This window comes from Abramis brama (assembly GCF_963993115.1).
Source record: "Abramis brama genome assembly, chromosome: 20".
NCBI lineage: Eukaryota > Metazoa > Chordata > Actinopteri > Cypriniformes > Leuciscidae > Abramis > Abramis brama.
In genome coordinates, this window is record NC_139982.1 from 27,972,194 (window position 1) to 28,114,233 (window position 142,040).

Consider the following 142,040-nt stretch of genomic DNA (forward strand, 5'->3'; position numbering starts at 1 on the left):
CCATCTTTCTTTTTTAGTTTAAGGCCCAATCCCAATTCTATTTTATACCCCTTCGCCTACCCCTTACCCTTGCCCCTTGAAACAGAGTGGCAAGGCATAGGGGTGAAAATATTCCCCTAAGAAATGGGACACCACTACTACACCGTTACACGTCATTATACGTCGTCGCTAGCGCCTACGTCACAGGAGATGCGCCAATGTTTATCACACACTTCCAAGATGCCGTCGTCAGCTGTAGTCATCTCAATTGCGTGGGTTACAGCTATTTTTTTGCATTTTTCTTCTGAAGTTCGCAGAAAACAACGAAGATGACGATATCTTCGACGCCTAAGTATTTTTGGACTTCAGGAAACGTTGCTCGTTGTCAGCGCGAAAACGAATGAGCCTCTGGGTTTCCTCTGGTGTCCCTGTTTGATAAAGAACATACAAGACTGGTTGATCATGTTACAAAAAGCACGAAACTGTGTAAGCACTGTTCGTTTATATCGTGTTCACATATAACCACAAGAAAACAATGCGTTCATAGCAGACGTACGGTAAAAGATAAGCCAATTCCCTGCCGCAATTACATTCACCGGTTATCATACATGAAAATATGTTGCGGGACTATCGTTAGCGAACTTCAGCGATTTTTTTGCAAACGTTTCTTTGAAGAACATGACCGTAAATATGAACACAAGATTGAATGTGACATAAAGAAAATGATTATTGGCAGCCATGTTGCCTCTGTAGCCGGTGTATGCAGGTACATTTCTCATACCCCTTCGTTTGAAGTGTGGTCCCGAAAAATCTTCGTTTCAAGGGCTATCTGGCCCTTCCCCCTACCCCTCCAACCAAAAGAGAATCGAGACAACCCTACCCCTTCACGGGAACCCGCAAAACAGAGGGGTAGGGGAAAGTGAAGGGGTAAGGGGTAGAATTGGGATTGGGCCTAACTGTCACAGAATGGAAAGCACAGGATTGTAGGATACCAAAGGCAGCGAAGGACACATCTATGCTGCCTTCAAAAATCCATCAGATCTCAGGAGAAGTGCCGGAACTGCATCATACAGGCCTACTGTACGGAAGTGGGCTGATTACATTGCATGGTCCAATACCTTAATGGACAAAATCAAGCCTGTGAATATTCAGTCACAAAACAGAAGTTAAAAAACACTGTGGACGGTGTTTCATTATGCGTTTAAAGCTCAGGCTGCGATGAGGCATGACTCTCAAGAACTCCCTCGCCGAGGAATCAGCTCCTCTCGAAGCACGACATTCACTTAAGAACAACATCAAGAGAAACTCGGAGGACATTCAGTGCGGAACATCTGCCAGTTCATTTATCTAGGGTTCAGTGAGCTTTGTTAGTGCTGAGCTGTTTGTTCATTCCTCCAGGGCCGGGGGAGTGTTTGTGTTGACCACTGCGAGGGAAATTTCCCCCCTAATTAATCTGTTTTAATTGTCGGTTCCTCATTGTCTGCGTCAATGTTAATCCTTCAGTCTAATCCGCGGACACACACACACTCATTTCCCGTCTCTCTCCGTGGCTCGGGAACTTTTGAGGAACGTGATAAGTGTTGGTTTCATCTCTAATTAAGCCCGAAACACTATCCGCTGTTAGCTTTACTGAGAGCCATTAAAACAAACACAGCAGAGAGGAATGAAGTGTCCAGGACAAACCTTCCCCCCTTGAGAAACGTGCTGCTGTATAATCACATTTCCAGGCTGTTAATTGAAAAGCAGAGTGTTAATCTTCCTTTTCTGAAGCGCTCATAATTACCGCTGCTCAGCGGCGTCTCCAAGATTAAAGTCATCTGAAAATCTCCCTCACCTTCATGAAAGGGCAGAAACTGATGCTCACTTTCTCATATAGGCTGTGTGTGGTAGCAGAGCATAGCTAGAAAACTTATTCTGGCCCAGACATAAAACAGTCATCTGACTGACACTTAAAATGGCATCCCGTTTGTCATTTTACTGTTCAAAATACTTTGCGACTAAAGGCTCACATTTAAACGTACAGTATGTAATTTTATCGCCGCTAGGGGTCGCTAACCTCTTTACAATAACAAAGGCGTAGTTTGATGATGCAACATTTGCTAAGAATTATGGATCTTGTCGTCAACGTCAAGCCGACCGATCTAATAATGTTTATGGATGAGTAAATACATCAATGTTTTTATCATGACTGTGATATGAAGCAGGGCGGTATTGCTAAGAGACAGCTATCAGCTCCACACGCGACGCGAGTCCCGCGGATATAAAAGGAATATGGACATTTCATTCTACCGAACTACACGCAAGTGCAGAGTTACTACTCACAGGTAGAGCCCGAAGCCATTTGTTTTGAGAATAATGGCTGGCTGATGAAGTTATTGGCTGGCTAGCCGGCTCAGCCAAAACCTAAATGGCTGCTGCAGCCACCAAACTTTTCATAGCTGCGAATGGCTGAAGCTGCCACTTCATGTCTACAGATGTCTATGTTATACTGATTTACTAGATCTCAATATTTCCAAGCAATGCATGGCTTACACTATATTTTACACTATATTTCTACAAAATGCAATACAATGTAATAAAGAAAACACCAGATTTTACTTTCACAACGTATGTACATATTTATTTTGTAGTCTGTATGCTACTAAACATTTTCAAATAGCCTACAATGTGTTGTGTTTAGGCTAAATGTATGTAGGCTAAGTTGTATACGATAACTTGGCATTATCATGGATGAAGCTTATCATATTACACCTTGAAGGAGCAAGTGATCCATATTTGGATCCAACAGAATTGTACAGAAGAGAGAGAGCTTCCTAACGGTGCATGTGAGAGGGTGACGGCAGAGATCGCGGAGAACGCAAAATTTTGTTGAATTTATGAGAAATCTACAGACGCAAACAGACGAAGTGTAGTAAAATAAAGACCTAAATGTGTATTTCGGACTTTTTTTCACCACAAGTCTGAAAGAAGACATGTTATTGAAGACAAATATCCAAAAATCTCAAAATTGACCAGTAAAAAAACCCCCCGATGCCTGCCGTGTCTCGCCTTAATATAAACACACACTGTTATCAGTATTATTTTGGACAAAGTTTTGCACATTTCACTTCAATTTACACTGAAGCATGCGTCGTGAATTAGAAACGGTGGTTTGTTACTGCAGTAATATCACGTTCAGTGCTATAAATCTCCGTTCCAGAATATTTGGTTCATAACATCAATCTTTGATTCAGGTGTTTGTGCAACCGTGCCCTGAAGATTTAACAAAAGTCTGGGTAGGCCTAAGTTAAAAAAAAAAGTAAGTAGGAATTAGGAAAGTATGCTTGCTTGCTTCTTTCCACCATTTCACCTCAGTGCGAGAAAAAAATGCATCGCTTCTTCTGTAAGGAAAACGAGCAATTTTAATTGGTCGTCAATTCACTGTGAGTCTGTGTATCGTAGCAACGAGCACAAGACTGTGCTGTTATGAATCCAGTGAGAAAATAGATCTCGTGTATTGTTTATATTTCGTGTGTGTATGTCTCTATGTGATAGAATTATTATTTGATGCAAATAATTCTAGCCAGCTCAGCCAAACTTTATCAGATGGCGGCTCAATTTGGCTTACGAAATGATTGGCTGGCGGCGGCTGAAATTTTAAATGGCGCAAATGGCGGCGGCTTCGGGGTCTACTCACAGGTCAGTTTATTAGACAAATTAAATTTGTGAGGTAACGCAGCGCTGTTTCACTTGGTCTAACATTACACTATCACACTAAACTGCATTTAAATGTGTTGAAATGTATGTGCTAGTTTGTCTGTATGAGACTAGCAGTAAGCTAGATCAACATTAGAATAACATACAGATCATATTCTGACATTTTATCATTGTTGAACTATATAACATTGATTAGTTTTATGTAAATGTGCTCATCTGTTTAATAAAGTACATGTAGGAGCGGTCGAAGTCTCGGACGTGGAGCTCTCGTTTATATACTGTCTATGGGAGCTCTCGGCATCTCGAAAACACCGCGCTGATATTGATTCTCGTTTTAGTTATCCTTTTTTATCCAAAGTCTGCTTGCCATGGTCCATAATGTTTGAACGAAACAACAACAGCGTGCAAATAGACATTGCAAACTACACAGTGCACGTCTGTCGCCTTGGTTACTATCAGAGGGCTCTGGTTGCTATGGCAGCACGAGCGGAAACCAGGGACAGCGCGGATATGACGCCATTGACACCGACAAAACGGAAATAAAGAAACGGGACGTGTCTTCGAATTAAATTACAAATTTCTCCTGGTTTGAAAGTTGTTGGAAACAGTCGGGATAATGTAAGTACACAACTAAAAAAAATATATAACATAGATATAGTGATTTTTGCTATTTTTAAAGCAAAAAAGTTACATATTGTGCCTTTAAGGCCCATTCACAACAGGAACGGTGACTATATTAGTGTCCTTACCAACGCAGATATCCTTCTGTTTATTATTAGCAAGTGCACTGTCTAACTATTAAAAGCAGGATGGATTCTGATTGGTTGTCAATGTTTTTATCGTTCATCAGCTGGAGAAAATCGTTGTGAAAGTTGTTGAGTGGAATCTGCCATTCTTTTACATTTAGGCTAGAACATTTTTTAAAACTAGCCTATATTTTTAACGTTATATGTGAACGGACCTTAGTATCATATAATCCATGCAACAAATCATCATCTTGGCCTAGACGTTAAAGGGATAGTTCACCCAAGAATGAAAATTCTGTCATAATTTAGTCACCCTCAAGTTGTTCCAAACCTGTGTGAATTTGTTTCTTCTGCTGAACAAACAGTTGATGGACCCCATTGACTTCCATAGTATGGAAAAATAAAATTACTATGGAAGTCAGTGGGGACCATCAACTGTTTGGTTTCCGACATTGTTCAAAATTTCTTTAGCAGAAGAAAGAAATTAATACAGGTTTGAAACAACTTGAGTGTGAGTAAATGATGACAGAATTTTCATTTTTGGGTGAACTGTCCCTTTAAGTGTGTGATTTAAAAGGCTATCAATTTTTATTATGTAAAGTAAAAAACTGTTTGTATACTAATTGTTTTTGGTGTAATAAATTGGTTAAACCCCCACAGAAATACACATGAGTATTTACGGAATACTTCTTGTTCATTAAAATAAATTATTTAAAGACTAAAACTTTGTTTATCACTATTTCAGAGGATTTAGACTTGTTGTGGGTTTCAACAGTTATTGAAAGGAGAGAATAATTCCCAGTACACTGCAGTAGCATGCCAAATTCCTTATATTTATTTAAACAGCAACATTCAGTCTTAAGACAATATAAAAACGCCCGAAGAAACCCTGCTGTAGCCTATATACAGTATAAATATAGCCAAATAAAAATTTAAAGCTATGGGTAAACCATCCCGGTGTGTCTTGTTTATTGTTCTCTACATATTTAATATATATATTTTTTTATTTTGTTACGTGTGCACTTTTTCCGGGGTTCTTGTTTAAATAACTAAAGTAACTAATGCTGATAAATGTTTTTTTTTTTTTTTTTTGCGTAAAGTGTTAGCAATATAATTTTCTTGCACCAGATGGAGCTTTGAAATTTGAAATCTCTTCATAAAACATTTATTTTACGTCGGCTTTTTGAACTTTTACTGTAATAAATGAGATGCTAATTTATGCATGGCGAGGCAACATGGCGGTGAGTCATTGGAGGATCATGTAAACAGTGGCGTCTCCTGCTGAGCTGGGCTGCTGTCTGTCAGTCACACACACTCTCACACACACACACACACACACACTCGGAGCTGCCGGATCAATATATCGCCCTGACGGAACTCCAGGGAGTTTAACTGACAGAAATTATGCCTGCAGCTGCAACTGAACTCAAACAGAGTCCCACAACTCTCTGCATCTCATTCACGAACTCGACATGGTTTCTAGAATTCTCTCTGAATAATTATTATTGGCTACACTTTTTTTTTTGTGTGTGTATGAAGAAAATAAGAGCGTAAAAAATGTGAGTACCAAACTAGGTGTTCTGGACGATTACCAGGGCTTTGCTATATGGTTGCTGTTTTTTAGCCAGTTGTTATGTGGTTTTTAGTCACAAGAGTCTATCTCCAAGGTTTATTAATATCACATTTTTAACTTTTTTTTTTTTTTTTTTTTACAATCGCTAGGACACATTTCTCACTACAGTCAGTTTTTCAAAACTCTTCACACAGTGAGCACAACATCAGTCTACGTGGGCTAAACTATTGATAATTTATCATTGTTTTGACACAAAATGTAGGCTACTACTTTCAAACTACATGAATTATTTTCTGACGCAGACACAAACCGACCAGAACTTTATGTACTTTACAGGCCAATTTGCACGTTTACATACTCTTTTCACTGTTAAATTTAAGTCAAAATCTAGCACAAGTTACACAAAAATTAATAAGACAGAAATTTGCAACATTATACAGTAATACCATAATATAATGTATTCTAAATTTGATCTGATATTGATAAATTTGAATCTGATACTATCAAAGCAATTAGATGTTACCGAACACATGCGTTAGTGTTTCAATTTCATTAACATCCAATTCAGAAGGGAAAAACTTAGGGATAATTTATTTTTGTACTGTATGTAAACATGGGCTGTAACATATACCGCAGTGAACTATAAGCAGGACATGTAGCCTATGAATGAAGTGTTTTGGTAGTTTTAGTGTGTTTTGAATGTGAAATTAACTGCTGTGCCAAGATAAAAGTTGGTTTGGAGAGCTTAAATTACTGAGAAGTCTTGCGAATGTAACAAAGTGTAAAAGGAAATGCCCTAAATATGTCTTGATTCTACGATGTCACCATAAATGTATTACAGACCATCTGGAGCAACCTGGGGTGAAGCTCAGTGGTGGCGATTTCAAAACCAGAAATCTTCCAGTTAGCAGCTTTAACCACCACACCATCCAGATGTGCTCAGTCCGAGCTGTGTTGCAGATTTGTTTTCCGAGCGAGAACCCACGGGGAACACAGGTTTGTCCTGTCTGACCTCTACACAAGCTGATTTCATGTGTAAAATCGCCACTCTTCTGCTTGAGTGTGTTTGTGCTAATAAGAGACAGTGAGAGGAAATTTGGTACAATAATAATTACATGTAGGTCTATATAAATAGAATACATACACACTATCCGCAATTATGTCTATTTTTTGTTTTATCAACGAATAGAGTTCTGAACAAAGCCTCAGCAGAATTAATTGAAGTGCGTCTCTGCAGCATCAGTACATTGTAAAAAAATATATTTTCATGATTTATGAAAATGCAACTTAGATACCCACCACTAATGGGCAAAGAATTATACAAACAGTGAAAAATCTAAATAATCAAGTAAAAATAATTATATTAATTTAATAAGTTATAAAAATTATAAAAATAAATTGTATTTAATTCAACACAAATTATTTCATCATAAAAGATTAATTAATGTAACCCCTTTCAATCAAATAATTTGAATCATGTTTTAAATATGCAAATAAAATATTTGCGTTCACCAAGTAGGGAATTTTTTGTTAATTGTGTCTTATATAATTCATCATTATCAAAACGCCATTGGTGACTTATGCATGACTTATGTGTGAAATGCTCATGTTCGGTTCTTTGTATTGATTCTGTAAGATTGAATATCAGACTAGGTGCTGAGCTCGATTAACAGAACATGCATGTTTTGATGAGAATCACAGCCAAAACGCAGCCCAGCAAATTGGTGGAAATGTTTGGAGCATCTGGGATGATGTGAAGTGGAGGAACGTTTGGAGCTCTTGATTGCTGATTAGGGAGCGAGAGAGAGAGATCAGAGAGAGTGTGTGCCGTGGCCATGTGTCACACGCTGATGTAATTAACAGCTGTGTCACAGAGCTCAGGTGCTGCGGAAAGGTGCCAGAACCCCCTCAACCGCACCGGCCAGAGGTCCAGCTCTGCGCTTTCAGATAGACAGAGAGAGTGACCACTCCACTCCAAATTATGAGCCCATCATTTGATAATCAGTTTGAACTGGACTATAGCTCCAGCTTCCTCCACACCCTGCTTACCAAACCATCTTCAACCTGTCTATGTTTACAAGATAATGCTGTACTAAAAACGAAAACGTTTTTCATTTGCATTTTTGAAAACGTACAACGTTGTCAAAACAGATCCGTGGAAACGACTAAAAACGCTGTATTCTGCTGCCAGGCCAGTAGGTGGCGATGTCACTTTGTAAAGAAACACTATGCACCTATAGACTGAACACGTAATACGCATGCACGTGACGTCACCGTTTTCACAAACCAACGTTTTTGTAGTTTACATGGAGACGATAACAGTATCGTTTTTGAAAAACGCGCACTTTGAAACCCGTTTTCAAAAGATTGCATTTTCAGGCCCCAAAAACGCCACTGTCATGTAAATGAACGGCCAAAACTCATTAAACGTTTTTCATTTTTAGTTGAAAACGGTGTCATGTAAACGGCCCGTAAACAGTTTTCTGGACTTGTCAGATGAAGATTAGATTAAACCAGCTAAGAACAGAAAACCACGTTAAACTGGTTAATTTTTTTTTAGCTCGCAGCAAAAAGAAATGATTAATTTGATGATTTTAATGTTTAGATTAGATGATTATCTCATTGACTTCTATTGTTTTTAAATGAAGCTAATTATAATAAATTTTAGGGCTGCCCAATTTGTGGGGGAAATTTAATTGCCATTTTTCTGATCAAAATTGTGATGGTGTAATATTGTGAATTGTGAAATATTACTATTGTAATATTTCATTATAAAATAAAAAAGTATTTAGGAAAAATATAATAATATTTTTATTTTACATTAAAAACTGTACAATTACAATACTAATATTTAATTTCTTAATTTTCATACGTCAAACTTTTATTTTGACAGAAAACCAGAGAGAGCCCTCATAGTCACAATGGACAAATGGACAATTCTTGTTTTTAATGGAATATTACAGTATTTATTATAAATGATTTATTAAAAAAGTACTATTTTTTAATTCATCTGCCCTCGTAATCTTTAAAAACAATATTGGAATAAAATGGCTCACATGTAAGAACACAATGCAGTACATATATTTATTTGATTAAATCACAACTTTTGTGGTTTAATAATCGCAGTGAGCCATATCACGATTTGATATTTTATGTTGATGAATCGTGCAGCCTTAATTAAATACAAAAATATCTGTAGCTTGTTTACAAGTGACTAGAGACATTATATAGGTCATATTACCTTTTGACAAGGCCTCCCGACAGCAGTTTTGTAAGACTTGGCTAACTGGAGACATTTTTCATTCTGTCTCCAAAACTATAGCTAGGTCACAAACACACTCATACATGTCTGTCTATAATACTTCAGGATGTTTTTAGGCATGTAGGGCCACTGACTCTTATCGATCGAGCGAAGATATTTGGGTATTTTATGTTTGGACTTGGGCTGAGATAACAGGAAGTTCAGAGTATTGCCGTAGGACATTAAAGGAACCCCTCCACCCCCAGACTGGCTCATGGCCCTTTTGGAGGTTACGGCAGTCATTGATTTAATAAAAAAAAAGGAGATGGTGCTCTCGAGAGAAAGGCTTGAAGCTTTTAAGCAGCAGAGAATCGGATTCTGCATTTTTTAGCCTGAAAGTTAATCGATATATGCATTTAGATTCATCACTCAAGAGTCCAGAACTAACAGCAGACATTTGGGTCAGACAGAGAGAAAGTTTTTATAAGGGCTGAAGTAGATGAGGATTCAAAGTCCTCTCTCTTAGTTTAGCCTTTTTAGTTCAATGTATATTCATGTTCTATTTGATATTTATACAGTTTTTCTAGTTAAATGCATATGGGACATAATCAACTCTCTTAGACTATTAAGAACAAACAAGTTAAATTAAGATAATAATAATGACAAAATACCCTAGAATAGTACTTTTAGTGTGTTTAGAAGAAAATATAGGTATTATTTAGCCCTTATTGTATCATCCTAGATAACAAAAATATATTCTAAGAACATTTAACTAATGTTCCAATTAGGTAAGAAAACCTTATTTCTGAATGTTCTGAACAATGTATAAATAATGTTTGGTAACACTTTATTTTACAGTGTCCTTGTTACATATGTTACATATACTTACCATAGTAATAACAGTAAATTATGCATAATTACATGCAACTAACCGTCAACCAAATCCTAATCCTACCCTAACCCTATAGTAAGTACATGTAGTTAATTATTATTACTCAGTATTAAATATACAATTACACTGTAACAATGACACCTTAAAATAAAGTGTTACCTTAAGGTGATGTAGTTACACTGTACTTACACAAATTGAGTAATGTTAACTACATGTACTTACTAGTTACGGTTAGGGTTTGGTTTAGGGTTTAGTTACTTTTACTGTTATTACTATAGTAAGTATGTAGTAACGTGTAACTACGTCACTTTAAAATAAAGTGTTACCTAATGTTTTTGTGCTAAACTTTCTACTAACGTTACTGGAAGACCGTTTGTTCAGACCTTTGCCAGAACGTTCTGAGAATATTACCCGTTAGCTCGGATTTTGCTTGCTTTCCAGGTGGGTTCTTATAGCATATGATATTCAATAATATATATAAATCCTTTATTTCTCTAAAGCAACACTGTAACAGTGACACCAGCCCATAAAGTACATTATTCACTGTCATATTAAGATATTTTATCTATTTTTGTACTGATTATTATATTTATTCTTCTCTCTCTGAAAAAAACCTTAGGCTGCATATGATGAATTTATTTGAGGCCACAAAATATAGCATATAGTTTCATATTCTAGTTGTCAAGAAGTCTGAATTAAACAGACTTTTCCCCTATTTAAAGCATCTTGCAGATGGTTGGTGTAAATCTGGACTAATCATGCAACTCTGCGATCAGATTATTTAAAGTGTCAGTATGTATTGATTAACATTCACGACGACATTTTATTTAGAGTGTGTCGACTAACAGTATTTACAGTGTTGAAGGAATGATTTTGATTGGACCGTGACCACTGACCGTAAAGAGCTCTCAGGACAGATGCTCGTTGTGTGTGTGTGTCCGTTGAGATCATTCTGGTCACGGCTGATGCTGCAGTCTTGCATGATCCGCTTGTAAATCACATGGACACTGAAAGATTAAACATGATGGTGTGTGTGTGCCACTGCAATAAATGTCAAAGTGTGAGTTCGATGCGATGCTGTTTTAGTCTAATGGTAAAGGACATGGCGGCTGATGGAATGGTTGCAGGTTTATTTCCAGGTGTGGATGACCCTGATCTGTTCCAGGAGTCTGGGATTGAATAGTTTAAGAGCTGATTGCTCTTGCACACAACAGTAAATGTAAGAGTGAGAGTAATATGGGAGCCACTGCAAAGGTTGTATGTTCAATTCCAGAATGCTGTGACCTGGAAATGGAATTTAGACACTAAAAGGGCAATTCACTTAGAATGAATTGATCCAGCTGATAGCATAGCTTATTTGCACGCGCTGTCTGGGATGTCTTAGCATGCGATTCACTAAAGGAATTATGCAAATCAAAAAACTGTTGAACTTTTACGCACCGCAATTCCTCAGCTTTCAGCAAAGAACTGGAAGATTCCTTTAAATTATCCTTGGGATGGACTGATATTGCTTTTTGACGGGGTTCAATACTGTAATTTTAAACCTATATTTTTATGTCTGATAACATGTCCGGAATGTAATATTTATGCGTAACTGTTTAAAATGCAAAAAGTTATTAAAAGTAATTATGTAAACAATTAAATAAGTATAAATACTCACACGCACGTTCAAAAGTTGTGAGTCAGCGAGATTTTTTGATGCTGCATTTATTTGATCAGAAATACAGTAAAAACAGTAATATTGTGAAATGTTAGTACAGTTTAAATTTAGGTTTTGTTTTCTATTTGAATATATTTTAAAATGTCATTTATTCCTAATGATAAAGCTGAATTTTCAGCATCATTACTCCAGTCTTCAGTGTCACATGATCCTTCAGAAATCATTCTAATATGCTGATTTGATGCTCAAGAAACATTGCTTATTATAATCAATGCTGAAACAGTTGTGATGCTTCATATTTTTGTGGAAACTACTTTTTTCAGGATTCAGTCCTGTTCCCTATGTACATACAATGTACTTATTACAGTAATTACAATAACTGGGTAATAACTAGCTACTAACCCTGAACTACTCCTAAACTTAACCTCTGTAGTTACTTTATATTACCCAGTATTTTCTTAGGCAAGTACACTGTAGGATTAAGATGACTAAAATAAAGTGTAACCGGATTCTTAAAGCTCAAAAGAACAGCATTTATTTGAATTAGAAACTTTTGTAACATTATAAATGCCTTTACTGTCAATTTTGATCAATTTAATGGGTCCTTTTTTAATAAAACTATTCATTTCTTTCTTTAAAAAAAAAATCTTACCGACTAATTGCACAAAGAACTAGAGAATAATAGTTCTTTTTGGAACTAAGAAATAACAAAAAAGCCTTTTGCTTTTAATTAGAACCTATTTTTAACTGTGAAGGTGATGTGATAATGCAAATCTTCTGAGTTTCTTGCTGTTTTTGATGAAATGTAGCCCCCTTTTCTCTTTCTGTGACTGTGGTAATTAAGAGCTCTTTGAAGCCTGGGGATTTATACAATATGACATTCTTCAGGGAGAGTAGTTGACAACTCTTTTATAGATGGAGACCTGATGGAGACTTTCTTAGATAAGCTACACTGTAAAAAAAAAGGGAGTTACATCGGTAAGAAATGCAATTTACCACATAAAACACATATTAGACCTGCAGTGTGAACAGAGTCTGCAACAAGTAATTTCATATTGCAGAATATCACTGATTTGTTAAAGACCTCCTGTGGGGAAAATCAAGTGGTGTTTTAATATGCTTTAAGACAAACCATGTGCAAATTCATAAGTCCATGCTTTCGCTGAGTATCTCCTTAAAACTAAAGTTTAACAAAGACAGTCCTAAAAACGTGGTTTGAAATGGCCCGTTTCCTACCGTCACAAACAATCCCATCAACATGTGGGGAAGGTTTTTTCCCACTGACTTTCTATGATGTTCAAAGCGTTCGGATGCTGAGTTTTAGAAGGCAGCTGAGACTCTGAGATGGCAAACGGGAACATGGTTTGTGTAACATTAGCAACACATTATTAGCTGTTTGATAATGTAGCTAAACAGGCTAATCATATAAATTACTGTTATGTGTCTGACACTGTATAATTCACTCTTCCTCTTCTGAATCCGTTTCTGATTCAAACATATATGGCGGTATATTCCAATATTCCCACTTGCCATTGTTTTGCATTTACTACAGTTGACTGAGTGGATCAGTCAGAGCTGGTGTGAGTGAGTGGAGGCGGGGCTAATTTGCATATTCATGAATCTGTGTATACTAAATGAAGCAATGGTGTAGACGAGTTACAATCAAGCTTTAAGGCATGAAGAAATTATTTTCATTATATTGCAGGGTTCACTTTATTAGAGTCATATAAAACCGTGCTTAAGAATGATGACAATGAACATTTATTGTGTTGCTAATTTATACTTTGCTAATAAGGAAAGGTTCAGTTTCCTAAAAAAATAATTAATTGGCTAAATTAGACATTTTGCAATTTGAAGATTCAAATTGGTTCAATAAAGTTGCTTTACTGGGCGCAATTATTAAGAGACTAATTAAACACACACATACACACGCTTGTTTTTAAATCATAGAGATAGAGGGAATGTTCCACTGACGTCTATTGTTCTTTAATTAACATAACTGTAATTAGTATAGGCTTTTGGCCTACTTTCATGTAATATAATACACAATTTAGTCATTTTTATGAAGCCGTTTTCTTTGTAGCAACGACCAGGTAGGTTTGTGAAGGCATTTGGTTCTCTCAAACCTGACACACTCATACAGAGGCCTTTCTTTTTAAACAGATGTCTTTTCTACCTTCACACACACACGCTCACACACCAGTGTGATATATGAGGAACAGAGCTATCATTCTGGCAGGCTACGCACCCTCAATTTAATTGGAAAACATGGCTCATCATTTAAACAAGACATTCGTATGGTTTCGTCTGAATGACAATAAATCACCATAAATGTCCCATTTTCAGCTCTATCCATTTTTTAAATGTGTCACGTCTGCACAGGTCTCGGCGGTCTCGGCCCCTCCAGCGATATGAAGATCCCATCACACGAAATCCATTAACCCTGCACGTGCTCAGCTTTGAGCCTGACAGAGGAATATCAGGAGCGATCGAGAGAGCAGCCGCTGTAAAGGACAGCTGTAAGGTATACAGGTTCTCAAATGATTCAATCAAATCGATACTTAGAATTTTAAAGTGCCCCTATTACCTTTCATGTAGTGTGTAATAAAGCCGTTTGTGAATGCAAAAGGTCTGCAAGATCAAAGTGCAAGACGAATGGAGTTATAGTCTCCCAAAAGAAAGAACAGTGCCCGGTTGCATAAAGCACCTTACGTTTTTCCCTTAAGTATGATACTTAAGGGGCGATTTCCCCTTACCTAAGAGAATAACTTAAGGGTGTTGCATATAATCTCTTCAACGGTTCTCTTAGGTAAGGGAAACATTTAAGCGTTTCACGACAGCGATCCTGGATTCACGTTATAAAAGTCTGTTGTTGCCATAGATACGCAAAACACTAACACTAACACTTTCGCAGTTTCATCAAATAAAGTAGGCTAGGATATCAGAATAAAAAAAAAAAAGCCTAATTGTACAGAGGAGGAGAAATGCATTCTTTTTGACGAATATGATAAAAGAAAATTTTTGACCATTGCGTTTAAATGACGGGAAAGCCCCCGCAACCCGGTGAACCACTCTGCTCAGAGACGATTTATGCACGTGGAAAACATATCCCACTAATATTGCGCGTCGATCAAATCGGTATTCCTGCAACAATTTTTTATCGCTAAGATGGTCCAAAGGGTTCTCCCCATCCCTAAAAATTATTCTTGGCACATTATGATCTTCAGCTGGTTCCATAAATTCAGCCATGTCGTCTTATTTTTGTCCGCGTTACTCTTAAGGTTACGATTTCCAAACCTTAAGTTATACTTAGGGAAATGACCGTTAAGGGGTTTTATGCAACACTTGATGCTTTTTAAGGGATTACTTAAGTGAAAAAACAGCGTTAAAGGGAAATTCTAAGTGTTTATGACGTTTCACTTAAAGAAACCCTTAAGTAACACTTAAGGGTTTTTTCTGCAACACCCTTAGGTTTAAGGGAAACATAAGGGAGAACTTAAGGGAAAATTTCACTTAAGGTGCTTTATGCAACCGGGCACTGATTCTGAACTTCCTGAAACAAGGCGTTCCAGTCTTACTTCCTGCTTGAACCAATGAAGCTTTGTAATAAATTTGCATAATGCTAGCCTATGGTCTTCATTGGCTGTCTGTGAACGACGTCTACTTTGATCCTCAAACACTGTAGTTGTAGCTGATGCCTTGAAGAGTTTGGTTCGTGTTGTCGACATGTCGAGAAGATGCTGTTTTCTGAGCTGTGAAAGCAAATCCACTTTGCTGCACTTCCAAAGGATGAGGACTTGAGCTCGAATTGATATGATAAAACTGACGCCATCGTTACTGTTCGTATCACTGTCCACAAGTGCTGAGAAAGATCCGGAGCTGAATTTCAGATATGCTTATCGTTTTGTTTCCGACACGTGCTGTAAGCGATAGGCCAATCACAACAGACTGGGCCATCGGACCAATCAGAGCAGAACAGGCTCTCAGAAAGGCGGGGTTTAGAGAGACCGAATCCTTTGTCGAACCGTTTCAGACACTGTGAGAAAAGAGCTGATGCTACAACGTATATTATGAGAAATGGATGCATGTAATCCTTTTGTAGGAGATTTCCAAAACAATATTAGGAGTCATTAAAATAGCATAATAGGCACTCATTAAATTATTATTCAATTTATAGAAAAGTCAGTGCAGACATATTTTAGTTTGGCTTTTAGGCCATTATTGAGTTGTAGAAGCATTTTGAGAATTGGATCATGGCCAAATCATGACCTGAATCGAATCGAATCATGAGGTTCAGAAAGCTTCCTTCTCCATTAATGAACAGGATAAAGGTGCTCTTCCTTTCAGGACTGAACCCAGATTATGTTAGTTGCTATGTGTTTGATGTGTAAAATCACCAGAGGAAACTGAATCTTATTCCCCTCTGTTGTATTTTCAGCTCAGCCGCACTGTTTCCTAATTATCTCTGTTTTAGTATTTGGATCTGATGAAAGCCTAAGGCAAAAATAAAATAACCAGTAGCGTGTTTACCACAGAAGAGGAGATTTAAAAAAAAAAAAATGAAAATAATATTAACACACAGTCACACACTGCGTGGTAAATAATATTCAGCCGAAAATATGAATAACAGGCTGCTCTGATATGATTGATAGTGGAGTCCAAAAATCTCAGAGCAATTGCAAAAATGCTTTTATTTTGCCTTTTTTCTAATTTAATACATTTAAACTAAAAAATAAACAGGTGTACAATATATATACATACATATATACTATATATATATATATATATATATATATATATATATATATATATATATATATATATATATATATATATATATACATATATATATATACACACACGCTGCAATTATATTATCATCAAAACAATTTAAGTGAAAAGTTGAACTGAAAAAAAGTACATGACATTCAGAAATGTATTTTTTAATATTGTATTATATTATATATTTTTTAGGTTTTTAATCGCAGTATAGCAGCTGCATAAAATCCACAGTTTTCTGCAAAACATTTACTTACATAATATTTCTTTCTTTTACATTTTATTTTAAATCCAATCTGTTTATTTTCAGGTTTAAATTTGATTTTGTCTTAGACTTTTGGACCTCACTCTATATAAATACATAAAATGCAATAGTTAATGTAGTGAAATAAGAAAAGAACTCAATATATGGGACTCATATTCCCATATAGATATAAATATGTATTACATCAGCTAAGAAATTCAACAGATGACAGAACATATTTTATAAAATAAATGTCTGTATATGCATTAGTTTGATGTTGATGCAATAAAAACGAAGGTTTCGTTCAGACTCGAGAGCACGAGACACTGAACATCATACATATTTGCATATGAAAGTTGTTTGCTCCTGATTTTTCAGCCTGACCTCTGACATGCTTGACACACGTGCGTGTTTCTTCCTCCTGAGACTGAGGTATTGAGCACATTAGTTTTCTGCAACCACTCTGAATGCGTTGCGCTTTAAACACCGCTTGTTGCCATGACTACAAGTTGCCTTCCAGCATTTCAGACGTGCACCTTTCAACCTACGGAAAACCCACCGCAACATATCAGAGATAAACTTTGTATCATTGCTGAACTGATCGGCTTCTTTTAGGCCAAATGTTCTGCGTCTCTAATCTCGAGAGGGTTGTGTTTCTATCCCACGGCTCAGGACTGTTGCCCTCTACAGGCTCACTGGGTCCACAGCTGCAGTTCAAAAGCAGCCCGATGTCCAGTGGGAGCATCCGAGGACATCATGAGGAACAGCTGAGCTCAGGTCTCTTAAAAAAAGACTAACTAGAACAACACAAGCTTTAAATAAAGCAGCTGAATTTTACAGAAGCCTCTCAGATGTGCATGTGTGTGTGTGTGTGTTTCTGCTGAGGCACAATGAATGACCAACTGGCCCTAAAGTTGGCTGTTTGGTTAAAGGCTAATTCTGGGTTCAGTTGAGCTCAAAGATAGCTTCAACTATCCCTTATTTTCTTAAAAAATGTATATCAAGGTTAATATATATTTATATCGATTAATCGTGACTAATTGATTTGACAACGTTATATATGTATATGTATTTATATATATATATATATATACAGACCCTTTCCAAAAAATTTGAATGTCATGGAAAAGTTTATTTATTTCCATAATTCCATTCAAAACGTTAAACTTCCATAGATTATAGATTCAGGGCCCACAACTTAAACGATTTCAAGTATTTAGTTGTTTATTTGTACATAATTTGGGCTTCCGGCTCATAAAACCCACGAAAACAGGATTTCAAAAAATTTGAATATTACATGAAATCACACAGTAATTACACAGTGATACCATGGTCATTGAACCAGGTTTTGGTTATTTTGGCAGTGTGGGCAGGTGCAAATCCTGCTGGAAAATGAAGGAAGCATGAATTGCTCTGAAAATGTCCTGGTAGACGGCTGCGTTGACTCTGGATTTAATAAAGCACAGTGGACCAAAGTGCTCTTTTCTGATGAGAGCAAATTTTGCATCTCATTTGGAAACCAAGGTCCCAGAGTCTGGAGGAAGAATGGAGAGGCACACAATCCAAGATGCTTGAAGTGCACTTACAATGGAAGTGAATGGGGCCAGTGTTTGGACATTTAAATGCAGAAATATCAGGTTGATCTTCTGTTAAAATGTGTATTATTTGAGCTTTGAAGTTGCTCTCATCAATTTTACACTCAAAAAAATAACTCTTTGAATGAACATAAAAAATCATGGAAATGATTTCCACATGATTAACTTGCTTTATTTCAGCATTATGCAATTCTGTTATTCCAATTTAATGTACTTACGTTGGGTCAGCTTAATTTATTAAGGTTGATTCAACTTATTTACTATGGTTGGACACAGCTTAATTTAATAGTGTCAGCCTAACTAATTTACTTAATTTGCATTCAACTTATGTGTTTGTTATTTTCATTCACCCATTCATATTTTATTTATTTTAGTGACACATAATTAAATGAATAGACTATAGCTAGCTATTTGCTAGCAGTAGCACATATTAGTATCTTAAATGTTAAAATTTACATGCTCCTTCAACCAAAGCAGTTAAAAGTAACCAAATCAGTCCACAGCCAAACAAAATGCTCCACACTTCTCCACAATGGTAACCCACTGTATTTTAAATGGTTCTAATAATTTCAACGTAATTGAACATTAAACACAATTACACACTATCAAGTCTTCCCCTTTTCTCATTTTCTCAAAAAAACATAAAATAACACTTCATTTTAACATTTATTCTCTCTTAATTCAACCATATGCAAAGCATGCTGGGAACTAACAAGCACTGCCCAGTTTCAGTTAATGCAACACAAATCATTCATGTAATCCAACACAAACGGATTAAGTAAACTTACATTTTACATATTAAGCAGATTGAACACAATCAAATTAAGTTAGGGCAAAATGGCAGTTGGCGTCGCACTATACTGCCACCCTCTGGATGTAAGAATTTTTTTACTTAACATAAATGGTTTGTGTTTAGACAACACGTTAGGATTTTGTACTGTTAAGTTGAGACATAATTACGTGGACCTTAATAGAAAAAAACATTTCAAGTCAACAAACACAATTATTATAAGTAAACTAAATATAAATATATTATGTAAAGTGTACAACCTTCCTAGTTCATTTTTTTGAGTGTACGTTTGTTTTAGGGTTTTTGGCGTTACGTTGTCATGGCCATAACGTTGACATCTGATATAACTTCACCCAAAAAAGGTTACTATGTGATTTTTTTTCACTCTAAAATCTTGTTAACATGTAAATTGTTCGAATCTTGTGGCTATACTATTGAAACAGTTAGCATTTTAATTGGCTTCCTGGAACCCAGATTTCTGCTTTTTTAAAGATAAGGAGGGACAAGTGGAAATTATTTCCTTGTGGTAATCAACAAAATGCCACAAATGCAATCAATTTAACTCAAACCCAAAATATTCTTTTAAACATCTCGGCTAAAAAAAAGGTTGTAGGTTGAAACGCCTCAAGGGACAATGAACTTTACCAATTGGTGGCCAATCACTATTGCGCTACTGTGCAAGACAATAAACCTCGGGGTATTTGTACGATAAGTTGGTTTGGAGACGCAAATGTCCACTAATGGAGTAATAACTAAGCCAAACATATCCTCCAGCATCAATGTTCCCCATGACACTTTTTTTTTTTGCTAGCGCCTGCACATGTCACAGCAGTGCTCTGTCTGAGTGAACAAATACTCATTTAATCTAACGAGCATCTGAAGAACAGTCTGAAACACACCCCAGAGAGCAGAAAACACATCTGAGCACAAGTATTACTCAGACGCTGGGAGAGACTACAGCACTTTAAAGGAACAGGACAATCTAAATTTGAATCAGGCTGTAGATTAAAGCGGAGCAGTTATTGATGTCTGGCTTCTGAAGCCCAAACACACTTTGCAAATACTCACAAATCCGGCTCCGTAGAGGGATTCGAGACAGAAGATGGAATTGAACAGCGGGGTTGTGTAAAATTCTGAATTTAATAACCGGCTCCCTTACAATGCTTGAATGTGAATTTGATTTGAATAGGCAACGCCCCACAGGAAGTTGAATTATAGGATATGAATGAAATGAAGAGGAATTCACTGAATTTCATTTCAAAGAAATCCTGCAGTTACACATCAGAGGAATTTCATTAGTCCAAAAAAAGTTTTATGTATCAAATAATCATGATTAATTATTCCCTATGTAGAAAAGATTTTTTCCCCTAACTGATAAAACTTATTTTTCTAAGCAAAAGTGTTTTTTTTATTTTGCCATACAGCATTGGAAAAACGTTTTAAAAGGTTAAAAAGTGAATTTAAAATAAAAAATCCAGAAAATATAAGTTATAATAAAATATAATATAATATAATTAGTGCTGACAAATCGATTAACCGCGATTAATAGCATCTAACATAAGTTTTTGTGTATATATATACATATATACACACACATATATAGACTTATACACACACACACACACACACACACACATATTATATAAACAAAATTTTTTTGTTAGATGCGATTAATCGATTTGACAGCCCCAAATGTAATATAACTGTTAAAAAGTTGATAAAATATATTAATTAATTATTTCATTACATGCACAATGCACATACTATATATATATATATATATATATATATATATATATACACACAATCTTTTATGTTAGATGCGATTTATTGTGATTAATCGATTTGACAGGACTTATACACACAATTTTTTTTAGGCCTACTTAATTTTCAATCATAAAATAATTTTTTGAAAATAATAATGCAAAAATGCTTTTAAAAAGAAATATTTTGTACGATACATATATTTAAACTGAAATTATATACAATAAATGTGTAAATAAAAAGACAATGTTTAGCATATAAAAAGCATATAAACTACTGCACAAATAAATACAGCACAAGGACTGAACTCTGTGCTGCTGATTACACAAGTAAACGGATCGTAGTTCATATGTAAAAGTTACTCTAGAGCTACGAATAAAATGAAAATGTGAGGAAAAGCTATGCAAATCTCCAGCTCTGAGTAATGGATATTCTGATTACATGTCGAACTGAAGCTCTGCCACTTTCTCCGATTGAGGTAAAACTGTATTAAGTGCATGTATAATCTCTGTATCCATGACAATTCTGCTCTAAATCCTGAATAATAGTTCTGTACAGGAGCATTAGGGATAAGAACGTAATGCAGCGCGTCTCAGAGCGAACCCTCCGCCAGCCTGAGAGCATTCAGGGTTTAGCGCACATTAATCTAGCAGTCTAAAGTTACACAAACAGATGAAGCATGCACTTAAACAGAGCCTGATGTATCCCGACACAGGCCTCGGCAAAGTAATGCAGTGTGTACAAACAAAAAAATGCATTAATGCTGAGTACATGGGAGCTGCCATCACAGAGCAAGCCCACCGAGGGCCACAGCTACGATCCTGCGGGATTAGGAACAGTATGATATCTGATAGATACTCTGCTTTATCTGAGGGAACAGCCACCGGCCCGACAGCGCCGTAGAAAGGCCAGAGTTGTGCTGAGATTTGAGACTCTGATGCACTCGAGAACCATACATGCTTATCTCAGTGTGTGTCATAGAGTATATCCCAGCATCAGCGGATCTGATGAATGACAGATATATAGAAAATATTCATATGAAGTTTTCTAGGCCACTGCAGGGGAATCTTGGCCAAAAAGAGAATAAAAACTTGAGCTCGGTTCCAAAAACTAGTGAGCTGCCTATGTAGGCAACATTTTGAAGCACATTAAGCCTGTTCCCAAAAGTAGATTGCATAAATATGTTTCCCTTTAAGATATAGTTATATAGTTGCCCCCTATATAAAACTTTTTTTTTTTTTACGATGTATATTGCAAATGTATGCAACATTTTCAAATGCCAAAATATAGTTGTCACATTCACCGTCTGTCTTCGTCCTGCTCACTACAGTTCCCAGAATCCTCCTTGTCTCCACACCTGAACTCACTCCCTCAATTACCCACCTGTTCATCATCAGCATCAGCTGCATCACCTGTCTTGTGTTCATCTGTGTGTGTATTTAAGTTCCTGGTCTTCACTCGTCTTTTGTCGGTTATTGTTTGTGCACCAGCACACTGTTTCTTGTTTGTTTTTGAGTTTCTCCCTGTTAATAAACCTTTTGTTATTTTGGTACTTCGCTTGGCTTGTCTCCTTCCTCACCCGGACCTTACAGAATAACCGACCACATCATGAGCTGGGAGCTCGCTGGACAGATTGCGGCTTTGGCTCGGGATAGCCGCGATCTGTTGCATCACGCCAGTCCAGCCGAGCCTGCCCTTCACGTCAGTCCAGCCGAGCCCACACTTCACGCCAGATCTGCCGAAGCCAAGGCAGTTCGCGTCATGCCCGCTGCGCCTGAGACTGAGAGCGTCATACCCGCCGAGCCTGAGCCAGTTGTTGGCCTAGAGCGGCCAGATCCAGTTCCGAGTCCAGTTCCGAGTCCAGCCGAGCCCGCACTTCACGCCAGATCTGCCGAAGCCAAGGCAGTTTGCGTCATGCCCGCCGAGCTTGAGACAGTTGTTGGCCCAGAGAGTCCCGAGTCCAGTCCCGAGTCCAGTCCCGAGTCCAGTCGTCGCCTGCCCTGTCGAGCAAGAGCCAGAGCCAGTCTTCGAGCAAGAGCCAGAGCCAGTCTTCGAGCAAGAGCCAGAGCCAGTCTTCCCAAAGGCGTTTTCACCGCTGGTCCTGTCCAGCTCAGAGCCCTCTTAGCCGCTGGTCCTGTCCAGCCCAGAGCCGCCTTCGTCACTGGTCCTGTCCAGCCCAGAGCCGCTTTCTCCCCCTGCCTCATCCAGTCCAGTGTCAAAACCTGATAATTTCCCCAAGGAAATTTTTTTGGGGGGGGGCTATAAGTCCTCTTCGCCATGGCCGCCCGAAGGGTCCTCACCGCCATGGCCACCCAAAGGGTCCTCACCGCCATGGCCGCCCGAAGGGTCCTCACCACCATGGCCACCCGAAGGGTCACCACCGCCCTGGATGCCCGAGGGTCCGACAGCTCCGCCGTGGCCACGCCCACAGCCTGCTCCGCCATGGCCACCTCCTCGTCCTGCACCACCGTGGTGGCGATGCCATCCTGGAGTCTCCTGTCTGTCTTCTCTCTGTTCACCCTTTGGTCACAGACTCCAGGATGCCCACCCCCCCTCGCGCCTAGCGGGAGGGGGGAGTAATGTCACATTCACCGTCTGTCTTCGTCCTGCTGACTACAGTTCCCAGAATCCTCCTTGTCTCCACACCTGAACTCACTCCCTCAGTTACCCACCTGTTCATCATTATCATCAGCTGCATCACCTGTCTTGTGTTCATCTGTGTGTGTATTTAAGTTCCTGGTCTTCACTCGTCTTTTGTCGGTTATTGTTTGTGCACCAGCACACTGTTTCTTGTTTGTTTTTGAGTTTCTCCCTGTTAATAAACCTTTTGTTATTTTGGTACTTCGCTTGGCTTGTCTCCTTCCTCACCCGGACCTTACAATAGTACAAAATGTCAAGGGCCAAGAAAATTAATTTTCAATCTTAATATAATTTTATTTACAGTCTATCAAATAAATAATTAAAGAAGTAACTATTTTCTGATAATGTAAATACACTTATGTAACTTAAATATATTTGCTAATTTTATATATATATACAGTGAGGAAAATAAGTATTTGAACACCCTGCTATTTTGCAAGTTCTCCCACTTAGAAATCATGGAGGGGTCTGAAATTGTCATCGTAGGTGCATGTCCACTGTGAGAGACATAATCTAAAAAAAAAAAAAATCCAGAAATCACAATGTATGATTTTTTAACTATTTATTTGTATGATACAGCTGCAAATAAGTATTTGAACACCTGAGAAAATCAATGTTAATATTTGGTACAGTAGCCTTTGTTTGCAATTACAGAGGTCAAACGTTTCCTGTAGTTTTTCACCAGGTTTGCACACACTGCAGGAGGGATTTTGGCCCACTCCTCCACACAGATCTTCTCTAGATCAGTCAGGTTTCTGGGCTGTCGCTGAGAAACACGGAGTTTGAGCTCCCTCCAAAGATTCTCTATTGGGTTTAGGTCTGGAGACTGGCTAGGCCACGCCAGAACCTTGATATGCTTCTTACAGAGCCACTCCTTGGTTATCCTGGCTGTGTGCTTTGGGTCATTGTCATGTTGGAAGACCCAGCCTCGACCCATCTTCAATGCTCTAACTGAGGGAAGGAGGTTGTTCCCCAAAATCTCGCAATACATGGCCCCGGTCATCCTCTCCTTAATACAGTGCAGTCGCCCTGTCCCATGTGCAGAAAAACACCCCCAAAGCATGATGCTACCACCCCCATGCTTCACAGTAGTGATGGTGTTCTTGGGATGGTACTCATCATTCTTCTTCCTCCAAACACGTTTAGTGGAATTATGACCAAAAAGTTCTATTTTGGTCTCATCTGACCACATGACTTTCTCCCATGACTCCTCTGGATCATCCAAATGGTCATTGGCAAACTTAAGACGGGCCTTGACATGTGCTGGTTTAAGCAGGGGAACCTTCCGTGCCATGCATGATTTCAAACCATGACGTCTTAGTGTATTACCAACAGTAACCTTGGAAACGGTGGTCCCAGCTCTTTTCAGGTCATTGATCAGCTCCTCCTGTGTAGTTCTGGGCTGATTTCTCACCTTTCTTAGGATCATTGAGACCCCACGAGGTGAGATCTTGCATGGAGCCCCAGTCCGAGGGAGATTGACAGTCATGTTTAGCTTCTTCCATTTTCTAATGATTGCTCCAACAGTGGACCTTTTTTCACCAAGCTGCTTGGCAATTTCCCCGTAGCCCTTTCCAGCCTTGTGGAGGTGTACAATTTTGTCTCTAGTGTCTTTGGACAGCTCTTTGGTCTTGGCCATGTTAGTAGTTGGATTCTTACTGATTGTATGGGGTGGACAGGTGTCTTTATGCAGCTAACGACCTCAAACAGGTGCATCTAATTTAGGATAATAAATGGAGTGGAGGTGGACATTTTAAAGGCAGACTAACAGGTCTTTGAGGGTCAGAATTCTAGCTGATAGACAGGTGTTCAAATACTTATTTGCAGCTGTATCATACAAATAAATAGTTAAAAAATCATATATTGTGATTTCTGGATTTTGTTTTTTTTTAGATTATGTCTCTCACAGTGGACATGCACCTACGATGACAATTTCAGACCCCTCCATGATTTCCAAGTGGGAGAACTTGCAAAATAGCAGGGTGTTCAAATACTTTAAAATATTTATGTATAATTATATATGAACATACATAAATGTATTATCTCAAAAACATAAAACAATTAAATACTTTAAGATTTTAAATAAATTTTCTTGCCCCTTGAATATATATATATACTGTATATATATATATATACACACACACACACACAAACACCCATATATATATATATATATATATATATATATATATATATATATATAAAATACACTTTAAAATATGTATGTATAATTATATATGAACATACATAAATGTATGTATATTATTTTAAAAACATAAAACAATTAAATACTTTAAGATTTTAAATAAATTTTCTTGCCCCTTGTATATATATATATATATATATATATATATATATATATGAAAACCTAGTGAGCTGCCTTATTGCCTACTACCTACATAATCAGATGACAACAGGTTTTAAAAACAGCCATTTATTTTAATAGTTTTAATGAAAATATAAAATTTTGCAGCGCTTCAGGCATCTTTCTAAGGTGAACATTGTCCAAAAAGGTCATGTCTTTCCACATGACTGTAACAGAGGCTAATGAATTTTGATTATTTTTAAACAAAATGATGGGATAAGAGATTAATTTCCTGTAGTGCTCAGAGCATCAGCCATGCATCTGTTGTGAAATGCTGTTTAAAACCCAGTGTAAACTCCATGGGTCTGACCGTCAGCCTCTGGCCGGAAGCCCACAGCCAGCAAATATTGCCAAACAATAAACAGCACGAAACTAATGTGATTTCAAATGCCACGTTTGCCCCTTACAGCTGAACTGATCCGTGAAAATGCTTTTTGTCACGGCACAAAGACAATTTGACAGTATTGATAGAGCACTTTATGAGGATAATCATAATCTGGTTCCTGTTTTTGAAAGGCAATCCATGAGGCATTTCTGCACTAGATGACAGCGGATAACAGGTGTATGAGGATTTACCATAAAATGACCTGCAGTAATCAATAATCATGAACAGATTGCATGTAAAACGAACAAAAAGCATCATTAAAAGAAAACTTCAACCAAAAATGCAACATTAGCCGTTTCGTTTTTTTGGACGAGCTGTGCCTTTAAATGCGGCACGTTCCAGGTGAGCGGGATTCCTCAGAGAACAGGTGTCCGCTCTGAATGTGTTTCAGACACATTACTGTGACCGAGAATTCACTGGCATTTAAAACAAAGACTGACCAGCCGGAAAAGGCCAAGAAAAAGAAAGCAGGTGAAGCCTCTTACCTCTCTGCAGGGTTACTCAAAGCACATAAAGCGTGTGAGCATGGCAGGTGTTCATCTTCTGCACAGGTGTTTGCCTCTGTCTCTGACAGCATTAAACACTGACATCTGGACTATGAGCACAGCTGATTTTGCTTCAGATGTTGTTTGTGAACAATGCAATCAGTAACCACGTTTCCATTACAGATTTGCACAAAAGTTTTGCGATATTTTCGAAATGTCGATAAAACTATTGCAAAATGACGGCGTTTCCGTTAACTGATGTTATGTGACTAAAACGTCCTGATTCCTCTTGCGATAAATCATTCCAAAAATCATGGCAACGGATGTTGGTAGGTTTACGTATATACCAGCCACCGCACTAGCCGTTATTTTTAACGGAAGGAGACGTAGATGTGTTATCCAAGCATTACTGGCAAGGAAAGCCCCTTATAGTTGGGTCCGCCACATATGAGGTGTTTCTCGCTCATATCTGCTTCAAGGTCTTGATAAATTGTGGCATTTCTTTGTTGTTTAGAATCCAGTAGGCCTATTTCCGTAATACTCTTGTTTATTTTGATTTTAATAAAGAACTCTGTCTCGTCTTCTGTGTCATCTTTAAAAGAATTATCGACTTTTACATAGGCTACGCCAGCCGCCAGGTGACCAGTAAATGCGAAAAAATTTTAAATTAAAAACTGTTTCCATTGCAGTTTTGCGAAATATTCCATTTTCGAATTGCCAGAAAAACCACCTCGTGCGAGCGTAAAACGAGCGATATATGGGAGTTTTTGTGAAATTGACGTTTTTCCATTGGGCGTATTTTCAGTTCCCAATTTGCGCAATTTGAAGTGTAATGGAAACGCGGCTAATGTTTTGTGAAATAGTAGCTGCGTTTCCATTACCCTTCAAATTGCGCAAATTGAAATTGCGACTTAAAAATACGCCCAATGAAGACACGTCAATTTCGCAAAAATTCCCATTTATCGCAAAAAGTTTTTACGCTCGCATGAGGTGGTTTTTCAGGCAATTCAAAAAAGAAATATTTCGCAAAACTGCAATGGAAACAGTTTTTGCGCATTTACAGGTCACCTGACGTAGATGACGCGGTGTGTTTGGACAGAATACGAGACAGAGTTCTTTATTAAATTCATATAAGACAAAAGAATTACAGGAATAATGGATTCTAAACCTCAAATAAATGCCACAATCAAGACTTTGAGGCAGATACGAGGGAGAAACACCCAGAAACACCTCGTATGTGCCGTTCACAAGTATAATAAGGGTCGTTCCTTACCATTAATGCTTGGAAAACACATCTCCTTCGATTAATAATAATGGCCAGTGCAGTGGCTGGGATACAGTAGGCCTACATAAACCTACCAACATCCGTTACCATGGTTTTTGGAATGATTTTACTTATCGCGAGAGGAAAAATGGAAGAGGAAAAGTTTTAGTCGCATAACATCAGTTAATGGAAACGCCGTCATTTTGCAATAGTCGACATTTAGAAAAAATCGCACAATTTTTGCGCAAATCTGTAATGGAAACGCGCCTAAACATGTATGTTTACACGACATTGATGTACTAAAAACTGAAAAGCTTTTCTTTTGCGCTTTTCGCGTACAGATGAAAATGTTGTCAATATGATCCCCGTTCACACGGACTCACGAAAATGACTTAAAACACTGTATTATTCATGCCAGGCCAGTAGTTTGCGATGTCACTTTGCAAAGAAACAACATGCATATATTCTGAACACGTAATACACGTCTTTGTTTTCACAAATTCACGTTTTTGTAGTTTACACTGAGACGATGTATCGTTTTTAAAAACTTGAACTTTTAAACCCGTTTTCAAAAGTTTGTTTTCATGTTTGTGTTTCAGAGGCGTGCTTTGTGATTTTAATCCTGTCTGAATCTGCCATGTCTGTGTTTTTCTCACACAACCTCAACCTCAAACCACACAAAGACCAATGAATTATAGAAAATAACAGACATGCTTGTCATATGTGAATAAATCATATAAATTAAATTAAGTAAGGTTTTATTCTGGACAAAATATATATAAAATATGATAATATTATGCTAAATATAATATTATTAAATATAAATCAAGATCCAAGATTCAAATAGCTTTATTGGCATGGTAAAAGAAATCTTTACATTGCCAAAGCATTCATAACACTATACAATAAAATAATAATAATAATAATAATAATAATAAAAAAATAAAAAAATTAGACAGACATCGGAATCGTGGCAAACTCTGAAGACTTTTAGTTGAATGAGAATATAGAAGAGAGATGAACCTTAGTTCAAAGGAGTTATACTCTTTAAAACATCTCAAAAGTACTTAAGAAAATAAATTAGCTTGTGCTAATACTCACAAACAATGTCAAAGTTTCTCAAATTGGTGCCAGGATGGTTGTGGTTGGACCTGAAGTGTATAGTTGGCTTTAATGGTGATAGATGTGTAACTCTATAAAAGGTTAAACACCAACCCTGGTTTAATACACACACTGGCACTAATTTTACCTCTCCCTCTCTCCTCCATTAGATCTGGCCTCTTTACACCCGTTCATTCATCTTCTAGTCACACATTTACATAATATTAACATAATTAACACATGTGTGTCACTGACCAGAGGGCTGTTAAACATTGTTCACACATCTCCTCCAGCATGTTTGACATTTTAAAGTGCTGAGCGTGTAGCTTACAGCGCAGGTAGCGCTACACACGGTCAGTAATTATGCTGCACGCTAGCCTCAGGTACAAGAACTTTGGAGATAATTAATATATTAAAATTGCACTCGCATACTCTCCAATACACCCAAATGATTACAAAAGAGAATTAAAAGATGAAATTCATTGTGGTTTGGAAAGGATGCCCCTTTAAATGCATTCATGAGGACAAAGGATAGCATGCTGGCTAATGTTAGCAATAGCATGCTACTTGTACTATCTATGCAGTATGAAGTATTGGTGCGTTCAAGTCACTTTTGTCGGAGCAAGATGGCGGTACCTTCACTTATTTACCTAAACACAAATACAGCAACTCTACTAGGAAATGAACAAAGAATGTAAATTGGATGGTTGTGTTTTTATGTGACATTTGCTGTCATCTGCAGTGATTCATTTCTAAAAATATATATTTAGGTGAGGCTTTGATTCTGAGTTGTCTGTATTGACAGGAGGTGGGTGTTAAATTCATGCAGTGTTGTCTGTGATATATTTAAAAATCAGTGAGAATAAGCAGGAGAGAATATGTTATTGACAGAAGGAACTGTATGCCTTTCTAATTTAGCTGAGACTTTTATAGCAAACCAAACATACAGGAAATATCATCCCTGTCAAGGGGCCATCTTTAAATCCTGTTGAAATGCATGATGACGAGAAAATAAAAGCTTTTAAGATTTTAAAGTGCTCTATTCCAGTGTCTGAGAGAAATGAGCACCCTTCAAATGGATAATTACACCTTAATCTTCGGTTCCATAGTGAAACGCGCCTATCAGAGGAAATCAGAAATGAAAACAACATTGAGAGAGGGAATGTAAGATGTCTGTGTTTGTGTGCGTCAGTCTCATCCAATAAACCCAAAACAGTTATTTTCTATTCATTAGATACATTAGTCGGAGTGCGGCATTCTGGGAGTTTTCCGGATGATTCTGCATCTCAAAAGAAAACCATAATTTTCACTGTCTGTCTCCTTCTCCTCTTTTGACAAGTGATTACAGCATTTTTCCAGTACTACGAGGAGGTCTATTTATTTTTCATACTCTCAAAGCTCTGTAAAGTCCTCCAGAAAACCTCTACAGAATGCATAATATAATTTCAGCAACACCTGGACCGTGTACCACAGTTTTATGTGCGTTCCCTGATATAATCCTGCAGGAATCTGGTCATCTACCAGCTTTAACCAGGTTGACCTTGGTAGTCCAACCAGCCGGTACTCCAGCTGATCAACCTAAACCAGTTAAGACCAGATAATGACCACGGTTAAAACCAGTAAAACTGTTAAGATTCTTTTCACCACTAAGCTTCTAATAACATCATGTTGTTCAGTAACACAACCGTCTCCTCATCTTTAGTGATTTTCTTAAGCCCTGTTCACACATACAGTGATTTTATCGGAGAAGGTCAGGAGGTTGCTATACTGTTGGACACTAATAGGCACTGGATGAGCGTTAATGGGAGCTTCACAACCGGTCATAGTGAAAATCTGATTACTAATGAGATGCATTTGCTATAAAAACTAAGATGTTGTTCTATTTTGATAAGAAGCACCCAATGACTTCTAGGGCCCTATCTTGCACCCAGCGCAATTGACTTTGTACACCGACACATGTATCATTCCTATTTTGCACCCAACGCTTTTCCCTCCACAGATGCACGTCGGTAAATTACTGAATGAACTTGCGCTCCCCGGGGCGGTTCAGTGAAACGAGGAGGCGTGTTCCGGCGCAAACGTTCCCTGATGCTATTTTTCAGAAAACAATTCCGCCACTGACCAGGAAAAACCTAGACTAAAGTCAGTGGCGCATTGCGCATGTTATTCATATGCTATTTTAAGGGCGCATGCTTGGCCATAATGTAGCGTGTGCACAACGCGCATACACTTTGATTCTCTCATCTACACAGAAGCAGCAGTTTTCATTTATGCAAATCATAGGCTACATTATTACAAGGAAAAATATTACCACACGAGGGAAATCATTGTTGTGTCCATGAAGATGTGAAAAAATAGGCATAAATTTAGTTTACACATTTACCCAAATTATCATACGCCTGTTTAACCGAAGCTAATTTGGGTGGGTTTCTCCAATCCCCAATGTCACTTCTCTGTCTTTTACGGCCCTGACGAGAACGTCGGTCTCCACGGCTGTGAACCGCTCCTGGCGTGCGCCTGGCAAATCCGCGTTATAATAGCAATCCGCCATGGATCAAGCGCGCCTGCTTTTAAAGGGAATGTGAGATGTCACTCTGATTGGTTTATTGCACGTTATGCCCAAACCACACCTATGAATAATGAAGCTACTTCAGACCAACACATTTTAGATTTGCAAGAGTCATTTATCCCGCCGGTATAATAGCAACAGCGCCCAAGACCCGCCCACAAAGTTACTTTCGTTTCGCGTTTGATACTTTCGATTCAGATCGTTAAAATAGGGCCCCTAGTCTTTTTGTTGCAGCAAATCACTGTATGTGCAAACATACTTTTATGCAGAGAAAATAAAATGTTTTAATTCATTCTTATACATTTTCTTGTTCAGATCCTAAATATAACATTGAGCATGCGCTGAAGATTCTTCTGCAGAACAAAATAAACAAGGCACATTTTTGGTATAAAAATCTCCATAGATTGTTTAATACAACATACCATATTTTCAACAATTCAACATCAATAAAATTGTGTTAATTAAAAAAAAGAAAACAAAATGCATATTACTTTTATTGCACAGAACAATTTTAAACATTTTTCATACTAGATTTTTTCACCTTTTTAGGTCTTTTTTCTTTAGTATAAAAGAATATTATGGACCACATTAATGCACATTATCATTCTGGGCTGAATGTTGGAGAGGGCAGAGGTCATATAAAGATTTATTCGACGTAATAGGATGAAAACAGTAGCTAGACCACAGAGGCAGAGGATCAGAGAAAGATTCAGGTGTGCGTGTGTGTGTGCAAGTGTCAGATTAACTCTAAAGTGGATCAGTAAGGGTTAAACCATCTGTGCAGATTCTCCATCTGCAGCCTCAGTCAGCAGTACAAACCACTTAGCGAGGCGAAACCCATCTACACCGGAGCAAAATACAGTGCATAAACACAGCTCAGTGTCCTTCCATGGAAATCACCTGCCCTGCTTGGCCCAGATTAAACACGCACTTAAAACACAGCTGGACTGTGCAGCGAATTCATTAAACCATTGCATTTCAGCCCAAAAACCTGCTTCATACTCACTAACCAATCCATTTTTAACTAGCCTCTATCTAGCACTGCACCATTGCGCTTTCTTGTCAGCACAAACAGCCTACTTTCAATTTACTCCCACTTCTTTATTCACAAATGTTGCCTGCCGTGATTAACGTGGCGCCATTTCCGTCTGTGGAAACATCTGCTAAATAACGCAATAATTCTTAGTATAGATATCTGTCATTGTAACAAACCAACACCATCTGAGTCCTTAGACTTGCTGGATAACTTTGAAATGGTTTCTTTGGGCACCAAAGCTTCATATAATGTAAAGAAAAACAGATCTGCAGCCGGTAAGACAGGTCTAAGTCTAAGACCATTAGACAGGTGTGAGACCAAAAGACAGGTGTAAGACTCAAGAGACAGATCTGAGAGCAAGAGGCATGTGTGAGACTCGGCAGCAGGTAAAGGTGATTGAGTGCTGTCGAGCATATTAACACTCTCACCTTTTGATGAAATGATTAATTCTGTTATGAACTCGCTTGCTCTCGCACATACAGTACACACTCTGAGATAGAGCTGTACAGTCTTTGAATGAGTTTGTTATATAAAAATGTGATGCTGCAGTGCCATTAAATGGGTTTAAACCTGACCAGGCACAGCAGAAATGCTCACTGCAGGCTACAATGATCATCTCTATATAAAATTAAAGCAAAACGCACAACAAAAGTTACATAATTACTGCTGATTTCACTTGCCTAGCCATTAATCCAACAATAAACAACCTGTACTTGTTTATCCAGATGCTTGAGTCGTAAAACTCCCCCGGCTTATCTAACAAATGCATTTAAAATACAGATCCGAAAGCAAAATGAGGACCAGACAGCAGAGTGCAGATTCAAAGAAAGGAATGTGCGGTGAAAGTTGCACTATACACACATTTCTCTATAGCAGGAATGAAATGGAATCTATTATACTCTACATTCTGTTGTTAGACACAATGTAGAAGACATTTTGGGCGGATTTGGGCAAATTCAGCTGTTAGGTTTGTTAAATGTGCTTTTCTCCCCTGATTTATCTACTGTTATTCTTTCATAAAACTATTCATTTTAGTAGAAAACAAGAAATGAATGGGTTAAACAAATAAACAAACAAACAAAGAGGATGCAGGCAGCAGGACAGAAGGGAGAAGGATGCTCTGCCTTTGCATTCTGAAGGTCGACACAAAACATTTTGGAGGTTGGGGTTTTTCTTTTTTTTTTGCCCATAAAAATCCACAGGAACTTAAGTGTTTTAAAACAAAATCCTCTCTCAAAGATATTGGTCCCCGTAGGCTGAATTTAAGCGGCATCACAGAGGACTGCGCATGAGGACATTTTCCCCCTCTCATGTTCAATATTGAACAAAAGCACCAACCCCTGTGACGCACATCCATCTTTAGAAAGGGGGAAAAACACCCCTCTATGGGGAGCTCGTCAGAGCCAGAGGTTGTTCAGGCAGGGAATCTCTTGTTTTTGTCTTTATGAGTTTTTGAAAGGGTCTCTTGAGCTCCCTGGTTGGATTATATCATTTTCATGTTAAATTTTCGAGGGGCATCGCCGTTGCCGCTGCTGCTCATCCCAGCGTCCGATTTGCGCGGGACGTACTCTATCTCAATGTTGTGTTTGCTGTTTCCTTTGCCTCTGCTCCAAAGAAAGAGCAGAACCAGGCAGAACAGAACCACACCCAAGAAGGAGATGAAGCCCATAGTGGTGGCGATGATTAGCGTCTTTATATCAAACGGGAACGGGACAGTTGCTCTTGTTCCATTGGCTCCGTTGTCATTGGGTTGGTTGGAGATAAACGCCAAGGTTTTGTTGGGTTGGTTGGGCCAGTCTGGCGAGTAACTGTGGACGTGCAGGTGGGCCAAAGCGGTGTCATTTCCACCAGCGTTGCTAGCAATGCACACATACGTCCCATTGTCCTGAATCTGAGCGTAGCGCACCTCCAGGGTGCCATCTGGGAAAACAGTGAGCCGTCCTATCGTTTTTGTGGTGATGAACTGTTTTTGTGGGGAAAGCCACATGATGACGGGCGTTGGGTCTCCGTCTGCTTGACACACGAAGTGGATGGTGGTGCCTTCGTCAACAAACTTTTGCTGTGGCTTCCGGTCTCGGATCCTAGACTTGCGACACGTGAAGTAATTGGGCTGAAGCACGTCAGGAAAGTCCTTGAACTCTTTTCCTTGAACGAACTCGGGTGAGGAGCAAGTCGGTTGCTGGCGGTTGAAGTTGAGCCTCCAGCGGCGTCGGAAAACCCAAAGCAGACGGCAGTCACAAGCCAGCGGGTTGTCATACAATGCGAGGGTCTCTAGGTTCCCCACTGAATGGAACACGGCCTCCTCCAGGGTGGTAAGGGCATTGCTGGAGACATTGAGGATTTTCAGGTAGTTAAGTCCTCTGAAGGAGTAAGGCTCGATCATTGTCAGTCGACCGCCCACCAGGTGGAACTCCTGCAGTCTGAGCAGGTCATGGAGCCGGTTGCCCTCGATCATCTGGATGGGATTGTAGGACATGTTGAGGAAACGAAGATAAACCAGGTGTCGCAAAGCCAAATATGGAATCGACGTTAAGTTTGCATTAGTGATCGTTAGGGAGGTAAGATTCAATCCGTACAAGCAGTTGGTGGTCATGGTATCCAGGTAGGGCCAGTTGGCAATTTCCAGGACTTTGAGACGGTAGAGCCGCTTGAAGCTGTAATCTCTGATGCTGTTGATGTTGAGGTTTCGCAAGCGCAGCGTAACCAAGCTGTGCAGATGCGTGAAGGCCTCTGTCGGGACAGAGGTCAGGTTGCACTTCTCTAGTGTAAGCTGCTCCAAGCTGCTGAGGCCATGAAACGCCCGGTGGGATATGAAGACAAGGTCATTATCCCCAACCTCCAGAGAGCGCAGGTTGTAGAGGTCCTGGAACATGTAGTCCAGCAGAATTACGATCTTATTCTCACTGATGTCCAGCTTTGTTAGGTTACTGAGGCCTGTGAACACTCCCAACTGGATGAGCTTCAGCTTGTTGCTGCGCAGTCCCAGACTCTGCAGGCCGTATAGGTTGTTAAAGGCGCCGGGCTCAATGGCTGAGATGGTGTTTTCATTGAGCTCCAGCTCTTCCAAGTGCGGAAAGGCAGAGAACTCATCTGGGTTGATGGTTTTGATTCGATTCTTGCTGAGGTCTAGGAGTCGTGTTTCCGACGGGATCCCCTCTGGAACGGACATCAGTTTCTTGCGGTGGCATAAGACCGAGCGCTCCTGAGCATTGCACTCGCAGCGTGATGGGCAGCCCGTGGCAGAGCCAGACAGCACTGTGCCCAGCATCAAGATTAGAATGGGCTGCCAGCATGCCACCAGGAAGCTGTGCCCACTCACTTCCCCTGCTACCATCCTACCGGTTACCTGCACAGACGGAGAAAAGAGAAAAAGTGCACCGAGTTATAAAATATGAAATTCAAGGCATCCAAATCAATAAACAATTATACTGCACAGTATATTGACTAAACCTTCTACTGTGCTATTTTCTTTGGCGAGCCGCATATGGCTCTAAAACATGAGTGAATTGTGTATTTATTGAACATTGTTCATTGAAAGAATGGAGAGGGTAAAAGTGCTTAACTAATATAGCAGACATCATTTTCCATTTCCAAAGTGTCAACTACGTGTTTCATTACATTATAGGCTCATTAAACGACTGCACTAAGGACTGCTGGATTATTCACAACTGTGAAAAGGAAGAGCCAATGGCGTGTACTTGCATAACTGCATGAATTGGCACTTTTGGATTCAATCTCCTTTGTTTTGACCCCAACTAGTTCAACTTCAAAGGCTTTTAACACACAGTAGCACTCACGCTAACTGAGCTCAGGGACTTGACTTGGAATCCATTGCAAGGGTTACATCACCATCATAAGGTATTTATGAATCCTCTAAACCTCTGGTGCACCTAACACAGCTGAGAAGTGAGTTAGAAGGCTGTTGTCCCAACCAGCATTTTCACTCTCAAATCCTGTAGGCGTTCACACTTCCATGTATGGGATCCATTTGAAACGATGGCACGGAGGCATATGTGTGAATTTATCCACAATTTTCAAGGAGAAATCCACTTCACAGAAAGTTGGTAGCCATAAAATCGCTAGCGTATGGCATCTGCAAGACAGACCTAAAGACGAGACGTTGGATTAAGACTCTCTGATATCTTACTTAAAGACATGCTGACCATTTAAATCTGTACACAGATATTCTAATGCTTTCTGAAGCAGCAATAAACACTGTTCATGCACAACTGCCCTCATTTTAAAGTTTAGCTTCTTACCAGTCTTCTGAAAATCATATTTTAGAGGAAAGTGTCCACCTTGCTATCTAATGCCTACATAGGCAGTATCCGAATGAAACCTCATAAAAGACTCATTCTGAATACTCTACACTGGCAGCAACTCCACAAATAGTGTGCAAACAACCCACAGTTTGGTGTTAGCATGTTGCAAAACTAATAACATGTTACTTTAAAACACATAACATACATAGCACGCACAAAAAAAGTAATTTTATAAACACTTTTCGGTATCTCTTGACTGATCCGCCTTCTTTGGATTTTTTACAGAGCTTATTTCTTGTGAATTCTGGGATTGCCTTATGTGGTAAATGAAAACATACAATGCTGCCCTAAAATTCAGCTAAAAAAGCATCTAAGAAAGATTTAAATTATTCATAATAACAGTTTTTGCATATAGAGCGCATATAACGCCTTAAAATGCTCTCTAGGTAGGCAGCTCAATTGGTTTTGTAACAGAGCTCACATCTCCAGTGAATGTCAGGTTTACACTTTTTTTTTTCTTTTGCCGTCACGCTATTCTCTACCGACCCGTCGTGACTCTGATTACGGTTTCATAACCACCTACACAGCACTGGAATACTCCTATTGGGAACATCAAAGAATGTTCATTTCCTGTTTGTGTAACACAACATCCCTGTCACATGATCATAAAAAAGATGTACAACTTGCATCGGGAAGCCTGACGCCAGTGATGATTGCTTTTGTCCTGAAAGACTTTTCAGAAGTTTTCAGTTCAACGAACTAATCCTTAAAATAGTTATTTAGGGAATCACAAATCTTGCAGCGCTGTGACCATTAAAAATTGCCATTGGTGTGCAGAAGAACTCCTGCCCACACAAACACAAAATACACTGTATAAATGTAGAAGAGATTCACAAATATTTCATAAGAGGCCAATTTGGATTTTTGTTTGTAATTTGCTGTAATGAATAAATTGCAGTGATCTAACTGTGAGCCCCAGTTGTTCATCGGGATCAATAATGAAGCCACTGAAGGGTTGAGTTTGGCTGGAAGCATTCAGCATGTGGCCCACAGGCACGGTGTTAAACCGTTAGCACTGTTGAGGGGAGGCTGGGTTCAGTTCAAAGCAAATTAAGCAGCCTACAGTGTGTGCTGCCAAAACCTGAGAACATATGGAAATGTTCTTCATATGAAACCGACTTGAAAGAAATATCACCGCTGTCTGGTCACCAGACTAACAACAAGCTGAAACATTATTCAGCTAATGATGTGTCTTAGGAAGTTTTATCAAATAGCATTATGTATTATCTCTCAGTGAAAAAGAGAAAAGAAATGGTTGACTGTTAAGCCCTCCTACTAAAACTCATGTTTTTGGGATCTGTGATCTCTATTCCCCCTGTAAAATTACAGTAAAAGTAGCATGAATGACGTGAGTGCATAAAGTAATGCAGTGAGGTAGTTTGTGCTTTAATGTGGTGAATTAATCAATAAAGTAATGCAGCAAACTAGTATGTGAAGTAAGAGAGGTAGAACGTAAAATACACAGTAAGGTAGTGTGTAAACTAAAATTAAATTAGGTCATGTGTATTATAATGCGGTGAAGTTGAGTGTAAAGTAATGCAACAAACTAACATGTAAAGTAACAGGTAACAAGTACTGTAAATTAAAATAATGCAGTTTGGTAACATATAAAATAACTTTGTGTGTAAAGTAAAGGCTCTTGCACACTGAGTCCGAAATTTTCGCATACGTTTTTCATATTCGTGATTCGGTGGCTCTGAAATGTCAAAACACCATTCAAAATGCTTGCTACGGATGCGAAAAATGCAGAAAATCAAACCTGATCCGAATTTTTTTATGACGGACGAAAGTTTCGGAGGCAGTGTGCAAGCGTGATTGACATAACATGAGGTCATATTTATTTTTTAACGTGCGAAAATTTCGGATGCGAATTTCAGACTCAGTGTGCAAGGGCCTTAACTGTGATAGTGTGTAAAGTAACACTGCTAACTAATATGTAAGAGAGGTAGCAAGTAAAATAATGCAGTAAGGTGGCGTGTAAAATAATATAATGTGGTGTAAAAAATAATATAATGCAAGTGTGTAGTGTGTAAAGTAACAGTGGTGAAATGTGCAAAGAAACACAGCAGAGAAATATGTAAAGTAACAGAGGTTGCATTTAAAATAATGCAGAGTTGTAGTGGGTAAAGTAATGTGATGCCGCAGTGTGTAAAGTAAAGCAGTGCAGTACAGTAGTGTGTAAAGTAATGCAGTGAGGTAGCATGTAAAGTCACGTGGTAAGTTAGTGTGTAAAAGCTGGAAGGTGATTTGTAAAGCAACATGACGAGACAGTTCGTAATAAACACGGTGCTGCTGCATCTCTATTCTGACATGATTGCATTTCCATCTGTTGCATCATTTACTATTATATATTTATGATACATCTGAATCTCTCACAGTAAGGTTGTGAATAACTGCAGTCTGGAACAGGACGGTGTTTCCCAGCGGCAACAATCCCACTTAAAGACGGCAGCTAAATACCTGAGCAGCAGAATCCTCCTCACATCTGTCACGGCTATAGGAGCAGCGCGCTAAGAGTCTAATCTAGTTCAGAATCAGCCAGTTCACTAATCCTGTACACACAAACACACACCAACACACACACACCAACACACATTCAGGTGGACTTACTTCACTTCAGCTTCATGTAGGTCAGTTCAGCACATGGACACCTCACAGGACAAAGTTAAACACACTTGGACAAGAATAACACAACTCCGGCTCATCCTTAATCAATCTGATTAATTGACTTAATGAAGCTCTGCTGTTACTATGTAGAAGACTAAGTCTTCCAAGTGAATTCAATTTCTTGAATCCGTTCACCACAACATCAGGAATGTTTTACCTCCCATCATGTTTTGTTTGCCAATTCACTTCATGACCAAAAATCACTCAGTTTTTAATTATGACTAAGTATTTCTGCATTTTATTAAATGTGTAAAAAAAAAAGATCTGTTTTTCTGAGAAAAAGATCCATGTAATGTCACACATTTCTCCTCTAGAGTTACAGAATAGATCCCAAAAATGTCTCTAAATGTGCTTAGATTTAACAAGTCTGCAATCAAAAGTCAATGATCTCAATATGAACTCAAATGTTTTTCATCAATTTCCAAATTCCAAAAACGATCCGAGCTGCCATCCATTAATTTTATAGCAGTGTAGTTCTACTGTATGTGAATAATTATCTCATTAGTGTCTATTTTAATTTCTCCTTATGATTTTAAGGTACAGCAATAGTGTCTCAAACAATGGCATGAGTTTTTTGCGGGGCTATCTGTTTGTCGGAGCAATGGAAGACAAGCGGAAATACATTTCATTATTTTTTACAATTGCGTTTGGTGACGCTAGTGGCACTGAAATCACATACTTCACCTTAGCTTTTCCTGAGGAACAAAATGTTCCTCTAGGCCTTTAAAGTAAGTATTTGAGGGTAGAAACAAACAACCAGCAGATCAGTCGCATCTCTGTGCAACAATAGAAAGGCTTCATTTCACTGCAAAACAAGTGTCAGGAAAGAGATTGTGTCGTTCACTTAAAGCATTTGTGTTCAGAACATGGTGTTCAAGACTGAAACAAGTCTGCAACTCAGAAACACACACTCAATCTATTTCTTATGGTCCGTGACTGAATCTGCTCATTTATTTGTTGCACTTGCTGCAGAATCGCCAGAGTGTGACTGAGTGTTCCCTCATTAGAGACCCTCCCCTCGCCCTTTCTGCTATTATTTTGTCTGTAAAGTAACTCTGGCTCAGGAAGTGCAAACATTAAGGTTCATATTCAGAGCTTCAGATCTGACCTTCTGAAAACACCTCCTCCCAGACGAAACAGCTCCATCCTGCAGCCCTAACAGCTCCTCAGAGCTCAAACATCTCCGGTTTCACTCTCTCCGCTGTCATTCTCTGTTTTTCTCACTCTGAGGGGAGGGAGACACATTGACCCTGAAGCTATAGGAGAAGAATCATCAACACAAGCTCAGAACGGCAGCTGGAATCAGGAATAACGAGGTCCAACACACCAGACATCTCAGCGCTGAGGAATCAATCACACATGTTTTCGCGCTTGATGTGAGACGAGAGTCTTACAAACAGGGTAGACACACAAACATAAGATGCAAACCTAGCCTCACTGTCTATTGTCTACTAAGGAAGCTTCTAGGAGAACCGAAATGGAGCCTCGTAATAATTGATCTGATACGCTCTTAATGGGCAGAAACTCCATTAACAATCCCTCCCTGGCCATTAAGTGAACCGACTTGCCTTAAAGGGACTAGCACTCACAGTTGATTCTGATGGAGTTTGACGTTAACACGTTGCCAGACTAATGACTTGTACTAATGACCTGTACACAAAACTACTCAAACTTTTCCTCACAAATTTAAGGTATCATTCATTTTTAATATAGGGCCTTATAATTTACGTAATACGGAAAACGAGAATGGAATCGCAGAATCCAGTCATAAAATTTTTATTTACTGTATGACGTGGAATGTCACAGAATTTGGCAAAATCAAAAGTAGGTTTGTACACTTAAAAAACTGCTTGTTCAACATGTTTTCATAATCATAAGGACACTTCATTTGAACTTCATCTCCAGAACTGCTCTTAGATTCACTTCATGGGCATTTCACCATTTCATTTGATAAAACTATCAGATACACACAATAATAACAGATGTAATAGGGCCCTATACTGTATGTAGTGCAAATTAACTCTTTCTCTGCCATTGATGGAAATTTCCGGCTCTCTGTGTTTTCACTGTTATACGGTAGGGGGCGCTATTACGCATCTTCTGAAAGAATAAAGAATCTCATGATCAAAACACAGCCGAAGAAGCAGAAACGAGCGATATCATATGTAAGCACAATACTGGCAGGGAAAGAGTTAAGCAAGTTATGATTGGAAAATCTGATAAGTACTAACAGTAACAATAGTGATGCTTGCCTATATATAGCACACACACAAATACTGGGTCAAATAGTGCATTTTGACCTAACGAGTGTGTCTACAATGCTTCATCCTGGATGAATATGTTCAAATCAAGCTAATTCTGACAACTTAACAAGCTATCTTTGTTTTGAAAGATCGACTAGCAACTTTGTAGCTGGACAAGCTAATCACCAGCTAGCATGTTCCAAAACATCGACCTGGATTTTCCAGCAGGGAACAAAGACAGCAGGGACTGAAAATGATTTAGTCGACTTTCACGGGTTATGTACTAAAGTTACCTAACACATATGCTCGGAAAGAAAAGACTGACATCTATTGAAGTAGATTCTGAAAAACAGTGTAAAAGGACACCAGCGGTCACCTCGTTCTATGTCACGCATTAAAGTAACACCTGTCTGTGAAAACATATGCGCTCCTTCACTTTAAGCTAAATACATTTCTCTCACTCTCATTTTCTTCTCTGAATAAATGAAAAGAGAGACGCTTTGGGGAACAGTGAATGAGTCATGAGATAGAATGAACGGAGAAACCCACTTACACAAATACACACACACACACACACAGAGGATGGTGCCCTAGTGCGTATTATGTATTATACAACAGTATTCATCAATTTAGGGCTTTTCACACTTGAAATAGTTAACCCTGGTCTTTCTAAACCCTGGGTTAACATCCTTATTTGCATATTTGCAGTGTCAGAGTCATTGATTGGACGATAGTAGCATACAACCGGTTTACATAAAGGCATCCTCATATTATACATATTGCTGACTGTACTAAGTTCATATACTGAATGGACTTTTCGGACTATAAAGGGAGGAATGAAAGTCTCCTCACTCCAATTGTCGCATTTTCCGCCACCATTTGACATTTTTCACCTCAAACCCTGAAACTACCGCAGTGTTTCTGTGGCAATGCGGGTTTATCGTCACAAAAGGGGTGCTAACCCTGCTTCTAAATTATAAGTGTAAATTATAAGCGGGGTTAAGAGCAATGGGGTTAACCTGGGGTTAAAGGGATAGTTCACCCAAAAAGATTCTGTCATCATTTACTCACCCTCATGATGTTCTGTTGAACACAAAAGAAGATATTTTGAAGAATGTTGGTAATCAAACAGTTGATGGTAGCCATTGACTTCAATAGTATTTTTACTACGGAAGTCAATGGCTACCTAAATGACAAAATCTTTGGGTGAACTGTCCCTTTAAGTGCAGTGTGAGAAGCCAATTAGTGTCTTGTAAGGTAATTCCATATCAGTTTATGTGTAACTATAACTTTGAGGACAAAACTGAAAATATCTGGTAATATACAGTGAGGAAAATAAGTATTTGAACACCCTGCTATTTTGCAAGTTCTCCCACTTGGAAATCATGGAGGGGTCTGAAATTGTCATCGTAGGTGCATGTCCACTGTGAGAGACATAATCTAAAAAAAAAAAAAAAATCCAGAAATCACAATATATGATTTTTTAACTATTTATTTGTATGATACAGCTGCAAATAAGTATTTGAACACCTGTCTATCAGCTAGAATTCTGACCCTCAAAGACCTGTTAGTCTGCCTTTAAAATGTCCATCTCCACTCCATTTATTATCCTAAATTAGATGCACCTGTTTGAGGTCGTTAGCTGCATAAAGACACCTGTCCACCCCATACAATCAGTAAGAATCCAACTACTAACATGGCCAAGACCAAAGAGCTGTCCAAAGACAGCTCGGGAAAAAATTGTACACCTCCACAAGGCTGGAAAGGGCTACGGGGAAATTGCCAAGCAGCTTGGTGAAAAAAGGTCCACTGTTGGAGCAATCATTAGAAAATGGAAGAAGCTAAACATGACTGTCAATCTCCCTCGGACTGGGGCTCCATGCAAGATCTCACCTCGTGGGGTCTCAATGATCCTAAGAAAGGTGAGAAATCAGCCCAGAACTACACAGGAGGAGCTGGTCAATGACCTGAAAAGAGCTGGGACCACCGTTTCCAAGGTTACTGTTGGTAATACACTAAGACGTCATGGTTTGAAATCATGCATGGCACGGAAGGTTCCCCTGCTTAAACCAGCACATGTCAAGGCCCGTCTTAAGTTTGCCAATGACCATTTGGATGATCCAGAGGAGTCATGGGAGAAAGTCATGTGGTCAGATGAGACCAAAATATAACTTTTTGGTCATAATTCCACTAAACGTGTTTGGAGGAAGAAGAATGATGAGTACTATCCCAAGAACACCATCCCTACTGTGAAGCATGGGGGTGGTAGCATCATGCTTTGGGGGTGTTTTTCTGCACATGGGACAGGGCGACTGCACTGTATTAAGGAGAGGATGACCGGGGCCATGTATTGCGAGATTTTGGGGAACAACCTCCTTCCCTCAGTTAGAGCATTGAAGATGGGTCGAGGCTGGGTCTTCCAACATGACAATGACCCGAAGCACACAGCCAGGATAACCAAGGAGTGGCTCTGTAAGAAGCATATCAAGGTTCTGGCGTGGCCTAGCCAGTCTACAGACCTAAACCCAATAGAGAATCTTTGGAGGGAGCTCAAACTCCGTGTTTCTCAGCGACAGCCCAGAAACCTGACTGATCTAGAGAAGATCTGTGTGGAGGAGTGGGCCAAAATCCCTCCTGCAGTGTGTGCAAACCTGGTGAAAAACTACAGGAAACGTTTGACCTCTGTAATTGCAAACAAAGGCTACTGTACCAAATATTAACATTGATTTTCTCAGGTGTTCAAATACTTATTTGCAGCTGTATCATACAAATAAATAGTTAAAAAATCATACATTGTGATTTCTGGATTTTTTTTTTTAGATTATGTCTCTCACAGTGGACATGCACCTACGATGACAATTTCAGCCCCCTCCATGATTTCTAAGTGGGAGAACTTGCAAAATAGCAGGGTGTTCAAATACTTATTTTCCTCACTGTATACACTAACAATCAAAATTTAGGGTCAGTTGGGACAGTCATTTAAAAAAAAAAGAAATGGTTAGGGTTAGTATAAATACTTTTATTTAGCAAGGATGGATTAAATTGAACAAAAGTGATATTAAATATATTGATAAATGTTACAAAAGATTCAAATAAATGTTTTAATTCATCAAACAATCCTTTGCAAAGCTTTGCATCACAGATATTAATTACATTTTAATATATGTTCAAATAGAAAACAGTTATTTGAAATTTTAATATTACTTCACAATTTTCCTGTTTCTTTGCTGCATCAATGCTGATAGTAAGTGGCAGTTCAAGCGGGAAACCTGTTGGTCATGAGCATGTGAATTTGCCCATGATGCATCAGACTGACACTCATCTCAGCGTCTTAACATCTCTATTTGGCAGATGCAATTCAAACAATCAATTTCCCAGCATGCATTTCTGCATCACATCTCCAGGCCTTCCTCTTCCTGCACACAGAGCGTGATTACCGGTTCATAAAGTAATTTCATCCCGGTATAGACTTGATTAGATGTAATTTGAGGTTTCTGTAGCTATTGGCGCTCTCTTTATGAATCTAAAAACACATTTTCTCAAACAAATTAAAACAATTTCACAAAAGTTTGAGAATAAAATGATAGCTAAGTCTACATGCTTAGGCTTGCTAAGGTAAGTGTGAGACTATGTTAAATGCACAGTTTGCCCATAAATTCCAATTATGCAATCATTCACATTTTGGAGCTTTACAGCCACTGAACTACCTTTGTTATATGGAAAAGAGCAGCTTGGATTGGACTTCTCTGTTTATGACCCATGTAAGAAATAAAATTGTATTGGTGAGGGTATGGAAGCCCATTTCAGTCTTAGGGTAAAAAAAAAAAAAATGAAATGGGTAATGTATATAACAAGAAGAAAAAAAGTCATACAAGTTTGGAATGACATAATTTATTTACAGATTTTTGGGTGAGCTGTCCCTTTAAATACGATTTGTTAAATTAAAGGAATTGTCAGTCACATGACATAAAATCATAGTCATTCCATCTATCAGTCTGAAATGTAAACTGTCCGTACTGTATTGTCATTACACAATGATTCTCATTCATAAAAAAATCCTGTGCAAATTGTTCCTAAAGTTGTTTTTAATAGAAATGGTTTTACAAACTATTTACACCCATTGAGGCCCATTGTATGATTTTGCATCTTGTGCATTGAATATTATATAAAGCACATTATATGCTGTATAGCTGTATCCAAAAGTTTCCAGTCATGTAAAGATCTATTCTATTCTGGCAAGGTTCATATAAAACAAACCCAGATATTGATTTAGTTATTGTTCATACGCTCTTCATCCACGCACACACACTTTTCCTTAATAAATGTGTGTTTCTTGTCAGAGAGGACTCATTACAGTGTCATTTTAAAGAGCTCTTTTAAATTCACGCTGTACCGCCTGATTCACTCTTGGCTCTGATTTAGATGAAATATATTCAGACCTGCACCAGTAACGACGGGGAACGATGTCCACAAATGTGTGAAATGACACATTCGGCGCGAGGCGTTTAGCTTTGACACTCTTTCTGCAGAACATGTTAATGCCTTGATGCCCATCAACAGTATCGATCAGCATCGATCGACATTGAAACGCCAGACAAGCTTGAAGTGGCTGCTGGGTTTCTAGCTGGTCGTTTATGGTATATAAGACTAGAGGACCTGGTTTCACCCTGGTAGACTGTCTTGGTCAAGATAGCAAGGGCTGGTGGATCATCTTAGACCTGCAAAATAAACTGCTTCAGTGTTTGACAAACCAGCTTGAGGAATATTCCAGGTTAAGTTCAAGTTCAGCTCCATCAACAGCATTTGTAGGATAATGTTGACTACCACAAAAATGTATTTACACTTGTCCCTCCTTTTCTTGATACATGAATAATAGAATGGATCAAATAATGAATGATTGTTGGACTGAAACTGATTTTGACTTGTTACTTACTGTAGCAGATTTTGTAGTTTTGAATGTCATTGAAGCCTTATTTTGCTTGGCTTCAGCTTTGACTCTGGCTTTGCATGTTCATGCATTTTGTGGGCGGAGCAATGAAGAAGGGGTGTGTTTGTTTGGGTTGGTTTCAAATACCAACAATGTTTCTCAGAAATTGCTTACTGCACTTTCAAGTTGAAATATTGGATATGACTTTATATAAGCAGTTCTACCACAATAAAACAAGTAAATGAATGGTTTTTGTGAGTAAATTGACTAAATGGAGACAGAGCATTTGTGCTGGATCAATAAAAAAAATGTACTGGAGCAGGAGCATACGGATATATAGATTTGATCTGACAGAAAAATCCAATATAGCCTGTATCCAAAATACTGTTTATGCCAATATATATTTTTTGAGTCAAAGGTGCCGGAATGGCGTTCCGAATCGTTACAGCTCAATCGAAGCCAGAAGATTCCTTTAAGCTTGTGTGACCCGGGTTTGTTCCAGCAGGGATGTGGTTCATAGAGCCGATAGTCTTCCTGCGAATCCATCAGGGAGTTTGTAAAGTGGAAATTGAACTGCATTCGGCTCAAATATGGAAAGACTCTTGATATCACGCCGTCATCCTCCAACAAGCTTCCTGTCTGCGATGCTAGCTGCATCATCCACGTCTATCTATCTGGAAATGGAGGACAACCACATCCCCTCCTTTCTTTTTCCTCTTTAACACTGGCTTTCAGGGATCACACACACAAACACACACTTAGCTCAGTTTTCACCAACAGTTTTCTGTCTCTCTCAGTCAAGCTCATGAATCGTGTTCTGTCTCCAGGCGTCTGGTGAATGCCGCACACTCATCGTCTCCTGAAACACAAACCCTCGGCTGAGATCCCGTGACCTCTGTAACTCCACCGCCTCTACAACGCTCTTTTCCAGTCTTCAGAACACAAACCTCGGCTCGCTTTCTATTTCAGTCGCTGTCGATTGATCTGAATGATTCAGAGAGGAGAATCAACAACGTAAATCAATTCTACAGAACACACACTTACACACTTCATAGGCATCTACATATGTTAATGGGCCTCAATGCAATGGGCCTCTTCACCATTAGAGTATATAGTATGCACTACAGTGTTTATCAGTAACAAAATTACTGACAAAAATGTCGATCAAAGCTTTTTGGTTTTATTTCGTCACCTATATCAAAGACGGATCGAAAATTAAATGATTTTAATTTAAATAGACTGCTGTCGAAGATATGACGAGAAAAACAAAATCACTGCAAGATATTAACAATGCACTAACAGTCACTCTCGTGACTAAAATGAATGAATATGATGAAATATTGAGTAAATTTGAAAAAAAATGTATGAAATGAAATTTTCATCAAAAGACTGTATAAAACAGAAATAGAATAAAACAAAAAAGGCGGGGCTTAGCAATGGTTGCTACAGAATATATAGAATACGGCCCCTTTAAGACATATGTGACACAGCCTCCACATCCGATATTCTCCAAGGAAACATGAATTATCTGAGTATGCTCTCGTGCAGATCTGGGCTAACTGCTGGTGCTGTCGGCATGTTTACCTCACACAGTAAATCCAACAGGACTGCTGATGAATAAACAAATCCAATTAAACAAAGCGTTAGCCTGGGAATGCTTACCTCAGCCTCTTCAACACACCTTAATCGGAGCTTTAAGCAGCATTACTGCACGACTCCACTGTCCTGAAGAATTTATAACCACTCTGTACTCGGCTCACAAATGCCAATCGCCTCGTAGATACACACATGTATACATACACATTACACTCTACACTCACACACGTACATGTACACACACAAACCTGATGGTTGTTGCCATCTCATTCAGGAAGCAAAACCAGCTGCTGAGCTTTCATCGATCTAGTGGCCTGAGAAGAATACTGATCACACACACACACACACACACACACACACACACACACACACACACACACACACACACACACAGCATCCTTGTCCCCAACACAAGGAGACACAAACTCGAAAATACCTAACAGGCTATGGCTATTTAAGTACTCCAACCACATTTACAATACAATACAATACTGCCTTCAGCGACAAAACAAGCACTATCAAATTAAAATACAAGCTCCGCCCACATTAACACACCAAGCTCCGCCCACATTAACACATCAAGCTCCGCCCACATTAACACATCAAGCTCCGCCCACATTAACACATCAAGCTCCGCCCACACTCACAATCGAGCCACATTTTTGTGTGTGATGACAGTGAAGGTTAAAGCAAAAGATATCGCTTGTAATTAAAATTCTGTATTCACTCTTATGTCATTTATAATCTAATTGCCATTCTATATTTTTATCCATCTATGTCATTCTGACATTCTATCTATCTATCTATCTATCTATCTATCTATCTATCTATCTATCTATCTATCTATCTATCTATGTCTCTGCTGTTCTATCTATCTATCTAAAAATTCCAATTTTCCTTTGATAATTTTTTAAATAATAATAATAAGATTTAGATTTCCATTTGGATTATTTAGTTATTTCCTGTACCTTATATATGTTTAAATAATAATAATAATAATGTATTTTATTTATATTATTAATTGGATTTTTAATTTATTTATTAAAAATAAACATAATATGATATATTTTTTCAATAAAATTTCCAAAATCAAAATTACTTTGTAAGGTTTGAATAAAATAATTTTCAGTTACATCATGTCATCTGACGCAGGTTATTTATTGCCTATATGGTATCGATTAAGTTTCATTCTAAAGTAAAAATTCTGGTATTGACTCAATCCTACCGCCCATTCACAATACAGGCTCTGCCCACAGACAGACGAAAAACCCCTTCCAAATCACGAGCAACACCCACAACCCAGGCTCCGCCGCACGACTACCTGACATTTCCAAGTTGTTCCCATAGAGTCTTCCATTGTGATTAACATTTACTCCGCAGGCCTACAGCATCTTCTCCCTGCAACACTAATGAGCTCTGCCGGCTCGTTACTGCCAATTCATTTCCAGAGCATCCTCCGAGTCATCATATAAACATGAATCCTGCGTTCATGCATCATACATAAAAATGCAGTTTCATATTGCTTTATGAAGACGTCTTGAACTGTATGCAGTGTCTTTTTAAAGCATAATGTGATGCTGCGGCATTAAACATTTGCTGGAGAATATCACTAATGTAACAACGAAGAGAGGAAGAGTCCTTTGACAGCGCACAGATTTTCAAAATAATTTCATTTGGATGCACCATCCCTGACTGTTCGCTAAACAGACAGTAATTTAAATTTCAGGAAACTAATGCAAAACTAATGGATAAAATAATAGTTATTCAGAGGGGCTTTTCTCCTGGGCAAAAAGCATTTCATTTAAAGATTAGCGGTAAGCTGCTCTATTTCTCTCTCTCGCTCTGACAATGAGACTGTAAGTGATTTGACTTTTAAAGAGCCAGGGGTAAACAAGCGTGTGTGTGTGAAACAGGAAGTAATCAGCAATAAGACACAATGGCACAAGCTCCTCCCCTTCACACGCCCCTCCCGCTCATTTGCATAACAGCCCAGTAAGATCACTTGTAACTCAATGAATCCAACTTTTAACAGAATTTCCATTGTGTACATAAGAATATCAAAATCTACAGACACAAATTAAGTTCATAAACCATTCAGATTTTAAAAATTCTACATATACTTCCTTAAAAGGACAGTGACTCCAAAAGTAGTGAATATGACGTGTGCACTATATTTCAATTAATCTATGTATTTATTTACCGGAAATTATTTTCTATATATTTACACAAAAATGATTTTATATTCAACTCTAAAAAATAGTTGATTCTGATTAATGTCTGATTTGTGAATGATTCATTCTTTTGAACAAATCTTTTCAATGAGTCAGTTGATTCAGTTCACAAAACCAATCTGAAAGATTCAATCACAAACTGGTTTTCGGGACCAAGAAATTCACGTTTATTTGTCATCTCAAGGGCTTTCGTGAAAACTACAGATTATACTTCCACATTTTTGTATCCCCGCCCACGGACAGTCGGATCTTCAGAGGGTTATTAACAGAACAGATATTGTAAGTGTAGGTTTTTCACTGAAAGTTGAATCGTATTTTGCCAACTCTTTAAACAGAATTATAGTAAAAATGGAACACTATGGCAACAGCTTTCTTCCCTGTACGTGTCAGCATTTTCAATGGCAGTTTCTTTCAGTTTTGGCCTAAAACACAGTGTTCGTGGTCATTCAGTTTGAAGGTTTTTCAGATTTTCCATCACGCTGTTCCATCCATATTTTCGATTCTCTGGAAACCGAAAGTAATTCACTCCCGCTAAACCTTTACTCTTTTGAATTCTTGCAACTGGGAACAATACAAGTCAAGTCAACATGACTAAAAGAAGTATTTCCTAGTAAAGCAAGATGGTATTTGACTCTGGTAAGCGCATCCATCGCCGACTGGTGGGAGTGGCCTTGGATGCCAACATGCCCAGTGCATTATGGGTGTTGAAGTTTTCCAACCCATTTGGAAAAATGGAAGACAACAGCCTTTTTTTCTGTACTCAGGTAGCACCTACTTCAAAACCTTTTCACCTTTCTACTGTTTAGGCAGCCAAGCACCCAAAATGGTTCTTTGATGTTTCCCCTTTTGGAAGCTTTATTTCTAGAAGTGTTTATGACAAGAGAACACTTACTGATATAGCACACAAATCGTATGGAACACTTATAGGATACTTTTACAATGATCTCGCATCCATTTTGTAAAACTAGAAAGCTTCTTTTTTTGTGTGTTCCGCCTTCTGTGAAGAAAGCCGTATGAGTTTTGAAACGACATTGGGGTGAGTAAACAATGACAGAATTTACATTTACTGGTAAAGTATTACATGTTTTACTTGCTCCCTGAGGATTGGTGATTGCAGTCAGATGCTGGGTATCCTGGGACTTGGGTGAATTGAAAAATAACGCACGGTCACCTTGTTGGCTATACAGATGAAACCACACCACACTGTGCTGCAAACGTGTTCATCAAGAAGCCCGGTCACACAGCTTGAGTTTAAATCCAGATAGCATACCATCAAATAAAACATTCGAATTTCATAGAGATTCATCCAGGCCCTGACGGAATGACATCGGTCGTACCTATTTGTACATCATATTATTTGCAGACTGGAGTAATGAAAGTGATTTCCGTTGACACAAAGCGAATTGATTCTCCGTCGGCGCCTTTATTGCTCCATGAGTGCCGTCGATCACACTGATTACATTTGTAAAACCAGCGATCACAATGAAACGCGCATTATTTATTTTTTACCATTGGAGAGAGTGAAGTGCAAAAACGTTTGCATGACGGTGAGCACATTGTCACGTCAAGCCTGCTTTTTACAAATGCCCATGTGGGCGTAACAAATGGCGAGCGCACTCTTCCGAGCCCTGCGCTCCAAGTTTTATGTGTACGCTACGTTTATTCACAAGGCCCCTGAATTCATAGCTCACACTGAGGAAGTGATATTTGGACCAGCATTTCTGTGGGAAATCTTTCAGCTCCTGTGAGATTTATATGAAGAACTAATCCAACAGCAGCAGACATAACGGATAACCCACACACACACACACAACTCAATATAGCCCGAGCCAGCTGGGTTGAAATTGCCCAGACTGATTTAATATGCTGTGTGGACGGAGTTACCACAGCACCTGCCATCAAATGCTCAATTCCAAATCAGATCAATTCAGAAATCAACTTCACTGAATGGGCACAGTACTTATTAAAGACAGCTGCTCATTCTAGAGTACTCAACCAGCCTTTTAGATTATTCTACATCATTGTCCAATCATTCTAAAGCCTTTCTGCATGGATCTTCATCACAGGTCAAAAATTCACTTGAGCGGAAATTTCTGCCCGTTAGATTTGATTTTCAAGGGTGTTATTCTACATAACTTTCTAAAAATGTTTCTCACCCTTTTGTCAAATATTTTAATTTAATCAATTCATTCACAAATTCACATGACTGGGATTTTTAGCCTACCTCTTACCTCTTGTTATATCAGCAACTACTCATATTTTATGCATTGATATGAAGGCCTTCCATTGAATACTACAGTACACTCTTAAAAATGAAAGGTTCTTTATTGGCATATGGTTCCAGGAATTCATAAAGAACCACAAAATGTTCTTTTTAGTAGTTCTTTAGATTTTTTTTAAATGTTCTTCACACTAGAAACGACTTGTTCTTTCCGTTCGTTGAAAGGTTCTTTGGGAACCAAAAATGGTTCTTCTATAGCATCGCAGTGAAAAGCCCCATTTTGGAAACTTTCTTTGTAAGAGTGCATATAAAACTGTATTACAAATCAAGTTATTGAAAAAAAATACATAACAGGGGCATATTTTTCCACTTTAGACTGATTTAAAAAAAAAAAAATTGTCTATATATATATATAGGCTACATATATATATATAGGCCTATATATATATATATTACTTAAGCACGTATATATACTTGTTTAAGTAATACATAATATATATGCATATATAGGCTATTATAGACACACACACACACACACACATAGAGAACATACACGAACATAATTGAATGATGTTCCTTTCATTTATGCATAATATGTATTGTTCAATATGTTTATATGATACATATCACATTTTGCCTATCACACGCGCCACACACACACACACACACACACACACACACAATTAAATCGGAAGCGTTGTGAACTTACAGCATCATGTATCGCTGCAATAACACGTACGTGGATATGTTCATCTTATTAAACGCGACGATCCGTCCAGAAAAACCGCTGAAAGTGCTTATATATCCGTGTATGATAAACCTTTCATATATCACAGAGGATCCCTCATATAGGCACATACATATAAACTCTCTTCACAGGATCACAGACATCATCATCATCTTCATTATCATTTCTCGGGTGATCGATGAGCTCAAGGAGTCGCACAGATATTCTGATATCCTCCGTCTGTCCTATTAAAACCACAGCAGTGATTCGGTCTGCAGTCTGGACTCACCCAGCGCCGAATGAGAGAGAGCACTTCATACACACGCGCACAAGCGCGCGCGCACACACACACGCGCGCGCGTCTCCAGTCCCGTTTATTCAGTCTCCAAAATGTCTCTGAACAAATAAACTGCTGCGAAGCGTGCGTGCGAGAGAGATTCTCACGCAAAAGCTGAAAGAAATGTGTCTCTTCCTCACAGTTTACCATGAGAACCACATTTCCCGCCAAAATATCAGTGGTACAGTTCTACCTAATGGTGAAATAAATCGATATTGAATGTAAAAGAGGTATTAGGAAGCTTTCTGACATACAAATTTAGTTTAAACTAACACCAAGTTACCACAGTTTAATTTTAGTCTGCAGTAACTAAGGTTTCCATGGTAAATACTTTAAGGAAGCTGCATGTAGGCTATAATTTGTTTTTAAATGTCAACAAATGTTACCCATGAAGGTAATACCACAGTATACTTTGAAGTAGCCTACTGTAGTCCAAAATTTATTCATTCAGCATATGGTTTTATTTTAAATGACTTGAGAATAATACAAACATAGCAATTGAGAGAACCCTAAATAAATGTGGTAGGCTAATCGAACGGTAGCATTGAATATTCATCTGTTTTGGTCACATGACCTTTTACGCAGCCGCCATATTTATGAACAAAGCAATAGGGGTGAATTCAAAAGCACCTGAGAAGCAATATCAATAAAAATGTCGATCACTGGGTTTGAGCCATACAAGTCTCAGGAATAATTTATAGGCCTACAGATCTGTAGGCTAGTCAGCACAAACATTGCCAAATATCACACGCCAATGTTTACATAGGCTACTTTAACCATGATCCATAGTGGCGAACGTGGGGGCTTTAAGGAAACAATTCTCCCAAAAATGAAAGTTTAGTCATTTTTATCACCATGTAGTACCAAAACCTGTATGCTTTTCTTTCTTCTATAGTACACAAAAGTGTCAGTGTCTCATTTTTTTGGTCCATGACTCCATACTTGTCAAAGATGTCTGAGGTAAAAATTTCTCAATGAATGAGTAACTTCACATTTTTATATGATGAATATCAAAGTACTATATGGTATTACCTTCTGAAACCCTCATTGGACCAATGTTTGTTCAAAGAAAAATGTTCAGAATATTCATTCTTTTGCTGTTGTTGACTGTAGTACCGCACATGAGGTCATGGGGGCACTGTTGCTCTCACTCAGATTGCTGTGCCTAAAAAAATATTTTCCAGGCACCTTAAGCATCTGCCTGAAGAAGCTGTTTGAACACAATAGCTGTGAGCAGCATAAACAAACGGCCTCCCATGACATAACAGCTGTCTGTTTAAATTCATAGGGGTCAGTGCACATCACACGCACCCATAACTGCATTCAGTAAATGGGCGTCCCAGGATTTTCAGCTCCTCTCGGCGTGATAAATCAGATTAAAGCTGCGTACAGGAGATTTTCCAGACAGACGTATGCCTGGATCGATGGTCTTATTCCGACTGGGCTGCATTAACAGATGAGTTATGAGAGATTTCTGCAGACGCCACGGGTATGCAGAGACTAAAACCTACAGGATTGGAGTCACTTAACACCTTAAAATGTGTGTGTGTGTGTGTCACAGCTAACAAGTTCTTAGAGTGAACTTCCTGTCGTAAGATGGGGAAAACGGTAACATTTGAGAGGTTGAGAGATGCTTCCAGGATCCAAAATAGACTTTTTTGAGTGAATTTACAGCATAAATATGTTTTAGCTGTAATTAATATATAAACTTAAATATATTAAAAAAAGCTTTTGCCTTAATTTTTTAAGTACAATCAACTTGGATGTTTAAGTAATTAAAACTTAAATTACATTAAACTGACTTAAAAAAATGAGTTGAATCTTTGAGTTTTGAGTTAAAGAAATGTAATACTGTACATGTTAACAACATATTAAAATTATATATAAATTACAATTAGCCTTTTCCATATAATAAATCAGCATTAAAATATCGTTAAAAATGTTGTTTGTCAAATGATGTCATTTGAAGGTAGCCAATCATGATGTCTGTTCATAATATATTCATTTTGGTGGCTTAATTGTATGAAATGAAAACATTAAACTCTTAGAAAAAAAAAAGGTTTAATTGAGTTATAGATATAGGCAAGGCAAGGCAAGTTTATTTATATAGCACAAGTCATACACTATGGCAATCCAAAGTGCTTTACATAGAAAGGAATAAAAATAATCACAAAATGAAAGCAAGGAAAATTAAAACAGTTATTCACATAGAAAGGAATTAAAATATCACACTATGGCAATTCATATTTTGAAACGAAGCATCTAATTCTTGCAATCTTTTTGAGATGATAGTATGCTGATTTAGTTATTGCTTTGACATGACTACTGAAACTAAGGTCTGACTCACACCGAGATTCCTAACTTGATTTTTATGCGTTCACCTTGAGAACTTCATCTTTGTTTCCAAAAACAATGACTTCAGTTTTGTCTTTGTTTAGCTGAAAAAAGTTTTGACACATCCAACTGTTGACTTCGTCAATGCATTGGCACAGGGAGTCAATGGGGCTGCGATAGGGCTAGGTAGAGCTGTGTGTCGTCTGCATAGCTGTGGTAAGCAATTTGGTTCTTTCTCATTATTTGTCTCAGTGGGAGCATATACAGATTGAACAGGAGTGGCGCAAGAATTGAGCCTTGAGGGACTCCGCATGTCATGGATGTCCACTCAGACTTATGGTCTCCTATACTCACATAATAACCTCTCCGTCCTAAGTATGACCTGAATGTTTAGGACCATCCCAGAAAGCCTGACCCAGTTTTCCAGTCTGTCAAGAAGTATGTTATGATCGACAGTGTCAAATGCAGCACTGAGGTCGAGTAGTACCAGAATTTATGTTTTGCCTGCATCAGTAATTAAACGAATTTCGTTTATTATCTTTATGAGCGCTGTCTCTGTGCTATGATGTGGTCGGAAACCAGATTGAAAATTGTCAAAGTATCCATTCGAGCTTAAGAATTTGTTCAGCTGATTGAAGACAACGTTTTCAATGATCTTGCCTATGAAAGGAAGATTTGCGATTGGTCTGTAATCGCTCAATATGTTGCTATCCAGATTGCTCTTTTTCAACCGCAGTTTTAAGGGACTTTGGAAAACTCCCAGAGAGAAGTGAGGAGTTTACCACTTCTAGGAGATCTGCTGCTAAGCAGTCTTTTGAAAAAGGAAGTGGGGAGTGTGTTGGGCGCAGGTTGATGTTTTAAGGTGCTGTACTGTTTCTTCCAAAATTGTATCACTAATTTCTTCAAAATCAGACATAGTAACTTTCTGCGGATGTGGTCTGATCTGTCTGACCTCAGTGCCACACGAGGATATGCTGATCGCCTTTCTGATATTATTGATTTCCTCAGAGAAGAAGGAAGCAAACTCACTGCATTTGCTGTCTGAGAGCATTTCAAACATATAGCATATAGAACGTTTGCATAATACACTGTAAAAAACTGTTTTTTGGTTAACAGAAAGTTTCCGTACTATATACGGTAAATAACTGTGATAGATCTAATGGTACATTTAATGTAATTTTACTGTAAAATACAGTTAAATTTACAGTTTTTGAAAGTGAAAAAGAACAACTCATTGTATAATTTACAGTGAAAAAACGGAAATTGACATTCCCACAATTCCCTGCGTGACACTTCACATTTGATCTATTTTTGTTGAAATAACTATGTTTCTTCATAGTTTTCTTAGTTTGTTCTAATCAGTTATATACATTAGGGTTTCATGTTACATTTAATGTTGTTAAATTAATGTTTATTGCATTTTTAAAATTTCATGTGTGTTACCATGATGGTGTTTAATGTTTGTGTGAATGACACTGTGCAGCTTCTATTATATTAGTATTACATTTCTTGTGGAAGAGCTGCTTGTGATGAGCTTTGATTGATCATGTGACTCTCATCACTGCTGTGATTGTTGGTTATCAGTGTATTACAATGGTACAAAACAGATATTAACAATAGGATGTTAAATTCACATTATATCAGATAATGAATTACGGTTTATTACTGTAAATTTTAAGTTAAGTCTGTAAAACCAATAACGTTGCTACCGTATTTTGGACGGTAAAGTACTGACAACCACAGCTGCCGGTTTTTTACCGTAAAAATCACGGTTTAATTTTTTACAGTGTACTTTCATGTTTAATGGGCAATTTCATTTTTTTCTAGTGATAGAATATGTTTATGAGCTATTTAATTCATTAAATTTAACCAAAAAAAAAAAAATTAAACTGAATGAAAACTTAATCCATAACATGATCCTATAATGGGAACCCCTAAAAGGTTCTACAAGAAGCGCCTGACGGGTTCCATTTTTGATGGTAAATTTTACACTGATATAAAAGTGGCTAGAAGACAAATGAGTCGCGACAGATGTTCCTTTAGTACACAGTGTCTGTCTTTCATTCGAAACACTCACAGCACTCAGAGAGAGTTAAACTATATTCTTAAAATTCAACTTAAACCATGTAAAACTGTTTTATTTACTCGCCGGAGCCAATTTCGACTCTCATTTGTCGCTCGATGTCTGTGTTGGGTTCTCCAGCTGATTCTTTGTGACTGGGGAAAATGAGACCGACAGGAATAGAGCCGTCAGCCAGGAGAAAACAAACATCAGAATGGCATCTTCCAAACCACATGATTTATTTCACAGTTAATGTTGGAACAGCATGACAAATCTGAATTGTTTGTAAGGCACAGGACGTCGTGATGAGGGCAGACGCATATTAGGCCTAATCTGACGTATGAGCGACACTTGATATGATCTACAAGTCCAGTGTGACACAAACTCCGTCTGCACACACAGCGGCTTTCGGTTTCAGAATAATCCTGCTCTTTCGCTCTCTCCATCTCCGTCTCGCCTCTTTCCAGGGCTAGAAAGGTCACAATGACACACAGAATCCAACACAACACTCTCTAGTAGAGAAACTAATGGCTTCTACTGACAAAAAAACACAGATTTTGATTATTGTCCACATTGTGTCTTGCACAGCCAGACTTTTGACTAGCAGCATAAATTATTCTGGCCGAGAATCACCCATCTGACCGACCATCTGACCAACATGTTAAGAAACCAAACACAGTTTGTTGTACTTGCCGCTATTATAAAAGAGTTGATTAATAAGCAGTCAAGAAAAAAAAAAAACATTTAAATAATAATAGAAAATAGTTATTTTCCTTAGTAGTTTTAGCAACATAGTGCTGTGTTAAACATGACTACTACAAAAACTGGCGCACTCCGAGAGTTTTCGCCAAGCAGCCAATCAGATTTGAGCTTGTCAGATCGAGGAAGAGAGGGAGGCGAGCGGAGAGAAATGGCTCGGCTCGCTTTAGCTGGGCTCACACACAATACACTATGTTGAGATATTTCTCTTTGTATTACTGATGGCATTTCCCAGCCGCAGGCTGCAGTGCGCAGACAGCAATAGCTACTTTAAAATATGTTTCCAGCACAGCACTCATCTCATCTGGAACCAACAAAATCTCATTCTCTTGTTCTGTATTCTCTTGCTATGATGGTAACAATCATATCTACCCACACTGACTTAGATCACACACAAAAAAGTTTCTCAATAGATTTAAGAACAATGTGCTTATATACTTCACATTTCTGAAACGCAGCTTCAAATGAAACGGCATAATTAAATGCAAAATAGCACAGATAACACTAAACAGAACTGTAAACACAACTATAACCCTTGAAAACTACCCACAACTATTTATAGACCTTACAAGTTCCCATTCCTTGCCAGAGCCTACTTAATTATACATGTGTGTGAAATAGCCAATGGCCACGCCCACAAACACTGTGGCCACTCCCCCAAAACACAACGCACAGATCAGCTGACATATTAACTTTGATTAATTTACATTAGCCAATTAAAAGCACAGATGATATATTATTATTTTGTAAAATGAACAGGAAAGAGGGCAAACTGTAAAAAAAAAAAATGTTTTTTCAAGGTAGTCACTGAATGGAAAAACCCCTGAACTAGTTTTGGAGTGACCTGTTTTTCTCCGTCTCTGAGGGCACCAGTCAGGTTACAGAACATAATATGTAGTTTTGTGTCCAGAGAATCAAGTTCAAATCCTGCCTCCAGACCTTTCAATGATTAAAACCATCTGAATAAAAGAAATCATACACTCTTCCACATTAGGACTTCAAAATTTCTCAGCCTTACAACACATGCTGTCAAACTCTAAGCTTCAACAGTACAGATAACTATTTCAGTAAATCCGACAGAAGAACACAATGCTTGTAACCTTTGACTGAGGGTCATGAGGTCATTTTTAGGGTTTACATAATCAGCACTCACTGACTCTACGTCCAAGCGTAATATTCAGATTTTGCACTTCATGAAACACTTTTTACCCAAACATCAAAGGCAGAAGTTCTCTAAGGAATGTGTTCTGCATTCAAACCTTACAATAATGAAACCCTACGGCAAAACAAGTCACAGTCACTGAAGTAATACATCATTAAACTCCGCAGCACTATTTTACAGTATTAAGTATTGTAGTACTTCAATGAAACCCTACAGAACTGAAACCATACAGTACATAGATCTTATTGCATTGGGACTGTAAAGTACTGAAATATTACAGTATTAAAATTGTACAGCACTGACATTTTACAGTGTTGAGACAGTAAAGTACTGAAAATTACAGTATTAAAACGGTACAATACTGAAATCATTCAACACCAAAACTATAGTACTTATTATAATACTGACATTACAGTGCTAAAACTCTATAGTACTGACATTTGAGACTATAAAGGACTGAATATTACAGTATTAAAATGTTACAGTACTAAATTCATACAACAAAACTATATATAATGACATTTTATTGTGGTAAAACTCTACAGTACTGACAATTTACAGTATTATGTAAAGTACTGAAATAGTACAATATTAAAACGCCTCAGCACTGAAATCATACAACAAAACTCTTTAATACTAAAATTTTACAGTGCTAAAATTCTACAGTACTGACATTTTACAGAGCTAAAACTCTACAGTACTGACATTTGAGACTGTAAAGTACTGAAATATTACAGTATTATAATCAGGGGCTGGCCAATAGAGGGCGCTAGGGTGTTTGTTTTTGAGTAAGAATGCCTCAGCCTTGTAATATGGCATTAAATAATTACTGACTTTTTCACAGAGCACTGGTATCATGCAGTTTGTGTTAAATTGTGTTTGGGTGGTGAATAATAATAATAATTATAATTATTTTTATTTATATAGCGCCTTTCCAACGCCCAAGGTCGCTTTACAAATATATGTAACGTTAAAGGCAGTGGTTCTCAAACTGGGGTACGGGAACAAAATGCTGAATTTTGCCGTTCCTTTAATACTACCTCACCTTAAAATAAGGTTTAAACTGAGCATGCATTTCTATCAGGTAAAATGCTGTAAATACATGACATCCGATCAAATTACCTCATCTTTTGCGGTCAAAACTTTCTGCATTTAAGCAGTGTGTAGGCTGACAGGTCTCGTGCAGATTGCTGCCTCGGCAAATTGCGCTATACTACCGTTCTCGACAATGTACGTTACCTTTGTAAAAGTAGGGATTTAGCACTTACTAGCATGAAGAACAAATATAGACACAGGCTGTGCATGGAGATCGATATAAGATTCAAACTCTCTTCGATACAGAGACATACCCTGTTTGAGTTTAATGTTGATCAAATTATATGAAGATCCACACGATTGCGAATGTGACATTGATTTTATACAACAGTTCAACAAACGAAATATTAATATTGAATGATGTTCATTTTCAACACAGTTGTAAGTATTTTTTACAACAAAATAATAGCTCCGACGAAAGCCACAGCAGAACTGCAGCACACAGCAGTGTTTGTGAACGAATCTGTGGCTTTGAACGAATCATTAGAGTCAATGATTCAATGATTAATTCATAAATACTGCCACTTGCTTCATTACTGAGTGAATGAATGACTCGATGACTCACCACCTACTGGCGGTTTTAATTTAATATTTAAAAGCATCACTTCGTTTTTACCATCATTGCATATTTAAAGCATTATTTATTTTATAAAGGTATTTGTAAAGGTAAAGATGCACTGGAAATCGATTTAAGGGGGCAAATATTGTCCCTTACTGAAAAAGGTGTGACTGAAGAGTGTGGGTGCGCAGAAGGATGTTAAAGCCTCATAGGGTACAACTCTAAAAAGTTTGAGAACCACTGGAACTGGGTTACGGAATAGAACAAAACAAACATCAACATCAAAGCACAATACACATACCATGGGCAGAAAGTAGGCCTAATATACAGAGGTCACTTACAAAGTTAGGTTAAAGACACAAACCAAGAGGGATTCAAACAAATAGCATATCAATAACAATGTAGAATTTACAGACTGTGAGCTGAAGATTAATATTCAGATAAAAAATGTGTTTTTGAAGGAGAGAAGGGTGGATGCTTGACTGATGTCTTGAGGAAGAGCATTCCACAACCTCGGAGCCACTACGCTAAAAGACTCCCATGGTTACCAGACTATTGAAACCGACTGAATATGACACAGCCCCACCGAAGACATTTTTCACCAGCCGCCACTGATTATAATGCTACAGTTCTGAAATCATACAACAAAACTCTACAATACTGAAATTGTACAGTGCTAAAACTCTACAGTACTGACATTTGAGACTATAAAGGACTGAATATTACAGTATTAAAATGTTACAGTACTAAATTCATACAACAAAACTATATATAATGACATTTTATTGTGGTAAAACTCTACAGTACTGACAATTTACAGTATTATGTAAAGTACTGAAATATTACAGTATTAAAACGCTACAGTACTGAAATCATTCAACAAAACTCTACAATACTGAAATTGTACAGTGCTAAAACTCTACAGTACTGACATTTTACAGTACTAAAACTCTACAGTACTGACATTTGAGACTATAAAGGACTGAATATTACAGTATTAAAATGTTACAGTACTAAATTCATACAACAAAACTATATATAATGACATTTTATTGTGGTAAAACTCTACAGTACTGACAATTTACAGTATTATGTAAAGTACTGAAATATTACAGTATTAAAACGTACTGAAATCATACAACAAAACTCTACAATACTGAAACTGTACAGTGCTAAAACTCTACAGTACTGACATTTTACAGTATTGAGAATACAAAGCACTGAAATATTACAGGAATTAAAGCTATGGTCTACGATTTCAAAGATTGTTCATTATTAATAACCTCGTTTAGATGCTGGTTATGGTTCTACAGTACAATCCTAACAATATGAAGAGAAAAAAGAATGAAAAAAATCCATTCACTCTATTGGGTGTACAGCTGCAGAGAAGTTGACCAATGTAAGCTGTCCGGCCGGACAGCTTACATTGGTCAACTGCTCTCATCCAATCCCCCGCTCCACTTGACGCTCGCGTCTCCACCCCACCGCACCCCACCCCGCCCCCCTCCTGCGACATGAAATTTCGTGGGCAAGCAGCTGACAGTCTATGGTAGCTAGCAAAGTAGCATCAGCTCAGCAATGGAGAAAAAACAAACCGAAAAAACCGACGCTGACACGGCTGACTTTTTGTTGAGCAGGTAAGCATTTATTTATACTTTTATGGTGTGAGGTGTTACATAAATAGCTTTTTATCAGTCTGACAACATGCTTATGCTGCCGGTCGGCATTGGAATGTTAGCCGTTTAGCATCGCCTATCACGGGTCAAAGTAATTATATTTCTTGAAGTGCTTGAATATATTTCAGTAGGCCTAGCGGGTGTCTGTTCGAGCCGATCGGAATTTGAACAAGATGCGCCGATGTTTACTACCGGTGATCACAGCTTGACTGAGTGACGTTGTTCAGGTCGTTTCCCGGTGGGAGGGATCAGGTAGCACAGAGGGGAGGGGGGTGTGTGTGGAGGGGCGGGATGAGTTTTTTAAAACTTCCCAACCGATTTTCAACATCGTAGACTACAGCTTTAAACGTATGATTACAGAACTATAGCAACACCGAAACTCTATAGTATTATAGTACTGAAATTTTCCTGCATAAACTACGCATCCCTACAGAAACCGAAAGCAATAAAACCTTTCAAATCTGAAACCACAGGATACTGAAATCTTTCAGTAAATCCTACAGTACTGAAATCTTACAGTACTTGCACTAATTCCTCTTCAGCTTCAGTGCTGGGATGAGAATTGATCATGTAGCATCTGTGTGGAAACCAATAGTCTATTTTTATCCTGTATATCCTGTACAGAATTGCCCAGATGAACACTCAAAGTGAGATCAATTAAAAACACTTAGCTTATGAACAAGGCAAATTAAGGAAATGGATGGCAGCAGAATATGGATGGACAGCAGAATTTGGATGCGGATCGGCTTGCAGTTTGGCCGAAAGTTTGCTGTATGCGCCGGTACGTCTCACCACCATCGAACCATCCTAATAGAATAAACCAGCACAGGCTATTTTACAGATCAATGACGTTACATTATTGCAAAGTCTAAGTATTCATGAATGTGTGCGTTCTCCTGTACCTTCTAAGTGGGTTCATAAATATCTAACGCTGGAACAATGATTCTGCTGTAAATGTGAGGATAGATGGATTTTTTTCTCACAAATTCTCTTCACACATCTCTCAGAGAGATAGAGTTACTATAATGCCTTATACACAAATCAGATTGTAGCTGAAAACATCAGCTGTTTCTCAGGAACGGATCAGCATTATACAGCAGAGCTCTCAAATTACCAAATAGATACATTTTACAACCGTGAATTTTGTCTATATACATTTATCGGCACAGTTATTGATGCATGGAAAGACCTTTTCAGAGTCGAACGACTCATCTCTCCCTCATTCACGCACTGCTCTGCATGTTTAGTGGACTAATGATGCCTGCAATGAACTGTAATTTGCTCCTTGAAGATCAGGCAGGTAGCAGTCCTAATAAGAGACCAGGAACATCACAAGCCGGCTTTGATGTAATGGTCAGGTATTTAAATTTATAAGGATGGGGCGTTCATCATCTGAAGGAGCGCCGCCTCAACGTGCCCAGCCAATGTACACGCTTCACTGATTAATAACCGAAGCACTGATTAATGGTTGTCACACCACACAGATGTAATGTGTCCAAAATCGCTTCCCCTGATGTTCGCTATATAGGGAATATTAAATGAGTGCTTGTTTATTGTCGTCATGAAATAGGTTTGTTGTAATTACTTTTTTCACATTCACATTCACCAACAGATAGCTAAATACTTAATATTCACAGCTACCATTTGATAATACATAATATTACAATATTCTAAAGAAATCAGTGACTGTTTTATGGTGCTGAAAGCATTCGATTTTACGTTTAATTCAGCATATAATTTTATGACATTAAAAAAATGACGATTTTTCACATTTCAATAGTTTTCTTTAGCATAAAGACAATGCAAAAGCCAATAATATAATTTTAATTATTTTATAATTTTGTTTGTTTTTATAGTAAATCACACTATTTTTTTTAGTCACCATGAAATCAAAATTAGCAAAAATTGTATGTAATATTCCATGTACATCTTTTTTTTTAAATTCATGTGCCCTCATATTCTTTAATTCAAATAACTTCCCCTCCCTCCAGCAGCAACATCTCTTCTCTTCTCTCATTACATGTTTACTGGAGCGAGGGCGGGGCAACCTGTCACTCACATAAGATCGACCAATAGCAAACCACAACCATCCAATCAATTCCCCATGAAAAAAAAAATAAATCCCGCTCTACATTTGTTCTTGTTTCGAGAAGCCGCCTCACTCGTATATAAGTCACAATAGGGAAGAAAACACTATCACAACTTTAAAGCAGGGCTCAGTAGTTTCGGGATTTCTTCGCTGTATTCTCGCTTTTTGCTCGCAGGTTTCTCTCTAGAGCTCCCCCCACAGCTTCGGAATAGATATTTGACAACACTGTTGTAAAAACTCGTTGGCGATTCTCAGACACCAGAGGCTAGTAGATAAACGACATCAAAGCAGATGGGACATTCTTTAAAACGTCTTCTTCATTCGGGTTCGAACAGCGTGAGGGAGCGCAATAATGACAGCATTTTAGCAGATTTCTTTTGGCCGTAAAGCAATTGTTTACATCGCGAGACCTGATATCACGCGAGACTTCCTGACGCAGCGGCCGGCGGCCCGCCGGCTCAAAGTTGCAAGTGCGGATTTTCCGCTCACGGGCACCAGGGGGGTGCGAAACGACCACCATTCAACCCGAAATAAGTAATATAACAATTCCAATGACTCCGAAGCTGTTCAGTTAAGGTAAAAAAGTTACTTAGATCACCTTTAAAATATATAGATGAAGAAGGTCTGTCCCAAGGGAGCATACAATTTTCAGGTCCTTGGCATTAAGACATTTGAGAAAACTCTGCCCACTGTGCTTTTACGTTTAAATTGTAGGCCTTTAAAATACATATTTGGCTACTTCATAGCAACCCTTAAGAGAGGGATCACATTAAATGCCAAAGCAAATCTCACCAAATGAAAATTGATTTGTGGGCTGGATTTAAGGATAAATAAGTAACACTTATGTGATTATCTCATAGTTTGTGACCACTGCCATAGGGAAAACTACACTGGTAAACACTGGTGTGGAAATAAGCTGAAAATCTTTACCAACAGTGTTTTACGCAGGGCAAGGGAACCAGCTACAGGTCAGGAGGAAAAACAAAGCTCTCAAAAAAAAGTGTTTCGGAGGGATCATGAGGTTGTTTGATTGATTTCCTTTAGGTAGATCCTCCCATATCATCCCAATAGACAAACTCAGTCTAAAGACAATTTAATTAAGAGGCAGATGGCAGCAGGGGAGATAATCCTGCAGAGTTTGATGTAATTCAAAGATGATTAAAAACCCATCGCTTCATTCCCCAAATGGAACGACGGCCTCACTTTAACCACACCGAGGGTGCGAATCCCAGATTTACCCACAGGCCCCTCCTGCGGCGGCACTAATCAGCTGGACTCTTCTGGAATTACCGCTAGAATTTTCCATAGGAAAGATCGAGTCAGTGTTCCCTCGTGGCCCAAGGAGGAACCTCGGAATTCTGTTCCTACATGATTCAGGCCAATATAATCATGGCATGCCTTTGCTTTGGCTTCATTTACACTCTGCCGTAATGTCCGCATGATTAGCAACATCTCACGTAGAGTCTATTTTCAGGAAGGATATTTATAAAGCCAGAATATTTAAAGCGGTCACAGGCTGGTTTGGATCCACCCCAGATTTATAATCACTGCTGGAAATCTACAACCTACATATTAAGAACTATTTGTCACCATATAATTGTTGGATTGCTGACAGCGGTGTTTAATTCAAAACAAATTTTAGCATTTTAGTGCTTCATGATGAAAACCAACAAGAGCATTTTGCATTTCATCAGCAAAAAAAAAAAATAAATGCACATTTTGGCACATTAAATCAGCAAGTGTATTAGAGTATGGCGCATTAGGGAAGAAAAATCACATTATGAATTAATATCTCAATTGTTTCTACTATAAATCAGTACATAAATGGAGAGCAAACATTTGCATATGTCTCCTGCTCCTCAGAAAAAGAAGAGATCTCAACAAACTCTCAGATTTGCCAAGACGTTGCTATCCACGTTCATTTTATAGCTCTGTATTCTTGCTGTATGTCAACAACTCTCTCATTTTTGTCCAAAGAATGAGGAACAATGAAACACAAATGAGAACTCCATCAAGTCTTCTGAGCGCCAAAAGAGCTTACTTTGCACACACATTGTTGTGGTGTGCGTTCTCTGAGAAGTCTGTTCACCAGTTTCCCGTTCCAGCTCACATTACCGCCCTCCAGATTCATGCATGTGTGGCGTAATCTCCAAACTCTTTCCGTTCCCCTCACCACCGGCTACAAATCTCCTTCCCAGCAGCCTCCACACTTCCCGAGAAATGTCTTCACACTGCCGCCTCTCAGAGGGAAAAAGACTGACCTTGACGACAAGTCCCCTCTCTTAAACGCAGATTACACCAAATCTTTCTCCAGCACACACGCTTCCAGAAATCCATTTTTCCACCTCTGATGGTTTTATATCTCAGTGGCAGCTATTCAACAGCACAGGACACTCAGATTACAGTCAAATTTACTGTGAGGCAGCATAAACACTTCTTTATCTCATTAGGCATGCATGGATTCACGAACATGAATATTCAAATGTTCATATGAATATTCACAAAGCCCGGCTCAGTTTCTCAACCTTTACTCTTTTCTTCTTTCTTCAGTCGCACACACACACGCTAATCACATGCATAAACAGAGGCGAGCGGGTGTCTTTTGCTTGAGTTTTCTAACAATTACAACCCAGCATGCATCAGCACCTTGTGTTTGCCACCCTGTATGTGTTAGGGGTTGAAATCAGTGCTGTTCTGATCTCATTTTTCTCTGATTGTAGGCTAGCAGCAACGTTCAGCTGTCAGAGAAAGCAGATATTTTAATAAATCACAGAAAAGCCATTGCACAGAAACCATCTGCCTGTGTATGAATATTACCAGTCGATCCTGACTAGACCATACACATATTACTGACAGTAACATTAGCATAGTCTCGCATGTAGTCTGGTCTGCTTATTTGTTCCAAGAATCGCTCACCTGACTGACATGCCTGACATGTAACACGACCAATCACAGCTTGTTTTTATACACAATGTCTGCGGAAAATGGAATATATAGGTGTTCAAGCATGCATTTACTATTAGGCGTTTCAAAAAAACATTGGATATGGATGGAGACGGATAGACAGATAGATATATATTACAAAGCCGACAGCCTTAAATATCGTTTTTCATATAATCCAGTCAACGTGGAGTCAATGGATTTCATACTGCTATTGTGTATGTTAAAATATACCAAGCAAAACAAGAAATCTCAGTTCATCACATGCTTTCTCATATGATGGTAGCACAAAGAGTCTTCAGTTCATCATATATGAGCATAAGATCATCGCATGGCAGACTGTTATATGACTGAGCACAAGGTTTCTCTCTATGGCTACTCATCATATGTGAACACACACAGTTGGCTATATCTAATATTAGAGCGAGAAGTAAGATATTATAATAGTAGAGTATAAATGACTATACTTAAATCATTTATATTCTGATTACTAAAAATCTTCCACAACAGACAGACAGACAGACAGACAGACAGACAGACAGACAGACAGACAGACAGACAGATAGATAGACAGACAGACAAACAGACAGATAGATAGACAGACAGACAGACAGACAGACAGACAGACAGACAGACAGACAGACAGACAGATAGATAGATAGATAGATAGACAGACAGACAAACAGACAGATAGATAGACAGACAGACAGACAGACAGACAGACAGACAGACAGACAGATAGATAGATAAATACATTTGAATAATTTTGTTGTTTATGACATTTAAAAAAAATGTCTATATAGTTTTGATAATTTTTATTTCAGTTTCAGTTATTTTAGTAGATCAAGTTAAACTAATTGAAAATAAGAAAAAAAAATTAAATTAAAAAGCTGAAATAGTAGACTATTTTATTTTAGTTAACATTCATTTTAGTTCAAATAACGAGTAGTTTTTAATGGTTTGGGCTTTAGTTTTAGATTTAGTTAAATAATACAACCCTGATTCATACTGTAAAAAAGCATGAATTATTTAATTTAATTATTTTACTGTACAAGTATATGTATTGTCTTCCTTGATATACATTTCCATCATAAATCATTAAATAATTAATACTTTGTAATTCCAAAAACCATAAAATATACCATTTTATTATTATTTAAATAAAGATTCAATTATTTAAATTATTAATACAAAACAATATTGTCCTGTTTAGTCCTTATGGCAAAGTAGCAGTTAAATATATTATTTTATTTTATTTCAATACATTTCATATTATTGTTGTATTTATTTATGTATGTATTCATTTATGTATTTATTTACCTTGAATGCAGTTGCCAGTGTTTTACCGTAAATCTAACAGGATGTTTTTATGGTGTGTGATCTGACAGAAAGAGTCGAGAGAAAATGGACATTGAGCTCCTAACTTTTCCCATTTTTGGAGGAAGAGATTCACACATGCAGAATCTAGAGTGTCGTTTGTCTTCAGTCATGCGAAATGCCGTCCGTCAGTTTTACTGCAGCCTGGTTTCCTCTCCGCACAGTCACGATAAATGATGGAGAACAGAAGCAAGTCGAGGAAAAAGAGAGAGAGAGAGAGAGAGAGAGAGAGAGAGGGAGAAAGAGAGAGAGAGGGACGGCTGTAAATGTTTCCGCACAGATACGGCTTTCAAATCCTGGCTTATGGGTTGGAATTCATACGCTATTATTCAAAATGACAAACCAAAATAATACAAGGTTCATTTATCCTTCTACTCTGGGCAGATCTTTTTTACCTCATGGTTTCTGAGCTGCAGAGGTGCAAGAACAGGCCAGCATAAAGCAAGCTATTTTACAAGCAATTACATCGAAATAGCCATTACAGCATGTTGGATCTAAAAGACTCAAGACTCAGTCTTCGTAGGCTAGACTTACAATTAATTACAAAATATAAATTGTCAATACAAGGTCTTTCAGGTACAATGCTGTAATTCTTTCTCACACACAACTAGATAAATAGATAGATAGATAGATCCCACAATCCCCTCAAACTCAAATACAATGAAACTTTGAATAGCTTTCAAAGTCACACAAAGATAGACAGACCCTGAATAACATAAAGCCAGCCAATCAGATTAGAGCTGGGCAGGTGATGCGTGAAGACCTGTGGGTGGTCAGTGGGCGTGTCGTCTGAAGCCGATACGTGTCAGTGGGAGTGTTTGTTCTGCTCTGGCTGGGTTAGTGGGTGCGGGACGCATTTGGACGTCTCCTGCTGGCCCTCACCGTTCAGACCAACCCCTGTAAACTCCTACAGAAGCTGCTGTCTGTCAGATATGCTGACATCACTCACCGCGCTCACAGACTGTCAACGCGGCACCTCTTTTATTTCGAAATCAACTCTATTTCTTTTCTGGCACATTGGCTTTAATATGATTTAAAGTGTAGCTGCAGGAGACGGCAGTATACGGAGGAAAAATACCATGCCAGCACTTACATAACACATCACAGAAACACAAATCACTCGCTCTGCAGGAGAGGCTGAGTTGTACTCACGGGCTGTAAACGCTTCTCTGCTCTTTAGGATGGAGGCTGGTTCACAGGGAATCGCACAGAAGATGGAGACACGTTCTCTCCCGGGTCCACATTACCCTGTCTTAATGTCTCCTCAGTGGAAAATCCCACCACAGATGAAACTACAATGAGAAAAACAAAGCAGAAGAGAATATTTCAGAACTAATGGTACAATAGCACTTGGGTGCATTTTATTGGATTGTACCAAATTTGCCTCGGTGTCTTTGAATATATATTTCATTTATTAGCCGCATTTGCTAAGCCAGCCATCACTATTGGTACTATTGCTCAAATTAAGGGTTTGGGATTTGAACTAGGTATTGAAATTTGAAACATATCTCAACCTGCACCCTACAGACATGACTGATATCTCAAATTAAAGGTATGTTATTATTACTTTCCAAAGTTATTGGACTTTGGCGTTTCTTCAACTATGGAAACTTCTTGTAACTGTGGACTTGCAGTCTTAAAACACTTTTTACACTCTCATTAGCTTAATTTGTTTACTAAGAATGTCCTATTAGTATTCTCCTGTGATGAATTGTCTTTTTTGTTTTGTTCCAAAAATGTTAAAAATGTAATTTCACAATGGTGTTATTTCCACCAAATCTCAAATTACACATTAACAGCATATTAAACATGTTTAACAGCATTCAGTGCATGGTGGAAAAGCATTTTAAACATTTTTGGGTAACACTTTATTTTGATGGTCCCTTTTGAACATTCTATTGACTACAAGTAACTTTGCAACTACATGTCAACTTATTCTAACCCTACCAGTCTACTAATACTCTACTAACACTCCAATGAGAGTTAGCACATGTAGCCTATGCAATGTTACGTATAGTCAACAGAATGGGTTAAAGGGACTATCAAAATAAAGTGAAACCCATTTTTGTAACAAAATGTTTGACTACTTTTCCTTCCTAAGGCTATTTCACAGCTATAGCATTTTAAATGCACAAAATTAAATAATGTTTTGGACAAAATTTCATCTTGATTGGAAATGATACACAATAAACATTCTGTTCACAAGTGATATTTACCTACATTTTACTTTGTTTTCTTTACATATAACATGTCTCACATTTATCTCAAACTCTGTTGTCTCCTACTTTTGAAGAAAAAAAAAAAAGAAAAAAGAAAGAAATGAATGGGGGCTAAGGGTGTGTTCACACTTGTACTTCAGTTTGCTTGGTTTGTTTGGTCCGGACCCAAAAAAAAAAAAAAAAATTAAAATAAAACATTTAGTCCTGGTCAGCTTAGCGCTCACATTGGCATTTTAACACGAACCTAAAGATACTGAACTTAAAGACATAGGGATGTGTTCACAACCTGATTGGTCGGCTTTTATTACGTATATTTCAGTATGTCACAGCCTTAGCAACTACCGCACAGCAACATGTTAAAACCCCTCTGAGCAACTTCACAACCACATAATAACCCAAAACAGCAGCCCTAATAAAGTCCCTAAAGAAATATTCCTTTATTAACACATCCAGCACGTATATTTTAAATTGAACTACATTACATGGCTGCGGCAGTTGTGACCGTTCCTCAAGGTTTAACAGCACTCAGTATATTTTAAATGAGACCTGCAGTATTATAACTCATAACCCTTCGGTTTGATTGGCTCTGCTGTGAGCGTTCAGCGTTACTGATTGCCTCCGCCGGGAGGGTCTCTTTGTCTCCTCTTGGCCACACAATTAGAGTTTTCCCATCTCTGATTGGGCACGAGGTGCGACCGCAGGGCGTAATACAGGATTCTCACACACACTGCGAGACCACCCTTCGTTTTCAGAGCCAATTTCCCACTGCGGCTTCATCTCTACCTGAATCCCACCAGCACACATCATCAAGGACACTTCCTGTATTCCTGCATTGCACTGGGGGTATTTTTAATAGCCCTAAATGTGCAGAATTTATTGAACACGAAGGCTTGTTTATTACAAATTTTTAAGATATCATTATGTTCTCCACTGTGATTTAACTTCAAAAGACGAATATTCCACTAATGTATTTGCAATCTATACTTAGGCTCTCCCAAATGACAATTTAATGTTTTTTGTGTGTGTGTGTGTGTGAAAACAAAACGCCTATTTAGCTTCACAAGCAACCAGCACAAGCCTGGACCTGGAAATTCATATTAAGTTCAACAAGGCATCAATATCTCACCCTCAGCTGCTGAAAGTAAATCTCATAACACTGAGAAGTACAGCTTTCTTTTAGTAAACAAATAGCTGTTGGACAAAACACTGTCTAACACTAAAGTTAATAAAAATACATGCTGCTTAAAAACGGAAAACTGTGTTAGCAAGACTGCAGTCACAGCCAAAATCATCTATAAAAATAGCCTGACTGGGTTTGAGAGAACAAAAGCAGGACCGGATTAACCATATGGACATTTGGGCACATACCCACTGGCACCACGTTCAGAAGGGCAACATGGAAGGACAGAAAAATGCAAAATCGATGGATAAACGTATGAACCGAACCACATGACATATGGACAAAAAACTTTTCCAGACGCTTTTCCTTTGCGTTTTTCGCATACAAACAAAAATGTTGTCAAAACAATCATGGATCCACGAAAACAACTAAAAACGCTGTATTCTGCTGCCAGGCCAGTAGTTGGCGATGTCACTTTGCAAAGAAACACAACGCACCTTTAAACTGAACACGTAATGAATGACGTCACCGTTTTCACAAATTCGCATTTTGTAGTTTACACAGAGACGATAACGGTATTGTTTTCAAAATCTTGCAAATTGTGTAAATGAACGGCCAAAACACATAAAAAGATTTTCGTTTTTAAGAACGGGCCTTTAATTCGTGGCCACAATTTTCTAAAACAAGGGAATGAATTGAAGGAATGAATTCTTAATTCGTGGCCACTATATCGTGGCACATATGTGCGGGGCTACGTCTATTAACTTGTTGAGCTACAAAATGAATGTTGATAGCATATTAGCACAGTTTGAGTTAGTTCTCTTTTATAAAGGCCCATTCACACCAACAATAATAACTATAAAGATAACTATATTAGCGTTCATACCATCAGACGATATCATTCTGTTTATTCTAAAAAAGTATTTCTCTGTCACTTTAAATACTCGAGCTTGTTACAAGATTGATTCTGATTGGCTGTCAATGATTTTATCGCTCATCAGCTGTATAAAATCGTTCTGAAAGTGATTCCAACAATAGCGTTTCTCTGTGCCGTTTTATTGTTATAGCTGTGGTGTGAACTCTGCTATTCTTTAATATTCTGAACATTTTTTGGAACTATATATTTTATCGTCATCTTTATAGTTATCGTCCTCGGTGTGAAGGACTTTAACTCTAGAAGATAGATTATGAGTTGAGATTAGTAGGGTCTTTTTCTGAAGATGATAGTCATACAGCAAAGAAATAGTATTTTTTTCCAAATCTAGTTATATTAAGATTAGCTATTTAGATAACCCAAATACAGTGAGGAAAATAAGTATTTGAACACCCTGCTATTTTGCAAGTTCTCCCACTTAGAAATCATGGAGGGGTCTGAAATTGTCATCGTAGGTGCATGTCCACTGTGAGAGACATAATCTAAAAAAAAAAATCCAGAAATCACAATGTATGATTTTTTAACTATTTATTTGTATGATACAGCTGCAAATAAGTATTTGAACACCTGAGAAAATCAATGTTAATATTTGGTACAGTAGCCTTTGTTTGCAATTACAGAGGTCAAACGTTTCCTGTAGTTTTTCACCAGGTTTGCACACACTGCAGGAGGGATTTTGGCCCACTCCTCCACACAGATCTTCTCTAGATCAGTCAGGTTTCTGGGCTGTCGCTGAGAAACACGGAGTTTGAGCTCCCTCCAAAGATTCTCTATTGGGTTTAGGTCTGGAGACTGGCTAGGCCACGCCAGAACCTTGATATGCTTCTTACAGAGCCACTCCTTGGTTATCCTGGCTGTGTGCTTCGGGTCATTGTCATGTTGGAAGACCCAGCCTCGACCCATCTTCAATGCTCTAACTGAGGGAAGGAGGTTGTTCCCCAAAATCTCGCAATACATGGCCCCGGTCATCCTCTCCTTAATACAGTGCAGTCGCCCTGTCCCATGTGCAGAAAAACACCCCCAAAGCATGATGCTACCACCCCCATGCTTCACAGTAGGGATGGTGTTCTTGGGATGGTACTCATCATTCTTCTTCCTCCAAACACGTTTAGTGGAATTATGACCAAAAAGTTCTATTTTGGTCTCATCTGACCACATGACTTTCTCCCATGACTCCTCTGGATCATCCAAATGGTCATTGGCAAACTTAAGACGGGCCTTGACATGTGCTGGTTTAAGCAGGGGAACCTTCCGTGCCATGCATGAATTCAAACCATGACGTCTTAGTGTATTACCAACAGTAACCTTGGAAACGGTGGTCCCAGCTCTTTTCAGGTCATTGACCAGCTCCTCCCGTGTAGTTCTGGGCTGATTTCTCACCTTTCTTAGGATCATTGAGACCCCACGAGGTGAGATCTTGCATGGAGCCCCAGTCCGAGGGAGATTGACAGTCATGTTTAGCTTCTTCCATTTTCTAATGATTGCTCCAACAGTGGACCTTTTTTCACCAAGCTGCTTGGCAATTTCCCCGTAGCCCTTTCCAGCCTTGTGGAGGTGTACAATTTTGTCTCTAGTGTCTTTGGACAGCTCTTTGGTCTTGGCCATGTTAGTAGTTGGATTCTTACTGATTGTATGGGGTGGACAGGTGTCTTTATGCAGCTAACGACCTCAAACAGGTGCATCTAATTTAGGATAATAAATGGAGTGGAGGTGGACATTTTAAAGGCAGACTAACAGGTCTTTGAGGGTCAGAATTCTAGCTGATAGACAGGTGTTCAAATACTTATTTGCAGCTGTATCATACAAATAAATAGTTAAAAAATCATATATTGTGATTTCTGGATTTTTTTTTTTTAGATTATGTCTCTCACAGTGGACATGCACCTACGATGACAATTTCAGACCCCTCCATGATTTCCAAGTGGGAGAACTTGCAAAATAGCAGGGTGTTCAAATACTTATTTTCCTCACTGTATATTTAGATTGGAAAACTATTTTAAAATGGCCAAAAATAAAAGGAAACTAAAAGGAAACTAATAAAAAAGGGCAAAAAATCACTAATATATACTGTATATATATACTGTATATATATATATATATATATATATATATTTTTTTTTTTTTTTTTTAAATCTATATTAGCGATTTTTTGCCCTTTTTTTATAAATATTTTGAAATATATCTCATTGCATAGTAGAAAACCTGAAATATTAAAAAGATATATATTTTTTCTCTTTCAAGTGAAGACTAAAGTTGACTCTTTAAAAGGAGCGTGAAAATTACAGCTCTGATTGGAGTCCAAAGAGAACAAAGGCTTTTGCTTTGCAATCAACCATTGGAGTCTGACAAAATAATTTCTTTTTAAAGAAACAATTGTTCTTAAAGCCACAACAGAAGGATCCGGCCCGAAAATATCCTGCTCTCTATATCCCGATGTGGAAATGAACCTGTGACCTGCAATAAGATCAAAGAAGCAATTACTGACTCATAAATTTACTTGTTTGCTGTGCCGAAAAGTCGAGTGGCATGCTAAGAGCCAAACCATGATCTCTGGATATTGGAAAAGCAATCAAATGGAAGTCTAATTAATGAGCTTTTGAGTTATTGCTCAACTTGACACGAATCCTCACGGGAAAGGAGTTTAATCTAATGCTGAGATAAGTCATAAACATTCTTACAGACAGAAGATGCTCTCTGATCAGTCGGCACAGAGACGATTAAACGCATCAGGATATCAGATGTTTTAGGAGTTGGAAATTAAAGCTCTTAAATTCTTCTTAGTCAGAATGCACGTGTAGCCCAATAACTTTTTGTGACGACAACCAAGAAGTCAAGATAGCTTTAGCTAGAGCAGATGTCAAGATTTTCTATGAATAACAACTTAAAGTGGCAACACTTTACAATAAGGTTGCATTTGTTAACATTAGTTAACTACACTGCCCGGCCAAAAAAAAGTGGCCGTTTGGATTTAAAGAGGCAAATGCTTAAGAGTCTATGATTGGATCATTGTTGCAGTGATTATTATGTTTATATGTTTGGCAACAGTTCTTCTAACCCTGATTGATGGAGTGTGTAGCTTTTCATTTCATAAACAGCCATGTAGGGAGACACAACATGATCATATTCCAGGATGACAATGTCAAGATTCATCAGGCTCAGATTGTGAAAGAATGGTTGTGAGGATCATGAAGAATCATTTTCACACATGAATCATCTCCTCTGAGTCCAGATCTTAAATTCATTGAGAGTCTTTGGGATGTGCTGGAGGAGACTTTACAGAGCGCTGGACTCTTGCATTGTCAATACAAGATCTTGACCAAAAATGTATGCACCTCTTGATGGAAATAAATGTTGTGATGTTATTTCATAATAATCACAGCAATAATGATCCAATCATAGACTCTTAAGCGTTTGCCTATTTACATCCAGACAGCGACTTTATTTTTATTTTTTTGGCTGGGCAGTGTATATTAGTTAACATGAACTAACAATGTAAAAAGCAGTTATTAATTTACTAATGCATTGTTGTCTCTATTGTATCTGTTAATATTATTAAAGCTAACATGAACTAATGTTGAACAGTTGTATTTTCATTTACTGAAGTTAACAAAGATGAATAAATACTGTAACAATTGTATTTCTCATTGTTAGTTAATCTTAGTTAATGCATGAACCAATGTTAACTAATGGAAACTTATGGTAAAGTGACTTCTGAAGACTTGAAATATAATGCACGAGACGTTTGGATTAATTTTATGATGCTTATGAAAAGTCCTGCAGGGTTTGAAACTCGGGTGAGTAAATGATAACAAGAATATTAATTGCATGGTCCCTTTAAAAGCACACAAACAGACACCCACCCACTGTAAACACAACACATCCTCATTGATCTATTTGACTGGATCTCTTTTAATTACTTAACAGCATTACGAGCATTTCTGATCTCCCAGCTGTCCTGTGTGTCACGCACAGGGGAGAGTGATTACCCCACCCCACACCGAGCGCCATTCAAAGGCCGCTGGAATCAAATGACACAATTGAGAGGTACGCCGCAATAATTCGGCTTTCCACTGCAAATGAGATCCTGTTAAAATACTGGGGAGAATTTAATTCCCCATCATTCCAGTTAATGGCCGCCGGCATTTTGTGGTAGGGCACATATGAGAATTACTCCATTCTTCTTCCGCAGTAACGGCCATCTATCAGTACCAGCATAATTATTCCCTGGGCGCCAGAAAGCTGACAGGCCTATTGCCTGTTCACTCTCCATACAATGGAGTCTAATCTTGCCAGTGAGATGTGTGGCAAGGCGAACCTCAGATTCTGGCACACATGAGTAGAATGGGGCGGGACTGGAGGCGGGGCTTACAGACAATCAGGGGATTGTTGATTGGATTGTCAGGCGATGTGGGTGGAAGCTTACTATTAAGAGTTCTCATTCATCTCAATGGTGTGTGCTCGGCTATCACCTGAGATGTCAATGTGGCTAAAGGCCCTGATATACTTCAAGCGAAATCGAAGAACGAACTGCTGTGACCTCATTTCGAACAAAATCAGGCCAAAACGAAGTTTGTTTGGAGCTCGTTTTGGGAGTTCGAAACAGCTTATCAAAGCGAACGTTCCGGAAAAGTTAGCTACGGCTGGAAAACACTTTTGTATCACCATTGGTCCATGGCGATTACATAATAGGTAGGTGTGCGCAGAGGCTCTGCCTTCTTTAACGTGGACATTTTATGTTAATTTCTCTTGTTCAGTCCGTCGAGGTTAGACGTCCGCGGATAGAAAAAAAAAACGTAATCATTTGAAATGTTTCCTTTGCATCTAACCGTTTAAGTACCATCCATCCATCCATCCATCCATCCATCCATCCATCAAAATAATGAAAACCTTCAAACTTCAAGCTTTTAAAACTATTTCAATCTTAAATTCCTATTTCGAACTATTTTAATATTTCTGACTAGGCTTTCTCAAGCCAACATGAAAGATTGTCTACAAACTTTACTATTTATTTTATTACATTACATTATTTTATTTATTGCAAGCATTTTGAATGTCCAAAACAAGCAGAAGCAAGGTGCTGAAAACAGCCAGACAGGGATGAGATGATTAGGGCGGGGCAGCGCTGAAGCAGGGGCTGGTGGGCGGAGCTAAGAGTCAAGGAAGTGTGAGTAACAACAGCAGCGTGTCTGAAGGCAGAACTCGCTGGCCTCTTGCCCTCCTCCTCCAGGCAGAAACATTTCTATTCACAGCTGACTTCCACTCCCTCTGAACACCTGCCTTAGCGTGGCCATGTTCAGGGGAAAAATGACATCCTCTACAGTTACTGAAAAACTCTGAAATCTTTCTCCTTGACAGGAGCCCTGCTGTGTTCTTTGCTCTCACGCTCGTCTGTTTGAAGTTCCACATTTTACATTCTCAAAGGGCATTTATTGTGTGTGACACCTTTCCAAAGATTCTGTCAAGATTCTCTGTCAGAGTATTTTACATGAAATACATTTCTATAAGATTTGATCAAACTCACCACTGCAATGACGCTGCTGATGAATCTATTAAAGAGAAGACAGATGATTCAGGAAGTCTGTTATCAAACATTAGTTTGCTAAAGAAGGGTGCTTTCACATTAGAGCTATATGTGAGGAAGCCATTTCATCTTCAGAATTTGGTTGGTTTGAAAACGTTATTTTAAATCGGGTGCAGTTCGGTTTTAACCCTTAAAAAGTATATGATGCCAAATCAGTAAATCAATGGTTCAATCTATAGATTCTGAATGCGAGATTAGTTTAAGTGAATCAGTTCGTTCAACTGAATTGAATGGCTGATGCATTTACGAAAATCGATTCGTTCAGGTGCAATATGTAACATTTCAATGTCTAATTTATTTTAGTGAATCAATTTGTTCAAGTTCAAACCGAAATGATTCACTGAATCTTCTCACACAAATCAGTGTGTGATATTTTGCCTTTTTTAAATGGCAAAATATACAGTAAATGCTATGGTTCATTCTATTTATTACATTTTAATTACCGTAAATTTACCTGTTTGAATTTAACTACAAATTATGATCAGCTTAGCAAACTACAGTTTTCAAGCAGTTTCTTCAGCAGTGTCACATAAAAATCTTTTTGTTTTTTTTTGATGGTGATACACAAAAAAAGACTCTGACATCAACAAAACAAATTTTTTCCATTCTTACAGTAATCATACTTCAGGTTTATTCCTGTACGGAAGTGATTTCTGGTAATTTCCATGTACCAAGAGTCTGATTTTGACCATATTAACTAATATAAATGGAACATGGAGTTCTGCTCTAGAGCTGAACACAATAGACAGTGTGTTTCCTGTCGCTGTAGCGGTAAAGCAGCGGTAATGACTTCTAATGTGATGGAGACATGAATCGAAACCTCGCACTAGGCCACCCAAAACACGTTCTCAACAGCAGGCAGAGAAATAACCATTACTTGCAATCCAACCAGCAATCATGAGTGATGATTGAATTTAGTTTGTTCTGGATGTTTTAATGTGTAAAGAATGTGATGTGTCACATTGGACTCAGTGTTGATGTTTATATCACTTATAGGCGTTCAAGAGCTCAATTGTATCTATGTGCAACTGTAATAAAGCACATTTTTCTAAATGAAAACTGCTACAAATGTAGGAGACAGAAATAGTATTTGAGTGGATGTGTGTATATAGATAGATATAGATAGATAGAGAAACGAGAGAGAAAATCTCTCTTAAAATAAATATATATATATATATATATATATATAATATATATATATATATATATAATGTATATATCCTATAAGAGAGACACTGACTTTCTATATACATATAAAGGTACATAAAACGTAAAAGAAAATACACATACAAAGGTTTGCGAAAGTTGCGCTTTAAACTTTTGCTCTTTCACACTTGTAGGCATTTACTGAGAATACTGAGAATTTCAGACAGGCAGGTACAATCAATTGTGCTTTCGTAAATCCAACAGAATTCACTGAGTTCAAACTCACCCAGCTCTTTCCACACCATTTAAGGCAAATCTTATGGCTTTCTATCCATCAAATGCTCTATCAAAGCTTTCTCTAGCATTTAAACGGCATTATTCAACCAACAGCAACTAATCAAATACTCAGCTTGGCTTCCGCTTAAACTTGAGACGTTTTATCAAATCCGTAGACGTGCATCAGCAATCCAGCCACCAACTGTCTCGGTTCATGAGACCTCAAGTCTAAAACTAGCTGTATTCAGGTAGAATATCACGACACCTAATGACAGACAAGAAGTATTGTACACAGAACTTGTGGCATAGAACATCAAAAGTACTTCTGTTTTTCAATGGCAACTGGCCTTGATGACTTATTCATTAAAGAAAACGACGGCATAAGAGATTGAAGCGCCTGAATACCCAAAAAACTTTACAAAGTGCTTGTAATCTGATGACCTCAGATTCTGAATCTTCTCTACACTTCCAAAGTGAATAAAACCCCCCTTCAGCAGACGTCTGGATAACAAGATTTAAAGTGTGCAATCAGGGTGTGAGAAATCTTTTACTTCAAGCCATGGGGAAAAACGGGAAACAAACAGCAGATCTGTGCACAGTGTGTAGGACTGGTTATGGTTCACAGCATGTTGATGGAGCAAGTTTTATTTAACTGGACCAGCATGACAAATCTGTCCAGTCCAGTTCAGTGTCCAGTCATACTTGATGTGTATGTTTAGGAGTGTGTATTGAGTCGTCATAAATCTGGTTGTGTAGACGACACAACCTTCACTGCTGACTGCAGATAAGCAGAACATTTGAGCTGAGGGGGATCAAACCAAGGCTCTGTTTACACCTGGTATTAAGATGCGTTTTGGTTGATTGGATCACGAGGTAGAGACATTCCCGTTTACACCTGGTGTTTTAATCCGTCTCTTTTGCCCACTTTGAGAAGAGAGCAAGACAGCATCCCAAGAGTAGCCCTTCATTGGACACCCGAAGGTAGAAGAAAGAGAGGACGACCAAAGATCACCTGGCGTCGCACAGTAGAGGAAGAAATGAAATCTATGAACCTGACATGGGGAGATGTCCAGAAAATAGCCCAGAATCGACCAGAGTGGAGGACCTTCGTTGCTGCCCTACATGCCAGAGGCATAATGGGCAGTAAGTAAGTAAGTTTTGCCCACTTTCGACCACTTCTGTCCTGATTTCTTCGAGGGAAGGGTCTATGGGCGGGTAAATGTATGTTTTTTTCCAGATTTTTCGATCTAATGGACGAAATAAGCTTGCGCAATTTGAATAAACGCACCAAAGATGACATAAAAACACATGGAGAGCATCAGCTTTCATTTCTACTCTGACAGCCGCAAGTCCAGCCAAACGCTGTGAGTGTGTGTTATAAATCAGGAATGGAGAGAGAACATTGTGATTGGTTTGTTTTTCATCTTCAAACCAAACTCGGGTCTTTAACCGACAAAGTTTAAATCCTGTCTTATAGCGCGCTTCCCATAATGTTTACGCATTAGTTACGTAGGTGGAGAGTAGACAGTGTTTTGTGGCTGTTCGAACACATTCGACCACATGAGCGTTTACACTACGAAAGCAATCCGGTCGAATGCGTTTTCTACTACTTCTGGAAGTGGTCAAAAGTGGACAAGCTCAAAACGTTTTGGAACCTGTTCACACCTGTATTTAGTGTCATCCACTTGTGATCCAATCGACCAAAACGCATCTTAATACCAGGTGTAAACAGCTCGATGGTGTTTTTAGCCCCCAATGGCTCCTTCCAGGCAGCTAACCCTAACCTCAACCTTAAACCTACCTATCCCCTCGCTGCCTGGAAGGCACCGTTGGGGGCTAAAAACACCAAACACCGTGTAAACAGGGCATAAGATTCAAGGTCAACAGCTACTTCTGCTGGTCTAGGTGGTGGAGTAGTTTGACGTATAATTAAACTCGAGGTTCTGTGGGGTGTGGACTGGATCAATTCCATTCCTAGAGCGTCCGAACAAATCTTTGAGGTTTGGACTGATGGGGCAGTGAACCCGAGGTTACCCCGTGAGTCAGTCCTAGAGCTACTCCTGTCTGATTTTAGGGGAAAATAGATTTAGACGTCCAATAGATTTCTTAGGCACGCTGAAAGAACACCACAGACACAGTGTAATCACCATGGGAAAATCTCAGAGTAAAACTAGGAGCTGTTAAAAATATGATACACTGGTGTTTTGCCAGATGAGAAGATCTATGTATCATCTTTTTACTCTTTTAATTCCTTTTATAACTGTTTTAATTTTGAAGTCTAGAATTCTCAGACAACTGAGTTAGTCTGATATAATCAGAACCGTAGAATTTTCAAACGTTCAACTCAAGATTCATTTAGAACTTTTAGAGTTCCTAGACAGTGATGGATTAATACACATTCAGATTCACACTCACAGGAATGGCTTTCCAGAGCCTCAGATTGCCTGTGAACACACACACAGAAATGAAATTCATCCCATCTCTGAATGATTAATAAGGCCAGAAGATATTTTATAACAAATGCAGCGATTCTGAGGACTGCGTTGTGCTCAGCAGCAGATGGCACGAGCTGCTGAAGGTTTTTAGCATGAATATGAACAATAAAAACGCTTAAAGAAGGACTTTAACTCCACTCGCCAGCAGAACGCACTGAGAGTACAGCAAAGTGGCTTTTTCCTTTTTCCTTCAGATGAATGAGCAGTTAGAATGAAACGACTCATTGAGCTAATCAAGAATGAGAGAGAAGAATGAGAGGAGAACAGAAGCCCCAAGAACCTCCTTCATCAAAGTCCAGTTTGCACCATGAGACCATGGAAATTACGCTACTATTAGCCAAGCTCATACTGACTTTCTGAAAGAAAAAACAGCAACAAACCAAACCTAAAATAAAACCATATTATAATGTCATGTTTAGATAAATGAAACATAAAAGTGTTTATAAAAATATGTATAATCTATACACTTCATGATTGTCTATAGTTGATGCAGCTCTCCTAGTTGAAAATGAAATGGTAGTTGAGTCATATTTCATGTGATCATGATATGATTTGAATCTGTGTTTGAACAGAAGCTCAGAAGTGAATCGTCGCTGTATGAATACCCTTATCGATGCCCTGGAAGTGAAGACTGAGGATTGTGAGCCGTAAAGGGCCGGCAGCGCTGACAGCGGGCAAATAACGGCTCAGTCCAGCCATCACCCCCTGAGATAAGAGCTGCCATTCAGAGAGACTGACATACCAAAGAGTGCGAGTTCAGCCATTCTAGTGCCCTCAATCGCACAAAAGACTTCATTTATCATTCTTAACGCTCTTAACAACCTTCAGACCGGTGGATCAGGACGCTTCTGGAGGATGTTTCGCTAAGAACCACAGACAAACCTCATTAAAGTAGTACAACTTAATTATTAAACATGCAAATATTTTTGGAAGTGGCATTGAAATGGCTAAAGCGTTCAATTTAACAAAAAATAATACAATATAAAATCCTAATATTTAATAATAATAGTTAGTTATAAAATATATACGTTTTTAGATGTAATTTTAATAAAAATATTTTTATATAAATATAAAAATGATAATTTGATTTAAAATGTAACAATGCAATATAATAGAATATAATTATCATGAAAAAATTAAGTCGTGATAACGAGAAAACAGCTTTTGTTGTGTCGAGATCACGAGAAAGAAAAATAATAATATCCATGGCCTTTTAGGGCTTCTGTAATAATATAATATAATATAATATAATATAATATAATATAATATAATATAATATAATATAATATAATATAATATAATATAATATAACACTTGTTAATTTGAATTAGTTGGCATATCTATTATATATTTAATAGAATAACAAGCCTAAAAATCTGAAGCATCTGTGAGTTTGTGTTTGTAATAGTGTATATACAGGTAAGTGTTTTAAAAACTGTAATTCAGGGCTGTGCTTGATCTGAGATTCTCGTTTTGTGCCGAATGGTTGTAAGCCACAAAATAGCTCTAAAACACTTTTTAAATACACTGTATGAACATGTACCAGCCACACACCGTGTTTTTCAAGCACACAGACAAACGAAGGGCTGAAGAGCTGAGAGAACAGCTGGGAAATGTTCTTTTTTTTCACCTAAATGTCCTTCAGAACACAGCGGCTTTCAACACAACCGCAGCAGGAAAGCGATTGCAGAGTCTGCGTCAAATCAGAACATCCATTCATCACAAGCCGCGATGCTGAACACCCCGCTCTGCTCTTAACATCCAGAAAGACAGAGAGAAATGCAACCAACATCTCCACAATCACACACAAGAGCAGCGACACACGCCAGCGTGGGGCAGTCATGGCCTAATGGTCAGAGAGTCAGACTGGTAACCCGAAGGTTGCGGGTTCGATTCTCAATACCGGCAGGAAATGACTGACCCAATTACTTCCAGGGCACCACAGCAAAATGTCCACGGTTTGCAGTGTGTGTGTTCACTACTCGCTACTCCTAATATGTGTGCACCAACTTGGATGGGTTGAAACGCTTCCAATACTCATTTTCCACAGAACAGATACACGATACCAGTGATATATCTCTCCGAAAGCGAGTGAGACACAAACCCGCCTCTCCTCACTCACTCGTTTCATTTGCTCCGGATGAATATTGTTGGCGTTACAGGGCTTGAATTTCAGAGTGGGATTACGCATAATTTTACACATTCCCGCAGATTTTATGCTCACACCCAAAGTGTGCGCAAATAAAGCCGTCTCTCAGCACTACATTGAGTTCGTTTTCGCTGCTTATTGCGCTTAAACAGTCAAAAACACACAAAATAATGTCAAAATGCCAGTCTTGGTGAGTATTCGTGTAAACACAGTCATGTACACGTGTAATGTTTTAAGTGAACGTAAACAGTTGAGAAAGGAAATGCATGTGTAACAGTATAATGGATCAGTGCGTCAGGTCTTAAAGTGACAGCAGCCTAATAAACCTGCTGGTAAATTAAGAGATAATATTAAAAACCTCTATATGGCAGTTTTCCCCAAGGTATCGATGTCAAAATTGTGGCCAGTGAAAATGCTGAGTGGCTAGTAACTTTGGAAAACCAAATGTCAAGGCCTGGTTACTATACCACACTTTTCACTTCACTTTCACAGAAGAATATTTAGATCTTCTGCCGTGTAACTGCTCATTACAAACAAATACATGTGTAAAAAAGCATCACCAAAATCATTTACTCACCCTCATGTTGTTTCAAACCTGTATGATGGAACACAAAATTTGAAGATATCCTAGTCACTCTTTTTAATATAATTAAAGTGAACTGGAGCTGTCAATGCTAAATAATCTACATAAAAGTATTCTATACAAATTGTACACAACATCTCAAGACTTCAGAAGTAATACGAAGATTTAAGTCATGGAAAATCTTGAAATCATGGCTCTCCTCGGCATGTTAATTAAAGAAAAGTAGCGAAGTCTGATTCATAAATGAATCTTTTAAATGAATCATTTGATCCTGTTCACAAAAAACACATTAATGATTCGTTCATGAATCAAACTGAACAAGTCTTGAGTTCAACTCACTCAATGATCCACTCATGGGTTGATCGCTCATTGAAGGGGAAGATTATCAGTGAATAACAACTTAAAATATAGCTGCAAGCAGCCATTACCGGGGCCAAGCAGAATAAGACGACAAGACATGCCGACATGTCTGAAAGTGTCAGACCAACTGCAACAATAAGCAATTAAAGACATTTAAAGAGTATTTTAGGCAAAATGCCTGAAAAATCATAGAAACAATAATTAAATATAGCTGCAAGCAGCCATTACCAGGGCCAAGCAGAATAAGACGACAAGACATGCCAACATGTCTGAAAGTGTCAGACCAACTGCAACAATGAGCAATTAAAGACATTTAAAGAGAAATTTTGTTATAACTTTTGACCACTAGGTGGCGCTGTTTCGAAATATTTTGAGTACCTTCAGGGGATGGTGTTGCTGGCACATTCTGAGTTTCGTAATATTACACCAATGCATTTGTTTAGTATAGCATTTTATTTCACAAAACTGTATTGTAGTCAATGGGAATTTCATGTTTTGTTCTATTATAGCGCCACCAAGAGGCTCAGTCCCACCATTTTTTTTATGTGTCCTCAGAGTGAGCCCATACATATGTGTGTCAATTTTGGTGAAAATATCTCAATTCGCTTCAGAGTTATAGACATTTATATGAAAAAACACGTAAAAAAATGACTGACACATGACTTTGATTGAATTTTACTACCCCTTACTATCAATATTTTCACATTTGGGCATTGGCTTTTAGCTATCGACCTATGTTTCCAAACTTCTGACGGTGGTTTCGTCTCGATCGGACAAGCGGTTTCGAAGATATAGCTAAATGTTTTTTAAGCGCTAAATCACAACGCTACACAAACCGTAAGGCGAAACCTAGCATGTTTGGTATCGTAGGACTCGGCAAGGTTTCAGGAGTCTAATGAGATGAGTCTCGTGAAAATAAGTCGACCACACCCAAAGTTATAAGCATTTGAAGAAAAAAAATCCACCACTAGGTGGCGCTGTTTCGAAACTTCTCACGCTCCTTCAGGACATTGTGCTGATGACCCAGACCAAGTTTCGTAACAATCCGTTCATGCGTTCTTAAAATACAGCATTTTAGCACAAAATTCAAAATGGCCGACAATCAAAATGGCCGATATGGTAAAATTGGATATCAGTCGACTCGGCATGTCGCCCTGAATCTAACAAGACCAATTTTATGATTTTTGGACAAACTGTTCAGAAGTTCTAAGCAAAAATAGCCATTTTTCATATCCTCCGCACCTTCGGTGCTTGGCCCCTAATTATGGTCTGTCATCACACAAAGCTATCATATCACATCAGAAGACTTGAAATATAGCGAGCAAGACTGCTTTTATGGTGCTTTATAATATTATTTTTTGTTGCTCCAATAAGACAGCCATGAAGAGATTCCTTTCATGTTTAATTAAATTATTATTCTTTTTTTAATAACATAGGTTTGTAACAACATGAGTGTAAGTAAATAACAATTCTAACTGCATTTGTTTTAACTCATTCTGTCACCTCAGTCACTCAATAAACATGAAAATCAATGGAATTGTCAACCGCAGCACAAACTATTGAGTGGATTCAGGTGGTGTCTCACTATCCACCTCAAAACAACTAGACGTTGGTCTGTTTTCGTCTGTCACAGTCACCGATGAAGAATGGACGACTAAACGACTGCCTCTGACAACAAATATCATAATGCAACATAGTATTATGGAAATGGCTTGTCATTTTTAAGAACTGTCAGGACAAACAGTAGAATTTATTTTTGTCTTTCTGAGCATCAATAACACTGAACAAGATGTTATCTGTAATGAATTCCCCTGATGGGACATTATCTTCCTTAATTACAGCAAACAGAACCTGTTCGTCAACAGAGGAGCATGTTTTCCTTTTCCTACAACGGAAATAAGCAGCGAATTTCCAACAGTAGAGCTCTATTTATGGACTAAACATAATTTCTGTCCTCAAAATAATTCGTCCCAGTTGAATCAGTGGAGGTCAAGTATGTATCAAGTGCGTTTGTGTAAAATAATCACATCCATCATTCATTTTCTGTCCTCTAAATGTGGTGGGTGGATCTAAATCAAGCCCCCAGGCCGTGGAAAGCTCTCAGGACCAAACGCCACAGATCCTGGTCATTTCCATAAGCCTGATATCCAAAATTAGATTTCACGGGCCAAGGTCAGTTATGTTAATACATCAGCGACTGATGGAGGAACATTTTAAAAAGACCATCAGCATACGTGTCTTGTACACTTGTTTCCTTTTTTCGAAATGCGCAGGAGTTTTTGTTTATTCTGATCAGCAAATCCCAGTGTATCAGACAGCGGAGTGTAATCTGCGCATCATGAAGTCAGCAGTCGTGTTTGACCTTCATACACACTCTGAGCATCAATTATCCAGGCTGCTATTGATTTTTCTGCTGCGCTGCTCTTCTCTCTAATGCTGTCAGGAGCGTCTGAAGAAATCATCGGCTCCACGCTCAGCAAACGGCCTCAGTTCTTCACCGAATTATCACTAAACCAACAGAATTAGACCTGTTCATACTCCATTGATCATATTCAATTAATATTATTATAAACCCTACAGATTTCAACAGACACTAAATATAATCAATAAGTATAATTGAATTCCTTAGAAAATATACAGACTTAAACAGGAATTGACTTAGTCATACTTAATTGATCATATTTAATTCAAATTATTATAAAATCTACAGATTTCAACAGAATTAGACTTTAAAACATTTAAATACTGTATAATTATAGCTCTTGGAAAATAGTCAGTAATTAAAATGATTATAAAACCTACATATTTCATAAGATTTAGACTTTAAAAATAATCAATAAGTATGAATAAAATTCTTAAAAAATATAAGAACTCAACAAAAAAGGGCCTAAATATACTTAATTGATCATATTTAATTAAAATTATTATGAACCTCACAGATTTGAACAGAATTAGACTTATAATACTTATAAGACTTATAATTTCTAATTCTTAGACTTAGAATTAGAAAATTGACATTATTAGAAAAGATACAGAACTGATCATATATCATTTAAATTATTATAACATCTACAGGTTTCAACAGAATTAGACTTTGAACATAATAAGTATATATTATATATAACAAGTATATATTTTTTAGAATTTTAATCATAAATCATATAATTCATAGTTAGAATTCAACAAAAATTTACTTAATCTTACTTACTTTTGAATAAAATCATTATAAAAAGTATGAATGGATTTTCACATTCTTGGAAAATATACAGAATTCAACAAAAATGTATTCATATTTTATTAAAAATAATTAATAATCATTAATTTCAATCAAATCATTTACTATATCATTAAAATTCATTAAAATTATTAAGATTTTTAATAAGATTAACTGTAAATATAATCAATCAAGTATAGTTAAAATTCTTAGAAAATATACAGAATTCAACAATTAGACTATCATACTTCACTGATTAGATTTGATTGTATGTAAAATGTAAAATCTTGGTTTGAAATAAGGGACTTTGTGACATCTTCCGATAAGTTTCAGAGGATGAGAAAGTTATTACATTCTGATGAAAGAAAATGACAAAGACAAACATTCTTTCCTCTGGAAAAACACGCACCACTGATGTACATTAAAGTAAATGTGGTCTTTTTTGATTTCACATATAACATATAATCGTCTGTCTCCAACATGCTTCTTTTACTCCATTATTGGGTTTTGAATGTGTTAAGGAGACAGAATGTTTACCCAGCAGGCAGTGCAGCCCATAAAAATCACTTTATATTCCTTAGAGCCCATTGTTTTGAAGGTAGACATGCTGTTGTGTGTTCACGCTCTAGAGGTTTATATTTATCTCAATATTTCATGTTTCTCTCTGCATGGAAGCCACCATTTTAAACCAGCGTCTTCTATATGACTCTGCAGACGCATGTAAGCAAGAAATGCCTGCCTGCTGTCTAAAATGTCTTCTGTTTGCGGTGTAAACAGCTCTGCTGTCAGGTAAACATTTCAAGCTCTGCCATGAAGACAGCTGAAAAACATTTCCCACCATCAGAAGAGCCAAATCTCTTGTTTCGTCTCATTTCCTCTTCACCTCGTCTCATCTCGGGACAATTTTCTTCCATGTTACTGGTCTCGCAAAAAGCACAGTGCAGTATTGTAGTGCAGTGATGCTACTTTGATATATACTATGGTATTTACATATTACTCATAGGCACTTAAAGAAAACCATTGCATATACATAACACGTACTTGTGAGAGCCATTTTTTCTTCCTAAAAAGCAAATTCACATATAAATTTGTCAATGAGGATATGTGTGTGTACTTCCTGGAGCATTTTCATTAGCGCACTGTGAGATTTAACAGCCAATAGACTGCCCTCTGTCTCTCTGCTGTTGCCGTGGAAACCAGGGGAGAACATGAGGGGGGTACATGGGAAATGAATTTATATCTCTCAGCTCTAGGATCACTAACTGATCTGCTGCTCAGATCGGAATTAAACTCACACTAGGCATAAAGAGTGCGGCGGATCAGAGAGAGATGAGAAAGAAATGAGACAATCCTATATGTTGAGCAAAAGCACTTAATTTTATGCATATTCCACTGCGATCGAATCTTGCTCATAGGCAAGACAAATCCCAACTGATACGTCTTTAATATCTCAATTGTTTCTCCTAGAGAGCGATGACATTAAATGGAGTGCAAATGGAGGCTCAAGTCTCCTGATTATTCTTCTAGTGTTCTGGGATGTCTCCTTCAGCTTTGCCAAGATACTGATCTCTGCAATTGAAAGTCAATGATTTTAATATGAACATTTCTCATCGAATTCTTCCAAGATCAGATTATTGGTAAATTATTCAAAACTTTGCTCGCTGGCTGTTTGTGCTTCAGACATGAATGATGTCTCGAATTGTTTGGCTTGTTGTGTGCTATGGCTTTCCTAAGCAAACAAACTTACAATTTTTGTCTGACAGAGAATAATAAAAAAAGTTTAGTCTATGATAGAGATGGCCAGTAACATCCTAGCAACCACACCAGCAGAAAATAACACAGAACACTTTAGCAACAGACTTGTAGCGCCCTAGTAACCACTCAGAGCACCTTAGCAACTGTTAGAGAAGCACACTAAAAAACCCTCAGAACAACTTAACAATGGAATTGTAGCACCCTAGCAACCACTTAGATTACCGTAGCAACTGTAGAGAAGCACACTAACAACCCCTCAGAACACCTTAACAATGGAATTGTAGCACCCTAGCAACCACTTAGATTACCGTAGCAACTGTAGAGAAGCACACTAACAACCCCTCAGAACACTTTTGCAATATAATTGTATCACCCTAGCAACCACTTAGAGTACCTTATCAACTGTAGAGAAGCACACTAACAACCCCTCAGAACACCTTAACAATGGAATTGTAGCACCCTAGCAACCACTTAGATTACCGTAGCAACTGTAGAGAAGCACACTAACAACCCCTCAGAACACTTTAGCAATAGAATTGTATCACCCTAGCAACCACTTAGAGTACCTTATCAACTGTAGAGAAGCACACTAACAACCCCTCAGAACACCTTAACAATGGAATTGTAGCACCCTAGCAACCACTCAGAGCACCTTAGCAACTGTAGAGAAGCACTCTAAAAAACACTCAGAACACAATGGAATAGTAACACCTTAGCAACTGTAAATAAGCATGCTAGTAACCACTCAGAACACTTAACAATGGATTTGTAACACCCTAGCAACCACTCAGAGCACCTTAGCAACTATAGAGAAACATACTTACAACCACTCAGTCAGGACACTATCAGTGGAACAGTAACATCCTGGCAACCACTCAGAGCACCTTAGCAACCATATATCAAAGATTCAGAACACTTTAGCAATGGAATAGTAACACCATGGCACCTTAGCAACTGTATAGCAGTACAAAAACCATTCAGAACATTTTAGCAACAGAATAGCAATGCCATAGCAATGCCTTGGTAACCACCCAGAACACATTAGCAACCTTATAGCACCTTTCAATGGAATAGCAATACCTTAGCAACTTTTCAGAACACCTGTGCAACGTATGTTACCTTGTACACACACACACACAGTGTATATAGGCCTAAACAACACATTCTCATCCTAGAGCGTCATATACTGACGCTTTTGAAATTTCGTCTACATTCGACGCACATGGCACCCTTTAGCGTCAATATGAGACGCAGATTATGGGTAGGTTTAGGTCTGGGGAAGGGTTAGGGTTAGACCGCTAGGAGGCGCCTTCTGGCCCATATTTATCTGCGTCTCATATTGACGCTAAAGGGTGCCATGTGCGTCGAATGTAGACGAAATTTCAAAAGCGTCAGTATATGTCGCCTTGGGATGAGAACGGGCTGGCCTAAATATATATACACACACACTATATATATTTAGTGTGTAATTTAGATGAGATTCATCGATTCGACAGCACTAGTAAAATCATATTTAATTTTTGCAAAAAAACACAGAAGACCTAAAATTTTAAAGGAGAAACATCTGAGAGCTACTGAAATAAAATGTAGCTGAACATTTGAGGATCTTCTGCCCAGCAGTGAACATCAGGGTGTGTCAGAAAGCATTCATCACTCAACTGGGCTTGAGGAACCAGTAAACCACTCGGCCTCATGATCCGAAGATGCACTTTACCAGATGCATCCGCTCTAATTCTATTGGTATTCATGTGCTGGACACACAGGATGAAGAAAACCATATAAACTCGGGGATGATTGCAGCGGATCAATGTAGAACAAGATCATTATCGCCGTATTCAACAACCTTGAGAGCCACAACACCGTGGCGCACTAAAGCAATCCTCGTAAATTGTTAATGCTTCCAACCTCTATAATACACAAACAGCTGAATGACATCAGAGATGTTAGAAAGGAAACACAGAAGATCATTCCGGTGGAAGCAAGAGGATGTGTGTGCACGCAAGAAGACTTAAGTCTTGCTCTTTCCTGTGAGGTCGTGTCTCATACACACCAATTACACGTGGTGCCCACACTCTGAGCTTTCTATTCAGATGGGCTTGGTATTAATCACCAAACTAACAAATCTACTCCCACCCTTTCAGCTTCGACGCCCCCTCTTAAAGACACAGCGCACCAACAGCAACAGCTCCACAACTGTGCTTAACTGAGCTCATTTAATTCCACCAATCACGGCGCTAATGATAACAGTTGTTGACAATGCTTCCGGCACCTTAACTTCACCTTTAATTCGTCATAATTAATAGAAGCCCCAACATTCCTGACAGCAAGAAAATCTGCTTGAGACTTCCTCTCAGAGATGATATAAACGTGTGAACACTGTCGAAGTGATGAAGTAATAGTTTGTCAGTTCTCAAAACTATAGTGTTAATCTCAACAAAAATGTTTTTGTGTTAATTATAACAAAGGCAAGATGAAAAAATGTGCATCACTGTGATAAATAAATTAATTTAATTAAAAATACCAGTGATGAAAATATGAGACAAGAAAATAAGCCACTATATATATATATATATATATAGGCTTTTGATTTTATGGTTTAGAGTTTAATATTAAGGGTTTAGTCCTCAGGGTTTGGGTTATATGATTTATAGTTTAGGATTTACATTGTTACTTAGTAGATGCTTTTATCCAAAGTGACTTACAAATGAAGAACATTGCAAGCAGAACCAACAGTACCACAATTTCAGGATTTCGTTAAAGATTATGGCTTTATGGATTTAGTCTTCATTTGGTTTTGGAGTTAAGGGTTTAGGACTGCGGTTAAGATGTTAAGTTTTGGAATTAGCTTTAGTTTTAAGGGTTTATGTTTAAGGCTTTGGAGTTTCAGTTTTAGGATGCTGAAGTTTAGAGTTAAGGATTAAGCATTTAAAATTAAGTAGCTATGGGTTTAGGATTAGAGTTTGTCTTCAGGATTTAGGTTGTACGCCTTAAGTGTTATATATATATATATATAATATAGTAATTTATAAAAGTATTTTTGGTCAATGAGAAAAAAATATTCCAATTAATAAAATGTCATGATAAAATTTTAAAGGATATTTAATATAGGCTATCCTTTAATATATACCCCCCCCCCTCCCCCCCTCCCCCCCAAACAAAATACTACACTCTAAACTTCTAAATCTAAATCCTCTGGAGTTTTAAACGCCATAAGAATTAAACCTACATCCCACACCTGTAAAACACTTAAGGCGTACAACCTAAATTTCCTGACTCTAACCCTTAACTATAATTGTTTAACACTACACTCCAAAGCCTATAAATGGAAAAAACCTTTAGACTAAATCCAAATCCTGAACTCATTTGGCATAATGGAAAATGCATGTTTGAGCTGTCTGAACTCAAAGCAATTTGCACCGACATATCTCAAGATGCACACCAGTAATGTTTTTTTTATTTTTTATGGCACATTTATAAAAGCTACTTAAATGGCATAATCCTGGTTTAATCTAAGACTAGTCTGTGAAACCAGGCCTTTAAGTCCTGAACACAATGTTTAAATCCTAACACTTGAACATAAACCCTTAAAACTAATGTAATCTCCTAACTCTAAACTTCAATCCTAAACCTTTAACTCCAAAGTCTACAATCGTTGAGGTTTAGTTAAAATTAAATGATTTAAGTTTTTTTTGTTGTTGTTTAATCTAACCTTAAACTCTAAAACGAATCCTAAAATTGTGGCATTGTTGGCTCTTGTATGAGATTCTGTTTGCGATGTTTCAATCACTTTCGATAAAAGCATCTACCAAACAGCAAAATGTAAATCCCAAACTATAAAGTCTACAACCTAAACCTTAAAGACTAAATCTAATCCTAAACTCTTAGCTCCTTAACCCTAAACCATAAAGTCTAAAGCCTACGACATAAACTCAAAATGTCAACCCTAAATCCACACTGTCGTTCTTAAGAGTCCACTAGATCAGATCCAGACAGGCACGAAGCCAATGACATCCAGACCTCAGTCAGACGTGGACGCGATCCCTCAGAATGAAACATAGACTCATTACGGGCCCGAAGAAAGACATTCACAGGCCGTCATCTGAATGTTTCACTGGCGTCTCGCGCTCCCTTCAGTTCAATTGCATCATTTGATCTGTCATGACACTCAGCGATCCCTCGGGAGCGTGTGTGACGGCACATCATGGTGAAACACACCCGCTGGAACCCCCTGAGTGCAGGGCCGACCCGCTGCGGGGACTGTCTACATTAATATTTGATGGCCTGCTCTGTCCCCTGGCAGCTTTCTGACTTTAATTAAGAGCCAGTATGGTCACTAATCTCTGTTTACGCAACACAAAGTCAACCTGAAGAGAGCTGTCAACATCCCAGCAGACCTTCAGAGCCAAACACACGCCCTGATGAGACCAGAAGAGCAGAGCTATACGACGACACACACAGAGACGTGAGACAGACAGATGCAGATCGGAGGAAATTGAAGTTGCGCATTTTTCCTCGATTTAGTCAAGTTTCCGTCAAGTCCTGCTTCTTTTCCAATAAGAGCTTTTGGGTCATGGGAGAAAACAGAGGAAATGAAATCTCTGCAGGACATTATGAGAGACGAACAGTGACTCACATCGACCAATCACTGACTCTCCTTTAATAATAAATGAATAGTAATTAGCTTTGGCATTACATTCTTTAAAAGACAACATGATGTTATTGTCATCTAATAAATTGACTATGGTATTATTAGCTAAAGTCATTTCAGAGGTGGAGAAAGTTATTACATTTTGATTGTGAAAGATTATGAAAAACATTATTTTTCTTTAGTATAAAGTACTAATGGATCATGCACAAAAGACCAGGGACATTTATTAACACAATAATGTGGCTGATTTTCATATCATGTTTCTTTTATTAGAAATATTTGTTTATTCCACTCACATACGCTGTTCCAGTTCATTACTGGAGGAAAACAAAACATATAACTACATTTTTAATTAATCAACTTCTTTAATGAACTAATGCACTGATATTCAGAACAGCACTCTCTGATTTTTTATGAAATAAAACTATATTTGAAACTAAATTCACAAAGCCAAAAATCACATCCATCTCAAGATTCAAACACACATTAAAATGTGACTAATTGCCCAAGAATCAAACAAGTCTTGACATGTTTTAAGCCCAATGTACACTGTATGATTTTGCTATCTAACACTAATTTTGGGAGTCACAAGATCATAAGATTTACTTAAGAGTGCGACATGATCACCAACATCCAAATAATCCACCTTTAAATGAATTTCAGATTCTGTTGATGTTCTTTTGGGTCAGGAAGTCCTAGAGAGTGTCTTTTGCTATGACAACCATCTAATGAAGAACCAATAGGAGCACAGAAATTAAAAAGAGTAAAAAAAAAGAAAAAGATATTTGATGATTTATGCAACATAAATCAACATAACATTAATTTATAAATATAGTTATAATAATTGCTCACTAATATATATTGTTATATTAATTTATACCACTAAAATGCATTTGTAGAAAATAACAAATACAATTTTCGTTCATACCTGATGCATTACACAATGTAAAAGATGTAACATTATTCTAAAGTGTTACCATAAATATATCTAAAAGTTAGCAATCCTTTGCATTATGATCATATGATCAAAATGACCTTGAGTTTGTTCTGAAAAATTTCCACTAATTCACTGGTTCACCCAGCCACGACAGACTCCAGATGCTGCTTTTTTTTCCTTGTCTGTGCAAAACATTGCTAACATATCATAAAGATATTTAAAAAATGTTGCACAATCTTGGATTTCCCCTTGGATTTCCCCTCTCCATACACTCTTTGTAAAAAAAGGTTAGTAAAAAAAGGTTATGTGGCCATATATAAAACCCTAGGGTTCTTGGCTCAATTTTAAAGAGCCCTTTATTGGCAAAAAATGTACTATATAAGCATAAATGTATTAAATAATTGCATAATACTCTAGTTTAACAGGTTATTAAAATTTTTAGCAAAAGTATATTTACGAGCGGTTTAATTCATAAAATTTTGTCTTAAAGTGCCCCATTAGGCTATTTTAAATGCTCATAATTTAGTTCGGTAGGTCTCCTACAACAGGGTTCCAAGGTAAAAAAAAAAAAACATTAATTTTCTCATAATATACATCCTTTCTTACTCTTCTTTCTTACTTCTGAAACGGTTCACTAAACCCCTCCTTTCTGAGAGCCTACTCTGCTCTGATTGGTCAGATGGCCCAGTCTCTTGTGATTGGTCTACCACTTACAGTGTGTGTTGGAAACCATTACAAATCTGAATTTCAGTTCCAGATCTTACTCAAACACAGTGATATGAACAGTAAAGCTGGGACCGAGACGGGTCTTGCGCATTTTTGCATGAGGCCATTATGGAACCCATGGACAATCCTATAGGGCCCACATATTTCAGCCCAGTTCATACCCATTTGGGCCTCACATACAAATGTTGGCTGGGAACTATGCCATTGGTTTTATCGTATTAATCTGAGCTAAAGTCCTCATGCTTTTGAAGTGCATCAAAGTCGATTTACTTTTGCAGCTCAGAAAACAGCATCTTCTTGACATGTCGACAACATGAACCAAACTCTTCAAGTCTCAGCTACAACTACAGTCTTTGAGCGTCAAAGTAGACGTCGTTCACGGACAGCCAATGAAGACCAGACTGGAATTATGCAAATTTGCAGGAAGTAATTTATTACTTTAGTTATTAAAACTAAATCCTTAAAATGACCCCTTGATGGGAACCCCTAAAATGTTCTATATATGAAGCGCCTGACAGAATCCTTAGGGGCCATTCACACAGAAAGCATTTTTGCTATGAAAAACGATCGAGACGATGCAAAAGATGCGAGCGTAACGGTCAAACATGTCCGTCTAGCACTTGTTTGCATAGAAAGCAATGGAAAAGTAATGCAGTGGAATACAAAAACATGTGAACCAGCCCTTAAGGTTCAACATAGAACAATTTCTTCCAAAAGTGTATAACATGAAAAGATCAGAAAAACAGAAATCCCACAGTGTTCACCAGGCTTAAGGGTTTTCTTCTGTCATCCCCGTTGGGCTTCAGATATCCCATAATGTGCTACAGCTGTTTGGTGAAGCAGCCTGTAATGACATGAGGTGGCCGCTCTCGTTTCTGGTGTTAATGACGCACATTCTGCTGTTTACACGGTTCTGGCCCATTACCTCAAGAGATTTCTCAGATCGCCTTTATTATTGTGCAGAAAAGCAACAATGACCTTTGGTTTTTTTCTTCTTCAGGAGAAGCCACCGCCAAAGGTTTATGTGACCAAATAAACAGGGAAACCTCAATGTAATTATTACAATAACCTTCAGTCAGACTCATAATGAAGTGTGACTAATTAGCTCTCAGACAGAGTTTGAACTGGTGTCTGTATTTGACACGCTGACTCCGTCGAGCATCACAACCACTGCGCTACGGATTATTCTTATATAATCACTGAGGAACAACTGGGCAAATTACAACTGAATAAATAAAAAGGGTTGTTTTCTACACTTTTGTTTTAAATTAAGTCAACAGATCACGTTAAATTTCTTATACCAAACAACCATCAAACTTTTTCCACCCTCTCTTTGACCAAAGTCCCTTTCAGGCAAGTCATCTCACTCGGCGGCCAACTTTGAAATTTCACTCATGCAAGTACAGATCCTCTCTTTGAATAGGGAAACATACAAAGCTGTTCACCAAGCTTACGATTCAATTTCATATTTGATGTCACTAATGAAATCTGACAACAACTGTCTCATAAGTTTTGTTTCTAAATGCTCAAATCATGACAGAAAATTCAATTTTTCAGGCTGGACCAGCCAATACGTGTCTCAAAAAACAGCCTGTTTCTATTGCTTCTAAAGGCAAGGACACAAGGACTTCGCCAATTGGAGATTGTCTCTTTTGTCTTTGTATATCTAAAGTCTTTGCAATGATCCATGAAGTTAAACTGTCTGCTACTGTACCTTTAAGAAATGTAAATGAAATCCAATACAATCTCCACTTATCATTGTACATGTGTTCATCAGGACGGGCAAAATCCCTGAAAACTGATGTCTTTTGCACTGTAACAAAAGATTTTTCAAAGTTGTAAATAAAACATAGATTTCTAAACATAGAAAGATAATTGGAGTATGTTTTACAAGAAAGTACTATTACAGTCTTTCCACTTGAAAATGTCATGTTATTTGCTGTTTCTTTGTAATTATTTGTGAAATCTTCAATCAATTTCTGCGTGAAAATTTTTCCAAAGTAAATCCTACACCCTCACTGGAATCTCATTGGATGTTGCAACCGTGATCTCATTAACACACTGAAAAAAAAATTGGTGTACAAAAACTACAGTATTTATAGTGTATTCGTCAGCAAAAGCAGTCAGAAGTGGCCTAAAGGCAACAGAAGGGTTGTGTCAGTACATCTAATGTTTAAATGCTTTTAAATAAAACACGTGTGATTATTTTTACGCTCATGTAGCTTTTGTATATTTAAGCAGATTTTGCTCTCGGGATGTGTAATGTGTGAGGTCATACTGAGGTTGTTAAGGATTATGTCACAGACGGTTTATGGGGCTTTTTGCCCTTTTAGGTTACTATTAATATTCTAAAGGTCATTTTTTTTAAATATTAATTTATGAAATTACTGTCGTGAACAGATGTCGGGGATTTTAACCTGCGACGAGTTACTCTATTTAATTAACACTGAGTTGGAAAATTGCTCTTGAACCGTGAGCTCAGCGCTGATTAATGGAGGGTGATTTTTTCCAGATGGAAGGTTTAGTTGAGACATATATCAGACTGAGAGGTGATTTCTAATGTAACCCTGAATAGTTCATACTCAGCAGATACTCCCACTGTAATGTTAGTACAGCGGAGTGCAGTTTGACGCAAGTTAATAGAGCGTTACAGGAGGCTGGTTAAGCTCATTGTTCCTGGATGACGCCCAGTGCTCCTCCAAGGCAAATCAATGCTGAACCAAATACAAAACATAAACGTTCATAAAATAAATATTGATAATACTAAGCTCCGTTCGAAATATAATTGTCTTTAAGGTACATGTAAAATATGATTATATTTGCAAGCAACATTTCCCTCATCTGTTTGATTGCTGTTGCAATGCATTCTGGGATTGCCTTATTTAACAGCTAACATGTGTGAGTTTTGCAACATAGACTACTCTATGATGGTGATAACAATCTAGAGAGCATGAAACTTTTATGTATATTACCCAATTTTATCAAATTTGTACTTAAAAATCATGTGATAAACAATGTTATTTATTTAATTATTTAAAAATAGTAAGTTTATTACTTTAGTTATTATTATTATATTATTAAATTATGATTAGTTAATTAATTTTTATTAAAATTTTTGTTACACTTGTAGTGTTTATAAATTTTGTTACACTTGTAGTGTTTTTGCCATTATAAATTTATATATATATATATATATATATATATATATATATATATAAATATATATATATATATATACATAATATATATATATATATATCCCTCATGTGGTGTTCAAAACCCTATAACACCTGTGGTCTTCCCGGGTCAAAATGACCCGCCTATAAAAAATAGCTTATAAATCACTCATTATACCATATTTTCACCCAATCTTGGAATCAATCTTTTTGTCAACTTGTTCTCTTTCAATTAGGACTGGTTTTATATTTCTATTTGCATCTAATTAATCGTAGGCCTCATTTATTTGACAGTAGGGATCTCATTTTTTTACGTTGTTTTTAGTGTTGTACGTTTATAAAGCTGTGCATGATTTGGCCCCGAAATATATTAAGGACTTGGTGCGTATGAACTCTTGCAGAGCACAAAGGTACTCCAATTGTCTTCAATTGTTTGTACCGAGAACTCGCTTAAAAACAAAAGGGGATCGAGCTTTTTCAGTTATTGGTCCTAGACTGTGGAATGCACTTCCTCCTGATGTAAGGTCTGCATCCTCAGTTGTGGTTTTTAAATCTCGTCTTAAAACGTATCTTTATTCTGTGGCTTTTAATTCTTGACTTTGTCATTGTATGTCATGTATTTTATGTATTTTTATTATTTTATTTTATTTTACAATCTCTTGGATGTTCAGTCCTTTGGCCTACAACGTAGCATAAAGGGCTATATAAATAAATAAGACTTGAGACTTGAGACTTGAGTAGGGATCTAATTTTTTGAGTAAAAAAAACATTATTTTTGAATATTTTTGAATAATTTTGGAAATATTAAATGAAATCTGAAGAAAATTGGCACTGTTTATCACACTAGTCTACTTTAATTTTTCACCAGGAATTTTGTTTTGAAAAACTTTTATTTTGTACAAAATGGCACATTGTCACACTTGTGGTCTTCCCGGGTCAAAATGACCCGCCTATAAAAAATAGCTTATAAATCACTCATTATACCACATTTTCACCCAATCTTGGATTCAATCTTTTTGTCAACTTGTTCTCTTTCAATTAGGACTGGTTTTATATTTCTATTTGCATCTAATTAATTGTAGGCCTCATTTATTTGACAGTAGGGATCTCATTTTTTTAGTAAAAAAAACATTATTTTTGATTAATTTTGGAAATATTAATTGAAATCTGAAGAAAATTGGCACTGTTTATCACACTAGTCTACTTTAATTTTTCACCAGGAATTTTGTTTTGAAAAACTTTTATTTTGTACAAAATGGCACATTGTCACACTTGTGGTCTTCCCGGGTCAAAATGACCCGCCTATACAAAATAGCTTATAAATCACTCATTATACCATATTTTCACCCAATCTTGGATTCAATCTTTTTGTCAACTTGTTCTCTTTCAATTAGGACTGGTTTTATATTTCTATTTGCATCTAATTAATTGTAGGCCTCATTTATTTGACAGTAGGGATCTCATTTTTTGAGTAAAAAAAACATTATTTTTGATTAATTTTGGAAATATTAAATGAAATCTGAAGAAAATTGGCACTGTTTATCACACTAGTCTACTTTAATATTTCACCAGGAATTTTGTTTTGAAAAACTTTTATTTTGTACAAAATGGCACATTGTCACACTTGTGGTCTTCCCGGGTCAAAATGACCCGCCTATTAAAAATAGCTTATAAATCACTCATTATACCATATTTTCACCCAATCTTGGATTCAATCTTTTTGTCAACTTGTTCTGTTTCAATTAGGACTGGTTTTATATTTCTATTTGCATCTGATTAACCGTAGGCCTCATTTATTTGAGAGTAGGCATCTCATTTTTTGAGTAAAAAAAACATTATTTTTGAATAATTTTGGAAATATTAAATAAAATCTGAAGAAAATTGGCACTGTTGATCACACTAGTCTACTTTAATTTTTCACCAGGAATTTTGTTTTGAAAAACTTTTATTTTGTACAAAATGGCACAGAATTACACTTGCGGTGTTCCACTGGGCCATTGAGGGCCATTGTTTCAATGGGCCATTGAAAGTGAATGGGAGAGACTGAAACATTTTCAGGAGCATGTTCATTGTTTATGTACACATATGAGCATGTGATGGATTATGGTGAGTTTGGGCTCTTTTTAATCTTAACAATCTCATGTAAATAATGATGTGCCATTTTCCACAATTTATGCATGCTTCATTGAGTTATGAGTTAAAACGCGACATAAGTGCTAGGCTACATCTATATTCAAGGCTCTGTGAGCGCCTGTGGGGGTTTGTGTGTTACAACTCCATTAGGAATATCTTTAGATCTGAGTGATGGATTATGCTGAGTTTGGGCTCTTTTTAATTGTGATAGTCTACTGAAAATAATGATGTACATTTTTCTACGATCTGTGCATGCTTCGTGAAGTTATGAGCAAAAACCAAACGTGAGAGCTTCATGAGTATATACTTGGCTAGGTACGTCTGTGGTATTTTTTGTGTTAGAGTTCCATGAGGAATATCTTTAGATCTTATTGATGGAATATATTGAGTTTGGGCTCTTTTTAATCGTGAGCTCCTGCTGTAAATAACGATGTGTCATTTTCCATGATCGATGTATGTTTCATGAAGTTACGAGTAAAAAGGCCAAGTCTAAGCTACCTTGCTTGGCTATGTGAGTCTGTGTGTCTGTAGTATTTTTTGTGTTAGAACTCCATGAGGAATATCTTTAGTTCTGAGTGATGGATTATGTTGAGTTTGGACTCATTTTAATTGTAAGCATCTGCTGTAAATAATGATGTGTCATTTTCCACAATCGGAGCATGTTTCATGAAGTTACGAGCGGAAATGTGTCTAAAATTGTACCATCCATGTATGGTTTACACATGGGTCTCTTGAAGGGCTTCTTTTACAAAAATCTCACTCAAGTTTAGTAAAAAGCCTGAAACAATTATGCTTGCTGTATTCTACAAATTGAGACCTTTCAAATGACATATGACACAGGACTATCTGAGCTGTATGATGTATTTGACATATTGCTGAATGTAGTACAAACAAGTAGTTTATAAATTATGAATTTGTTTTTTTTCTATTTATCAGCAAATAACTCAGCACTACTTAGGAGTTTATCAAATTGGCTACATTCATTGTAAATTTCAGACTCTAAGCTTTCAAATGACACCTATTTTAAGTTGATCAAGGTAATAGTTTTGAAAAATATTATGATTATTTATTTCGCAGCTAGGTGGCGCCTGCGGGGGAACACTCTGTTTTAGAGTGATAACTCAGCTCTCGTTAGGAGTTGATCAAAGTGATTAGGTGCATTAAAAAGCTGAGATTCTAAGCTTTAAAATGATACCTATTTTGTGTTGTTCCATTCATTTTTTGCATTGGTCTCTCCCATTCACTTTCAATGGCCCATTGAAACAATGGCCCACAATGGCCCTCAATGGCCCAGTGGAACACCACAAGTGTAACTCTGTGCCATATTGTACAAAATAAAAGTTTTTCAAAACAAAATTCCTGGTGAAAAATTAAAGTACACTAGTGTGATCAACAGTGCCAATTTTCTTCAGATTTTATTTTATTTTTCCAAAAATTATTCAAAAATATTTTTTTTTTACTCAAAAAATGAGATGCCTACTCTCAGATAAATGAGGCCTACGATTAATCAGATGCAAATGGAAATACAAAACTAGTCCTAATTGAAAGAGAACAAGTTGACAAAAAGATTGAATCCAAGATTGGGTGAAAATATGGTATAATGAGTGCTTTATAAGCTATTTTTTATAGGCGGGTCATTTTGACCCGGGAAGACCACAAGTGTGACTATGTACCATTTTTTACAAAATAAAAGTTTTTCAAAACAAACTTCCCGTTGAAACATTAAAGTAGACTTGTGTGATCAACAGTACCAATTTAAAAAAAAAAAAAAAAAAAAATTCCAAAATTATTAAAAAATTACGTTTTTTTTACTCAAAAAATTAGATGCCTACTCTCAGATAAATGAGGCCCACAATTAATCAGATGCAAATGAAAATACAAAACCAGTCCTAATTGAACGAGAACAAGTTGACAAAAAGATTGAATCCAAGATTTGGTAAAAATATGGTATAATGAGTGATTTATAAGCTATTTTTTATGGGCGGGTCATTTTGACCCGGGAAGACCACAAGTGTAACAAGGTAACAAAACCACCCCTAAAAAAGTAAGAAAATTTTCAAAAAACATTTGAGAAGTAGTTATACCCTTTTGGAACAGAATCACTAAGTTTCAGTCCAATGCGATAACATTAACTAGTATTTTGGGGAAAAAGAAAATCTTCTCCGGGTCAAAATGACCCGAAGACCACATGAGGGTTAAATATATGTATACATTTTTTTTTCAGTTAAAGTTGAAAGTACCGAAAACATTTGTTTATTTTTATTTTTTATTATTGTTTTAGTTTTGGTTTTAGTTAACTATAATAACCCTGGTGAAAACACAATGTTTATCCGTTGGAAAGTCGTCCGACATATTTTGTGAAGTACGTTTTTTGTTTATAATCAAGTCCTGTCCAATCATGAAAAAAAAAAAAAAGATTTTATATATATATATAAAAATGCAAAATTGCAACTGAATTTGGCAACCATTTTTGTTGTATAGTAAAAGCAGCTTTGTGAAGCCCTGTCCATCTCTGAGTAAAAAATAAAACAGATAATATGGGATAAAGTTTTGATATTTGATATTTATTTATTTTTAACGGAATCCAAAATTCTTAAAATTGCATCTAAGATCCACTTGGTTAAAAAATCTGAGCAGGGCATGACGGTTCAAGATGCCAATAAAATGTCTAAAAATCAATCAACACGGCCGATATATCAGTGTACCGCAAGCATTACTTGTGCAAAGTCCATGCAACTCAATCAAGACATTTCATAAAACAGGATAACAGCCTTTGTGTCGGGAATGAGCCTGTATTGTCTAAAAACCCCATCTAGATAGGCAGCACACCAGGATTTGGAACAGCGTCTGTCTTTGCTCAGGCTGTTAATAAGCAGAATTCAATCACCTCTTTCTGATTGCAAGGGGCTGGAGGTGAGACAGGGAGACGTGCGACAGCATTTCTTACTCGTACGAGAATCTCCACAACCATTTCATTACCAAAGCACTTCAAAAGCAATCAGCTCTGACGGCAGAGATTTCAAAGGTGCATTCACCCAAGGATGTGCTCGCTTTTGTAGAGCTTCATGCAAAACGCCATCAAAACACCAGCTGAAAAACAAAAGGAGAGCTGAAAAACCTGGTCACTGATTTTCTCAATACGGCTTATAAAACAACATTCAAATAAACATTTTACTTCCGTAATGAGTTTATGAATGAATGAGGCAATTCAATGGGAATGTAGGTTGATTTTATCCATTGGGAATTCATTGGATCATGAAAATTTGTGTCCGAACTTGGTGACGTGAAGCTAAAAGTAAAGTCATTTCAGAGGACAGCAATTTTTAAATCAATCATTATGAAGACAAAATATGTATTTAAGAAAGTAAATAGGGTCAATTTTTATTTCATGTTGAATTAAACTATTCCCGTTGCTTTGATAATCAGCCACTCATTTATTTGTTTACTCATTTGTTTCTTTCAGTCATCAAATGACTGATTACGTTGAATTTGTCTGTCTCTTTCTATCTTACATTAGATTGAAATCCCATATTAATTCTGACAGAGAAAATGGAGCGGGGAAATTTTAATGACAAGATGTGTTTACAGATTGTCTTGTTTATATGATTTCATGAGTGCATTAGTATTAATATAGTGCATTAGTAGTGAAATGTAATTGTGAGTTAACGCAAGGCAATTACAACGAATCAAATTACTTCAGTTTCAGAAAGTCAGTCGTTCAGGTAGTGTATGTGAGTGTTTGCGTCACAATGCTAAAAATAATTTTCCAAATGGGTAGTTTTGTCTTGTTTTCTAATAGAGCTGCACAAATAATGGTAAAAGATTGAAATCTCAACCACCCACACAATCTTATTCCTAAATGACAACGAGATTCGCCTGTGATTAAACCTTTGACAAAAATCACATTGGAACATTCAAACATTCATATGCCACTGACACAGAGAGAAAAGTTGTCATGTAACAGCTTCACAAACTGTCTTTTCAACCACACACAGTGTAATTATTTCTGTGTTACAAATATTAAAATGATCACAGAAGTACTGGATTAAAAGTGTATAGTTCGGATATAAACACTGATATCTATGGTAGCATTCGAAATAAAAGGAAATCAACTTTTGAAAGTAACTTGGCGCTTGTATCGATTACATCGTTAAACCAGTAGGTGGCGACAAGTGACCATTGAAAAAATGCATGTCATTGAATCATTCATTCAAGAGATTCGTTCAAAAACGCTGATTCATCCAGTAATGAAACAAGTGAAGTGAGTCATTGAATCATTCATTCAAACCGATTAAAAAATAAATAATTCATTCAAATTAATTCGTTTTTTTTTACATAGACAGCAGCAATTAACGTTTTGTCAGAACCACTAGTAAATTACAGATTATTTTGTTTAGTTTAGTTACGGCCTACCGGTCTTATTCCAGTCTTTCCGGACTCTTCGACCCCCTTTCGCCGATCATCAAGACAACGCTGCGTCAAGAGAGGTGTCGACTTTCGTAACCTTTGCACTTTGGAATACGTTTAACCGCCTGCTGTGCTCACGAACACCGGTCCACGACATGTGAAACCGGCGTTGGTAAACGCGAGATCCATCTGCAACAAATCGTTTACTTTAAACTATTTTTTTTTACATCTCATGACTTGGACTTCTTATTTTTGACGGAAACCTGGCTCAATGCTGGTGAGTTGGATTCATTGACAGACTTATCTCCAGTTGATTGTGACTGTTTCAACTCTCCCAGGTTAGTGGGCCGTGGTGGAGGCGTGGCTACAGTTTTTAAAAAACGCTTTAAGTGTAGACTATTGCCTTCCACGCAATATCGTACATTTGAGTTGCAATTGTTTACAATTCAACTACCCGGCCCAGTGACTTGTGCCCTTATTTATAGACCACCAAAATATAATAAGGACTTTATGCAGGAATTCGGGACTTTTCTGTCTAATATAGTCAGTCTACTGTGGATAAATTGTTAATCCTGGGTGATTTTAATATCCATGTCTGTTGCCCTTCCCATCACTTTTCAGGAATAACTATGACTCATTTGACCTTCTTCAACATATAAACGGCCCTACACACGAACACGGACATACCATTGATCTTGTTCTAACTTACGGCCTTTCAGTACTGTATGTAACATTGATATTAAGGAAAGCTGCCTGTCGGATCATATGTCTGTTATGTTTAATATAATAGTTTCATATCTACCTCCTAATGATCAGAAGGATGTGCATTATTGATAGTTCATTGATATTGATAGTTCCCTCAACTATAAAGGAGTTTTCTAATGCCTACACAGAGTCTCTAACGAGGTTTGTTTTGGAAGATCCATCGCATAGCCTCAACACTGAGGAAATTACTATTTTGTTTAATGAGACATGTACAAATATTCTAGACTCACTTGCACCACTAAAATCAAAGGTTTCTAAATGTAGCTCTCGTCCATGGTTCAACCACCATGCCCGTGCTCTCAGGCAAGAGTGTCGTAATTCAGAATGTAAATGGAAAAAAGATAGGCTACATGTCTCCTTGGAGATTTTCAAGAACTGCCTGTCTACCTATCAGTGCGCTGTCAAAGCAGCTAAGATGTAATACCTCTCAGATTTTATAACTAAAAATTCACATAATCCAAAAGTACTGTTTAATACTTAAATAATACCCCCCCTTAAAATTTCAAGATTTTTTCAGGAATAAGATTGAGAAGCATGATAGTGCAATTCTTCCAATCCTTCCCCTAATAATGTCCAGCTAACACATTTTAATCCAATTGATCTGAATAAATTGATAGAGTTAATTTCAAAACTGAAAACGACTACCTCACCGGCGGATATTAAGCCGACACGTCTTATTAGAGAGGTGTTAGGTGTGATTGGCCCATCTGTTTTGACTATCATGAATAGTTAATTGAGCACTGGCGTTATTCCTTCCTGCTTTAAGCACACAGTGATTAGGCCATTTCTGAAGAAGCCAAGTCTTGATCCGTCTGATTTTAATCATTTTCGACCCATCTCCACAATACCTTTTCTGTCTTAAGTGTTGGAGAAGATTGTCTTTCTTCAGCTCTCTGCATTCTTAACTGACCATAATCTTCATGATAAATTTCAGTCTGGGTTTAGGGCCCGCCATAGCACAGAAACCGCCCTCCTTAAAGTGACAAATGACCTTTTGCTCACTTTGGATTCGGGTAACTCCGCTATTTTAATTCTGCTTGATCTAACCGCCGCCTTTGATACAATCAATCACAGTATTCATTCAGATCGTCTACAGCATGAGGTTGGGTTAGCGGCATGGTCTTGTGCTGGTTCTATTCATATCTTTCCAATAGGTTTGTTTCAGTTAAAATCGGTAATCATTCATCATCTTCAGTTCCTCTATCATGCGGGCTCCCACAAGTGTCCATATTGAGGTCCTATTTTATTTTCCCTGTACATGTTACCTTTTATACCTTATATGTTAGGCTCTGTTTTCAGGAAATATGAGATCAGATACCACTGTAATGCTGACGACACTCAATTGTATGTCCAATTACATCCACTTGATCGGTCCTTGTTAAGTGTCTCGATGATGTAAAATGCTGGATGGCTAAGAATTTTCTCCACTTAAATGAGAGCAAAACGGATGTTGTTGTCTTTGGCCATCTTAGCTCTTCGCCACTCATCTCTAGCTACTTGGGGCCACTCTCCAGATATGTTTACCCATGCGCAAAAAATATGGGTATATTTTTATACTCTGAGATGAATTTTGCAAAACAAGTTAGTGCTGTGGTGAAAACTAGTTTCTACTACTTAAGATTAATAGTTAAAATGAAACCTATGCTCTCATTTAGAGATTTGGAGACGATCATCATGCTTTTATATCATATATTGTAATGTGGTGTATTTAGGACTCTCTCAGTCATTAGTGAATCGAGACTATTGACCGGTATGAGAAAGAGGGACAGAATCACCCCGATTCTAACATCCCTTCAATGGTTACCTATCAGATTTCGGATCGACCTCAAGGCCCTATTAATAATTATTTTATTTTAAATGGTCTCGCACCCTCCTATCTGTCAGATCTTGTTATTCCGCACCAGCCAGTAAAGACTCTGAGATCGGTAGATAAATTATTGCTCCATGTAGCGCGGTCCCGACTCAAGCGGAAAGGCGTTCGCGTCCTTCGATAGCCGGTCCGAGGTTATGGAATAACTTGCCGCTTGCCATCCGCTCTGTCCCCGCTTTACCCGCTTTTAAAACGGCTTTGAAGAAGCACTTTTATAGCTTGGCGTTTAACTCTGACCCAGGAGAGAACTAAATATTAATTTTATGTTGTTCTGTTTTGTATTCTGTGTTTGGTTTTATCAATGGCTTTGTACAGCACTTTGGGCTGCACTTGAGGCAGCAGAAATGTGCTTTATAAAAAAATAAACTAAACTAACACTTTATTTCGATAGTCCACTTTAGACATTATACTAACTATAAGGAACTTTGCAACTACTGTACATGTCAACTAACTGTCATTGAGTATTAGTAGACTGTCTGTTTAATATCTGCTAACAGTTTTATTTTGTTGCTCCCCCAACAGACATTCTACTGACTATAAGTAACTTTACAACTACATGTCAACTTAATCTCCTAACCCGAACCCTAACCTAACCCTAACAACTAACCATAACCTTACAGTCTACTTACAGTCTACTACAGCCTACTAATACTCTAATGAGAGTTAGTTGACATGTAGTTGCAAAGTTACTTATAGTTAGTAGAACGTTTAAAGTGGACTATAGAAATAAAGTGGACCCCAAATTTCTGTTGGTGTTCCACAGACATAATAATAATAATAATATTTTGTTTTATTTAAACATTTCCTTCAATATTTTATCTTTGTCTTATTTTAAGGATATTTCACTAGAAAGCACAATGATAAATGCTTTTTTTAGTGCATCATTTAATGACTCATCCTTGTTGAACTCTATAAAACCCCTTCCTGACTACACACAATGTCCTCTGTCTCCTTTAAAAGCTTTTATTGTGACTGCTGTCATTGTCCTCTCCGACATGAATAACAGCAGTCCTCTGTTCGCACGCCTCTGGATCAGAGCGTCGGCCGTTCATTCACACACCGTTCTCACCCCAATTTAGCTGCAAATTAAATGTCAGAGTCTGGCACGGAATTCTGATCAGGAAACGCTCAAGATGAGAGCAATTTGTCTTTGATAAAAGGCGGCGAGCAGACTTTTCCGTTTTCATTAAACGCGTTAAAAAGAACAGATGTACGAGAGATGGATTCTATCTGTCAGGGGTTTGACGGTTATCAACCCAAAGCAACACCATCCAGAACAATCAGATCTGATCTGAGGAGAGCACAGAACATTGAACATGACACAGATGGATCTGGGAATATAAGGTCACGCTCTCTCTCTGTCTTTCTCTTTCTCTTTTTCGTATGTGATAATCCATCCTGATCTTTATGTTGAGTTGGAGGCAGAGCTGAGAGTGATGGCCTGGAGCTTGACGTACGTCAAACATCACAGGCACATTTCACTTCCTGTGTGTACCTGAAAACACACATTCGCCGTTACAGATGTTTGATAGATCCCTGTGTAAACCAGTGTGCTACAGGCAGAAGGTCACGCGTAAGACATTGTTGGCTGGGAATGTGCTTTAACCATCTTCAACAATGAGTTCCTGTAAAAATCCACTTCAAGTTCCCCCGGGAAGTCGCTTTTCTTTGCCAAAAGAGAGATTAGTCTTCCACTATGAAGCTGCCAGAGGCTGCAAGGCATGCTTTCTGTGGAGAGCTGATGTCCACCTGGAGCTTCTTCCGTTCATCAAGAGCAAGGCCTCCTGAATGAACAGATCCTCAGGGTACATCAAAACCTCATTCATCTTTACTGAAAGTGCATAAAACTGACAATGAGAACATGTGAGAGCAGAACCATTCATTTTCATAGCTACAAAATTCATCTACACAACACATGATGCTTTGGACCCCAAAAAAGGGAAATGGGAAAACCAACTGCTTATCTCATCCCCGATTTGAAATGATTAATATGCGGTATTGAGAGAGATGTGCTGTATGGTGGCTATGGTCCTGCAAACAGAAAAGGCTTTTAACCAAAGAAACAGGCAAAAATAGTCAGGAGAAATTATGCAAATCACAAAATTGCCAATGAGTCCATTTTGCATGCAAGAATTCCCTGACTATTGGGAAATTTCGCTCCACCACTATAATCCAAGTACTTGATACGGCACTTTAAAATTCTGAACGCGCGCTCCACTGCACATGCGACTCGATATATGCCTGTCTTCAACATCATTACTGATGCCATGACAAGAACCACAATGCTTTAATTAATTTAAACAATTGAAATAATTAAAATAAATATAAACATAAAAAATTAAGAAAAATTATATAAAATAAAATAAAATTAGACGTCAAATTACAAAATATAAAAATGTTACTTACATTTTTTAAATTAAATTAAAAGTAAAACTGTATTAAATATTTAAAAAGCAATTAAAATAAAAGGTAAACAAAATTATTCAAATATAAGTTAATTTGAAAAAAAAAAAAATTAAATCATTAAAATAGAAATTAAACAAAACAAAACCAAATTATGAAAAACTAAACTATAAAAAATAAATGTAATTAAAAATGTTATATACTGTAAATTTAAAATATTATAAAAATGTAAATGATTAAAAGCTGCATGATGAAAAAATATAACATTGAAAATTAATTAGAGCCTTGTTAATGGCAATGTGGGAGGTTAGTGAATAAGATTTTACTTCAATTTATGAGTGAATCAGTATTCAATGGGAATGTAGCTTGGGGCTTGATTTTATCCGTTAGGAATTGATTGGATCATGAAAAGTAACAAGGAATAGGTCAAAAAGTAAAGTCATTTAAGAGGAAAACAATTTTAAAATTAAAGATTATGAAGACAAAATATGTATTTTTGACCCTAAGGGTAACCATTTCCATTGCTTTGATAATCAGCCACTCATTTATTTGTTAACCCATTTATTTCTCATAAAATCCCATATTAATTCAGACTCAGACTCATATGAGGATGATGCATACAGCACCCGATGTGGTAAATGAAAACAAAAATAGCCAAATGAATCAATGTACAGATGTCCTAAAAGTGCATAATGAGCTTTTAATGAGTTTAGCTCCATTAGCACTAGCTAGCAGAGCTTCCCCCAAAGTCATCAAACTCCCAGCACCATGAGCTCACAACAAAAGCAAGAACTGAGAAGCTAGAGGATCTGTGTGTGTCTCGATCCGTCTCAGAGAAGTGAGACCTGTCTTACCTCCAGACTCAGTCACTAATACAGTCTCTGAGAACTCTGGGAATCCGGACGTATGTGATTTCACTCAACTAACTCTGACCGCGAGGTAATATTTCATAAATGAATTAACTTCGCAGTGGCAGATGTGATTAGATAGAGTATCTAAGAGAACAGAAGGCAGGGAACGCTCCTGCACTGCAAAAAATCCTAAAATAAAGATACATTTACTTGAGATGCTGAATGACATGAGATATTAAGTCTCATTTCCTGAAAAATTAAGTGAGATTCAGCTTTAAACAAGAAAAATCTGTTTTCCCTTTGAATTAAGTTTTAATTTGTCTTATCCCACTATGAGATTCTTAACTTGATTTTTTTGACTTTTAGAATAGAAGTAATTTGATTTTTTTTTAAATCAGTAAATGTATCTTGATTTAAGAATGTTTAGATATGCAAAACAAGACAAAAAATACTAGGGAAGAACATCATTTTTTTGCAGTGTGTTTGTGATCATGTGACATCGGCCACAATAATCGTGCATTGTTCAGTCGGAAGAAGATATTCCCCATGACGTGCCGAGAGCTATCGGTCACTATATATACACATTTGAAATACTATACGTATTACGTACATGGTTTGTTCTTAACCATTCTTAAGAAGCATATTAATAACTTACAGCTATTGATCGAGGTATGAGTCATTAACATTAAAACCTCCATGCAGGCAACCTAAAATATCCGAGAAGCGTTTCCGTCACGTGTGAATGCTTCCTAAATTCCCTCTGGACGTTTTTTTTTTTTAGCTTTTTAACTGGAGGGGAGAGAAGTGGAAACTGCTATTCTACCCATGACGCCTAATCACATTTCTCTCTTATTAGTTTCCGAGCGCACAGAGTGAAATTAAGGTTGAAGTGGCCAAATCTAATAAATATTGATGCTCATTACAGAGCCTTCTCTACCTGTCTCACTCTCTCTCTCTCTGTCGCCCGTTCGCTTTTCTAGATGTGTCAGCTGTACCCAGAATGCCTCTCAGCCCCTCCCTTCCCGCTCTTTAAATGATCCGCCTGGCAGAGAAACTGGCTGGTATCTGAACGTACGAACCAAATAAAGCATTACTCCGGACTAAATATAGACGTCGCACACTTTGATATCTGAAATATTAACGGATATCTCTTGCAAACACGCTCCAAACCATTTATCTGATGCAGAACCAGTTGCAAAGAGCTCAAACTGAGAAGAGCTTTACTAACAAAAACCTCAGTTGGGACCTGAACATCTCTCTCAGTCACTGAGAGTAATAAAACCCCTCTTACCGGATGTTTGACGGCAGTGGGATGTGCCCGTGTTAGTGTGTGTCCGTATCCACAGGAGCGGGATTATATCCAGAATGCTGATGCGGTCCGGACTCCTCACAAAACACAACCTTGATGAAGAGCTTGCAGACGCATCCGTGATCCAACACGCATGAACACACAAGCACGCTCCGACCACACCGACACACACTCGAGCAGAGGGCGTACCTACAGTCAGCCAACGGAGAGGTGGAGTGAGAGACGGAGAGAGGGAGAGAGAAGGGAGAGCGTTAGGACGGCACAAGGTGGAGGGAGGAAGCGGAGTGTGGGAAACCGAGAGAGAGAGAGAGAGAGAGAGAGAGAGACAAAGATGCACCAATCACGTTGTTCTCTTCATTGCCATCACAGTAGCTGTTTTCTGATGGAACAAACTGTCCCACGGGAGAGAAAAATTACAAATGAGATGTCTGGAATTTCTCAGTGATTTCTCATATTTAGTTGTAATAAAATAGATGATTAGAGTACGTTTTCTGAGAAAATACAATTTCAGTTTTTCAGAATTTCTTGTTTAATTCAGTGTGTTGTTTGCTATCTCTTTGTGATTATTTGTGAAATTTACTAGCAAATGTTTAAGTGAAAATTGTTTAAAATTAAATCCTACACTATTTTTTTTTAAAGTGTAGACGGGAAAGAGATTGAATCTGGATCAATCTGGATTTCTTTATCAGTATTTTTATCTTGTTTTCCAATTAAAACGTCCTTAAAACAAGATCAATGTGTTTTGTCAGTACATCTGTTAGATTTATGCTTAAAAGAACAAAAACATTATAAACTAATATGGTAAGAAAAATTAAGTTATTTTGAGGTCTTTGTTTTTCAAATGAATGAAAAAAGCATCATAAAAAATCATCAAAGTAAAAATGAAATTGTGGAAATATTTTTTGGGAGAAAAATTTGTTCATTTCAAAGAATATATCTTTATGTAAAGCATAAACAAAAAAGGGCAAAAATACATTAAATACATTTTTAACCTAAGTCAAGATACACTACTGTTCAAAAGTTTGGGGTCAAGGGCTGGGCGATATGGCCAAAAACATTATATTACATATCAGTTGATATCGATAATTATCACAATAAATAAAAAATCTTTATTTTAGTTTAAAGGCAATTTTTTGCTCCTAAGTAAAAGTTGTAGATACAGCACCAGACCATGGCTGGGTTTCCCGATAACGTTGTCTCTTAGCGCGCTACGAAGACTCTTAAGGTATAACTTAACTAAAGGTATACCATTACTAAGCGTGTTCCCTGAACCATACCTTAGGAAGCTTCTTAAGATATACCTTCTTACGTGCGACGTTACCGGGTGCTGTCCGTGGCGATGGTTCTGAATTGGTTGATATCGATGGCTCGAGAATCAATTATTCTCTTGTGCATGGGCTGCTTCACTGCGTTATGTGAGAAAGCGGTGATCTTTATAAAAGAAGCACTTCAGAAATAGTTGAAATTGCATTTATTAGGACTCATGGGATAATATAAAAAATAATCCAAACTATAATAGCCTATAATAGCCTAGCCTACATATTTTAAAATTGTATCATATATTGCTGCCACAATAACCATTTCAAAAATTTTACGTGCTTTCATCTCTTTCCCATTTTTGTTCGCTGAGGTGGAGCTGCGATGAAATAGTGTTCTTGTAAATACTTTCCAGCATTTCAGTAATAAAAGTGTACATCTTACGTACGGTGCTCGGCAGTGATCAAAAAGGATTTAAACAGTGAATTATGAATCTCTTCTTGTAAACTACGGAAATTAAATTCCCACACGACCTGTTTGTCAAAAAACAATTTGGCCAGGGATTTTTACGCGGGTTGGGTGAGAAAAAACACTGATATTATGGATTCGGACGGCAATAAAATCACTTGCCCCTGTAAATGTTTAAAATACCGTACGAGCCCATGATAAACAATTAGCGTCCGAATAGGACTTAACTGAAAGTAGCCTATGCTTTCACTGGCCTTTGAAAGCGCTCCGCAGACGGCGCCGTCTTTTAGAACAACTATTCGCTATTCGCCATAGTTTGAGCAAACTCCCCACCACAATCATTCCCTTTAAACAGGCTATTAAGCCTTTAATGGTTCGGCAGCTGATGTACCTTTGGATAATATAATTAAAAATCTAACAACAATCCGTACAATGACAATTTTATTCTTTGCATGAAAACACTTGAATTAGCCTAATTGAACACTGTCTGGGTATATTAAAACTTCAGAATTATATTTGTATAGACCTGCAACAATGATAAGGTAAAGCTAAGAGTGGTCCAGACCAACCTTCCGAACGTATGACTTACAGAAGGTATACTTAACTAAGAACGTTTCGGGAAACACGTATTAACGATAAGGTACAGCTTAAGGTGTAACTTAAGAACGACGTAGCGTTAAGAAGGTTTCGGGAAATTTTCGGGAAAATTTCTGTGTGTTTTTGAAATTACTTATGCTTATCAAGGCTGCATTTATTTGATCAAAAATCAAGTAAAAACTGTAATATTGTGGAATTTTATTACAATTTAAAATAACTGTTTTGTATTTTAATATCATTTATTTCTGTGATGCAAAGTTTGTTCGGTGTCACATGATCCTCCAGAAATCACTCTAATACGATAATTTGCTGCTCAAGAAACATTTATTATTATTATCAATGTTGAAAACAGTTGTTCTGCTTAATATTCTTGTGGAAACAGCGATTATACAGATTTACAGATGAAACAGATTTTTTTGTAACATTATAAATGTCTTTACTGTCACTTTTGATTGATTTAATGTGTTCTTGCTGAATAAAAGTATTCATTTCTTTTTTCTTTCCAAGTAAATTTATATTGTTTTACGGTTGATTAGATATTTTTACTGTAAAACAAGACAAATAATGATTACACAATGATTTGACAAGCGCTGTCTTACTCTCAGCCATCTTTGTGTTTGTCTCTCAATCATTGCTCTATGCACGTTTATGACAGTGATGGATCCTCTATGTTCCTGTGCAATATGTTAGCCGAGGACTCATAGACAGAGAATGAGGGGACAATGTCTATGATGCTGTGGAGTAGAAAGACCAGAGAACAGGGAAAGAAAGAGAGATAGAGATTGGATTCTGGAGAGGAAGAGGATGCTGTAGAACAGAAAGCTCAGGATCAAAGCCCAGGATCAGTGTGACTTTAGAAAGTTTCTGCACAGGAGATAAAAGCCTCCAGGAGAATCTTCAGATATCCTCATTCTGCACAGGCAACAAAGGTTCTTGTTTGTTTGCTCAGATTCTTTGTGTTGGGCTGAAACTGATCACGGATTGAACCGGATTGACCTTTTATGTAAATTGACCCTTCGCTAAGCCGCACATTAAAAACATCACTGACCAATCAGCAACAACTGTTTTCTCACACAAGCTTCTGATCTTTTCTAACGCAAGTCTGTGGAGGATCCGTGTGTTTGAGCATGATTATTTTTAACACAATTGTACAAATTTAGGGTTAATCAATTTTTTATAAGCAGATAAGAGAATAAATGTGCTGCAATGTCCGAATTAATTCCAGCTATTATTTTTTTTAAACCAATTTATAAGCACATTTTACAAAATCTGTTTTTCATCACTATCGTTGAAAAGTTTGGGGTCAGTACGATTTTTTTTTGAAGGAAAGAAGGAAATTAATACTTTTATTTAGCAAGGGCGCATTAAAAGTGACAGTAAAGACATTTAGAATGTCACAAAATATTTAAATTTTAAATAAATGCTGTTTTTTTTTTTTTTTTTTACTTTCTATTCATCAAAGAATCCTGAAAATATGTATCATGGTTTCCATAAAACTATTAAGCAACACAACTGATTTCTGAAAGATCATGTGACACTGAAGACTGGAGTAATGATGCTGAAAATTCAGCTTTTCATCACAGTAATAAATTACATTTTAAAAGATATTCAAATAGAAAACAGTTCATTTAAATCATTAAAATATTTCACAATATTTCTGGTTTTACTGTATTTTTGATCAAATAAATGCAGTCTTGGTAAGCACAAGAGACTTATTTGAAAAACATCAAAAGAACCCAAAATTATTGTGTATTATTTTGTTTGGTATGAAAGTAAGTAGTATTTTTTCATTTTTCAAACTAAAACTGCAATGCAAAGTGAAAAAATTCCAGCCAATCGAAACATATTGATGTTATACATCAGTAGTGAGCGATTTTTGGACCAATGAGATTTTGTTATGGGCAGAGCTATGTAGAGTGACTGGGAAAATATATAAAACAACCAACAAAATTCATCTTAGAACAAAAAGCTTTACCTTTTGGAAACGGCTTGGCATCTGGTCTTCGGATTGGTCCAGATACAATGTTCAGATCCTGTCAAATACATGACGGGAAACAGGACGTCTTGACTGGCAGGTGGAGGAAAAGTTTCTAGAGAAGCAAGAGGGAGAGAATGACTAGAGGAGTGTAACAGAGAGAGGGAGAGAATTGCTCCCAGCAAATCGTATAAAGCCATGAATAATTTACCACCTCCTCCAGCAAACCCTGATCTTTTTGTCCGTTGACTCAGGAGACCGAGGCTTTATTGGAATGAAGGCTTTCTGTGTCCTAATTTAGCATTTGCTGGCGTATCCCAGAGTGAGAGAGACGCTGCAGTGTTGCCTGACCTCAGAGAGTCTCGTGAAACGCGGCTCCCGGGAGGAACCTGGCCGGCTGTGAAACCTGTGTGTGCCTGTTTGGAACAAGTGGGATAATTGATGTGAACTGAGCGCTGGAATGCTTTAACCCGTCTGAAGATGGCTGGTACAGAGTGATATCATTTTCTTAGAACCCCTGATGGTCCCACGATGGCTAAATAACTCACTTCAGCGGACAGCAGATGGGGGACTCGCTGAGAGCTCAAGTGGGAATAGGAGTTCAGTTAACGTGAACGGTCCTTCCTCATTTTCCAGCATCCCACCATCAATCTTTGCCATTTCATTCCAATACCGTTCCGCAAAATGTCTAGTAATAAGATTAAAAAGGAATGCTGCTTTGTCCATTCTGTTTATGATGGATAAATGTCTTGACAGGCATGCTTGCTTTCATTTCTTTTGGCAGTGTTGATATATATAGAGGAAGGAAAATGGCAAAAGAAGGAAAATGGGATTGGAAATAAAACTGTGGGGTGGTGGGGAATTGAACTGTGATTGTCCACATTAGCACCAAGATGTCTCTGCTCTAACGGAATGAATTAATGAACGTGTATTTATTTAATATAAATATTTAATATTTTAACATAAATATTTAATATGAATATTATTGTAACATAAATATTTAATATTCAATATAAATATTTATTATTTTTTTTATATAATATATTAATGTTTCATATAAATATGTGTTCAATTATTTGAATATGAGGAAATATAATTAAAAAACATTCTGAATGTGTGCATAATCAACAAATATTTCATAATTGAATATAAGTAATTATTTAATATTTTTATTAATAAATAAATGTGTATTCATTTATTATAAATATTTAATGTTGTAAAATAAATATATAATATTTAATAATAAACATATGTAATATTGTAATATTTACAATTTGTATTTAAATAAAAAAAATGAATAAATGTGTATTCATTTAATATAAATATTTAATATTCAATATAAATATTTATTTAACATTTTTATTTATATTAAGATTTATTCAATAATTTGAATATAAATATAAATAAATAACATTATGAATAAAACATTTGTATATACTTAACAAATATTTAATATTGTACTATAAATATTTATTATAAACAAACAAAAAATAAATACATTTTTAACTGTCTACTTGGACAAATGTTCATACATTTGTTTAAAAAAATAAAAATAGGAAGTGCAAAAAACTGCGAGTTGGATTCAAACTCTGAACCCCCACATGAGCATTCCGGACCACATTTCAGACCATGTGCAGAAATACCAACTTCCTATTAAAGTGCAACAGAGAGCTAATTGATGTCAACCATTTGAAATTCATTCTAAAAAAAAAGAAAAGATATCTATGTGTAGTGAGCAGCGAACCCTGCGTAGGAGCTGTGAATAGGAGAGCAGCTTGTGACAGCTGACCATTGAGTTCCTCTAACCGGACCTCAGAACACTCCTCAACTCTCGTCGTCCTGAACTTTGACCCTTGTGGTTTAATAATGCTTTTAATAGAGGCTTTCCTCTCTGACCTCTGCATATTTTCCAGGCTCATTATATAGTCATTGAAGCTAATGATCATCAGGGGGCTCGTTATCTCCCAGTTTTGGCACAGAGCTCAACACACACAGCACTAGAGCAGGATCTGTCAGAGGCCTGCTTTTCTGATGAACAATTTTAAAGCCAAATCATTCACAGAAGAGGCTGACTTTATTACATGATGAATAAATGAATAGTTCTGTGGAGCAGAACCCTGTTTTAAAAGGAATGAGCAGTTTGGCGCTTCCTTAATGCTTGTGCGACTCCATAATGCAACATTCACATCTCCATAAATGCATTTTCTGCTCTACAATCACTTCTTATTTTAATAGAATGAAGAATGAATTTGAGTAGCTGCCACAACCTGAACTTTCACTGTACATTCCCAGCATTTACAGTAGAAGATGCGTATAGATAGAATGTTACCTGAACACGCTGAAGACAAAGCTCTTAGACTGCAGTCGGATAGAGGATGATGGGTATAGATGGTTCTTGGGTTCTGCGCCATCCACAACGGAATTGAGAATGCCTTGTGGATTCCAATTGAAATGTCTCTAGAATTGGATAGATAGATAGATAGATAGATAGATAGATAGATAGATAGATAGATAGATAGATAGATAGATAGATAGATAGATAGATAGATAGACAGACAGACAGACAGATAGAACAACAGATAGATAGATAGATAGATAGATAGATAGATAGATAGATAGATAGATAGATAGATAGATAGATAGATAGATAGATAGATAGATAGATAGATAGATAGAACAACAGATAGATAGAACAACAGATAGAACGACAGATATAGATAGATAGAAATATAGATAGATAGATAGATAGATAGATAGATAGATAGATAGGTAGACAGATAGATAGATTGATAGAATGAGACAGACAGATAGATAGATAGATAGACAGACAGACAGATAGAACAACAGATAGATAGATAGATAGATAGATAGATAGATAGATAGATAGACAGACAGACAGACAGACAGACAGATAGAACAACAGATAGATAGATAGATAGATAGATAGATAGATAGATAGATAGATAGATAGATAGATAGATAGATAGATAGATAGATAGATAGAACAACAGATAGATAGAACAACAGATAGAACGACAGATATAGATAGATAGATAGATAGATAGAACAACAGATAATAGATAGATAGATAGATAGATAGATAGATAGATAGATAGATAGATAGATAGATAGATAGATAGATAGATAGATAGATAGATAAAATGGCAGACAGACAGACAGATAGAATGACAGATGATATAGATAGATAGATAAGATAGATAGATAGAACAACAGATAATAGATAGATAGGTAGATAGATAGATAGATAGATAGATAGATAGATAGATAGATAGATAGATAGATAGATAGATAGATAAAATGGCAGACAGACAGACAGATAGAACGAAAGATAGATAGATAGATAGATAGATAGATGCAGACAGGATAGGTAGAACAAACTCTAAATAATTGTAACAATACACAGACAGATTTGAATTCTTTAAATTCCTCTTCCTGTCATTCCAGTTCCTGTTTGATGTGGCCAATTAAATTCAAATTCACACTAATGGATTGAAAGAGCCAATTTTTCAATTCAAAATTCATTTCAGTTTATATTTGGTATCTTCTAGAGACTGGGATCTTAACGGGGTAAGAAAGTCAGGGCTGTAATACACTGGGCACATGTGCCAGATCCTCATCCCTGTAATGCCAAGGTCCTTGGCTTTCTGAGGGACAGATGATTGAGCCGTCTACAGAGATGGTCGGATCTTGGCAAGGATCGCTTTTGGATTGAAGAACAGCTTGGTTTTCAGCTTCAAATGATGGCTGGTCATCCAAGATGAAAATCTGCCAAATCTCTAGTGATCTGAGATATACCTGTGGCTAAGAAGATTGGAATGAAGAATTAACCACGTGTTATGTGCATAAGGGGAATTTCATACAGTTCAAGCTCGGAAAACGTCTGCATCTGATGCTGCTTTAGTTAAAAATTAAAAATACCAGTAAGCTAATAAGTTATGGTTAATAAGTTATAGAAAAAGGCCCTTATTTTTGCATGAAATACACAATTTCTCCAAAACATAAGTGGAATTTGAACTACGAATTGAAGACATTTTTAGATTCATATTGCTCAGGAAATTTGAAAAGTATTATGTTATCCTCTATCTATTCCTGGAGCACATAAAAACGAAATGTCATTTGATTGGTTGTGAATCTTCTGATTGGCTAATGACGCAAAAAGATATAGTTATCCTGCATGGTTTGAATTTTAAAGGCAAACTTTGAAAAAAAAAAAAAAAAGTATAAAATTAAATGGTTTTGAAACATCTGTTTGAAATGCCACCTGGATATAGCAGGATGGAAGTGCACTTTATTTTAGAGTTCCTCTTCCTGTGATTCAAATTCCAAGTAAATATCCTGGGGGGCGTGGCCAATTTAATTCAAATACCAACTCATGAAGTGAATATCAATTCTTCAATTCTGAATTTTCTGCTGTCATTGCTGTTGCGTTGACAGTGTATTATGAGAGGTTTGCTCACAGAGCAAAAAGTAATTCAACCCTCAAGACATAGATATTTCAAGGGCCTAACCTCATTTAAAATACACATAATCCAGGTATTACTTCAGCTACTGAACAATAGGTAGCTGATGAATCAGCTAATTAACTGTTCAAGTCCAACAATTAGAAGTAAAATTGTTAATGACTTACACTGCCAGAATCTGGTTTAACAGAAACTTCATTAAAAGAGCTGACATGAAAATCAACACGAAATGACATTTGCAACCCATTGTCATTCCATGACATGGTATTTCCAATTGAAACAGGATATTCAATGAGAGAGAAAAAAATAAATGTATAGGTTAGGACATTTATTCATAGTTTGATTTCTAACTAGTGGTCTATTCTGGTGTTAACATAAAATAAAAGCCCAATTGCACTTCCAATGTGGCATTTCCTTCATGATTAGGTAGTGAAAAGTGGACATTTACCATTATTTTGTGAAGAACCACTCCTTCTGAAACATTGTGGACACCTATTGGTTGAAATGCTGAAAGGAAAATTATTTGAAACATTACAAAGACATTTTTCCTTGAAAATACCATGCTGAATCATTCATAACAAGACCAGTCACATGCATTAAAGTCCCCCTGTGGTGAAAATCAATCTTTTAATGTTGTTTATATGTCTATGTGGTGTTTTTTATATGCTTTCAAACCATGTACAAATTCATAAGTCAACACATTTGCTGAGTATTTTCCAGTGAACCAAAGACAGTCTCAATAACACGGTTTAAAATCGCTGGTGTTTCTGACGTCACAAACGACCTTGTAACCAATCAGGTCAACGAGTGATCGTCAACAAGTGGATCTCTGAGCTGGAGTGAGTGAGTGGAGGCAGGGCTAATTTGCATATTCATAGAACCGCGTATACTAAATGAGGAAAGGGTGTAGAGTTACATTCAAGCTATTTTAAGTCATGAAGTCTTTTTATTTCAAGGAAAAAACAGTTGAAATATGTCATTTTGGTGATCAAAGATGAGTTTTAAGGGATAGAATAATACTACAGGGGAACTTTTAAAACAGAAAAAGCCATACATTTTGATTATATGTTGACTTGGTGAGCATTGAAGGTTCAGTTAAAAACAGCACAGGCCTGGTGATTCAAGCTGGGCAACAGCATCCGAAACACAACATCTACTGGTGTGTCCTTTGATATCCGCACACACCACCTCACGGGATGGCGGGCTGACGCTGTCGGCCTTCACTGGGAAATCATAATAACATACGACAAAGATGCTGCTTTTGAAAGCCGCTTTGAAATAAGGGGGCGTTTAGACAGAGAGAGATTCACGCACCTTCAGAAGCCAGCGCTGCACACTGCAGCTAAAGCCAGAGCAGCACACCATCTATCAACAGCAGACACTGCAGCACGACACACACACAGAGGCTTCGGGTCTCAAACCTGCACCAAACAGTGCAGCACGTTATCAGTAACATTAGGTTAAAAAAAAAAAAAAACCTAGCAGCGAAAAATACTGTCTTTAAATAATCAAAAATGTGAATTTGCAGTAGAATGAGAACTAAAATGAAACTATAAATTTATACTCGCACGAATAAAAAATACATGTTAAAGTCCCCCGTAGTCAATCATTTTATCCCTTAAAACTCATCGTTTTTTCCTTGAAATCTTTTTTTCATGCCTTAAATTAGCTTGAATGTAACTCTACACCCTTGCCTCATTTAGTATATGCGTTTCTATGAATATGCAAATTAGACCCGCCTCCACTCACTCACTCCAGCTCAGAGATCCACTCGTTGTCAACCACACGATGACATGATTTGTTTCAAGGTAGTTTGTGACGTCAGAAACACCAGCGATTTCAAACCACGTTTTTTGAGACTGTCTTTGGTTCACTGCAGTTTTAAAGGGGTCATGAACTGGCTTTTTAAAAATTTTGATATTGATGTCTGAGAGGTCAACTTATGACGTTCACTTGGTTTTTACTATCAAAAACATCAAAATGAAAATGTAATAGGCTATTTTCTACCCTGGTTTTGAGCCTAGCTCCTGAAACACTCGGTTTTTATGGGCGTGCCGCATTGAAGACTTGGAAGTAAACACCCACTGCTATGATTGGATAACAGTTTTGCATATTATAATGAGTTTCATGTAATGCGCGAATCGGTGGGCGGGGCTAAACAGGCAGTGTTGAAGTAGGCGTTGATCTTCTTCTGCGGAGGCGGTGTTTGATACCCTTTGACGTCATAGATCCCCACTTTGAAAAACCTGTCGTTCGCTGTGCCTGGTGTCAATAAAAGCTTTTATTGGATTAACCCAACGTTTTCAGTTCTGAAACTTACAGGATATTCTTATAGTATGATGACCTCTTATATGTCAAAAGCTCAAGGAAAATTTGATTTCTCAGTTCATCACCCCTTTAAAGAGAAAATACTAAACAATGGTGTTGACATGATTTTGCACATGGTTTGTCTTAAAAGCATATTAAAAACACCACATAGACTTTAATACAGAGAAAATATCTTGTTTTTATATTATATATTCTTGTATTTTCAAAATGTTTTAATTAAACAATTACAATAAAACCTAATTTAGTTCATTAATATTCTATGTTTGATATTTTTATTTTTACTATTGTTGTATTCTGGTGCTAAAAAATTATTAATAACAATTTGCAGTGTTGTTATTCTTAACTAAAACTAAAGCCTGTATGTATGTGTGTGTGTGTGTGTGTGTGTGTGTGTGTGTGTGTGTGTGTGTGTGTATATATATATATATATATATATATATATATAATTACTTGAAATAAAGCTTAAAAAATAAAATATAAATATTAAATGATAAACTAAAAAAACTGAATGTTACCCTTGTCAATTAACTGAAATAAAATAAGTATAAATAACTAAATATAAAACTGAAATAAATATAAATTAAAGCTGAATAAAAAATATATAAAAAAAACTAAAAACTAATAAAACGAAAAAATAAAATAAAAATAAAACTGAAAATAAATATGAAAATAAAAAAGTAAATTAAAATGATTAATATATAAATAAAACTGGACTCCATAATAAACCAGTGTGCAGCAATGTGTTTAGAACGAATAATAGTGCCGCCGTCTTTCTGAAAACAATTCAAGTCTCATTTAGTTGACCCCAAAAGACCTCTAACAAAACTCCTGAACATATTTCAAAGATTCTAAGCCATGAACTTCGCAAACTTTAGAGAAACTGTGAGTGTTTGTTGGGGGTCATCAGAGGCTTACTCGAGATCTGAGCGAATCAATCCATGCCGCTGAATCATAAGTGCCCCAGAGTGATGCTACTTGCATTTTACTCAGCATGTACTGCACTGTATTTTCTGATGTGAATTCGACAAATTAAACAAACGTTGATGGTACTATTTTAAGAAAGAAACAGTTTCTGATAAAGTATGTGTCACATAGGCAGATGGAACAGTATGTGGTCGAAAACTAAGACTCCTCTGCATCCAAGCGAAACTAAATCAAATCAAAACTTTTTATGCAACACTAAAACTTCACTGAAACCGACAACCAATGCCAGGCAAAATAAAAACTATAATAAAATTTTTTTTTTTATAATAACCTTGTGTTTTTGTGGAGTGCTGTGGTATTTTGGTTGAAGAACATTTGATTAAGCTTTTGTTGGTCTCTGTTTGAGTAGCCTCTCAACACAGGGGTTTGGTCCACTCATGCTCTCCCATCGAGAGCCTCTATTCATCCACACAGACCCAACAAGGCTGTTTCAGAATGAATAAACAAGGAATAATGATTAACCCACCCCTGGTCAGAGCTGAGAGTCCCTGTGCAGCCTTTACTAAATTAAATGGGCAGTTCAAACAAAAAAAATTCTAGCATTATTTATTCACCCTCATGTTGTTCCTAATCCGAATGACAAAACGAGATATTTTGAGGGCTGTACTGGTCAATGTTTTTCATGCAATTACAATTCAAGTTTCATAAAACTAGTCCATATGCACTATATTTCAAGTCTTCTGAAGACATACGATAGTTTTGTGTGAGAAACAGACTGAAATTGGAAGTCATTATTCCCTTAAACATCCAGTCTCGCACGTTAACAAAAGAACTAGCGGCATTTGATTGATGAGCGAAGCACTTTTCAATGAATCCATTGATTTAAATGGCAAAACCGATCAGAATGATTCATTCATGAATCTGGCATATTTGGTCCTTGAACTAACTGACTCAGTGATCCGTTCACAGTGATCCACAGTGAATTTAGTGGGTTCGAGAACCAAATTCATTTTAAATTTTGATTTGAATCACAAAACCGGTCTGAATGATTGTTTCACCAATCTGACTCATTCGGACTCAGTGATCTGGTGACAGTGGTTGACAAGTCAATGAGTTTGAGAAACGAATCGGTCCGATGTGTGAATAATCTGTTGATTCGATTCACAAAACCAGTGATTTGTTCATGAATCAGACCGATTTGGTTCTCAAACTGACTCAATGATCTGGTTACAGTGTTCCACAGACCCAAATTAACCAGATTCTTGAACAAATCATTCATTTGAGTCAATGTTTTTAATGAATCTTTTGAATTAATTCACAAAACCAGTCTGAATGATTAATTCATGAATCCAATTTGGACTTAGCAGTTAACAATCTACTCAGTGAGTTTGTTCACGAATCAGTACGACTTGTAAACAAATCCCTCTGATTGAAGACTACATGAGGCATATAGACAACATTTATGATGCTTTTGAGGCCTTTTTGAACATGAGAGTGCATTAATGATGACAGAATTAGCATTTTTGGGTGTGCTACCCCCCTTTAAATGTTAACTGCCATGTCTGTTTACCCTTACAAGAACTTTGAAACTTTGCAATTGCTCAGTTTTCTCATTTAGACAGCAAAATGGTGGGCGTAATGATAGCAAAAGCATCTTTATTACATTTTGCAATGGTCTTTTGTTTTGTGGTTCCTTGTGAAGGACAGTAAACAGGCCACACTTGTGTAAATGAATATCAGATGTCACATTAACTTGAGATTACCTGTAAATGTTTGTTCATGTTCGGGGTAATGATGTGGGTCAGCCGGGCTTGCGTTCAGGACTGTTTTCCTCAGATAATACACAAAAGCAGGTTAATGCCACAATGGGAATGAGCCGGGTATTAATCCATATAAACTCCACATCAGTGTCAGCGCTTAAAATGTCAAGCAAAGAGACAAATGAATGGAATTGAAATTAATTACCTCTCAGGCAGAGAGCAATACAATCCCTCTCTCCTCAAATGACTCCTCACTGGAAAAGCCTCAGCTCCACATGAGCGGGATTATTATACGCTGCGTGAATCAGAAATAGACTTTTATTTGTTTTAGAAACAGCGCAGGCCAGGAATAAGCAGCGTAGGTGGACGATTTCCAGCTGAACTACGCCTTCTTTCCGAACTCTCCCTATACATCAGACCATGATATTGATTCCCATACATACCAAAAAAAAAAAAAAAAACTGGTTTGTTGAATAAATAAAAAAACACTGCATCAAGTGCAGTTGAATTTATGGAAGGTTATGGGACTGATACTGATAGTGAGAGATGTACCTTTATGTCAGCTCAGCAGTGATGTAGTTCTTCTTGAGAAATTTCCTGTTCCCATTTCCTGTCCATTCTCTGCTGTACCTTTCAATAAAAGAAAGTGGTCACAAAATTCTAAGAAAAAATGGACACAACATTTCAGATATAGTGCTAAATGATTACCATACACTCTTAAAAAACAAAGCTTCCAAAATGGGAAGCCTTTAAACGTGATAACGTAATCACAGAGCTTGAGCAAGATGAGCATTTGTGGTTAAAAAGTATATAAATGTTTCTTTTTTTTAGAAAATGACCGATCGTTTCGCTAGATAAGTCCCTTATTCCTCGGCCTGGATCGTGTAAAGCACTGAAATTGCAGTTTGGACCTTCAAACCGTTGGACCCCATTGAAGTCCACTATATGGAGAAAAAAATCCTGGAATGTTTTCCTCAAAAACCTCAATTTCTTTTCGACTGAAGAAAGAAAGACATGAATATCTCGGATGGAGTAAATTATCAGGAAATTTTTATTCTGAATTGAACTAATCCTTTAACAGCAGAATTGAATTCATCACTGATCATTATTTTCCTGTCTATCACTGTGAAGCAGTGTGGAAACTTGGTTGTATTGTATAAAGCGGTATAAAAATAAAGAAGACTTTGACTTGACAAGTGGTGTTTTATGTTATTTTTAAGCTTGACAGGCTCATTTCTTACTTAATTTCATTGTATTGAAAAGAACAGTTAGGATGTTCTTCTAATACTCACCTTTTGTTTTCCACAGAAAATATCAAATTAGAAGGACATAAGGGTGAGTAAATGAACTTTCACGAACTCACGCTGTCATATAGTCCAGCAGTGAAAAGATAAAGACAGCTCATGCTCAGAAGTGAAGGTTAGCTGACGAATAGGAGCGCAATGATAATTGACATTTAGCGTTGAAATGGCCGTAAATGCAGAGACATGCAGAGACTAATAACCGGCTTCAGTCCCATCTGTGTCGTCATCCGCTGGAAATGTCAGTGGCACTCAAGAGCGAGCCGGAGCGCTGGGCGCTATCGGCCGAATATCCCGCTGCCATTCTCATTTCATTTAGTGTAACAAAACGTCACTTTAGTCTCCTATTTGCTCCCTCAAAGACATCTGACAGGAGAGAATGGCTCCGCTCCAAACCCGATGGAGCTGCCTGCCTACACAGCATTTTTAAGCACCACAGGCAAGCTCCAGACGTGAGCCCGTTCCAAATAGTTGGCAGCAAGATTATGCTGCCTTATAAGATCAATCGTTTTGGCCGATATCTAAGACAGTGCTGGATGTGTGCGTTTCTATTTTTAACTGGCACTTTATACTTCCTCTGTCTGCCTGAAATGACACTAGTTAATTTAGAAATGTCAAAATTTGTCTTCCAAAACGCCTGACTCAGTATTAGAACAGAAACAATATTTTTTTAGAAATACATTTCATTCAGTAATGAAAATATCATGAGCCATTAATAAAATAATAATAAAAAATGTGTGTGTGCTATGGATTTTATGAGTTTATTAGATTATGGATGTCAAAAATGTCAGTACAGAATTCTACAGATCCTCTAATCTTAAGTGTAATTTGCGCACACACGCACGCACACATACACACACAAACACACACACACACTCACAAAAGACTTTATAGTGTATGTGGGGAAAAATGTCACATGTAAATGAGAAACTTTGCATCTGCATATAGAAATGCACACCATTAGATAAATACACTGCCAATAACAATATCATTACTTCTATACTAAAATTAAATTCATATCAAATATTTTCATATTCAATTATTTATAACTAAAAATATTAGATGTATTTATTGTTGTATTATTTGTATATATTTTTATTATTATATTTTGTATATTTGTTATGATTTCATCAAAGAATCCTGAAAAAATATTAAATAAATCTAAATATCAAAGAATCCTGAAAAAAATATTAAATAAATCTAAATATATAAATAAAAAAATCCTACTGAGTCAAAGCTCTTAAACGGTATGTGTGTATATATGTATAAATATAAATATAAATATATATATATATATATATATATATATATATATATATATATATTTATGTATATATATATATATATATATATATATATATACACACACACACACACACCTGATAAATAAATACATAATAATAATTTGTTAATATATACTTTATTATGTAGTACCGGTCAAAAGTTTGGAAAAATTACAATTTTAATGTTTTTGAAAGAAATCTCTTAGGCTCATCAATGTACTGGATCAAAAATACAGAAAAAACGGTAATATTTTGAAATATTGCTACAATTTAAAATAACGTTTTTCTATTTTAATATACTTTAAAATATCATTTATTTCTGTGATGGAAAGCTGAATATTCATCGGCCATTACTCCAGTCTTCAGTGTCACACGATCCTTCAGAAATCATTCTGATATGCTGATTTATTATCAATGTTACACAAGATTTCTATTTTGAATAAATGCTGTTCTTTTTAACTTTTTATTCATCAATGAACCATGAAAAAAGTATCACCGGTTCCAAAAAATAATTAAGCAGCACAACTGTTAGTAATAATGATTAAATAATTCAAATAATTAAATCATAATTATTCATTTCTTTTACTTTGAAGTCTATGATACACTTCATTCTCATGCTAAAACAGTAAAATCATTAGTCAAAAATGTATTGTATGTACCAATCACTGTCTCAATACTTCAAGATTTTAAAGTCTCATTTTTGTTAGGCTGCTCCCTATGTAGACAGCATACAGCGAGGCAGAGCACCAGGTTGTATCTGCAGGACTAGAAACTGTTGTGCCATCCAGTGTCAGAGTCTTCTCACAGGACAAGGGACCACGGATAGAAATATTCAGAGCGTAACAAAAACGGAGTCCCCACAGCGTTATTAAAAAAAACCCCGAACCACAGAGCTGTAACAGAAAATGACTAACAGCAACGACCCTCAACAGTCACCTGATCTCTGTGTCATATTCTCTCAGTATTCAGAAACACACACACACCGCAGTCTGTGGACTCTCTAGTGTAGTGCACTAATGTACAAAGGGGTTTTATGCATGAAAGCATTCAGACATTTTTGTCCGGCATCATGACACACTGAACACAAGAGCTGCAGCCAAACATTCAAGAACTGAGCAGAACAGAAAAACTAACAAATGCTTCAGCAAACGTCACAGCAAACAGCGTACCCTTATCTACAATATTAGCACATGACATCACCAGCACACTTATATGCACAAACTTATAAAAAAGGTCAAAAAGCAACACCTGATTGGCACACCTGCCATTAACATGCGTTTTGTGTCCAGATCAGTTATTTTAGTAGTATTATTCGTTTAAAATATTTTCAATTCATTTTTAGTATTTCCATATTCATTTCAGTTTGATTTTTAAGAATTTTGTTGTTTTTGTCATTTTTATAATTTCTTATAAGTTTTTTATTTCTATACATTTTTATTTCAGTTTAGATTAGTTACTAAATTAATAGTTTAATTTGATGTGCTAAAATAAGTAAAAAATATATAAAAATGTATACACATTTTTTAAAAAAAGAGAAATGTTGCTTTGACAACTAGCTGTTTTTTTTTCTATACTTTATATCCATTTTTTTATGGTTTTTGGTTTTAGTAACCCTGATTCAGATTCTTTTTGATTCAAATGATCAGACAGAGATCTGATCACACCTAAATAAAACATTTGCATCATTTAACCAATTTTCAAAACATTTACGAGTTATTCAAAATGCTTTGTGTCAATGTTTATGCTTCCTTACATTTACAAACCCCTCAGTAAAATGAGGATAATAGGGATTTAAAGTGTGAAAAGTGCTCTTGTTTGAGAGGAAAAATAGACAAAATAGAAATTCCAAGCAAAAACAATTCATTAATAAGCAAATGCTGATTAAATCAGTAATAAAAAAAAGAGCACAGATGAAACCCGGCTCATGTATTTTACAGCAGTTTGGAGGCCAAATGCTTGTCATCATATATCTAATTTATTACGCTGACTTCCACAGCGCTGGACACAAGGCATTCTTTCATCTCTAATGCAAACAGCATTTAAGCAGTTTGGTACAACAATGCACTAGCTGAGGAATACAAGCTCAGCAGTGGCGCATTGCCAGAACTGGCCACTTACAAGGCAGATGGAGCCTGTTTCTTCTCCAGTTGTAAGTGAATGTAGCAGACAACTATTCACAAGTTCATTGCATCTGACAACACCAAAATCTAGACTTTTATCAATGACCAGTGTCCTTTTTGCATGCATGAAACAGGCTGATTCTTGGTAAAAGTTGAGGAAATTCTGTTGAGAAAATTGTCCCTATAGACCTTATGCGCTAGAGAAACAAGCGCACATCCATCTTTAGAATATTGTCTTTGAACTTCCGGTTTTGCGGTCACTCTATATATTTCTAAGGAATCGTTGTCGAAGAGTAATTAGCTGGTGAAATGGATTTACTTATTGTAGGGTTAATGAAAGTTATCACGAGCATTGTAATGTTTAAAGAAGATGTCTTAAAGGAACACGCCAACGTTTTGGGACTTTAGCTTATTCACTGTATCCCCCAGAGTTAGATAAGTCCATATATACCCTTTTCATCTCCGTGCGTGCCGTAACTCTGTCTGACGCACCCACCGCTAGCCTAGCTTAGCACAAAGACTGGAGGTAAATGGCTCCAGCTAGCATACTGCTCCCAATAAGTGACAAAATAACGCCAACACCAAGTTACGGCACGCACGGAAATGAAAAGGGTATATATGGACTCATCTAACTTTGGGGGATACGGTGAATAAGCTAAAGTCCCAAAAAGTCGGGGTGTTCCTTTAACAAATGTCAGTAGACCGGGAAGATTTTAAAACGGGCAGTTCATTCATAAATACGTAAGATCGCTGTGGAAATACAAACCGGAAGACAAAAAAGACAAAAAGCGCAGCGCTGAAAAGGGGCGGGGCTACATAAGGTCTATATGCTTTTTCCAATATTACCTTTCATGCAGTGTGTAATATTGCTGTTTGTGAAAGTAAAAGGTCTGCAAAGTGTTCGGCAAATAAAGTGATTGTCTCCTAAAAGAAAGAATCGATTCTGAACTGTCTGAAAGTTGTCAGTAGTTCCAGTCTCACATCCTGTTACAAACCTACGTAACAATGTAACAGATTTGCATAATGCCAGCCTATGGTCTTCATTGGCTGTCCGTGAACAACGTCTACTTTGACCCTCAAACACTGTAGTTGTAGCTGAGACTGGAAGAGTTTGGTTCATGTTCTCAACATGTCAATAAGTCGCTGTTTTAAGCACAGTCAAAGCAAATCCAACTTTGCATGCACTTCCAAAGGACGAGGACTCAAGCTCGCATTGATACGATAAAACCGGCATCATCATTACTGTTTGTATCACTGTGTATCAAGCGCTGAGGAAGATCCGGAGCTGAAGTTCAGATATGCTAATGGCCGTTTCATTTCCGACCAATCACAACAGACTAGGCCATCTGACCAATCAAATAGATTTAAAACATTATATATGTAAAGTAATGAATGAACTGTAATATAAATAAATACATAATTTTGCCAATATTTGTCCATAATGTTTGTGTTTTTATTTTAACATATTAGTATTCAACACTTTTAGGCCCCCAGTGTCCTTCCTGCAAGACACTTACATTCAGGTCTCAAACCTGAACAAGAATAAAATCTTCTCTTACATTTATTTCAATGACTTTCACTCGTTCTGACAGTAGAATGGTGCCATGAACTTATTACAAGGACAATCCCCTTGGAGTAACCTGGGGTTAAGAGCCTTGCTCAACGGCACAATGGTAATGGCTCACGGTTTGCTTCTTGTGGAGAACAATCTAGTAACCATCCGGTTACCAGCACTGAGCCTTAAACAAGGTCACAGTTGGTCTGGTCCCTGCTAAAAATATTCAACAAAAAAATAAGTAATTAATAATCTAAATCATTAAAGAACATTTGTCCTCTATTGTCATTCCTGTTATCGAATGTTAAAACCTTGTAAAGTAAAATAAACGACCTACCAATACCATACAGTAAATATACTGTACATACAGTAAAAAGTAAATCTAATAACTAGCTGAGTAAAAATACAAAAATCGGTGGGCAAGTGCTTCCAAGTAACATAACGTAACAACATCATAACATATGACATAACATATCATAACATGACATAACGTATCATATCAAATTGTAACATATGACAACATATATCTGCTGTACAACCAAAACAATCTTTGTTCCATTAATTTCCTGTTATCACTGTAAAGATACTTTAAAACAATCTATAGTGTAAAAAGCACTATATAAATAAAGGTGACTTGACAACATATATGATCACATCACATCACATGACATCATGACCGTACCGTACCGTACCGTACCGTAACGTAACGTAACGTAACGTAACATAAAAAACCATTAGCTTTACAGTTTTTATTCGCTTTGGTACTATTTTCATAAGTATGGTGTACATTTTCAAAACTCTCAGAACAAAACTCCAAACTGATCACACTTGTAACAAAGCTAGTCATTTTTTCAAAACCTGATCTCATACTTTTATTCTTTGTGCATAATTTCATTCCACATAATCATTGTTTCATAACACTAGATCATTGTGATATGTAATGAGAACATTTGGTTTAATCACCGAAACACAACCGTATGGTCTTCTTTCAATTTAGTACTTTTAACAATCAGTTCATTAAATAGTGAACAATGCAAGATACATGTTTCAAATCTCCCTTGAAATAATTAGTTACACAGGCTACAGTTGCCACATTAGAAAATACACTTACATTATCAAAACTGAATACAAAACTTAGAGAATGACGCGAGTGCCAATATCTGATTCTCAGATAGCTTTCTCCAGGTATCTCAGAACTCCAGAACAGTCTTTTTGTTAAAAGCAGATTTTTTTCCCCATTATACTAGTGCATGCAGAGTAAACTGCTGCTCTCACTATCAAATGCTCTTTCATATTAAATTCGCCGTTCCCTTCATTTAGCGTTGGGTAATTGAGAAAATGTATTCAACAGCACGAAACCAGAGTTCCCGAGCCCCACTCGAGAAGCGGAGACGTGAGCGTCGAGCCACAGTGTCAAACTATATTACACCACTTGATACGCATAACAGTCGCTGTAGAGCGGATAAATATCACTGATCAGCCCACAGATGTGCAAATGTGTCAGAGGGATTAAAATCACCATTGTTTTGGAAGGAAACCAAATCTCAGCTGTCTACACAATACACTGTCACAGGAAAAATATACAGACTCAATTCGCAGTTTTCATAAATTCAGTCGTATATCATGTCATGCCCTCAGTTTCTGTAGCCCCGCCCACAGTGAAACCTCATTGGTCCAAAATCCAAATGATTTACACTGATTAAAAACACATTGAGATGCCAGGCAATACACTTTGTTCATGCATTATTATTTATTTTTTTATAAAAAAAAATATTTTATTTTATACATATTATTTTATATAAATAAATTAACTGATTTTTGTTGTGTCCCAATTGTTAACAGTAGGAAATGAAAATATTGTAAAATATATATTTTTTTTATTCTTAATTTTAATAGTAACCATTTTGCAAATAAACTAGTATATAAAATATTCTAAAATAACATACACTGCTGCTCAAATGTTTGAGGTCAGTAAGTTTTTTTATTTATTATTAATACTTTTATTCAGGAAGGAACCATTAAATGGGTAAAAAGTGACAGTAAAGAATTTTATAACATTTAACTTTTTACTCATCAAAAAATCCTGAAAATAAATAAATCACAGTTTCCACAAAAATATTAACATATTAACATATTTTCAACATTGATAATAATAATGAATGTTTCTTGAGCAGCAAATCCGCATTTTAGAATGATTTCTGAAGGATCATGTGAAACTGAAGACTGGCGTAATGATGCTGAAAATTCAGCTTAATGACATTTTAAATTACATATTTCACAATATTTCAGTTTTTACTGCATTTGTAGCAAACAAATGCAGCCTTGGAGAGCATAAAGAGAAATCTTACCGACCCCAGACTTTTGAAAGACGGTGTATGTGTTATATTTTATCAAATATTATATAAAATTATGTACTGCAATATTTTAGATTTTACATTTTATAACATCAAATGCTTTTAGAAGCCTTCAGAAATATTGGACTTAGGCCAATATTATGCATGCAATGTGTCAAAAAAAAAAAGTGTATATTTATTTGTACGGTATAATTTGCATGAGTTGTTTTAAACATAAAAAACAACAACGACCTAAATATAGGTATCAGATGCTTGTGATGTTATGTATCAGACTTTTGTTCCTCCAGCTGTCAAACTTAATGAAAAAAACCTTGATTTTGTTATTCAGATATTTTGACATGTTCACAGGGACACAGAACGACTGATTCACCGCAGCCGCTGGCTTAATGAACACCAGCACAAACACAGACACGCACAGCAGAGGAGGCTTTCCACCGTATTATTGTTCAGTGTGCATCTAAGCATTCAAAAGCAGCAGTCTGGTCCTTCAGAACATACACATGCGTGCGTCTGTATCCACCCACATTTCTTTGTCTATAATACAACGGGATCTCTCAAAGTCGTGTGAAAACATGATCAGATGAATACAGAGGCACTTATCAGTCAGCAGAGAGAAAACATGTTGCCTTATTCGCCGCTCGAACGGAGACGGACGTATTTTAACCCCGAGGTTTTTCCTCCTCTCCTGAATGATGACAGACCTCAAGAAGTGAGCCGAACGCTGACAATGTTCTGTGTTCAGCATTTGCATAACAATTCCTGACCTTTCGCTGACATTTAATCGTGACCACAAATTTCTAATCAGCCCTTAATAATGAGAGCGGCGATGAGGCACTCTGACAGACCTGCCGCACCGCAGCAATCTGTGTGGATTTCAGGGATATGAGCACAAAGGTTATCCTGCGTAAATACCAGTGGAAAGTTCCCCCGCAGAGACGACGTTATGATCCACACGCTTGCCGCTAAAATTAAAAAGCTGCCAGCGACTCATTAAAGAGTGAGGATATCACACTTAAATGGTGTTTGTGCTGACTCTTCTCTCCCTAAAGGAAGTGTATGTGTGCATACAAAGAAAAACACTGTCCTTTTCTTGGGGCAAAACTCTTTTCCTGTAAATATTTAAGCCCAGGACCATCACAGCATGGCCTATTCTGGACTTGGTTAAGCAAATACAATTAAAGGTGCAGTAAGCAATTTCTGAGAAACACTGTTGATATTTGAAATCAACACAAACAAACACACCCCTCCCTTCGTTGTTCCACCCCCAGAATTAATTAAAAAATAATGCTTCGCGAAAATGATGAACCTTACGTCAACGAACTTAGCCCCGCCCACAACATTTGAGGTCGGGAAGTTCGGTCTGGACTTGATCCGTTGTGGAGCTATGCTCCAACCAGAGCTGTTCGGACCAATCAAATTGTCAGGGTGGGCTTTATACGATGATGGACAGATGATCAACAGTAACATAATCATTCACGTCACCAAAGCGCGCTTGGTTGAATTCGTTTACAACAAAGATGGCTGCCGCTGGAGAATTGAGATGTGTAGATTCCGCCATCGCGTCTGTTATAGAAGATATCGACAGCGCATTCATTTTAAAAGAGGAAGAGAGAACCGCGATCAAGGCATCATTAGTCGATCGGAAAGATGAATGAAGAACATACGTCACTTACTCCGTTGCTCTGATTGGTTGTAGCTCAATTGTATCCAATTGAGTGCAGAGGCATTTAATTTCCTGGTTCGGTTGAAACACGCCCCATAATCACAGCCGAATGGAGCAGTATCAGTATGACGATGTCAGGCTAACATTTTGGCCATATTCTACACTTATTATAATATTTTTTTTCTCTCCCTAAAATTAATTTATAAATGTTAGTCAAGTTTCAAAATATAGTTTAGCATGACAATTATTCATCTAGTAATTTTATTATATTTTAGTTTAGACCTTGCCAATTTAAATATTCAAGCGCAAGAAGACACAAAAGGGAACTCAATTCGTTACTCACGCGCTACTCAAATTAAATTCGTTACACACATTCGAAGCACGCGCCCAGAAAGTTGCGTCTGAGACAGCATGCGAATACTGAAATTAGCTGTTTCATGTCTTCTTGCGCTTGAACAGACATTCACACAAAATGGTGTCAAAAATGCCTGTATCGGCAAGTATCACAGGCGGTTATGGCTTGAGTTAATGTAAACAGTCGAGATAGACAATGCATGTGTACAGTGTACAGTATCGGTATATTGGATCCGTGCATTAGGTCTTAGGCTTTTTAGGTATTTTTCCACTTGTTTTCAATCGTTTTTAAAACAGCAGCAGCGTGACGAAGCGCTGAGCATCTATTTCACGCTGAGTGGCGTTTTTTTACCAGTCGCAGAAAGTTGACGAATGTTTAACTTTGGAAAACGCAGCGCTCATCACTGTCACTTTTTACCCAGTTGTCCAATCACAGTGGAGGAGGGGCTGTGAAATGACATACTAGTAACACTTCAGCGGATATTCTGTATCATAGCGAGCAAAGCGTTTCAACTGAGAAAACACTACGCTGCCGAAGCTCTCTGAAATGCGCCCACAGCTAGGCGTTTTCCATAGACAGTATATAAACTGGACACAGCGACCCCATAGGTTTCAACGGAGAAAAGTGAAGCAAATTAGAAGCACTCACTTCCTGATGGCTGAGCGAACTGCGCAGACTCAAACTGAGCTTGACGACGTGGATGCGACGTGAGCAGCCTGTCTGACAGTTGTAAGTCTTCTAGTAGCTGTGCCAAGCGAAATCTGAATCATTCCCTTCCGAATCTTGCAGAGACGGAGAGTGTGAGTAGGAGCTGTCCATGAGCTAGGAGCAGGAGCAACTTTATGATTCTCTATGGGCTTCTCCCTTGACTTTATCGGACTTTATGCCTCCACGTCCCCCCGATTGACTGCGAGCTTCTCCTCCTGTCTATACGGTAATTTCCAGAGAGTCGCGTGGTTATGACGCAATCGTTAACCCATTTTTACAAAAACTGCTTCTACGGGGCCATAACGTAAGATACAAGGTAATGGAGCCTTTTATACATTGTCTTGTTTCTTTAGAAATAAACAATGGACAAATGGAGTCTTTAAACGCCTCAGATGTAAAGTTATTCGCTGTCAAAGTGATGCCAAAATGAATGGGAGTCAATGGAATGCTAACAGCAGGTGATGGCTTGTTAGCCAATGGCGGCCCCCGGGGGTGGTACGCTATTGGAGAGCTCGATTACCCCCCTGGCGTTTTCAGCGGAGCACCTGGTGTTTGGTGGACACATGACCTTAAAGTGACAGCAGCTTAATATTGCTGGTGCTGTCTGTGTTTTTAATGTTAATCAAAAAAAAAGGACAAAGAACAAATCACTTACTGTTCTTGATTGAATAACTGAAAAGGCAAGTAGTTTCAGCTGTGGTATCAAAATTGGAATAGAGAAGAATTTTAAATTGGTGCATACTTGCTGGTTAAGCTGGTTAAAGCAAATACAATTAACTCTAAATTAACAAGCCACAAAATGAACAGGCCTGAGTAATAGTGTTATCGACACCCTAGAAGTAAATCTGCTTGTTTTCGGCGTGGGAGCTAAATACAAACATCTCCTGCAGCCAAACTAGCAGAGACAATACACCAGGAACTCTGGGATTAGGACACACGTGGCTTCCAAATCCCGTCCGTACACACTTCTTTAGCTGCGCTGCAGTCGACTACTTACACATGCAGGTCTTGCGATGTGTAACGAAAGGCCAGTTTGATTGGTGTTTACAGATGGCGCTTTTATCCTCTCCGGCCCGGATGGACTGTCGTGTCGTGTCGGTTCTGAATAACATCTTACTAATAAACCCGTCTGCTTCCCCCCCCCCACACACGTGGTCTTTCCAGTGAGATGAGGAGAAAACATGAAAAAGAATATTTTCTCTTGTGACACTTGAAGGAAGAGAAGCGTTTGAAGAATTGGACCGGAGCGTTGAACAGGTTTGATGAAAGAGACTTGGACGTGTTTAGAGCACACCTACACTCAATCATGTGCATATTTTAGTCCCATGTTGTCCTTGCTTGAACTACATGTTTTCTAACATATTGTGCACTGCATACTACATCAAGAGCATGTAATATGTACTAGGCCATACATGACTACACATTATAGTGGTCGACTAGTCATGCAGAAAATAGATGACTAGTAGTCAATGTTTTCCTTATGTAGCAGCATCATCAGCCTTACGCCCTGAAAGCCAAGTGGTTGACTTATAACATGCTTTGTGAATGCAAAACTCTAATATCACCTTTTTTATATATATTTGTGTAATTCCAACTGAACAAGTTACCATAAATCTACATAAAGTGAGTGAAAAAGCTTCTAAAGCTACGTAAATTAACTTCTCAATTAAATTTATCTTGTGTAAAGGATGTTAAATTTTACTGAAAAAGACTTACCACTATGGTA

At 37.3% G+C, this 142,040-nt stretch overlaps 1 protein-coding gene across 4 annotated transcripts; it reads right to left on the reverse strand.

Annotated features, from left to right (window-relative positions):
• Nucleotides 1-32,147: 32,147 nt before the first annotated feature.
• Nucleotides 32,148-115,473, reverse strand: lingo1a (leucine rich repeat and Ig domain containing 1a). Of its 4 annotated transcripts, XM_084094618.1 has the most exons (3): nt 115,168-115,473; nt 71,281-71,420; nt 32,148-36,150 (listed from the first exon to the last, which is right to left on the reverse strand). In XM_084094618.1, the coding sequence occupies exon 3, from the start codon at nt 36,136-36,138 to the stop codon at nt 34,288-34,290; it is 1,851 nt and encodes a 616-aa protein (XP_083950744.1). In that variant the 5' UTR covers nt 36,139-36,150; nt 71,281-71,420; nt 115,168-115,473; the 3' UTR covers nt 32,148-34,287. The 4 variants fall into 4 exon arrangements, with proteins under 4 accessions (XP_083950744.1, XP_083950742.1, XP_083950745.1 ...); XM_084094616.1 differs by lacking the exons at nt 71,281-71,420; nt 115,168-115,473 and adding an exon at nt 53,721-54,039; XM_084094619.1 differs by lacking the exons at nt 71,281-71,420; nt 115,168-115,473 and adding an exon at nt 53,872-54,035.
• Between the last annotated feature and the right edge of the window lie 26,567 nt (nt 115,474-142,040).

What these genes read in the sequence shown, in the direction of transcription:
- lingo1a (XM_084094618.1), bottom strand. Translation starts at nt 36,138, where the DNA reads ATGGTAGCAGGGGAAGTGAGTGGGCACAGCTTCCTGGTGGCATGCTGG.